At 35.8% G+C, this 144,179-nt stretch overlaps 8 protein-coding genes across 8 annotated transcripts in view; 2 read left to right on the top strand and 6 right to left on the bottom strand.

Moving 5' to 3' along the window:
• Positions 1 to 2,690, bottom strand: part of LOC133321600 (uncharacterized) — a 2,789-nt gene extending 99 nt beyond the window's left edge. Inside the window, exons 1-4 of the mRNA XM_061530685.1 lie at positions 2,336 to 2,690; positions 2,120 to 2,269; positions 982 to 1,150; positions 1 to 904 (exon numbers count right to left, since the gene is read on the bottom strand). The exon at positions 1 to 904 is cut by the window's left edge and continues 99 nt beyond it. Of these exons, the coding sequence (XP_061386669.1) occupies positions 1 to 904; positions 982 to 1,150; positions 2,120 to 2,269; positions 2,336 to 2,690 (1,578 nt within the window). The remainder of the gene's footprint in view (positions 905 to 981; positions 1,151 to 2,119; positions 2,270 to 2,335) is intronic.
• A 3,603-nt stretch (positions 2,691 to 6,293) lies between these two features.
• On the bottom strand, positions 6,294 to 10,860 carry LOC133321599 (luciferin 4-monooxygenase-like). Its single transcript, XM_061530684.1, has 4 exons — positions 10,509 to 10,860; positions 10,230 to 10,437; positions 7,385 to 7,504; positions 6,294 to 7,302 (listed from the first exon to the last, which is right to left on the bottom strand). The coding sequence occupies exons 1-4, from the start codon at positions 10,858 to 10,860 to the stop codon at positions 6,294 to 6,296; spliced, it is 1,689 nt and encodes a 562-aa protein (XP_061386668.1).
• Positions 10,861 to 19,622: 8,762 nt separating this feature from the next.
• LOC133321598 (uncharacterized) lies at positions 19,623 to 24,956 on the bottom strand. The gene is given in 7 exon segments (XM_061530683.1): positions 19,623 to 19,804; positions 19,807 to 20,295; positions 20,362 to 20,549; positions 20,621 to 20,740; positions 24,320 to 24,509; positions 24,606 to 24,833; positions 24,836 to 24,956. Coding segments are annotated over 7 exon segments (1,518 nt in total).
• An 18,524-nt stretch (positions 24,957 to 43,480) lies between these two features.
• On the bottom strand, positions 43,481 to 65,618 carry LOC133321597 (putative phosphatidate phosphatase). Its single transcript, XM_061530682.1, has 6 exons — positions 65,006 to 65,618; positions 55,539 to 55,690; positions 47,105 to 47,323; positions 46,797 to 46,976; positions 43,558 to 43,806; positions 43,481 to 43,498 (listed from the first exon to the last, which is right to left on the bottom strand). The coding sequence occupies exons 1-6, from the start codon at positions 65,616 to 65,618 to the stop codon at positions 43,481 to 43,483; spliced, it is 1,431 nt and encodes a 476-aa protein (XP_061386666.1).
• Positions 65,619 to 82,722: 17,104 nt separating this feature from the next.
• LOC133321596 (ficolin-2-like) lies at positions 82,723 to 83,339 on the top strand. The gene is given in 2 exon segments (XM_061530681.1): positions 82,723 to 83,159; positions 83,216 to 83,339. Coding segments are annotated over 2 exon segments (561 nt in total).
• A 4,992-nt stretch (positions 83,340 to 88,331) lies between these two features.
• Positions 88,332 to 96,396, top strand: LOC133321595 (ficolin-2-like). The gene is made up of 3 exons (XM_061530679.1): positions 88,332 to 88,364; positions 95,587 to 96,215; positions 96,273 to 96,396. The coding sequence occupies exons 1-3, from the start codon at positions 88,332 to 88,334 to the stop codon at positions 96,394 to 96,396; spliced, it is 786 nt and encodes a 261-aa protein (XP_061386663.1).
• A 276-nt stretch (positions 96,397 to 96,672) lies between these two features.
• Positions 96,673 to 127,154, bottom strand: LOC133321594 (ficolin-2-like). The gene is made up of 4 exons (XM_061530678.1): positions 127,056 to 127,154; positions 101,445 to 102,067; positions 101,361 to 101,386; positions 96,673 to 96,749 (listed from the first exon to the last, which is right to left on the bottom strand). Exons 1-4 carry the CDS (start codon positions 127,152 to 127,154, stop codon positions 96,673 to 96,675), a joined length of 825 nt encoding a protein of 274 aa, XP_061386662.1.
• Positions 127,155 to 127,736: 582 nt separating this feature from the next.
• LOC133321593 (ficolin-1-like) lies at positions 127,737 to 128,595 on the bottom strand. Its single transcript, XM_061530677.1, has 3 exons — positions 128,539 to 128,595; positions 127,937 to 128,475; positions 127,737 to 127,872 (listed from the first exon to the last, which is right to left on the bottom strand). Exons 1-3 carry the CDS (start codon positions 128,593 to 128,595, stop codon positions 127,749 to 127,751), a joined length of 720 nt encoding a protein of 239 aa, XP_061386661.1. The 3' UTR covers positions 127,737 to 127,748.
• Between the last annotated feature and the right edge of the window lie 15,584 nt (positions 128,596 to 144,179).

Below are 144,179 nucleotides of genomic sequence, written 5' to 3'. Positions count from 1 at the left end.
AATGAAATAAACACCACCACTCAAATGATACATGCTACCCATGTGCGCCTTAACATGTTGATCGATTTCCTTGGTGGTTAATTTCAGACCATCGGCATTTTTCAGACGAACCACAACACAAGCCGTCAAATGGGACGCCACAAAATCGGGTATACCAAAAACACAACATTCAGCCACACCGGCTATGCGACATACCACCTCTTCTATTAGCTGTGGATAAATTTGAAAATTTCTCGATTTGAAGACATCATTGTCGCGGGCACAAACATGCAAATACCCGTCATCATCGAAATAGCCAATATCACCAGTGTGTAGCCAATTGTCGGGTAAAGCTTTTCTCGTTGCTTCAGGATTATCGACATAGCCGAACCAGGTATACGGTGTCAGAATACATATTTCACCATGTTCATTGGGTCCCAAGTTCATGCCTTTTTTGTCGATTATTCGCACATGCTTATTGGCCACTAGCTTACCCTCGGACCCTTCCCGCCGCTGCATTACATAACCACCATTAATACTCAGCATACCTGATAACTCGGACATACCATAGGCAACACAAAATCCAGGCCTATGTGCATTGCAGGCCAAAATGGAATTCATTTTTTCCTGCACAGCCTGTAGTACTTTGGCACCACCAATCAGCAAGGTATCAATGGATTCTAAGCTTTTTTGTATCTCCCTTTCATTGGTGTGCATAATTAATTCGGCCATGAAATTACCACCACCAAGGAAATGCGAAATCCTATAACGTCGTACCAAATCGAGAAAATATTGCGGGGAATAAGGTTGAGTGGTCACAATTCGCATCGCAGCAGTTATTAAAGAGGAAATTAAGCTAAATGCTCCTGATATCCAATATAAAGTGCTGAAGCTGCATATCACCGATTCCGTTTTGAGCGTTACACTATGGGAGGAAGGGGAAAGTTTTAAATTGTTATTTTGAGGAATTAAAAATATAGGAAAATATTTCTGTGTACTTACAAAACATTCTGATTGAGAAAAGCACGATGAGAACATCGTACACCCTTTGGAGTGCCTGTGGTACCAGATGAGCATATAATTATGGCGGTGTCATCACCCTTGAGATTGAAGCAAGGATATCTGAAAATAAAAAATTTATAAAAAATCTTTAATTTTGGTGGGTCGAAATCTACAAGTGATAGCAACCCTTGGAAGAGTTTTCCATGTCCATAAAAATAAGTAAAACCTTTTCAAAAATACACGCTTATATCGCCGAATGTCATTGAAAAAGATTATTTTAAGAATATTTGCTTGCTATGCGGATCTTCCAAAATATTGTTTAAAAGAAATAATAAAATGAGAGCAATGAGGGCCCTTCACAAAAAAAAAAAAAAAAAAATGCAATCCACGATTATAGCACTGAAGAAAAACGACTGTGTCTTAAAAAAAAAACATTTGAAAAATAACACATTCTTTACAAATCCACGAAGATCTTGCCAGAAATATTCCTTAAAAATCCTCGAAGATCCTTGCAAACATATTCATTAAAAATCTCCGAAGATCTTGACTGAAATATTCTTTAAAAATCCACGAAGATCCTTGCCGAAATATTCTTTAAAAATCCTTGAGGATCCTTGCAGAAATGTTCTTTAAAAATCCACGAAGATCCTCGCAGAAATATTCTTTAAAAATCCACGAAGATCCTTGCAAAAATATTAATTAAAAATCTCCGAAGATCTTGCCAGAAATATTCTTTAAAAATCCACGAAGATCCTTGCAGAAATATTCTTTAAAAATCCACGAAGATCCTTGCAGAAATATTCTTTAAGCATCCACGAAGATCCTTGCAGGAATATTCTTTAAAAATCCACGAAGATCCTTGCAGAAATATTCTTTAAAAATCCCCGAAGAAGGTCCTTGAAAAATATTCTTTAAAAAACCTACGCCTAAAGCTTTGAAGGTCCTTGAAAAAATATTCTTTAAAAAACCCACGCCTAAAGCTTTGAAGGTCCTTGAAAAAATATTCTTTAAAAATCCACGCCTAGAACTCTGAAGATCCTTGAAAAAATATTCTTGCAAATAATCAACGTATATATTTATTACCTAAAATATTGATCCTCGCTGGACTCCTTTGCAAGCAACAGATCCTTAATATGACCCAAACCCTTGACTCCTTCATTATCGTTCATTATGAAAATTAAGGCATCTAAATTTAATTCACGATTCACTTCTTGGGCAATTTGATAATTTTCCACATCACAGAATATCAATTTCGGACGTGTTATCTTATAGATCAAGGCCACATTTTCTGGAAACAAAAAATAAATACAATATTATCCTGACATTCCATAAAAAGCATCCCCCCCAAGCGTACCTTTATCAAATGCTGGATACAGTGCATTTACCGGAGTTCCGCACAGAAATGAGGCCAACATCAATGTCGTTGTATGTGTCCAATTGCTGGCATATAAGCCAATTACATCACCAACTTTTAAATCCAATTTCAGCAGATTCCTGGCCAGTACCTTGGCGTGATGCAGCAACTCTGCGCACGTCAACTTCACACCACTGACATCATGAATTTGTATAATTTTTTGTGGGTGTTTTGCGAGAGCTTCAAAGATGACTTCACCCAAGGTTATTTCGTTATTATACAAATCCTTGCGTTGTGGTCCAGACCATATCTTCTGTTCCGGATCGTAATAGGTGGCCGCTAATGGATGCAACATTACCGTTTCAATGTTAAGTTCGCCCACAACTGAAGTGCCGCCGAGACGGCATTGAAAATAAGGCACTGGGGCGGCATTGAGTTCGGAAGATGACTTTCATTATAGTTTTGTTTGTTTTTAATTGTTATACAAGGTGTTGTTGGTATTGTTGTCATTGTTCGGTTTTACAACGACACGCTGCTTCTCCTCAGCGCAAAAAAAAAAAATGTAAAAAGAATAACAACAACAAAATGCCAGCTATCATGCATGAGAATATGCAACTGGAATTGCAATAATAATAAAATTTATAAACTAATAAACTAACAACGTCCGGCAGGGGCGTAGTGGTTGGAATTTGAAATATGAGAGGATGGGACCAGGCTGTAAATATTGTATGTTTGAAATGTTTGAATTATAGAAATAAATAAGACGGAGTAGTAAGTAGAATCTAAAAATTGTGAACAAGAACGAGGGATGGAAAGGAATGTTTTCAAACTATGTGCATGTTTTGACACAGTTCATATATAAGAGGCCGCTCAATTCCTTAAAAATTCAACGCTTAGAGCTCAGAAGATATTTAAAAAATCGACGTCTAGAGCTCTGAAGGTCCTTCAAAAAATATTCTTTAAAAAATTCATGTTCAAATATGTCCAGTCCCAGTTTCTAACCGAAATGTCTAAAATTCCGTGGATTTAAAAAAATATATTTTTTAAAAAAAGGCTGATTTTTATTTTTTCATATTCTCACACATATGTTTTCACGGATTTTTTAAAAATATATACAATTTGAGTACGCGAATAAAAACTTGAATGGGATCTTCATAATACTTAAAATGCAACCAGGTCGTCATCGGGTTCAATGTCAAAACAGGTTTCAAAACATATTTCCTTCAATCTTAAATCAGCTTCGAATGAGTTGCCATCCTCCTACCAGGCGCCCTCTAAGGTGGCGTATAGAAGTAATGTGGAATTTTCTATTAAAATCAGTTAATTCTGAAATGTGATTGTTTTATAGACCTCATTTAGATTCTTGTCCCTGCGGAATAAAAATTAATTAGAAGGCGTTGCCCTAAAACCAAACACGGAAAGTGCGAAGAAGAATAAAGTTACAATGCAGAGCCCAAATAACTCAATGCAGTCGAAGGTGAAGAGCAATATCGAGAAATCTATCTGATACAGGTGGCGACTCATACCCAAATTTCAAGGAGAAGCGAGCAATCTGATGGGATCGTAGAGGAAGCTCAATGACGAAAACTGGCCAGGAAGAACCGGAAGAACCAGCGCGAACAGCAAACTGAAACAGAAAGATAAGTCCGACCTCTCCACCACTTCTTCCGAAGCTGTGAAGAGGTTTAGGTCTCCGAAAGAGCAGACGATTAACAAACCCCCCAAAAAAGAGCTTCATTTCGGCTGATATGAAGAGAAGGCAGAGCCAAAACAAAGTCAAACACGAGAATTCATTGGCCGGGATAACTGATAGCTTCGCTGATCACTATATTATTGCATTGGAATCTTCCGCAATGACGGGGAATCCGAAATTAATGAAAGGGGAAGTGGGGGACAAAAGTTGATAAGCAACCGTCATCTTATTCTAAAGACTCTAGGAGGCACTACAGCCCTGCTATGCACTGTTGTCAGAGTAGTGCGCCATTACTTACTTATTTAGCTAGCTTGAGACAGAACATTTGCCGAGTCTCGAACCGAACTTCCACTTGACCTTTCTATCGAATTTGTGGACTTCCCCTTCTGCGTGAGCCATCAGTTGGCTTGCTTTTATGTGCCTTTTGAGCTGGGGGCATCCTCATCCATTCTCACAACATGACCTAGCCACCGTAGTTGCTGTAGCTCGATACGGCGATGTCCGAGAATAGATGGTACCACTGATGGTTCATTTGACGTCGATATTCACCGTCGACGCTGATCTGCCCAAATATCTTTCCGAGCATTATTCTCTCAAACACTCCAAGAGCTGTCTAATCTGCTTGCGTGCATCATATTCACGGTTTTGTAGAATGTGAGTTTGGTCTGGCGAGAGGTGGCCTTATTTCTAAATTGTTTACTTAGCATCTGTTAGCCAACACTATTCTCCTCCGAATTTCAAAACCCACTTTGGCAGAATGCTCCTCAATTAGTTCAAAGGTGGCTGTTACAGCTCGCAATGCTCGACTGATTATGTCGATGTCTTCGTTGTAGGCGAGTAACATGTGTTGCTCGGTGTACAGAGTGTCATATCTGTTCACCTTTGCATCTCGTATGACCTTTTCCAGCAGTATGTCTGAATCCTCGTTCGGTATTGAAGGGTTCCAAGAGGTCCTTTTCGACTGTAACTGCTGACTTTGTGTCAGTTAACGTTATCCTGCATAGCCGTAATAATTTTGCAGGAATGCCGAGTACAACAATATAGTCGACGAATAGATGGAATGTTTCGTGAATCCAGGATTTGTCGCAGTGTGAAAATCTGGTCTATAGTGGATTGACCAGATCTGAAGCCGCATTGATAAGGTCCAATAATATCATTGACAATTGGCTTCAGTCGAGGGGAGGAGACTTTCTTCTTTCTTAATCTCTACAGGAGGATGTACCTGCACCAAAGCTTTCTTGGTAAAATTTCCGGACTTCATTCAGACTCCTGTACATCTTGATTTGCTCACGCTGACGTTTTTCTGTTCTTTCTTCTTTTTCTGAAAATACGTTTCTCCCGATAATTCTCTCTCGCCTTGCGTGTTTCTACTGTCACAGAGCATAGAGCCAAATGGAAAGTAGTAGCAATAATTATATCCATTACCGAGAAAATAGGCATTCCTCAATTACAAAAGGCTACGGTCTTCGCCAGAGCTTGGGACAGCCCGAATAAGTAGAAGGCTTTTTTTTGTGGTAGGTTTGGACATGTCCATCCAGTATTTAAGTAAGTCCCAACACTGTCTTCTCCTAGACTGGAAAGGGAAGGTTTGGAGGGGAAAAAGCCATTAATTTGGCTTCTAGAATGGGAAAGCAAGGTTGGTTAGAAAGGAGCCACAAAAATCGCGGACGGAGAAATACAAAGTAAGAAAAGTGACGGATCCGTGGGGAAGATGGCCGACTCTCAAGAGGCTCATTTACTAAACAAAGATTATGTTTGAATATTGGACACATATGAACAATCCTTCTGTAACCTCCCTGACAAAGTGTCAATGTTTTTAAATCTTATATGAGATTAATAGAGAATTGCAGCTGATCCAAGCTTGGCAAACATTTTTACTGAACCTAAAAGAGGTAACTGAGTATTAAAATTAATGTAGACCATTGATGTTCAAAACTTCAAAAAATCCTGTGTTAGCCTAAATGGTTAAAAACATGCTTTCATTTGTTCTCTTTTTCTCAGTTACGCTCTAATACACTTACTCTCAAATTAGCTATGCCCACCACTGATTGAGACTATATACCTCCTAATAGTTTTACCAAGATATGATCAATTTCGGAAATACCTTACCCACAAATGATCACCCGTTTTACAGCACAGAGGTGGAGTTACATATCAAAGCGTTATAATAAAGAACATGCATCTATTTTTCTAAATAACAATTTATTATTTTTTTAATAAATAATTTAATATTTCTTGACAGGTAGGTTTTCATTACAAACTAAATTAAATTCCCCTTGTATTCTTTTCCTTGCCCTCTTTCATTTTCATCACCAACTCCAAAACTTTGGCTCGTTGAACTTTACCCGATCCGGTCTTAGGTATGGCGTCCACAAAATACACACCACCACTTAAATGATACATACTACCCATATTGGCTTTGACTTGATCCTCAATTTCCTTCGTAGTTAATTTCTTCCCCTCCTCCGTCGATGCACGTACCACAGCACATGCCGTTAAATGTGTGGCAATTGTATCGGGAATACCACAGACACAAACTTCTGAAATGCCATTCAAACGACTGATCACCTCTTCAATTAATTGTGGATAAATTTGAAAATTTCTTGATTTAAAGACATCATTATCTCGGGCGCAGACATGCAGGAAACCCTCCTCATCGAAGTAACCAATATCTCCGGTATATAACCAATTATCGCGCATAGCTTTGCGTGTCGCCTCCTCATTGTTGTGATAACCGAACCAGGTGTAAGGGGAGTATATACAAATTTCACCATGTTCATTGGGACCCAATGGCTGACCCTGTTTATCGAGAATTCGTGCCTTTTTGTTGGCCAACATTTTACCCTCGGCACCGATCAAGCGATCACTTACATAGCCACCATTGATGGTTAACATACCCGATAGCTCGGACATACCATAGGCCACAGCAAAACCAGGCCTTTTCGGGTTAATCGATAAAATATCATTCATTTTCTCTTGAAGACTCAGTAGGACTTTGGCACCACCCACCAAAATGGTATCTATGGATGCCAGACATTTTTGTATTTTCGGCACATCTTCGTATAGGGATAATTCGGCCATATATTGATTATTAGAAAGGACATGGGTAATTTTGTATTGATCAACCAATTGTAGAAAATATTCGGGTGTATATGGTCGTGTGGTCATAATGCGCAAGGTACCAGTTATTAGGGAGGCTACCAGAGTCCATAAACCCGATGCCCAATACATGGCACTAAATGTAAAGGTTACGGAGGTGGGTTTGAGAGTTAAGCTGAAAAATGTTTTTAATGGCAGAGGGGATGGGTATTAGATATGTTAAAGATGAGTATTTCTTCGAGAAAACGTCTACATACAATACAATTTGATTGAGCAATGCCCGATGTGAGCATTTCACACCTTTTGGCGCTCCTGTTGTACCGGATGAGCACAATAGCATGGCGGTGTCATCACCCGACAAATCTTTGCAGGGAAATCTGAAATAAAAAATATATATATTTTAAGAAAAGGATCAATAACACTGTGCAACATAAAAAAAGTTATCAGAAAATTCAAAAAAAAAAAAAAAAATATGATAGAAAAATAGAAACATTTGAAAATATTCGGATTAGGATCTCCTGAAATCTTTGCATTCTAGGCATATGGTGTCTTCGGCAATATTACTGATATTTCAAATACGTTAACCCTCAGTCGATTCTCTGAAGCGCTCTTTTCGACCCCCTTTTCCCAATGTTCACCATAAAGTTTTTTCTATAAGATTCTCTAGATTCACTCCAGAAGATGAGCGAATTGTTATAATCCGTATAAAAGTGAAGTTCTTTTCTTATTTGCGACCATGCTCAGACGGAAGACACAGATGATCAGACAAAAGACACAACGAAACACCATATGACCGCTTCACTGGCCATACCATTCAAATTCTGATAGGAGATTTTAAGGCAAAAATCGGAAGGGAACATATTTTTGGCCACACAGTCGGAAAATTCAGCCTACATAAAGAAACATCAGACCACGGCACGAGGTTGATTGTGACGCTGCAGCAAGAAAAAATGGTAGTTAGCAGCACCAAATCCAAGCATCTCGATATACAAAAGGCCACATGGATTTCTTCCGATTAAGCAATGAGGAATCAAATGATAATTGATTAAATTGTGATAGACGGAAGGCATTCATCCAGTGTTTTAGACGTTCGATCGATTCGAGGAGCGAATATCGATTCGGACCACTACCTTGTAGCATCCAAGGTTCGCACTCGCCTTAATGTAGCAGCAAAGGTGTGATCTGACCCAACACGAAAAATCGACGTTAAAAAGATGCAAACACAACAGGTAGCAGTGGCCTACTCCGCTCAACTTATTCGCCTGCTTAACGAAAGCACTTATTGTCCCGATATGAATTAAGCACTATGGCAAAGAATTGTCTACTCCCTATAAACTGCAGCAAAACAACCCTTGGGTACAGAGACCACCATCAAGAAACATATGCTGCGATCAGGAGTGTCGTAGTGCTACTGAGGTGAAAGCGCAGCGTATAGAAGAACCCTGCAAACAGTAGCAACACCTAATGCGAGGAAAATTATCGGGAGAAAAGGAGAGAGGTGAAACGTATTTTCAGAAAAAAAGAAGAAAGAACAAGAAAAACGTGAGCGTGAGCAAATCGAGATGTGTAGGAGTCAGAATGAAGTCCAAAAATTTTACCGATGTGTAAAATATCAAACCGAAGGCTTTGGTGCAGGCAAATCCTCCAGTAGCGATGGACATGGAAACCTGGTGACAGATACACAGAGCGTGTTGAGGACTTGTAAAGAGAGTTTCGAAGAGCTTCTGGTATCAAATAGTGGCAGTGATGAAGATACCCCAGAACCAAAAAGAGTGTATATCGCCTAGCCAAGATAAGGTCAGAATATCAATCAACCGGCTGAAGAATACTAAAGCAGCTGGTGCCGATGGGTTATCAGCCGAACTATTCAAGACCGGTGGTCAGATGCTGGTAAGGAGCATGCACCAGCTGATTAGTACAATTTCCATATAGAAATGCATGCCCAATAATTGGAACCTGAGAATCCTGTGTCCCGTGCAGAAAAAAAGGATACAAGTCGATTTGTGGCAACTATAGAGGAATAAATATGCTTCCCATCGCATATAAATTACTATCCACCGTGCGGTGTGAATGACCGAATCCAACGGCCAATAATATTATCGGATCTAATCAATGCGGTTTCACAACTGACAAATCCGCTTTAGACCAGATTTTCACAGTAACCCGCAAAAAACACATCGACACATTACACCTATTCGTCGACTATAAAGCTGAATTTGACCGCCATATCCGTTCAGAGGTGTTGAAAGTCATGCCTGTGGCACAAAATCAGTAGTCAAAGTCGGAAAGGACAAGGTGACGACGACACGTGTGACCTCTATAACATCCTGGTAGAAAAGGCAATACGAGAGGCAAAGGTGGCACTAACTACACCAAACAGCATGTGCTACTCGCCTACGCCGATGGCATTGACATAATGGGTCGAACATTGCAAGCGGTGACAAGCCACAAACTGAGAAGTCTGCCAAAGGTGGACTGATACCACGCTGATGGTATCAACGCGCAAGACATCCAGTAGACTTGGATCAACTGTGGAATTTAAAACTACAGCTTCAAAGTAGTGAGCGATTTTATATACCTCGGTATCGCCACAAATAAAACTAATAACAATAGTTTTTAAAAATTCCAAGAAGGATAGTGTTGGCTAACAGATGCTACTATGGTCTGAGTAAGCAACTCAATTGCAATGCAACCTCCCGCCAGATCAAACTCACACTTTACAAGACGCTCATACTACCCGTGCTATTATATGGATCTGAAACATGGGTATTTGCCCAAGCAGATGAGGCAGCTCTTAGAGTATTTAAGAGAAAAATTCTCCGTAACACCTATGGTCGTCGACGATGAATATCGCTCTAGAATGAATCTTGAGTTATACCATCTATACTCGGCCATCGATATAGTCAGACGTATCGAGCTGCAGCGAATTCGATGGAAAGATCAAGTGGAAGGCAACATCTCGGAACATGTTCTTTCCAATTGGAAGAGCTGCGCAGAAGGCCGACGCGCCTGGAAATCTTTATTCAAGTTCGGCTTTTGGAACAAATGTTCTGTCACAAGCCAGCTATGTTTATAGTACGATATCAACACATAACATCTCACCTTAAATATTTATTATCACTCCCGTCATTTTCATCCTTCAACAGATCCTTGATATGGCCAACACCTTCCACCACATCATTATCGTTCATTACAAATACCGGTGCATTCAATTTCAATTGATCATTGACCTGCAGAGCAGTTTTATAATTTTCAGCATCACAAAATAATATTTTGGGTTGAGTGACCTTATAGACCATAGACACATTATCTGGAAATAAATGTTTCAAAAAAAAAACTTTAAATATCACAGAATTGAATTATCTCTCTCCCTTGACTTACCTTTATCAAACCCCGGATACAAGGCATTTACTGGGGTCCCACATAAAAACGAGGATAACATCAGCGTCGTGACATGCGTCCAATTACTGGCAACGAGACCAATAACATCTCCCTTCCGAAGACCCAATTTCATAAGATTTTTACTCAATATCCTCGAATGATCCAACAATTGTTGTCCCGTCAATTTTTCACCGCTAACATCGTGTATTTGTATTGTTTTCTCGGGCCATTTGCTGAGCACATCGAAAATAACTTCGCCCAATGTTATATCCTTATTGTACAAGTCCTTACGTTGAGGTCCTGACCATATTTTTTCTTCAGGATCATAATAGGTAGCCGTTAGCGGATACATACTAGTTGTTCGGTACTTATAGACGCTTTGATAGTTGTGAACTGTTCAGTAGCTAGTCCGAATGTCAATTAAGTCACAAAAATGTTTGGGGGTTCTTTGTATGTTCCAAAGATACAAAGACATTGTATTAAATGCATTGATAAGACCAAGAATAGAAAAATTAACAAAATTATCAAAATAAAAAAATTGCCGTCAAATTTTGAAACAAACAAGTTTTGGAATTTTTCATTTCGGTTTATGGCTACCCGTCTGTGAGCTCCACGCTCATTTATGATGCAACAACGAAATTGCACCCGGCCAAGTGATTAGATAACCATTTAAAGTAAAAAATGTTTTTTTCGCATTTTCAAAATGATTATAAGTGAATACACGTAGTGTTTGTATGTATGTATGACACAGCATTCATTGTTTACTATGGGTTTTGAATTACGACTGATATGCATGGAGAACAAAAGGCATGACAATTAATAAGCGGGACGGAGGGCGCTTTTAGCTATTCTACGTGGGGGTTTGTTGTGGCGCTCTAATCAAGAAAACTGTTGACGAGAGCAAATATTTCATGAAACCATCGTTTATAGTTCTGATGATAATTGAAACAATTGGCTATCGCCACTCGAACAACGATTTTGATTACGGGGCTAATCTGAAAGATCTTATAGAGGTTTTAGAGAATTTGGAAAGGCAGGTTGACTTAGAAAATTTAATGCCCTACACCACTAGTAACATAGATCCTACTTTTAAGCAGAAGACGACAAAAAATGCTGTCAAATTTGATGCCGAGCATTTTGGAGAAGTTAGGTTATATCAGAGGACGAACTGAGGCTGGTATTTTTATACCCTTCACCACACTGTGGTACAGGGTATTATGTCTTTGTGCATATGTGTGTAACAGGCAAAAATAATCGAAATAGACCCATGGTTCCTTTTGAGAATATGCATAGAATCACTTTCTAAGTCGATTTATGCATATCCGTCCGTCCGTCTGTCTGTCTATGTTGAATTGTAAACAAAGTACAGGTCGCATTTATGATCCGAATTGGATGAAATTTGGCACAGCTCATTTGTTTGGCCCAAGGACGAACCCTATTGAAATTGGGAAAAATCGGTTCAGATTTATATATAGCTCCATATATATTTTCGTCCAATTTAAGGTAAATGGTGCACGATTTGCACGAAATTTGGCACAGCGTAATGAATAAGGTCATGAATGATGTGTGCAAAGTTTCGCGAAAATCGGTTACGATTTAGATATAACTCCCATATATATCTTCGTCCGATTTAAGGTAAATGGTGTACCAAAGTCCCTATATATCTTTCGATTTGCACGAAATTTGGCACAACGTACTAAATTAAGTGTAGAATAATATGTGCAAAGTTTCGTGAAAATCGGTTCAGATTTAGATATAGCTCTCATATATAGCTTCGCCCGATTTTAGGTAAATAGTCCACTAAAGTCCCTGAAAATCTTTTGATTTGCACATAATTGTGGCATAGAGTATTGAATTAAGTCTAGAATGATGAAGTTTTGAGAAAATCGGTTCAGATTTAGATATAGCTCCCATACATAGCTTCGCCCGATTTTAGGTAAATAGTCGACTAATGTCCTTGGAAATCTTTTGATTTGCACGAAATTTGGTACAGCGTAATGAATAAGGTCTAAAATGATGTCAAGTTTCGTGAAAATCGGTTCAGATTTAGATATAGCTCCCATATATATCTTCGTCTGATTTAAGATTAATTGTGTACCAAAGTCCCTATATATCTTTCGATTTGCACGAAATTTGGCACAGCGTACTAAATTAGGTATAGAATGATGTGTGAAAAGTTTTGAGAAAATCGGTTCAGATTTAGATATAGCTCCCATATATAGCTTCGTCCGATTTTAGGTAAATAGTCCACTAAAGTCCCTGAAAATCGTTTGATGTGCACGAAATTTGGCGCAGAGTTATGAATAAAATCGAGAATGATGTCTGCCAAGTTTAGTGAAAATCGGTTCAGATTTAGATATAGCTCCCATATGTTTTTTCTTCCGATTTAAGGTAATTGGTGTACCAAAGACCCTATATATTAAAAATGATTTCCAAACGCGTCGGCCCTTGCGCAGATTTTCCAATTTGAAAGACCATGCTCCGAGATGTTGTCTGCCACTTGATCTTTCGTGACCTTCCCCTTCTGGGTGTACCATCAGTTGGCTCGTTTTTATATGCCTTTTGTGCTGGGGCATCCATCTCACAACATGACCTAAACAACATAGGCGCTGCAGCTCGATGCGTCTGACTATGTCGATGTCCGAGAATAGATCATTGGACGGCGATATTCACCGTCAACGCAGATCAGTCCATAGATCTTTCGAAGAGTTTTTCTCTCACACACTCTAGGAGCTGTCTCATCTGTTTGTGCAAGTACCCATTGGGACTGGGCCGCCGAATGCGGCTTTGTAGTTTTCGTGGTCTTTTCCATGATCTGGCGCAGAGTGAAGAACTGGTCAATGGTGGATTTGTCATGCCTGAAGCCGCATTGGTATGGTCCAATAATGTCATCGACCATTGGCTTCAGTCGTTCACACAGCACGCATATCGGCTTGTTCCTTTTTTGTGTACCGGACACAGGATGCAATCATTGGTCATGTATTCCGCATAAATCGGCTCAATTTCATACATAAGACCATAGCTTACGTTCCATTTTTGATATTTTTTGCAAAGGAAACAGCTTCCCGTCATACAATCCCGACCGATTTCAGGTATTGTGGAGGAAAATATCGCTCACTATATTTTAGTTTTTGATTTTTCCGAAGTTAAGAGATCTCTTTGCAGAAATCGATGTTTGCGTATTTTGTCCTTTTTCATTTCTAACCGACCCCATATCATAAAATTCTATATTTGGTTTATATTTCATTTCTGTTTCCCACAGGACAAAATGCTTCCTCGCCGAAGCATTGAAATTTGGGATGAGGTTCAATCTTGGTTCAAAGGTGTCAGATAAGGATGTTTTTATACCCTTCACCACACTGTGGTACAGGGTATTATGTCTTTGTGCATATGTTTCTAAGAGGTAAAAGGAAACGAGATAGACACATGGTTCCTTTTTAGAATATGCATGGAATCACTTTTTAAGTCGATTTATGCATGTCCGTCTGTCTGTCTGTCTGTCTGTCCATCTTAAATTGTAAACAAAGTACAAGTCGCATTTATGATCTGAATTGGATGAAATTTGGCATAGGTCACTTATTTGGCTCAAGGACGAATCATGTGTTAAGTTTCCTGAAAATTTCAGATTTAGATATAGCTCCCATATATATTTTCATCCGATATAAGGTAATTGGTGCACCAAAGTCCCTATATATCTTTCGATTTGCACGAATTTTGGTATTAAGTCTAGAATGATGTTGCTAAGCTTCGTGAACAGATCCATAGCTAGGTCGATTGACACAACGTACTGATGTAATATAAATTAGTCTCTGGCAAGTTTCCCTGAAATCGGTTCAGATATATTCTACATATGTTAGGGTACATATGTAGAATATACCCAAAGTGGTGGAGGGTATCATATAGTCGGCCCAGTCCGACTTTACCACTTTCCTTACCGTTTTTTTTAAATGTGTACTAGAACGACACGAAAAGGACTAAATGTGGTACCAGTTATATTTGAGTAACCGGTGCAACAAGAATTCTGAAATTTAGATTGAGGGTCATTAGAGTAAGGTACACTGTTAAGGTGTACGATTGGGATATGTAGGAAGTTTTGGAAATTTGTACTAATGTGTACTAAATAGTACCAAATGTGTATTTGGGTGAAGCGATAGAGCTAAAATACTGAAATTTGGAAATAAGGTTCCTGTTGGAGAGTAGGATTGGGGTATGGATATAGTTTTTGAAATGCACACTTATAGGTACTAAATTGTACTAACTTTGCAAAAATTTGATAGAGCTGAGATCCTGAAATTTTGAGTTAGGATCATTGTTGGGGTGTAGGATTGGGCTATGTACGAAATTTTGGGAAATACATGCTAATGTGTATTAAATTTGGTACAATTTCAATTGCGGTTGAAGCGATACAACTGGAATCCTGAAATCGGGAAATACAATTTTCATTGGTTGTATAATATACGTAGTTTTGAAAAAATTCATAAGAAGATGCGAGAAGTTTTGGAAGATTATACTAATGTGTACTAAATAGTACCAAATATGGATTTGGGTGAGCTGATAAAGCTAGAATCTTGAAATTTGAATTTATTATCACTGTTGGGGTGTAGAATTGTTTGTTTTGGAAATGTATACAATGTGTTATAAATGGTATAAAATTTGGTAAAGCGATGAGTCTGAAATCCTGAAATTAGGAAATATGTTTTTGTATTGGATTTATATTAATGTGCACTAAATCCTACTAAATTTGATAAAATTTAGATTTGGAATGAAGATTTGGAATGAATTATGAAATTTTGAATTATTTTGAATTTTGGAAATGAGTCCTACAAGAGTACGAAAGGTAATAAATAGTACCAAAATTAGTATAGAGCTAGATTTGTGTTGCGATGAGAACTGGTGTGTTATGTTGAGACAAGGAGGTAGTTTTGAAAACACGTACAATAAGATAACAAAGGTACTAAATAGTACTAACATTTTAATTATGGGCAATATTGGTGTGTATGTTTATGTGTATGCGTGACCGTTTGTCTCTCCGTCTGTGGAAATCACGATAGAGATCACCATATTAAAGACATATATTGCTAGTATGATTGGTATTGCAAATGGGATATATCGGTCCAGGTTTTAGTGTAGCTCTCATATATCGGGTTTCCCCAATATTCGGTATTTAGGGAATTTTGGACACGTTTTTCAATCAAATTGGCTGTATTTTGGTATTTTGGGTTCTCATTGTATAGCACATCGGCGTATAAAAAATTATGAATATTGATCCAAGTTTCAGGGTAGCCCTCATATAATGGTACCACCAATATTCGGTGTTTTGGGAATTTTTGAAACGTTTTCCAATCAAACTGGATGTAATTTGGTATTTTGGGTTCTCATTGAACAACACAAATTCGTACCAAAATTTTTTTATATTGACTCAGAGTAGCCCCCATATAACGGTACTCCCCAATATTCGGATACGTTTTTCAATCAAATTGGCTGTATTTTAGTATGTTGGGTTCATATTGTATAGCACATCTCCATAACAGGCATTACTAATACTGACCTAAGTTTTTGAGGTACCTTCAATATTCGGTATTGTGGGGATTTTGGACATGTTTTTCAATAGAAATTACTGTAATTTGTATTCTCATTGGCCGTCAAATTTCACAACCCAAAATCATCAACATTGATCCTCATTTTGGTATAGCCCCATAAACGCTAGACCATCCATAAAAGGTAACCATCCTTTTTCTCACCTCTTTTTATGTATTAAATTTCCCATCATAATATAAGATTTCTACTAGGAGCCCCCATTAATTTTACATATTTTGAATGCCATCCTTCCACCATGAGGATGGCATTCAAAATATACAAAGTTCGACCAGGCCGAACTTAACATTGGTTTAACTTGTGTTACTTCTTAAGGTGGAGGATAACAAAATTTCCGGCTTACCAGACTTTGCAATTTTTTTAAGTTTCTAAATCAGTAGGCTGTTATATTTGTGTTGGGACTCACCAAAAAATAAAATATGTTTCTCCTTTAAACTTCCGCAAATCTCAAATTTAATTTGTTATTGCCATAAACTGTATTTTGGTAATTTTCAATATCGCAGAATATTTTTTTTTGGGCGAGTTATATATATCTAAGGTCACCAAAGTATCTGAAAACTGAAAAAATTTAATTCAAAATATATACATACATATGTATATCGACTTCTTCCACTAATTTCAAAAGCGAACTTAGTTTTGTCTTACCCTTATCAAATCCCGCATAGACAGCATTAACCGGACTTCTACGTAAGAACGAGTCAAAAATTAGGGGGATGTCGCCACTGTACAGACCAATGATGGCAGTAACATTTATATTAATTTGCCAAATTTGTGAGAATTTCGATACAATGAATTTGAATTAAATTTTGTCTTCAGCTGATGACAGAACACTTCACCAAGCATTGCATTCTTGTGGACAAAGTTCAGGATCATGTGTTGTTGAGGCCAATGGAATAATTTGGATGTTTTCACGTTAAGACGTAGATTGATACTGTAATTCAATTGTATAGAGATATTCAAAGACATTTTTGATAAGAAAGGAAATACGCACACATGTATATCTGTATATGTTAATTTTTTTATCAATAACATAGTATTTGCTTATACATAGTTGTCATGATTTTTTTTTGCCAGGAATAATATAATCACCTCTAAAAATGGGCGTTCATGTGTACTGTCAATAATGACCAGTAAAAATATTTACATTCAATGGTTGTTACTTGTCTTCATGGAATTATCAATATTTTCTTCAAACATGTGACGTCACAATGACTACATGTATGTCTAAAGCTAATCAACATACACACCAATATTGACCATAATTCAAATGTCAGTACTGTTTAGTTCCTTTGTTATCTTATAGTACGTCTTTCCAAAACTACCTCCATGTTTCAACACAACACACCAATTCTCATCGCAACACAAATCTAGCTCTATACTAATTTTGGTAACATTTATAAACTTTCGTATTCTTGTAGTACTTATTTCCAAAACTAATTTCAAATTTCATAATTCGAGCTCTATAGCTTCACCCAAATCATAATTTTGCCAAATTTAGTAAACATTAATATAAATCCAATAGAAACCTTATTTCCTAATTTCTGGATTCCAGCTCGATCGCTTCACCAAAATTTATACCATTTATAACACATTAGTATGAATTTCCAAAACTTCTTACATAGCCAAATCCTACACCCCAACAGTGATCCTAAATTCAAATTTCAATATTCCAGCTTTAACGGTTCAACCAAATCCATATTTGGAACCATTTAGTACAAATTAGTACACTCTTTCAAAACTTCATATGTATATTTCAAAACTACAACCAATGAAAATTGTATTTCCCGATTTCAGGATTCTAATTATATCACTGCACCCACAATTTAAATTGTACCAAATTTTGTACACTTTTCGTGCCGTTCTACTACGGATTTCCAAAAAAAAAAAACAGCCTTATGTGACACCTTTGGACCCAGAGTGACCCTCATCCCAAATTCCAAGATTCTTGCTTCAAACAAAAATAGTCTAAAGCATGGATCAAAGAATCAAAATTCCCTGATACACGATATCGTTATTTTTGAAAAAGTTATTTGGCCATGAACTTTGAAATTTTAGTTGCTTTAATTTTGGCCACCCGTGTAGTTTGACATTCTCGAAATATACTTTAGAGACCTCCAATCGAAATATTCGTCGGCGACCCCACCTAGTATACATACTTATCAGCGCAAAAAACTATATCGCTTTAGAAATTGTGATTGAGCTCGTATCATTTGTCCACACAACTAGTTCAAATGGTAGTAGCTTCGGCTACGAAAACGTGCAGAGTTTAGTCTGTGGGGGACCATTCCCGGACTAGCAGGCTTGTGGAACTGTTGTTGGGAGGGGTGAGATGCATGGTGGCTACCAATATCGTGTGATGTTGGTGGTCACTTTTGCATTGTATCCCCTTTCAGCAATTGTTTCATTGTAGAGAGCCTGCATGTTAGTCCTAATGGTAGTAGCTTTTTGCTAAGAAGCTGGGCAGAGGCTATAGTCTGTGAGTGACCAGTCTCGAACTGTTTGGGGTTCTACTGGTAATAGCTTTGGCTATGAACCTGACCGAAGGTTTCGGTTGCACGGGTGTCAGGGCCCCATTGGTGGGCGGATCTAGCCTGACAGTTGGTGTCGGCCCTTCGGGGAGCATCGTGCTGGATGTGGTTTATACCCAAATCGCGGGTAGAGCTGTGGCTCGGTGTGGAGTTGCATTAAAACCGGGTGCCTGATCCATAGAAAGGCAGGAGTTTTAGATGGGCTCCGTTCCTCATCCAAGGAGGTGATCGCGTCCAAATACGTGTGATCGATTGGTACCTGCATTTCGGTGTGGGGCGTTGGTTGACGCTTTGTATTAACTGGTTTACAGCACCGTGGGGTAAAACCATAAGGTAGGTACCAACGTACTCTAAGTATCTCTGTCCACATATAAGTAAAGTACTGTGTTGCCGAATTTCCCATTCTTAACACTGATTTGTCATTCCGGGTTCTTGGTAGGTAAACAATTTCTTTGCAAAAAATTTCGAATATCAGCTTCATGATATGTGAACAAACTAGTCTCTGTATGAGGTGGAAACATTTTAATACATGAAACAATATCGAAAATCTCCTGCAATAATATGTTTATCCTACGAGGAAATTCGTCTAAAATCTTAAAAATACAAAAAAAAAGAGGCTGGTCCTTTATATGACATAGTCCATATTCACAATTTTCCTCCCCGAAATAATCTCCACTTTGTTGGCTAACACTTTCGAAATTTCGAATTTTAGGCAGTCCCCAAAACGTGGACCGACTAACCCATCTGCAGTACAAATTGTACATAGAGTAGCAATGTAAGTGCAAAATTTCAAAGATATATCTTAACTTTGCGATCTCTATCCTTTAAATACCTATAGAAGATCCCTCAAAACTATATTTTTACAAATCGAAATTTTATAGAGAATCATATCAACAGATAAATACCACCAATTAAAAGTATTGAAAAAAGTGATTTACTTTTGAAATTAAAATTTCTTAAAAATTATATTCTTAAATAATATTTTTAATATCTAAAAACGATTCTGCCCCTTTTTTGCCAGAACCATTTCCAAAAATTTTGCTCTTAACATCTTTCCAGTTGCAGATTTTGGTAGAGCATCAAAGAAATAAATTCCACCACGCAGATAATACATTTCGGCAATATTGGTTTTGACATGATCATCTATATCTTTTGCGGTCAACCGACGACCTCGGCATCACGTATTTGGACAATAGCGGCAGCTGTTAAATTCGTAGCCACCATATCGGGTATACCCACAATACAGATATCATAGACACCCGGCAATTTCAAAATTAAATCCTCTAAAATTTGTGGATAAATTTGAAAATTATTTGATTTGAAGACATCATTGCCACGACTGCAAAAGTGGAGAAACCCTTCAGAATCGAAATGGCCAATATCGCCGGTATGCAACCAATTGCCCCGCAAAGCTTTTCTTGTCTCAGCTTCATTGTTGTAATAACCTTTCCAAAAATTTTGTGGTAATTGCACACAAATTTGGCCCATCTGATTGGGACATAAGGGTTTGCCCTCCTCATCGATAATACGTACGACACGATTACTAACCAACTGTCCAATTGTTCCCAATTTACGTTGCTTTGCCGCGATGCCATTCATTGTTGTCAAACCACCTAGCTCGGACATACCATAGGCGACCATTAAACCAGGTCTTTCACTCGATGCTGGTAATATTCTTTGGTGATTTTCAAAGTTTTTAGTTTATCTTGTTTCTGCCAATTCCAAATGACTGGCATTCATTACGACATGAGTGATTTTATGTTTCTCCACCAAATGAAGAAAATAGTTGGGCGTAAAATTGTTCTCGGTAACAATACGACAACACACATTGAGTAGGGAGGTGATCAAAGTCCATATACCCGATATCCAATACATGGGACTGAAACCGAACATAATGGAGTCTGTTGTCAGGTGTGGTCTGAAAGTGGGAAATATGGAAAAAATATATATTTTTTTTTAATTTTTATGAGATTAGATGTTACTACTTACGCATTCTCCTGATTTAGTAAAGCTCGATGAGAACATAGCACCCCCTTTGCCGGACCCGTTGTACCAGAAGAAAAAACTATCAGGGCCGTGTCATTACCATGTAAATTATAGCAGGGGTAACTGAAACCATATATGTTGTTATTATTTTTATACGGTATATACTATATAACCAAATATCTGTGGAACAGATCATGGATATAGAAGACCTCGGAGAAGTTTTTCAATATTGATCTCTTGTAGGTACTGTTCAGAAAAACAGCTTCAGTTTTAATAAACATAAATAAAGAAAAAACATTTACATTACATGAAATAAAAATCCGTGGTTCGTTACGAGTTTGGGCTTGGGCTTGGAATCTCCATGGGCTCAGAGCAACATTTCCCGAAAAATAAAATATATAAAATAAGCTCCCACGAAATACATTCGAAAATTTTTGGACTACTAACAATTTGTATATCCTCCACCATGAGATGAAGTGTTCGTTCCGTGTGCAACAAGTCAAAATATTCGTTGGAGTTAAATTGTATGTCGCTTCAGATATGTCAGTCCGCTGATTGTCCCAGCACAAAATCATCTTTGTAGAAAATTTTAGATAGGGTCTGCTCAGACCCTATATAATTTTATCCCTTTGTGTATAAGGTGTTTCTGATGGTTCCAGGCGTATCTTCTAAATAGGCTGGGTTATTGTGGCAATTATGGTGAGCATTCTAGACATAGGTCCATGTTTGGCATATCTCTCATCGCACTCCATTTTCGGTATACCCCTTAGCCCAAATTTCCAACCTATGCTCCTGTAATTTTGTATTTCGTGTTTCAGACATTCAATCCCGAACGATTTTATGTACTTTAAATGCATAAAGTGTAGGATAATGTCGCTCATTAGATTTTAGTTTGGTTCGTCGAATACCAGAAACCTTTATTTGTATGTTTTCTCTATTTCCACTTATAATAAATATATTTTTGGCTTCTGCGGGTTCTTAGACAATCAATTCCCAACGATTTTAGGTATTTTGAATGCACACCTTTAACTTCCGGTTTTTAAAGACCAGAAGTCTATATTTGAATGTTTTGGTCCATACCACTTCAAATCGATCCTAACAGAAAACTCCATTTGTGAGTATTTTTTTGGGTTCTAGAGTTCACCGTGGGAAGAATATCTCCTTGCAAAAATCGAAATAAGTATGTTTTGTCTCCTAACTGATGCTATCCCATAAAACCCTCGAAATGTTTATTTTTTCAGATTTTCAGAGTATACTTCCGAACTACTTGAACTATTTTGAATGCACACAATAATGTGGATGTGGAATATATCAGTGAAAAGATTTTAGTTGAAATACTCGAAGACCAGGTTTGTCACTTTTATACCCTCTACCACAGTATGGAGGAGAGTATATTATGTGTCCGTTTGTCTCTTGTAATCACTGTAGCCTCTAATCGAATTCAAATAGATATATCAATTTTGTCATTCCATTTTAACTCATATACTCGTATTCTTGACCAGCATAAAATTCTATGACCATCTAAACATGTCCATCTGTTGTAATTCTGAAGGAATTGAGATAGGGTGCATTAACCGAGTTCGCTGAAATTAGGCACATTGGGTATTTATTGAATACCAAATCTCTCCACTAAATATTATAAACATTGGTTCACTTTTTCTGGTAGCCCCCATATAACGGTACCACCAATTTTCGGTATTTTTAAGGTTTTGAGCGTGTTTTTCAACCGAATCCGAATCCTGTACTCGAAATTGTCAGTTTATACCCTACAAAGTATGAAATTCTAAGACGATTTAACCACTTTAGCCGTATGTTTTAAACATTCTACATTCGGAGGATTTCAAGGTAAAAAACTAGAACGTCTGGATCGAAAATGGACAGCCCGCATTTAGCCCTAGCCCCCATATAATGAAAGCTATCCCTTTTCGGCATTTTAAATATTTAGCATGAAGGAAGGTATTGTCATGCAAACATGTTAGGTTCGAAGCTATATCGGACTTCAATTAGGCATATAATTCTAACTCCAAATAGTGAGCGGAGCAGTATAGTCGGACGGGGCCGACCATATGATACCCTACACAACTTCCACGAAAATCTAACATTCTGTGGTTCTATATTCTGAGCTTGGGCAATATTTCGCGATATTTCACCCTTTTGGTCGACTAGAGGTCAACAAATATTATTAATATTCAGTACAGATTCCCTTCACCGTGGGTTGTGTTGTGATGTTCGGCTATCAATTGTGGCCTATAGATCGACTCAAAAAAAAGACCACAAAATAAGTTTTCGGTCTAATTCATCCCAAAATTATTATCTGATCATCACCGAAAATTATAGCCGTTGTACTTGATCATAACTGGAACCTCAGGGAATATTTCAAAGCGATAAGCGCTATATTTCCGCCCTCCAGTGTGGTAATGGGTTACTAAATAATATCTAAATACGTAAGCACCTGTAAATATTTACGTGTAACTCCCACATCCGAGAACATACGACAATATAATTGGTATCGATTTAAAGGCCAACCACTCCTCTTGAGTATACTATCAACTTCTCGGCCCTATGTCCTTCAGGAGTAAATATATACGCCATAGAATACAAATTTTGTAATTTTTCACACAAAAGTCAGGGTCTATTTGACCCGATCTTTATCAAAACAGGCATGCTTATTCTTTGGCCCAATCCCCTTCTCCATGTAAAAATTCGAGATTTTTGGGTCATAATATTAAATATTAATCGATCTTTACCGACCCCTTCCTACATGCAAAATTTCGTGAAGATTGGTCCAAAACTGTGGCCTGTATCGTGTTCACAAATTATAATAGACAGACGGACGGACGGACACACATGTCTAGATCGACTCAGATAATCGAGATATGACAATCGGTATACTTAAAGGTGGGTCTAGGACCAATATTTCTCGGCGTTACAAACTTTTGGGGCTGCACAAAGCTATAATACCCTGACAACATACTTGTTTAGGGTATAAATATCAGGTAATTCCTTCATGATATAATCAATATTGATCCCGCTTTAGAGACGTACGGATACAATTTTTTCTGCAATGACAATTTTCATATTGCAGCAGCATCTTCTACCCACCTTCCGAAATAAAATCCTTGCCCTCTAAATTTCAGTATTTCGGGGATTTTATACACATGCCCCACCCTATCATGCGTCGTCAATATCGGTCCACGCATTGGGGGTTTGCGATTAAGGGAAAAATCTGCATTAAAAATTGCTGAAATTTGTATTTGGCGTGCTTTATGGTTTACAACAATGGCTTGGTATAATTGTTTGTATAGATATACTTTTTGGTATATTCCCTATATTTTCATTTCAAAGTCTTTTTCCCTGGTTCTCTTCAAACCGATGCTATCACAGAAAATCCTATAAATAATCAAATTTTTGGAGGGTTGAACTTTTCTTTCAGATTTTTAGGTATTTTAAAGCGTCTGGAGGCTTTTTTGTTACATTTCAGTTTCCCAAAGTATAAAACACCGTCACAAAAATATTCAATATAGGTACATAGGTCCTCCGGGAAATATTTGGAACTATGACACTATTTAATATAAGACCCATGTAGCAACGGATTTTTCTATTTCTCGCGGTGTAAGACAACAACATTCTCGGCTGCCCAAATTTTGTAATTTCTTCTAAGGTTTTTATTCTGTCAACAGTTAGATTTTTGCTGGGGCTTACCTAAAATATGTCTCTGCTTCGAATTTCAGCAATTCTCTAATATTGTTCACTCCTTCCAAATAACCATTCATAACAAATATTGGACAGTTCAGATTTAATTTGTTACTGACATATCGGGTGTTTTCATAATTTTCAATATCGCAGAATATGATTTTGGGACGAGTCACACCGTAAAGGGCAAGCAAAGTATCTAAAAAATAAAATATTAAAATTAATTCAAAATACATACACCGACAGCAGTTACCAATTATACAATTTCTATAGAGAATAATCCACCTCAACTTACCCTTATCAAATCCCGCATAGACAGCATTTACCGGACTGCCACATAAGAATGAGGCCAAAATTAGGGTTACCACATGTGAGCTGTTGCCACCGTACAGACCAATGATATCACCCACATTTATATTCATTTTTATTAGCTGTTGTGCCAAAATTTGTGCATTTCGATACAATTCTCCGCATGTCATTTTTCCACCTGTCCCATCATGAATTTGTATAATTTTTTGCGTTGCAGCTTCAACTGATGACAGATAACTTCACCAAGCGTTGCATTTTCACTATAGATATCTTTACGCCTGGGTCCATACCACTGACGAAGTTCAGGATCGTATGTTGTTGAGACCAATGGAATCATTTTGATGGTTTCACTTTCAGATGCAAAGCACGACTGTAATTCGATCGAAGAATTGTATTCTGTTTTTATGATAATTTCTGTCTTTGATGACGAGAGTAAATAGATGGATGGTTATTGTAATCATTGCCGATAAGGAAGGCATCTTATAGGCATTTTTATATACGCACACTTGTTGGACAGTGACAAAATCATGTACCTTACATAATATCGGCATATCTGTGGCAGGTATTGATGTGCGCTTATTCCTTATCATTATAATAATAATTTCCAACATTTATCTGCATAGCAATACCCCTAAATTGTAATTTTAAGTACCGCCAAAAAAAATGCATGCTGCATTGGATAATCGATTATCGGTGCTAGACTCTTTTATGTCAATTAAAGACATTGACATTTTGTTGTTGTTGTGTTCACTTGGCTTGAATGGTGCTGATACTTCATATTCTTATCAGTATTTTCGTCAAGAGTGTGTGACGTCACAATGACTAGTACAAATTATTGTAATATTTACATAGATACTACATGAGAGATGCATTGATTTAAATTGCAAGTCATTATACAGTAATCGGCAAATTAAATTTGCAATATTTTTATCCTCTGGCGAACGGCGAAATTTCCATCGGAGACGCCACAATGTATATATAATTGTATTCTTCAGCAAAGTATAAATCTATATCGATTTACCCATGACCTTCCTACGGCAAGATATTTGGCATTGAAAATGGATGAACGTTTTGGTGTAGTAACTATATACAGTGGATATCGGATATAAGAAACTCAAAAAAAAAACGGAGATTTCTTTCTTATATGCGTTTTTTTTTCTTATATGGAATTATCGGATATAAGAAAGTATAAGCTCGGTATTTTTATAATCTTTCTTATATGCTATTTTTTTTTATATGTCATATCCGCCTGTAATTTGTTCGTTGTTGGGTACAAATATCTTAGCAGACAATTTATTATGCATTTCTGTATATGTTTGTAACGGGCAAAATTAAACGAGAGTATGTTTAGAATCACTTTCTGAGACGATTTATGCATGTCCGTCCGTCTATCTGACTGTCTGTCCAAGTTAAATTGTAAAGAAGTTACAGGTCGCATTTTTGATGCGAATTGCATGAAATTTGGCACAGCTCATTTATTTATAAACACTTTGATACGGTGAAAATGTGCCTCATCCAAATATTGGTTTTAGACCCCATGTTTCTTTGGACCAAATCGTTTCAGACAATTTCTAGTCGATTTAGAAATGTCCATCTGCCCGTCTGTCTTGATGGTTGGCACGATAACTCTCGAAGGAAATAATCGATTTCATCCAAACTTTGCACATCTTAATATTGGTTTTAGACTCCATGTTTCTTTGGACCAAATCGTTTCAGACAATTTCTAGTCGATTTAGAAATGTCCGTCTGTCTTGCTGGCTGGTGCGCACGATAACTCTCGAAGGGAATAATCGATTTCATCCAAACTTTGCACATCTTAATATTTATACCCTGCACAACTATGTTGTCAGGGTATTATAGCTTTCTGCAGCCCCAAGAGTCTGTAACGCCGCGAAATATTGGTCCTAGACCCACCTTTAATTATAATTTGTAAACACGATACAGGCCACAGTTATGGACCAATCTTCACGAAATTTTGCATGTAGGATGGGTTCTGGCCAATGAAGACACCTATTGTTTTTGGTAAAGATCAGTTAATATTTAGGGGATGAAATGGACCAAATACTTAATTTTTGTCGGGTTTTCTGGTCGCTCCAGAGGCCGTAATTATGGCCCGAACATCGTGAAATTTTACATGGAGAAAGGGATCGGGCCAAAGAATAAACATGCATGTTTTGATAAAGATCGGTCAATATTAAGCGGGTCAAATGGACCCTGACTTTTGTGTGAAAAATTACAAAATTTGGATTCTATGGCGTATATATTTACTCCTGAAGGACATAGGCCCGAAAAGTTGATAGTATATCCAAGAGGAGTGGCTGACCTTTAAATTGATGCCAATTAACCCCCCCATTCACGATTTTTTATTTTTAAGATTTTAAATGGGCTGGTAAATGAATACCAATGCTTGTTAAGGTTTGTAACTTGGCACATATATATTTGAAGATGTAAAAAGGAAGAAAAATAATTTACCAAAATTTGTTGTTGTTGTTTTGTTGTTGTTTTTTGGGTTCAAAGAAAAGTCCATATTTTCGATGGCGGGCATGATAACTCCTCACTGGAACATCGGAATCCGAAAATTCCAACTGTGTTAGAAAGAGGACATGTCTGGCTCTCGTATGAACTAGGATTATTGACTTCGCACAACAATTAACAAAATGGCGGAACTTTGAAAAATTTTTTTTGGAAAATCGCCTATTTTTTACCACAAACTAAGTTAAAAAATAAGGAAGATCTTCACCGATTGGCTTTATCCTAGTTCATACGAGAGCTACACACTCCCAGAGAAACGTGTCAAAATTTGAAACCGATTGGATTATTAGTTTCTGAGTTATCGTGCCCGCCATTCGTTTTGAGAAAAACGTGTTTAAAGTTTGAGAAGCCATTTAGCCGTCAATTGATGCTGACACAATAAATCGGCTATATCTTCAAGCGTTCTTGAGATTTTCACTTGAAATTTTGTAGGAACATTCTAGAATTAGAGTAGATTCGAATTAAATCAAAAAATTTTTTGACACCGAGAATGGGGGGGGGGTCCCCTTAATTAAAATGTTGTATCCAATGAGAATACAAAATTCCAAACAACAGCCAATTCGGTTTTTAATAGGAAAGTTTGCTACCCAATTTGAGTTCAAAATACCAAAGTGCAGGACGTATCCATACTCCCAAAATATCGAAATTTTGGATGTACCGCTATGTGTGGGCTATCATAAAAAGTGGACCAATATGTATAATTTTTGGTAGGAAGGTGTATTACCCAATTAGAATACAAAATTGCAAATAACACCAAAACGCCATATCTCATTTTCAGCACCAAACATCCAAGGATTTCAACAGACAGACAGAGTCATGCATAAATCATATAGAATTTTATTCTGATTAAAAATGTGTACCTTAGGGGAGAGGGAGGCATCTTCGTCGGACGGGGCCGACCATACGTTACCCTACACAACTTGCATGAAAATCCAACTTTCTACTGTTCTGTATTCTGAGATGGGGCAATATTACGCGATATTTGCACAATTTTGACTGGCTAGAGGTCAGCAAATGTTACTAATAATCAGTGCAGCCACTCTAAATATTTGTCCAGATTGCCTTCACCGTTGTGATGTTCGGCTTTCGACTCGAAAAGTACAAATAATTAAGTTTTCGGGCCACTTCATCCGAAAAATTATTATCTGATCATTACCTAACATTTTAGGCGTTGTCCTTGACCATAACTGGAACCTAATGGAACATTTCAAAGCGATCGGAGCTATATTTCCGCCCTCCAGTGTGGTAATCGGTTACTAAATAATATATGAATACGTAAGCACCTGTAAATATTTAAGTGTAACTCCCGCATCCGAGTACCTACGACTATACAATTGTTATGGTAAATATATACGCTATAGAATACAAATGTTGTAATTTTTCACACAAAAGTTAGGGTCCATTTGACCCGCTAAATATTAAACGATCATTGTCAAAACAGGCATGCTTATTCTTTGGCCCGATCCCCTTCTCCATGCAAAAATTCGCGGTGTTTGGGCCATAATTGCGGGCTCTGGAGCGACCAGAAAACCCGACAAAAATAAAGTTTTTGGTCCATTTCATCCCCTAAATATTAACCAATGTTTTTCAAAAACAATAGGGGTCTTCATTGGCCAGAACCCATCCTACATGCAAAATTTCGTTAAGATTGGTCCATAACTGTGGCCTGTATCGTGTTTACAAATTATAATGGACAGACGGACGGACACACATGTCTAGATCGACTCAGCTAGTCGAGATATGACGACCCATACTTAAAGGTGGGTCTAGGACCAATATTTCGCGGCGTTACAAACTTTTGGGGCTGCACAAAGCTATAATACCCTGACAACATAGTTGTGTAGGGTATAAAAATGCGGCCTTTCTTTGTATTTTTTGCTTTTACTTTACGTATTTAGACACAATTAAAGAAACAAATTCTTCAACTTTGGTTTACCTTTTTGTGGAAGTGTCCATATGTTTGTAACATACAAAAGGGAGAGAGATATACCCGTAGTTCTTTTGAGAATATGCATAGAATCACTTTCTGTCTGTCCATGTTAAATTATAAAAAAAAGTACTGGTCGCATTTATGATGCAAATAGGATGAATTTTGGCACAGTTCATCTATTTAACTCAAGGACGAACTCTATTGAAATTGGGAAATATCGGTTCAGTTTTAGATATAGCTCCCTTATTTTTTTTTGCCCGATTTAATGTAAATGGTCCATATATCTCTTTCGATTTACACGTACGGAATAAAGTCTAGAATAATGTGTGTCAAGTTTCGTAAAAATCGGTTCAGATTAGGTATAGCTCCCATATATATTTTCCTCCGATTTAATGTAAATGGTGCACCTCAGTCCCTAAATATCTTTTAATTTGCACGAAATTCGGCATAGCGTACTGAATTAAGTCTAGAATGATGTGTGTTAAATTTCATCGAAATCGGTACAGATCTAGATATAGCTCACCTATATATATGTATATACTCCATTTTTATATATATTCGTCCGATTTAAGGTAATTGGTGTACCAAAGTCCCTATATATCTTGCGATTTGCACGAAATTTGCACGACATTCTGACTAAAGTCTAGAATGATGTGTGTTAAGTTTCGTGAAAATCGGTACAGATTTATTCATAGCTCCCATATATATTTTCGTTCGATTTAATGCAAAGACCCAATGTTAGTTCCACTGACACAAAATTGTATTAGTGTAGTCGAACGTGAGTCACGTTTTGTTGAAATCGGTTCAGATTTGGATATAGCTCCCATATATATTTTCGTTCGATTTTAAGTACGTAACACACCAAGGACCAAAAATATGGCCGATAGACACAAAGGGTACTGAAATTAGTATAACATAACCTGCGACAAGTTTCGTTGAATGCGGTTCAGATTTGGATATAATTTTAAGTAAATTGTGCATCAAACTCCCCATGTTTGCCAGAATGACATTAAATTTTGCACAACGTACAACATTGAAGATAGAATGACATAATTGCCTTTTGTAGAAATGCAGACTAGCCTATATTAATTTTTGATAATTCTTGTTTATTGAGCTTCAAAATATTAACGAGTATCCGATTAATATTTGCTTTAAATTGATTTACATAATTTGGTCCCATTGCAACAAACGACTCTATGTCTGTCCAACTGAAAAATTTAGTATAGGCTGCAATATGACATGTTTATGTATTGATCTAAGTCGGGTCACTTTCAGATAAAGATCACATATTTTAGTTCAACCAAGTTAATCTTATGGATCCTTCAAAAATGCGACGTCTGTTAGGGTGTATCTCTTGAATATACCTAAAGTGGTGAAGTATTTCAAGGTTTCAATTTAACCCCCTTAATGTTGGGCATGTTAAAGATTCTAGTCTAATTTTCCAACCATAGTGCCTGCAATTTGGTTTTCAATTTTCTAAGAGTATGCATACGTTATTTATAATGGCATTGTCTTCATATAAAGGTCCCCACCTCTTAAAAAATTTCGATTTTATTTTATAAAGAACAAGTGAAAAAGCGTTAAGTTCGGCCGGGCCGAACTTTGGATACCCTCCACAATAGATATACTGACAGGTACTTGAAATGAAAATATAGGGAACATACCAAACCAGTAAGGAAAGTAGTAAAGTCGGACTGGGTCGACTATATGATACCCTTCACCACTTTGGGGATATTCTACATATGTATCTTTACAGATGTCGTCTTTTCGAGGGAACATTGATTTCATACTTTTTAAATAGACTTTAAGCTAACTTTACGCACGCTATTTGGTATGCTTCACTGTTTAAAATGTAATATCAATCAAGCACCCATTGATTATTTGGTTTACAATCAACATGAATTTATACTAATTCCAGTACGTTTTGCCACTCGGCCTAGCTATGGGTACACCATTTACTTAAAATCGGACGAAAGTACATATAGGAGCTATATGCAAATCTGAACCAATTTCAGGAAAACTTGACACACACAAGGTTAAAGTAACTTCAGTACATTGTACAAAATTGTGTTCGGGTCGGCCAATCTTTGGTTCTTTAGTGCACAATTTACATGGAATCGGACAAAAATATATCTTGGAGCTATACCTAAATCTGAACCGTTTTTTTCACGAAACTTAGCACACATCATTCTGGACCCAATTCAGCGCCCAATGCCAAATTTCGTGTAAATCGAAAGATATATAGGGACTTTGGAGAACCATTTACTTTAAATCGGACGAAAATATAAATGGGAGCTATATATAAATCCGACCCAATTTTCTCGAAACTTTGCACACGTCATTCTTGACCTAATTCAGTACTTTATGCCAAATTTCGTGCAAATCACAATTTGTTATAGAGACTTTGGTGCACTATTTACCTTAAATCGGACGAAAATATATGGGAGCTATATCTAAATCTGACCGATTTTCTCGAAACTTGGCACACATCATTTTGGACCTAATTCAGTACTCTGTGCCAAATTTGATGCAAATCGAAAGATACAGAGGGACTTTGGTGTCCCATTTACCTTAAATCGGACGAATCTATATATGGAAGCTATATCTAAATCTGAACCGATTTTCTCGAAAATTGGCATACATTATTCTGGAACTAATTCAGTACTCTATACCAAATTTCATATATGGACTTTGGTGCACCATTTACCTTAAATTGGACGAAACTATATATGGGAGCTCTATCTAAATCTGAACCGATTTTTCCCAATTTCAATAGGGTTCGTCCTTGGGCCAAATAAGTGACTTGTGCCAAATTTCATCCAAATCGGATTATAAATGGGACCTGTACTTTGTTTACAATTTAACATCTACAGACGGCCGGACGGACATGCTTAAATCGACTCAGAAATTGATTCTATGCATATTCTCAAAAGGAACCATGTGTCTATCTCGTTTCCTTTTGCCTGTTACAAACATATGCACAAAGACATAATACCCTGTACCACAGTGTGGTGAAGGGTATAAAAATGGACATATACCGATATTTCTACAATCCGATTATGTAAACAATAATTTTTAATAGAAAATTATACCCTTAGCCTTATAGCTAATTAGTGTGTATACACTTTCACACGGTGAAAATGAGTCTCATCGAAATATTGGTTCTAGACCCCATGTTTCTTGGGACCAAATCCGTTTCAGAAAAATTTGATTTCATCCCATCTTATTATGTCTTTCACACTTAGTTCAAGTCCGAATTTGGGGAATATCGGTCCATGCCTTCTGGTACCTCCCACACAGGGGCTACGGCTAAGCCTAAATGCGGGATATAGTTCACATATAGTTCATTATCGAACGGTACGTTCTAGTTTTTTATCTCGATATCCTTCGCAGGTGAAATGATTACAACGGATTGTTAGAACCAAACCCAAAACGCGGAAAAATCAGATAATTATATTAATATTAAAAATGGGGTTATATGGGGACTACGCCTAAAAGGTGTTGACTATTAATAATTTTTGGTATTTTTGGTAGATTTGTTTCCATATACCAAATTTCAGTGATTTCGGTTAACGCGCTCAAGAACCTCCAAATGCCGAAATTTGGGGGTACCCTTATATGGGAGCTATGCCTAAACGTGGGACCGATATATCCCATCTTCGAACTTGATCTGCCCTATGCAAAATTTCAGCACCCTATCTAAATTCCTTCGGAAGATAGCGTGATTACAACACACGGACGGACATGGCTAGATCGTCTTAGAATTTTACCCTGATCAAGAATATATATACTTTATAGGGTCGGAAATGAATATTTTGATGACTTACACACAGAATGACAAAATTAATATACCCTCCATACTATGGTGGAGGGTATAAAAAGTTGAAATCCTTTAATAACATGATCACATTCAGTATTTAATCTATTTAGTAAAAAAAAAAAAAATATATATATATATATATATTTCGATCTAGCATTTATAATATTGTGTGTCGTAACGTCGTGACATAAAATAGACTCAATTTGACCAACAGCCTATTTTTTCCTTGTTTATCATTTATATAATTCTTGAAATAAAATATGTTGTAAATTAGTTTTTTTTTCCTAAAACAGCCTCTAATAAAATGTCCATTGCACAAAATGTAACCACTGGTTTCGAACAAATTTAATGGTCAACACAAAACTTTGTAAAGGAGCAAGCCCCACGTTTTAAATATACTTTTCTGCAGTTTGGCTGCAACATAGTCATTAAAAGAAACTCAAAAACACACATACACACAAATTAACGCTAATACACTCACATCCATTGGAATTTTCTTACAGAATTTTACGATTATAGCTGTCGCAGTTTGAAGTTAATTAATTTGTATGAAAATGCAACAAATAAAATTAAGCAAATTTAATGTTTGTTCGTTGTAATGGTTGCTGGTGGTGGTGGTGCTGCTGCTGCAGCTCGTGCTTCCAGTCAGTGAATGGAGTCATTGGCCAAAATGCGGCTGAAGGGGAAAACTAATTAATGATTTACACCATAATTCTCTTATGGAAACTAATTAATAATTAGGTGATGAAAAATCAACATTATGTCCAAATAAGAAAGAAAAACATATCGGCATGGATGATAAGAAAAATTTGTATCTATCTATCTATATATGGGCAATATTGCCAATTTTTTAATATTCCATTTTCAAAAAATCAGCTTTTTAGTTTTTGTGGCACATCAATGATTTTTGGTACACATATAGAGAAAAATGTTCTGACTCCGAAACCGTTCGCGATTAAATTTTTGGTTGATGCGCGCAAAAGTTATCGAGGTTTTAATTTTGGGCATAAGAAAAAAATCTTAAAATTACGCCGTTTATTATATTGACCAAAAACGTTGATATATATCTTCCTCCGTAAAATAAAAATATGAATATATTATAATAGTCACGATAAAGTTGCACATATTCGCGAAATATGAGAAAAATAAAAAAAAATATAGCAGATTACATCAATATTTTCATTATATTAATGACATACACACACCTAAAAATTTATTTAAAAATATCTACATAATCTAAACACCATGGTGAATCAAATGATATCAAAACCAGTAAGGAAAGTAGTAAAGTCGGACGGGGCCGACTATATGATACCCTTCACCACTATGGATATATTAAACAGGACTATTAACATGAAATTGGATGAAATAAAATATGTGATATTTATCTAAATGTGAATCTACCTATATATCCATAAGTTATATAAATCGACTTCAATCAAATATAAATAGGTTATCTGTTGGGCTATGTCTGTACTTCTAGAAAACGCAACTACGTAATTCTATGCTCAATTTTGTACGTTGTGCAAAATTTGATGTCAACCTGACTAGCATGAAGAGTTTGATGTCCAATTTACTTAAAATCGGGCGAAAATATATATGGAAGCTCTATCCAAATATATCGAAGGATATATAGGGACTTTGGTGCACCATTTACATGAAATCGGACGAAACTATATCTGAATCTGGGCCGATTTTCTCGAAACTGGGCAGACATCATTCTAGGCTCAATTCAGTACGTTATGCCAAATTTCCTGCAAATCGAAAGATATATAGGGACTTTGGGGCACCATTAACATGAAATCGGACGTAACTATATATGGGAGCTATATCTAAATCTGGACCGATTTTCGCGAAACTGGGCAGACATCATTCTAGCCTCAATTCAGTACGTTATGCCAAATTTCATGCCAATCGAAAGATATATAAGGACTTTGGTACACCATTTACCTTAAATCGGAGGAAAATATATACGGGAGCTATATCTAAATCTGAACCGATTTTCACGAAACTTTGCACACATCATTCTAAACTTAATTCAGTGCGCTATGCCAAATTTCGTGCCAATCGAAAGATATATAGGGACTTTGGTACGCCATTTACCAAAAATCGGCCGAAACTATATATGGGAGCTATATCTAAATCTGAACCGATTTTCACGAAACTTGGCACACATCTTTCGTGGCTCAATTCAGTACGCTATGCCAAATTTCGTGCAAGTCGAAGGATTTTCAGGGTCTAAAGTCCGTAAATCGGGCGAAACTATATATGGGAGCTATATATAAATCTGAACCGATTTTCACGAAACTTGGCACACATCTTTCGTGGCTCAATTCAGTACGCTATGCCAAATTTCGTGCAAATCGAAAGATTTTCAGGGTCTAAAGTCCGTAAATCGGGCAAAAATATATATGGGAGCTATATCTAAATCTGAACCGATTTTTCCCAATTTCAATAGGGTTCGTCCTTGGGCCAAACAAATGAGCTGTGCCAAATTTCATCCAAATCGGATCATAAATGCGACCTGTACTTTGTTTACAATTTAACATGGACAGACGGACAGACGGACGGGCGGACGGACATGCATAAATCGATTCAGAAAGTGATTCTATGCATATTCTCAAAAGGAACCATGGGTCTATCTCGATTATTTTTGCCTGTTACAAACATATGCACAAAGACATAATACCCTGTACCACAGTGTGGTGAAGGGTATAATCACACAAGTCCGTGTAGCGGTTTCTAAATCAAAGCGACAACAAAACAAGATATTGAGGAAAAATATTTGTTTTTGGTTCGAAAAAATAATGTCACATCAAGAAATTTCAGAAAAAAATGTTGGGGTTATTCTGCTATTTTACCCGAATTTCGCCGAAAAATTGACATATGTATATAATAATAATCACTTTTTGTGTATAAGTATACGCCTTGCGGATTATATCAAGACCCTTCCGATAAATCTTAGAATTCTATAAATAGGAATAAATCTTAAAATAAAATAATATTATGAAATATACATTTTAAATTTCGTGTAAATCGCATAATTCTCAAAATCATTTGATGCGCATGCGGTTCCCAGGAAGTACTGAAGTTTATCTTCCAATCCATACATATTTTGCGAAATTTCATTTGACGGCTAAGACGTGCCGCACGTTACATTGAAGTACCCAAAAATCGTAAAACGCGAATAATTTCCGAAAACTCCATATGCCATTAACGCGCATCCGATTTCGGTGTGCACCCAAAAAAAAAAATACATCGATCTATACCATTTCAATGTGGTCCATTAAAAACCATGGATGTGTCAGCACAACCTATTTTTGAGATAAATTGCGTACATCTCTCTTTCGGCTGAAGTTTTTAAAGTTCTCTTTTCGAAAAAGATCAAAATCCGTATGAGGTCATTTATTGAAGCGGAAATGATACACAGAAAACCCAAATAAATCCACGATATTTTCAAAAACATTTTTTGCCAAATTTCGTGTTTTTGGAAGGCCAGTTCCCGCCGTTCTAGTAGATGGATTTTCACGAAGAAGATTTTATATCAACAGAAACGTAAAAAACCTTAATGATCGCGGGTACCCATATCATTCAGTTGACAGATCTAAAAATTTGGCCCGAAAAATAGGTTTTTTAGAAATTTGATCGCACAAAATTCGCACCTTCGGATGAGTATTACTCTGAAGCTGTGCATACTACATACACAAAATACATATCAAATTACGCAGATTCGCGACTACAATAATCTTATAATCGATTTTTATAACTTCCTGTTGGCGTATTAAAGCTAGAAGTAAAATTAAAAAACACTCAAAATCGAGCTTCAAAATGTCAGCATCATTTAAAGGTAGATGCAGTTAAAATTTTGAAAAATGATACAAAGGGGGCGTAGTCCCCATTTTGTTGGCTTCTAGTTTTATTTTGACACGAAGACCGTGCAATGAGTGGCTTAGTCACAAATCGATAGAGAACATAAAAAAACTGGTTCGCCTTAATCTGTTTTTAGACATTTTTTTACATTAAAGTAGACACAGCTTCCACCAAAATAAAGTTTGGAACAGTTTGCAACGACAGATCAATTAACCCAAAACTATTCACTTTTTTCATATACTTAAGTAGTTCCCGAGTTATAGAGGGTTGAACCTCCGCTTCAGTTATGTTAAAAAATTGTCAATATTGCCCATATATAAAATAGAAAAAAAAAAATTGTTTGTTTGTATGTTACCAATAGACGCCAAAACCGCTCAACAGATCTTAATGAGATTTATACTGTATGTCGGGGCATGTCCTGAAAGTAACATAGGCTATATAAACTTTTAAAATTCCGCGTGGATGCGGAGTTATAGCATCAATAGTAAACATACCCCAAATTTTCTGAATATGTATTATGCGTTTATCGTTACAGATAACGCCGTTTACGGTTACAGATAACGCCTTCAAAATTTATCTGTATCTCCTTGGTGTGAATACACCAATATATGAGCGAGATAAGATCTGTGGTAATGCACTCTCCGTTACACTTAAATAATCTACATGTAGGAACAGATTTTACTGAGATTTTTATCGCACATCATGCCATCCGAGGGAAATAATATAGGCTATATAAACTTCTAAAATTTCGCGTGGATGTGGAGTTATCGCATCGAAAGTAATTATACATCTGAACTAATATCCATTTTCTAAGCTTATATCTTAAGAAGGGTTAAAGATTCCCACTTCAAAATTTGTCAGAGTAACTTGATAGCAAAAACGCATATAAAAATTGGCGTGGTACAATAGGGGAAAATGTACTCCTCACTGCATTTAATTAATCTAAATGTAGAAAATGGAAACTCTTTTGGTTGTTGACACAAAAACCTCTAAATAGATTTTACAGAAATTGTCGCTGTAAGTCATGCCAACCCATGTAGTAAGATAGGCAAGAAAACTTCGAAAATTTCGCGATGACGAGGAATTATAGCATCAACAGTAAACATGCCTCTGAACTAATATTAATTAATATTATCTTAAATAAATCGGCTCATACAATGATACGCAGATAATTACATACTAATCTTAAGTGACCAGGAATTGACAAAATTGGTCCAAATCGATAATGTTCGACTCATTATTTTTGGTCCTTTTATATAATCAGTAACGTCTGTGTTTTCCATCTCTCCATTATCTAAAATTTGTGTAAAATGAAAAATTTTTGACATTTTAATTTTTACATTTTGTCAATTTGTGAAAAAAAAAATAGAGGCCACAATTATGACCCGAAATTTTACACAGAGAAATGGGTCTGACCATGGGACAAGCATGGAAGTTTTGATGAAGATCGTTCAATTTTCAGCGGTTCGAACGAACTCAGACTTTTGTGTGAAATTTGACAAACTTTGTATTCTATTTCTTTTTTTCTGCAGATGGCTGTACTGATAGATTTCTCCTAAAGTATCGATCAAACATTTTCAGATTTATGCTCGTTGAAAGGGTAGCATTTCGCAGTAAAAAATATTTTGCTGTTTTTTGTCTGGTGCATTCTATTGTGAGTTACAGGGTGTTAAAATGGAAATGAACAAGAGAAAAATCGGTACATTTTACAGGTTTTCTTTGACAAAGGCGAAATTGCAAGCCAAGCGGCTAAATATGTGAATGGTGTTTATAATTCCGATACTGCAAAAGCCAATTATGTACAATTTTGGTTTCGAAGGTTTCGTTCAGGAATTTTTTTAAGGTCCATAATATTTTTTTAGGTTTATCGGAGAATATATAAAGTAAGTGAAGACCAGGATATCTTCACAAACCAGCAGATGGCCGGGATATATTTAAGACGAGTCGAAAAAAGGAATCGTTAAAAAGAATCTAAAGAGCAAGGTATCTTTATAGAGCATCTAAAAGACAGGAAGTTTCTAAAAACGGGTTGAAGATCTGGGAGTATTTATAAATAAGAAGCCGAAGCAGTGTGTTTTTTATTGAGGGTCTTAAGTAAAGAGGATCTTTATAGAGAGTCTGAAAGGCAGGGAATCTTTATAGAGGGTCTGAAGGACAGAGAATCTTTATTGACGAACTGAAGAAAGTCTTTTTAGGCGAGCTGAAAGACGAGTCTTTGTAGAGTAAGCTGAAGGGTGTCTTTAAAGACAAGCTAAAGGAAGTCTTTATAGATGAGCTGAAGGTCCGGAATAATTTACAGGCGTGTTGAAGGTAAAGGGAGATTTTATAGACGAGCTAAAGGGAGACCTTGTTAACCAACTCAGTGATGCATATTTTTTAAAAACGCACTGAACACCAGGGGGTCTTTATAGACAAGCTGAAAATCAGAGAGTTTTTATAGACGAGCTAAAGGTCGGAGTGTCTTCATAGGCGAGCTGATGGCCATGGAGTCTTTGTAGACAAGCTGAAGACAAGGGTGTTTTTAAAGATTAGCTGAATGTTCGGTGATAAACGAGGGATCGATTTCTTATGTTTCAGACGGATATTCTCCGTATCAAGGGCAAAATGCAAAGAACCGGAAAAGTAAAAAAAATATAAGTCCACATGGTGTAATCTCGCCTTTATTCTTCAACTTTTACATTTCCTAATTCGCTGTATCTAACTTTTGATGATCTTCTCTAAGCATGTCGAAGTCATGAAGCCAAACGTTCCGAAGCACAATTAAGTGCTTCTTACACTACAACAGTAAGTAAAATTCCCTTAAATAAGTTCCAAATACAGTATTTTTCGGTTAATTGACCCTACGGTTAATTGGTTTCCACGCTTAATTGAACCACATGATGGGGCAAAAAAATTTTCATAGGAAAATACATGTAAATTTTCTCGGATAATTAAATCCTCTTAATTGATTTCCCCGCTTAATTGGTTCAAAATTCATTTCATCAAAAATAAATTTCCTTTTACTTTTCAACGGTTAATTGCACAATAATAATTGAAAAATAATCTGCCATTTTTTTACATACATATTTGACATAATTTGTGAAAAAGACTAGGTGGCATCTCTACTAATTCAAAACATATGTTTATTGCTAAGTCTTGATTTAGATTAGGCGAGTTTACTTGCGGCAAGTCTTTGTTTGTAGGAGAGAGGGGCAAGGGGTATAGAAATGAAAAAAAATTGCTCGTACCGACAATTTTCTGGCAATTCGTTTTGTGTATTTCGTATTTGTTAACATTTTATATAGATTTAAATGTGAAAAAAAACAACAAATAGAAAAATATTTTGGAAACCGAATTGCCTTGTATAAACGCATGAAGCAAGTTCAAAAGAGAACGACAAGAATTACCGCAAGTAAACTCGTCTAATCTAAATCAAGACTAAGGAAAAACTTCGATAAAGCGAAATTGTATTCGACATTGGATTTTTTTAAATCATTAGTATTTCCAATTATACGTGATTACTGTAATTGAACAAACTGTTCAATTAAGCCGGTTCGGATAATTGGTTCCTCGGTTAACTGAACGAAAATTTGTGCAAATTTTGATGTGCAATTAACCGAAAAATACTGTAGCATAAAGTAAAATCCTTTCACCACACCCGAATGTAGGCAAATGAGATGTGTGGATCATCTTCATTAGGTATCCTTATCAATGCAGCAACATAAAGTGTTGCTCATTCGACACTTCATTCTGGCATGACCTCCATACGACCTCCATACGACCTCCATTATTGTGGTTCAGAATCCGGAAGGACATCAAGTTATCTTTCACTGAGCTTGTACATTTTCAGGAAGTCCGCCACTGAAGTGCACATAAAAACAAGATCCATGCTAGCGCAAATTTTATTAGATTTTGTATTTACCCAGAACCACAAAAAATTAATAAATAAATTGCAAACACAACAAACACCAAGCTGAGAACGATACCATATCAAAACGCAGCCGAGGATTGAAAGGTGGTTGTGATTTTTTTCTTAGGAGGAATACATTCGTTTTTGCCAAAAGAGAGATGGAGAGCAGAAAATATACATAATTCTATGTATTGGATTGACTTGCAGGACACAGGAATTCGACCAGAGGCTGTTCGAACCGTTATAAAAAGGAATCCCAGGCCTTGGTTCTGTATTGGTTGTGATCAAACTGTATTGTGTATTATTAACCTAACGAAAGCCGTTAACTTTGTCAAGCTGTTCGATGATATAGAGACGACCAACCTACTGGATAGTTTGAAACTTTGAATTTTCAGAAATAAAAATTCGACAGATCGTAGAATAAAAGAGGGAATTCCAAGGTGGATTGATGTTTCGAGAACTGTTCAACCGCTATTTATACCCTTCACCACACTGTGGTACAGGGTATTATGTCTTTGTGCATATGTTTGTAACAGGCAAAAATAATCGAGATAGACCCATGGTTCCTTTTGAGAATATGCATAGAATCACTTTCTAAGTCGATTTATGCATGTCCGTCCGTCCGTCTGTCCATGTTAAATTGTAAACAAAGTACAGGTAGCATTTATGATCCGAATTGGATGAAATTTGACATAGGTCACTTATACGGCCCAAGGACGAACCCAATTGGAATTGGGAAAAATCGGTTCAGATTTAGATATAGCTCCCATATATATATTTAACCGATTTAATGTAAATAGGGACCCTTTATCTATATCTTTCGATTTTGACGAAATTTGGTACAGCCTAATCACTTCGGTCTAGAATGATTTCTGCCAAGTTTCGTGAAAATCGGTCCAGATTTAGATATAGCTCCCATATATAGTTTCGTCCGATTTCATGTAAATGGTGCCCCAAAGTCCCTATATATCTTTTGATTTGTACAATTAAGCCTATATATCTTTTGATTTGTACAAAATTTGGCATAACGTACTGAATTAAGCCTAGAGTGATGTCTGCCAAGTTTCGAGAAAATCGGTCCAAAATTAGATATAGTTCCCATATATAGTTTCGTCCGATTTCATGTAAATGGTGCACCAAAGTCCCTATATATTATTCGATTTGCACGAAATTTGGCATAACGTACTGAATTGAGCCTAGAATGATGTCTGCCAAGTTTCGAGAAAATCTGTCCAGATTTTAATATAGCTCCCACATATAGTTTCGTCCGATTTCATGTAAATGGTGCACCAAAGTCGCTATATATCTTTCGATTTGCACGAAATTTGGCATAACGTACTGAATTGATCCTAGAGTGATGTCTGCCTTGTTTGTGAAATCGATCCAGATTTAGATATAGCTCCCTTTTATTATAGATTGATTTTAAGTAATTGACGCACCAAGGGACCAATAGGAACAAAACGTTCTGAAATTAGTATAACATAACCTGTGACAAGTTTGTTTGAAATCGCTTAATATTTGGATAGAGCTTCCATATATATTTTCGCCCGATTTCAAGTAAATTGGGCATCAAACTCCTCATGTTAGTCAGATTGACATCAAATTTTGCACAACGTACAAAATTGAACATAGAAGTACGTAGTTGCGTTTTCTAGAAGTACAGACATAGCCCAACGGATGACCTATTTATATTTGTTTGAAGTCGATTTACATACTTTATGGAAGATCTAGGTAGATTCACATTTAGATAAATATCACATATTTTATTTCATCCAATTTCATGTTAATAGTCCTGTATAACATACCCATAGTGGTGAAGGGTATCATATAGTCGGCCCGGCCGACTTTACTACTTTCCTTACTGGTTATTATATTCCAAATTGTACGATCATGACCTTGGATTGGTTAAGATCATACCCGTCCATCGGCACAGTCAAATTTTGTCATTGCAGTACTTGTTTGGTTGTTATTATACATTCGCCCGGAACATGTTAATACAGTTCCACAGTTTGATAAAACTTCTTATTCACACCACGTGTCTGAAAGTCCATTTCCGAATAAAAAAAAACACAAATTAATTTTCTTCTTAACATTACGGATATTTATTAAGTTTTTGTTCTTGTTGTTGTTATTGTAAAAATAATACATTGTACATTTATTATGAATAAATACTTTGCGATATTGTATTGCAATGCAAAACAAAATATAGAAATAATTTAAACTTAAAAACTATAAAATAATTAATAATAATAATTGTAGAAATATATTTGTATAGATAATATGAGATTGCCATAAAAAATACAAATTGGTAATATTCAATGCAAGTGTACCCTTAAGCCCACAAAGGGGATTGTTTTGAATAAAATATAAGAATTTTAAATAGAAATTTATTAAATTTAAAAAATAAAAAAAATCACAGAAATAAAATTTAAACGAAACATAAAATTAACAATTAAAACAATTATGGCAAGCAAAAGAAGGACCCAAAGAGTACACTCACAATTATTATTTTTTAAAATAATTTTCAAATCGTTAAAATAAAAATGCATTTTTGTTTTTACTTTTTTATCAATTAAAGCAATTAAACCGAAATTTTTAAAAAATAAATCCTTAGAAAAACTAAAAAAGTAGTTTTTTTATATTTTTTTTTTTTCTATGTATACGGGGGATTAAATCCCAACTTAAGAAAGAAAAATTAAAAACAAAAAATTTAACAGAGCAATTTTCTCAATTTTAGCACAGTGGAAAAATCCACACCACAAGAAATTCAAACGAACACCATCTGTAGTTGTTGTTCTCTCTAAGTTGGCCTTCTAATAACTACCACATGGAGGATGTCTGTTGGAGAAAAAGAGAATAAAAAAATAAAAATATTAAAATTTATTAAATGTGTTAACAATTAATGTCACATAATAATGATCATAGCACACATTCGACAATTTCAAGTGAATTAATTTCATTGAACTTACCACAATTATTGCATACGCAGTGCCAATCAATGCCCCGGCCAATACGTCTGTCCAATGGTGTTTGTAATCGGAAACACGTGTCAGCGATGTATACCAGGCGAACATTAAAAATATAAATTGCAATAAATGTTTAAACATTTTACTGCGCGAACACGTCAAGCGTTTGTGTAAATAGATCTGCAGAAAAAGAAAAACACATATAAGTAATAAAGAAAATAATTAAAAAATATTTCAAAAGCGTAATTTTTATAAATAGATTAAAAAAATATTTGTAAAAGAATATTTTTTCAAGGACTATCACGACTTAGGCGTTTATTTTTAAAGAATATTTTTTATGGACTATCACCGCTTTACGTGCGAAGTTTTCACAGAATATCTTTCAATACCTATCACATTTTTTAAAGAATATTTTTTCAAGGACTAAAACACGCCTAGATTTTTTTTCAAGAATATTTGTTTAGGGACTAGACAAACGTGGATTTTTTAAAGAATATTTTGGCAAGGACTCGAATAATGATTCCAATATCCTTGGCATATTTAAAGAATATTTTTTTCAAGGATTGAAAAAATCATAGATTTTTAAAAAATATTTTTTTAAAGACTAGACCAAGCATGGATTTTTAAAAGAATATTTTTTTCGAAGATTGGAACATGCGTGGATTTTTAAAGAACATTTTTCAAGGACTATCCGAACTATATCCCTGGATTTTTAAAGAATATTTATTCAAGGACTATCCGAACTATAGACGTTGGCAGCATTCCTCGATATCGAGGGAGCTTTCAACAATGTGAAGCTAGAGGCCATCCATTCTGCTCTCGTAAGCATAGGCATCCCCTCACTCCTTACGGAATGGATTGATAGAATGCTGGAAAGCAGAATTATCAACTCATCCTTGTGGCTTCTGGTGATAAACACCACAGGGAGGAGATACTTATGAAATTCAATCATCTCAGGATAAAGGTTGTAGCCTATGTCGATGATGTAGTCCTGCTGGTTGGGGGTAAGTTTGTAACGGCAATTTCAGACATTCTGGATGGTGCCCTTTCAACCCTGTCTAATTGGGCTTGCACCAAAGGACTTGGTGTAAACCCTACTAAAACCGAATTGGTGCTCTTCACTAGGAAACGCAAAATTCCTAGTTTCCGTCTGCCAACACTTGGAGGAGTGACTTTAACCCTTTCTGATGAAGCTAAATATCTTGGCATCATCCTAGACCGCAAACTACTGTAGAATAGGAATGTTGAGGAATGCTCTCAAAAGAGATTGCTGGCACTCAATTCATGCAAGAACTCCATAGGTAAGAGTTGGGGATGTGACCCGGAATTATACACTGGCTGTATACGACGATCATCTTACCCATACTTACTTATGGTTGCCTCGTTTGGTGGCAGGGGGTGAACAAAAAGATGCTGCTGACAAAACTGAGCTTAGTACAGCGATCGGCTTCAATCCTGATCACCGGAGCATTAAGAAGTACACCACAGGCAGCCTTGAACGCAATCTTGAATCTCCAACCATTGGATATTCTGATTAAATTTCAGGCGGCCAGGTGTGCCCTGAGACTACGTGAAACAGATACCTTGAAATCGCTGAACTATGGTCATGCCAGCATCCTAAACATAACGCCAGGTCATAATCTCTTTAGGAGGGATAGTCATATCAGTGACTATATTCCCCCTCATAGGGACTTAAATGACATCAAAGTTGAATTTCCTAGTAGGGAATCCTGGACTAGTGGCTCCCTACCTCTGCCAGGTCTGTCAATCTTCTCAGACGGGTCTAAGATGGAGGAAGGCACTGACGCAGGCGTTTACTGTAGGGAATTCCTAATTCCCTACAGTAAACGCCTCATACAACTCATATAAACTCAACAATAACTGTAGCGTTTTTCAACCAGAGATTCTCGCAATCGCGAAAGCGGTCGTGATAGTAAAAGCACTTAATGCCGACATCAAGGGACCGGTGACTATATAATTCGATAGTCAGGCGGCCCTGAAAGTGGTGAAGTCGCATACTATAAACTCGAAAGCAGTTCATGATTGTAAGACCGCTCTGAATGATATACGACAGATAGTTGGGTTATGCTGGGTTCCAGGACATAATGACATTGAAGGGAATGAGATAGCCGACGTGCTTGCTCGAGGGGGCTCACAGTCATCCAATCTTCTGATTGAGAGATCTGTGAAACCCCCCATCAGCTATTTCATTGGCAGAATCCGTGCGTTCCATTACGTGGCAGTCGGTAACAGATGGCTAAGGGAACCTGCTTGCAGAATCTCTAAATCTATCTGGCCTGAATTCTTTCGTAAAAGAACGTCTTCGCTGCTGGAACACAGTAAGAGGGAGATCAAAATCGTTGTGGGGATTATAACTGGTCACTGCAAAATTAGATCTCTCACTTCTAAGTGGGACTCCAGTGGAGAGGATTACTGTCGTCTATGTGAGGACGAAGAAGAACTGGAAACAATTGAGCACATCCTCTGCAAATGTCCAACGCTGATCAGCAGAAGACATAAACAGTTTGGAAGTTATCTAATCTTCTTCTCCAAAATAGACCCTAACCAAATTCTAGGCTTTGTCAAAAATTTGACTTGGGTAAAATAATCTCTCTTCCGCCCCCGTTTTTTCTCACTATCTTTTCTCCCTACTCTTCCACTATCTCTTTTATTTTCTTTACAGGTACATATACATAAAGGATGATCACAATGGACATAGTCTCCGAGTGGACGGTTGTCACAACAACCGTACATCCCTAACCTATAGGCGTGGATTTTTAAAGAATATTTTTTCAAGGACTATCAGCACCCTTGGCGTGTTTTTAAAAAAAAAAATATTTTTCAAGGACTATCAGCAACATAGGCGTGTTTTTTTAAATATTTTTTTAAGGTCTATCACGAGTAAAAACTTGTGTTTTTAAAGGAATATCACCATTTTTTTCAAGGGTTTTCACCACTTTAAGCTTGGATTTTTAAAGAATATTTTTTCTAGGACTATCAGCACTCTTGGTGTGTTTTTTAAAGAGTATTTTTTTCAAGGACTATCAACACATTAGTCGTAGATTTTTAAAAAATCTATTTTTCCAAAGACTATCATAAAAGTGGATTTTTTAAAAATATTTTCCCAAGGACTATCACAAAAAGTTGACTATTTTTTATATCATACTTACCGCTATATAGATCATCGTAAACGAAGTAAAACTTGCATGTCCACTGGGAAACGATAAATGCGACTCTTTGATAATTTTCTCCGAATAATTTAAACCACGACAGGTGAATTCCTCAATGTAACGGCCTTCATTCAAGGGATTTTCACAAGTGGTGCCATCACTCATTATTGGCTGGCAGACCTATTAATGAACAAATAAAAAAAAACCACAACAATATAGTACATTAAGTTCATAAAATCATTTACATACAAATTTAAATCAATTTACAATTTTATTTATTTAATTTTGTTCGAAAATTTCCAACTTACCGCAAAGAAATGTGGTCGCAATCTACCAATCGAATATTTGGCAATATCGGTGGTCAGCTCGCATACGCCTGAACCAAAGATCAGCAGGCCAATTCGTTTGTAGCATTCAATAGTCCAGTCGGGTATTTCCAAATGCCAAAAATAATAATTGCTTGTAGATAAATTACCAAAGCTGCGCATTTTATGGGAGTTTGCTTTGAAAAACTCGACCATTGTTATCTGAAAAAAAACCAATCGAATAGCAGAACAAATTATTGATTTTTTTTTTCTGTTAACAATTCTATTTGGTTAGGATTTCTATATTTTTTTGTACTTTTTTTCTGTGGTGGAAAATAATTTATTTGTTTAATGAAATACAGTACACAGCGATTTGTTTTGCGAATCTCAGCGGGATATTGAAATTAAGTTACAAGTGGTTTTTTAGACACAACAGCACACACACAAACGCACTCACACAGTGATTTAAATTTATTTGCATGGTGATTGTATTTCCGATGAATGATGACGGAGCCATGCGGCATAGTTTGCTTGGATTGTCCAGAGTTAATCGACCATTAAGATAAAACAAAACTCCAAGGTGGCGTTAGGAAATTATGGCAATTTAAAACAAATTACTATTCCGCAGATTGTCTTTTGGATTAATAGTCTAAATTTCATGGGAAATTTGTAATAGAACCATTTTTTAAATTTTATTTAAAAGGACATCGATTCTTTAAAGAATATTTTTCTAGGATTAACTTAGCAAATAATTGAATCAAAGAATACTGTTTTAAAGGACTATTAAAAAAAAAAGATTTTTTAAAGGATTATCACCGACCTAGGCTGGGATTTTTAAAAATTATTTTTTTAAGGATCTTCCTATGCTTATACGTGATTTTTTAAAGAATTTTCTCATTATAATGCTTGAGTTTAAGAATATTTTTTCAAGGACAGACAAAGGTGTGAGTTTTTAAAGATTTTTTTGCAGTGTTGTAGATTTTTAAGAATTTTTTTTCAGGGATTTTTTTAAGAATATATTTTCAAAGGTCCTTTTAAGAATAGTTATTCAAGCACTATCTCAGATTCAGGCGTGGATTTTTTTTAAGAATATTTTTTTCAAGGACTACCACAGGGGCAGGGTTGGATTTTTATATCCTACACAACTATGTTGTCAGGGTATTATAGCTTTTTGCAGCCCCAGAAGTTTGTAACGCAGCGAAATATTGGTCCTAGACCCACCTTTAAGTATACCGATCGTCATATCTCGACTAGCAGAGTCGATCTAGACATGTATGTCCGTCTGTCCATTATAAATTGTAAACACGATACAGGCTGCAGTTATGGACCAATCTTCACGAAATTTTGCATGTAGGATGTATATTAAATTTATCAATCCGTTTTCAACAGCTCGAAATATTCAGCGGAGACCCCACAAATTATACACATTCATGATCAGAATAAAATTCTATGCCGATTTGCATTTCGGCCTGTCTGTCTATCCGCCTGTTGAAATCATGACAGAGTTCACAATATTTAAAATAGTGCTCTGGAATTTTGCACAGTCATTGCTAGTACTGCTAAGATGTTTGGTATTGCAAATGGCAGATATCGGTCCACGTTTTGGTGTAGGCCTCATTTAACGGCACTTCCCAATATTCGGTATTTTGGACACGTTTCTAACCCAATTAGCTGTAATTTGGTATTTTGGGTTCTCATTGTATAGCACATCTCCTTACCAAAAATTATTAATATTAACCCAAGTTTCAGGGTAGACCCCATATACCTCCAAATACTTAATATTTTAGAGATTTTCGAAAGGTGTTTCATCCGAATTTGGCTGTAATTAGGTATTTTAGGTTCTCATTGAATATCACATATCCGTACCAAAACTGTTTAGTATTGAGCCAAGTTTCAGGGTAGTCTCCATAATATGGTACCAACTAATACCATTCTCATAACGGTATCACCACATCTCCGCACTAAAAATGACTAATCTTGACCCAAATCGGTATTTCGGGAAATTTTTTTCACATTTTTGCTTTATTCATTGTAATATAAAGCCCCAGCGCCTTCAGACAAAACCTGACAACTATATACTGTTCTTTACACAGACAGGCAATTTGAAAATTAATTTTTTCAATATGTGAGTTTCATAACAGATTATTATGCATAATTAGGCCAAGGTATGTTACCGATTTAGACTCGGGAAGGGAGACGCCATTTATGTGCACCGACATAGACTATCCAGTTTTAATATCACGAATTTAGTTTTTCCGGAGTTTAGTATTAAAAAGTTCATCCTTGCATATTCGCATCCTTCATCCTTGCATATTCGCATCCTTCATCCTTGCATATAATCTATTTTTGTACGAAGCACTCTTTCATCCGTGTATTTATATAGAAGACACACACCGTCTCCAAACATAAACAGTTTTCCGTAAAATGGAACATTTTTTAAATTGTTGGTATAAAGTTTAAATAATAGTGGACCCAACACACTTTCCTGAGGAACGCCATGGTTGACCGGTAGCCTACTACTTTCTTCTTTTCCAATTTGCACATTTTGTTATCGATTATTTAAAAAAAAATTAAAAAATAACAAAGTGTCATACTTGCACCCAACATATTTTAGCTTCTTCACTAGAATGCTGTGGTCCACAAGATCGAACGCCTTAGTGAAGTCAAAAAATACTCCAGCTATTCCTCTGCTGCCCGTATCCAATCCCTTGCATATGAACTCGGTTAGGTCAAAAAACTGCTTCGTCTGATCCGGAACCCTTCTTAAATTCAAACTGGTTCTCACATATAATTTTGTTCTCCTCAAGGTATGACGACATTTGCTCGTAAATGATCTTCTCAAATACTTTATCGATCACTGATAATACTGCAACAGGTCTGAACTCATCAATACTGTACGAGTTAGCATTCTTAGATACTGGTGTCACTCTATGGATCTTCAAACAGTCGGAATATTTTCCTTCTCTAATCATATTGCTAAAAATTTTTGTCAATACTCAGATAATCTCACCTCAGATAATTTCATGTTTGGTTTAATCCCATCTGAACCACAACATTGTTATGCCCAATGCCTTAAGTTCCTTAATGACTAGATCCTTTGACACCTCCAACAGACCAAACCGACTACGCTCAATCAATGAAATTAATATCATCATTTCGATATCGTTGGATGGAATTTCTTAATGCATGCACAGAGTCTATGAAATGTCTATTAAATTTATCCGCTTTCTAACCGAATTGGCTGTAATTTGGTATTTTGTGTATTGATCTCCGTTTTATTATAGCCACATAAATTATTATTATTTTTATACCCTACACAACTATGTTGTCAGGGTATTATAGCTTTGTGCAGCCCCAAAAGTTTGTAACGCCGCGAAGAAATATTGGCCCTAGACCCAACTTTATGTATACCAATCGTCATATCTCGACTAACTGAGTCGATCTAGACATGTGTGTCCATCCGTCCGTCCGTCTGTCCGTCTGTCCGTCTGTCCATTATAATTTGTAAACACGATACAGGCCACAGTTATGGACCAATCTTCACGAAATTTTGCATGTAGGATGGGTTCTGGCCAATGAAGACCCCTATTGTTTTTGGTAAAGATCGGTTAATATTTTGGGGATGAAATGGACCAAATACTTAATTTTTGTCGGTTTTTCTGGTCGCTCCAGAGGCCGCAGTTATGGTCAGAACATCGTGAAATTTTACATGGAGAAAAGGGATCAGGCCAAAGGATTATGCCTGTTTTTATAAAGATCGGTCAATATTTAGAGGGTCAAATGGACCCTGACTTTTGTGTGAAAAGTCACAAAATTTGTATTCTATAGCGTATATATTTACCCCTGAAGGACATAGACCCGAAAAGTTTATATTATATCCGAAAGGAGTGGTTGACCTTTAAATTAATACCAATTATATTGTTGTATGTGCTCGGATGTGGAAGTAACACCTAAATATTTACAGGTATCTCCGTATTCCTATATTATTTAGTAACCCATTATCACTCTACAGAGGGGAACTATAGCGCTGATCGCTTTGAAATGTTCCATGAGGTTCCACTTATGGTCAAGGACAACGCCTATAATATTCGGTGATGATCAGAATAAAATTTTGGAATGAAGTGGACCGAAAACTTAATTTTTTGTGTTATTTTCGAGTCGATCTATAGACCACAAATGAAAGCCGAACATCACAACACAACCCACGGTGAAGGGAATCTGGACAATAGCTCTACTGAATACTCATAATATTCGGAAAATATGTCAGTGTTAGGAAAAGGTGCTGTTTACCTCTAATCGGGTAAGAGGGTGCAAATTTCACGAAATATTGCCCAGGCTCGGAATATACATCCGCAGAAAATTTGAGTTCCGTGGTAGTTGTGTAGGGTATCGTATGGTCGGCCCCGTCCGACTATACTGCTCCGCTCACTGGTTTTATTATTTCTTTAAAAATATTTCTACTTCAAAAAAAAAAAAAATTTAAATACTCTACGTTTTTGGAGAATTTGAAAAAATATTTGTGGTTAGAAGAAATTATCTTATAGTAGTGGAATGAGTGTTCTCCCTATATTACTTCCAAAAATGTCGGGCATTAAGACTTGTTTGTTGCCTTATCCGAAGCTATTTTAGTAATTTGTTCAACACAAACCCCTTTGTTTAGTTTATCGCATTAAAGAAATAATGCCGCCATTGGACCATAATCTATATTCTTACACCTTAAGTTAAACATATTTACATGTGCTCTATGCTCAACATATTTCGTTAGACATACATGCCACATATTTGCCTACACGAAGCATAATGTGGGCATGCGCACCAGCAGCATACAACAATAGAATGTGGCGGTTTGCTACCGTTTTGTTCTCATTTTTTCTGTTTGCACTTTGTTTCGGTGTTGTTAGATCTTCCGATCTCCGCATAGATTTATGAAAGATGTAAAGAAAACAAAGGCCACCTGAAGGCTACAACATAAAACCAAACAATGTTTATACGAAGTCCGTTTCGTCCCGTACTGCTCCGCATTATCTTATTTGCTTGTTATTCGTTCGCTTGCTCTATAACTCTTTTGTGGAAGTTGTGGCGACGCTCTTAAAGAAACCGCCATCACCGAAAGTCGGTTAATTGATTATTTTCACATTGTATTTACATTAGCACACTGAACAAATCGCCGACATTTTTCCAACAACACTTGGGCATAATGGCATAGATTTAGAGATAAGCTCAAGTGAAAAACCTCTATGAAGAAAAGTTTGTTATGTCCCACGAGGACAGGTAACAAGCAAAACATTTTTTAAACTGGGTTACAAAAATTAAAAAAAAACACACACACACAAACGAGCTGATTATTATCGGAAAATGTTGGTGTAAATTGATTTTCACTAAAGACGTGTTGTTGTTAATTAAACCATCCTCTCTCGATAATAAATTTGCACTCATTTTATGGCAAATTGCTAATCGACATGTAATGACTATAGATTATGTCTTGGCGAAATGTGAAAACATTAAATAAAACAAGGGAAATATTTTGTATAGTTTAGTGGAATAAACTTGTTATAACTCAAAACATTCTTTAAAAAATCCGCCGATAGTAACCGAAAAAATATCACCTAAAATATTTTTTAAAAACAAATCCCTGAACAATTTTTTTAAAGTCCATGCCTGTGTTAGTCCCCGAAAAAATATTATTAAAAAAAAAAACATAAAACATAAAAACATAAAAACATGATAGACCTTGAGAAATATTCTTTAAAACATTCACGCCAGCGGAAGACCCCAACAAATATTCTTTAAAAAAATTTAGTTATTTTTGATAGTTATGAAAAAAATATTTTTTTAAAAATCCTACACAAATGATAATCTCTGAAATAATATATATATTTTTCTTTTGAAATCCACGCCTGAAAAATATAATTTTGAAATCCACGACTGAAAATTTTTCTTTTGAAATCCACGCATGAAAAATGTAATTTTGAAATCCACGACTGAAAAATTTTCTTTTGAAATCCACGTCTGAAAAATATAATTTTGAAATCCACGCCTGTGATAGACCCTGAAAAATATTCTTTATAAAATCCACGCCTTTGATAGTCCCTGAAATAATATTGTTTGTAAAATTCAACTCTCTCCGAGCCCGTGAAAAAAATATTCTTTAAAACCTGTGAAAGACCCTGCAAAAATATTCTTTAAGAACTCCATGCATCTGATAGCCATTGAAAATTATTTTTTAAAAAAATCCTTAACTCTAATGGGCCCTGAAATTTATTTTTTAAAAAATTCACGCCTCTGATATCCCCTAGAATATTCTTTAAAATACCCACGCAAGTGATAGCCCCTGAAAAATATTTTTTAAAAAATCCCCTAAAATATTCTTTAAAATACTAAGCCAGAGATAGTCCCTGATAATATATTTTTATACCCTACACAACTATGTTGTCAGGGTATTATAGCTTTGTGCAGCCCCAAAAGTTTGTAACACCGCGAAATATTGGTCCTAGACCCACCTTTAGGTATACCGATCGTCATATCTTGACTAGCTGAGTCGATCTAGACATGTGTGTCCGTCCGTCTGTGCATTATAATTTGTAAACACGATACAGGCCACAGTTATGGACCAATCTTCACGAAATTTTGCATGTAGGATGGGTTCTGGCCAATGAAGACCCCTATTTTTGGGAAAGTTCGGTTAATATTTAGGGGATGAAATGGACCAAATACTAAATTTTTGTCTGTTTTTCTGGTCTCTCCAGAGGCCGCAGTTATGGTCCAAACATAATGAAATTTTGCATGGAGAAGGGGATCGGGCCAAAGAATAAGCATGCCTGTTTTCATAAAGATCGGTCAATATTTAGCGGGTCAAATGGACCCTGACTTTTGTGTGAAAAATTACAAAATTTGTATTCTATAGCGTATATATTTACCCCTGAATAACTAAGACCCCAGAAGTTGATATTATATCCAAGAGGAGGTGTTGATCTTTAAATTAATACCAGTTATATTGTTGTATGTGCTCGGATGTGGGTGTTACACCTAAATATTTGCGGGTATCTCCGTATTCGTATATTATTTAGTAACCCATTATCACTCTAGAGAGCGGAACTATAGCGCTGATCGATTTGAAATGTTCTATGAGGTTCCAGTTATGGTTAAGAACAACGACTATAATTTTCGGTGATGATCAGATACTAATTTTGGGATGAATTGGACCGAAAACTTAATTTTTTGTGTTATTTTCGAGTCGATCTATAGACCACAAATGAAAGCCGAACATCACAACACAACCCACGGTGAAGGGAATCTGTACAATAGCTATACTGAATACTCGTAATATTCGGAAAGTATGTCAGTGTGAGGAAGAGGTGCTGTTTACCTCTAATCGGACAAGAGGATGCAAATATCACGAAATATTGCCCAGACTCACAACATCCGCAGAAAATTTAAGTTCCGTGGTAGTTGTGTAGGGTATCGTATGGTCGGCCCCGTCCGACTATACTGCTCCGCCCACTGGTTAAAAAATCCACGACTCTGATATCCCCTAAAAATATATAATAGACCCTGAAGAAATATTCTTTAAAAATCCAAGCCTGTAATATGTAGACCCTGGAGAAATATTCTTTAAAAATCCAGTCCTGCAATAGACCCAGAAGAAATATTCCTTCAAAATCCATCCTCTCATAGATCCTAAAAAAATATTCTTTAAAAATCCACGCCTTTCGTGGATCCTGAAAAATTATTCTTTAAAAACCCACGCCTTTCATGGATCCTGAAAAATGATTCTTTAAAAACCCACGCCTCTTATAGATTCTGAGAAAAAATATTCTTTAAAAATCCACTCCTATGATAGACCAAAAAAATATTATTTAAAAAATCCACGCTTCTCTAGACCCTGAAAATTTTCTTTAAAAAATCCACGCCTGTGATAGATTCTTAAAAACTCCACGCCTGTGATAGATTCTTAAAAACTCCACGTCTGTGATAGATTCTTAAAAAATCCACGCCTGTGATAGACCCTAAAAAATTCTTTATAAAAAATGATTTAAAAAATCCAAGTCTGTTTGAGTCTTTAACAATGTTTTTTTAAGTGCGCCTGTAATAGTCCCCAAAAAAATTTGTTTAAAAGATCCAAGCCTGTTTGAGCCTTTAAAAAATGTTTTTTTTAAGTCCAAGCTTGTGATAGTCCATGAAAAAATATTTTTTTTAAAAACCCACGCCTGTGATAGTCCGTAAAAAATATTCTTCAAAAAATACACACCAGTCCCAGCGCTTAATAAAAATATTCATTAAAAATTTACTAAGAAAATTTTCCTTTCATTCATTTTATTTTTGTCGTACTGTAATATCATGACATGTTATTTTTTAATAAACATAAATCACATGAAGAATATTACGTGTGTTTGTATACATAAAAATATTGTTTATTTATATAACTCCATTGACTTACCACCGAAATCGGCACCACAAAACACATCAAATACAGCAACCAGCTCGGCATTGTCGATTCATGATAGGGATGCATTAGCGAATCATCATTGCAAAAGAAGCCGCGTTTATACGCTTCACCCCAAAGTGTAAAACTGAGAATGGGTAAGCCAACTGTAAAAAGAATAAAAAAAATATTATTGTAAATAAAAACATAAACATTTAAAACATCTCAAGTGGTATTTTAGTATTTTTCTTCTTTTCATTTGAAAACTTTTTTTTCCTCCGTTAATATTAAAATAAAAATTTATCTTTAAGGAAAATTTACAGCCGCCACATAAAACACTAATAAATAATATGCACAGTTGCTGGTGGTGGTGGTGCCTGTTTCGAGCCTCTCATTTTGGCTCGCTATTCACTGTTTTCTGATAGCTATTTTTCTGAATGGTTTAACTAAGCCAGGCCAACAACAGAGATTAAGCTAATGTTTGAGATGTCATTAAATGAAGTATTTCTCACACATCGCTGGTGGCTGGATGGCTGGCTGGCTGGGCTGGTGTCCACAGCAGCCACAAGTTATTGTATGGCTGACATATGAGGTAGTCCAGCAGCCAAGCTGGCAACAAGTCAGCCAGCAAAACCGTCCCAGTGAGTGGCAGTCAGGTGTTCATTCACATGTGGCCAACATTACCATTCACCATAACACCACAACACCACCGGCACCGCCACCATATTAGCTTTACCGTATCAGTTTACAGTTTGATAATGACACCAATGGTCGGATCTAGAGGCAACCAAAACTGCAACAACAACAACAACAAGCACATGAAAATAAAATCAGCCTATAAACAACAACACAGACAAGATTGGTAAATATTTTTACCAATTACATTGAGGTTTCGACTTGAGTTTGACATGCAAATATAGATCGCAACCACGATAAGTGTAATTCGAACCACAGGCTGGCTGGAGGTGCAGCAAAAAACTGCAACAATCAACTAAAACAACAACAACAAAAGGGCACAGGTTAAAGATGTTGTGTTTATGTTTTAACAACACCGAATGTGACAAGTGAAATAAATTGTCAATTTTGATAATTTATGGTGGACTAGAAACAAGAAGCAAAAATTAGAAGGAGTTATATGTGAAAGAAGACCTTATATTGGTCTTGTGAAGATATACGGACTAGTAAAGATTCGGTAAAACTTCCTAAGATAAAATTTGTAATATAGGTTTTCTATATGGCACCTTCTATAGGTGGCTTCTGTGGGTGTTCTATAGATAGTCGACCTTCTATCGGTTTTTATATCTCGACTAGCTGAGCCGATCTTGACATATGTGTCCGTCCATCCGTCTATCTGTCCATTCTACTTTATATCCACGATACTGGCCACAGTTTTGGATCACTAGTCATGAAATGTTGCATGTAGGATAGGTTTTGGTCAATGAAGACCCATATTGTTTGTGATAATAATCGGTTAATATTTAGGATATAAAATGGACCAAACACTTTATTTTTGTCGTTCTAGAGTCCATCATTATATGAAGAACGTCACATATTTTAAGTGGTGAAGGGGGTCTGACCAAATACTTAGAACGGCTGTTTAGATGATGTTCGGTCAATATTTCGAGGGTCTAATCAAATAAAGCCTAAAGTGACCAAATATTATTTTATGTCGTAGTTTTTCACCTCGGAAAAACAAGATTTGGAAAATATGCCAGGGTTAGAAAATGGAGCTGTGGAGCCTATAATCGGTCAAGATGGTGGAAATATGGCGAAATATTGCCCAGGCTCAGAATATAAAACCGCATAAATGTTTATTTTCCTGGTAGTTTTGTAGAGTATCATATGTTCGGCTGCGCCCGACTTCACTGCTCTTTTCACTGATCTGTATATTCAATAGATAGGCCTTCTGTAGGTAGGAGCCTTCCTAAGGGTCATCCATAAATAAGAGATATTCGTTGGGGATTCTATATTCGTTGGAGACTTTCTACAGGTCTCCTCCGGGGGAACTGAGGCCTTGGAGATTTTTTTCTATAGAAAAAAAGAGCTCAATGAGCACTGGGGAGGTTGATGAGACTTTTTTCTAAAAAAGACCACTGAGATCGCTTCTAAAAATATGAGACATTCCTTGGGACTTCTATGTATAGGAGACTTTGCTGTTAAAATAACTTAGTGACAACGGAGGACTGTACCAATTTGTTTCTTCAGAAAAAATACCTCGATGGGTACGGAGGTCTAAGTCGTTTTTATACCCTCCACCATAGTATGGAGGGTATATTAATTTTGTTTTTCCGTTTGTAACTCATCGAAATAATCATTTCCGACCCTATAAAGTATATATATTCTTGATCAGGGTAAAATTCTATGACGATATCGCCATGTCCGTCTGTCAGTCTCTCTGTTGTAATCACTCTAGCGTCTAAACGAATGGAGATAGATCGCCAAAATTTGGCATAGAGTCGTCTTTTGTCTGCAGGCAGGTTAAGTTCGAAAATGGGCTTTATCGGTTTAGGCATAGCTCCCATATAAACACTTTCTTCTTGTACCCCCCAATTTTCGGTATTTTGAGGTTCTTGAGTGCGTTTTTAAACTGAATTCGCTGAAATTTGGTATATTGAGTTGTTATTGGGTAGCAAATCTTTCCACTAAAAATTATAAATATGGGTCCATATTTTCGGATAGCCCCCATATAAGGGTACCCCCAATTTTGCGGGGGATTTGATCGCATTTTTCGACCGAATTCGCTGAAATTCGATACTTTGAGTTCTTATTGGGTAGCAAATCTCTATACTAAAAATTATAACTATAGGTCATTTTTTTCGCGTTGGCAGAAGTTTTCAATGTGAACTGCGAAACGATTTTTTTTCATTTTGGGGTTCAATTTCGGATACCTCAAGTCCATACACATTATTGATCCCTTGTGACCATTATGCATTTGTTGCATCCATCGCATTTTGCACTTTGGAACCATACAGCCATGGTTCAAAGTTTTTTGGGTTATTATTTATTTTTTTATTTATAAATTTAATTTGTTATTGTTTACACTTAAGAATTAACAACAAAAAACTGTTCATTTAAATACAAAAAATTATTTCAACACGAGTAAAAGATTTGTGTACGCAAATTTCCATTGTTTATGGAATGAAAACGAAATGGGGGTGGATTATTGGATGATGGACTTTGTTTTAAAATCAGGCAGAAGAGGGGGGAACGACCGCAAAGGTGCACAAAATATGGCAACGCATGATGGGTTCATGTCATTCGAACACCCCTTAATTTTTGCTTTTAATATTTATTTCAACTCGAGGCCAAAGTAATGATGATATGTGACTTGTCATGGTGATCAGTGTCCACAAGAGGGGTCTGGTTGTGTGTCCATTTGTTTGTTTCTTTTTTTTTTTGGGAAAATGTGGATACAATGGCTGTGTTACTATTTTACATCTCTCCCCCAGATTTATATTGAAATGATTGTGTTTGTGTTGTGCTACCCTTTAATAGGGTGCTGCAAAATAATTATTTACGTTGCTGTTGTTGCTGTTCGTGATCATCATGCCATCATCCCCCATCCATAAAATATGTTTTATTTAAAGTGTTTTGTATTTGTTCGTTTTATCACTTTGTTTATATTTGATTTTATTGGTTTTTTTTGGCGGGAGCATTGAGCGACCTGAATTAAATAAAAGCTTTCGTATTTGAAAAAATTAAATGGCCTTTTTGTTTTAATATTTTCAATTTACAAAATAAAAATCTGTGTTACTGTAGTATGCGATTGTTTCGAGAAAGGTCTGGCCACAGCATGATATTCCGCGCATAATATTTATTGTCTGTTTCAATCCCACGTTATTTAATATCACAAAATTTAGAATTTATTAGATCCCAATAGATTTTTAGCTGCAGAGTATTCCTTTTAAACAATTCCTTTTAAACAAAATTCCGAACAGGCTTCCCTAAAACGTGAACTAATATTGATCATGTTTAGTAGATTTTACACCCCATTAGAACCTGTCAAATTAAATCAAATTCAGTTAAACAGCCGAATAAAAGGGGGGTACCGAACCCAAAGTAACGAATAAAGAGGTCATACCATTATATGGAGGCTATCTGAAAACATGGGCCAATATTGATAATGTTCGGTAAGTACATTGTCTACCCAATGAGAATCCAAAATTTTACATTGCTCCTAAATTGGTTGAAACACGTGCTCAAGTTTTTTAAAAGTCCGAGCTTTGGGGTGTAGCGTTATATACGGGCTTTCCTAAAAAGTTGATCAATATTGAGAATTTTTAGTAGGAAGAAGATTTTCTACCATACCACAACCCTAAATAAAATATTAAACCCAATTACATAGGAACATGTGCCCAAACGGGGGGTACCGTTATATGTGGGCTAAACTAAAAAGTGGGCCAGTATTGATAATTTTGAGTAGGATGATTTGATACCCAATTAGAACCAAACGTTACGTTAATACCGAATATTAGGGGTACCGTTATATGGGAACTATACGAAAACGTGATATACCCCCATTTGCAAGACCAACCACTCTAGGAGCAATGCCAGTGATAAATGTGAAAGCTCTTTGTCAAATAATGCGATGTCGATCGTGTTTGAATAGACAGGCCGACGCGCATAAATCGACATAGAATGACAAATTTAATATACAAATAGGCATTGACACGTGGTAGATAGTGGAAGGTTTTAATACCCATTGACTATGGGGGGTCATCCCCTAAAACACAAAGCAACCATGGGGAAGCGCTAAACAACTCAGCTCTGCTATGCAGATATCGGCGAAAATCCGGTAAATTGAGTAAGTAGTTCTACAAGGATAGAAAGAATCGAATTGTCTCTTCATGCGAAACAACTCAGTACCGGCATATATTTGATCTTCGCACAAGACATATAGTCATCATGCGATCATGAGCACATTCTTCAAATGCGGATGTAATCGTAAATCTCATCGAGGGTGGCGCTACAAGCATACAGTTGACAGACAATACTGAAGTTCACTTTAAGAAAAACCAGCGAAGAGCAAACTTTACCCAATGAAGATTAAACCGATATAAAGCCATCTTAGAATGCCGGAGAAACGAAGATGCTCACGACGAGAAGGAAGGGGTCTATGGGGCATATAAAGGCGGGAATTGACCAGAATAAACGGACGTTCTTGTATCGTCCACAGCTGATGTATGTCCCCAATGATAACGCTGAATTGTCCTCCAATTCCTTGAAGCAGATTCGATTTGTGGAAGAGCATACGTACATCAAACCTACAATCCAAGAAGGATTCAATTCTATGGGGTATAAGGCCGGGGAAATGACCAGAATAAACGGACGATACAAGAACCCACTGCTGATGTATGCCCCCAATGATAATCCTGAATTGTCCTCCAATTTCTTGAAGCAAAGCCATCTTAGAATGCCGGAGAAACGAAGATGCTCACGACGAAAAGGAAGGGGTCTATGGGATATATAAAGGCGGGAATTGACCAGAATAAACGGACGATACAAGAACCCACAGCTGATGTATGCCCCCAATGATAACGCTGAATTGTCCTCCAATTCCTTGAAGCAGATTCGATTTGTGGAAGAGCATACGTACATCAAACCTACAATCCAAGAAGGATTCAATTCTATGGGGTATAAAGCCGGGGAAATGACCAGAATAAACGGAAGATACAAGAACTCACAGCTGATGTATGCCCCCAATGATAATCCTGAATTGTCCTCCAATTCCTTGAAGCCGATTCGATTTGCGGAAGAGCATACGTACATCAAACCTCCCAAAAACAAAAGCAGAATGCCACAAGAATATAAAGAGTGAAGGCGGACAAGTTTGCACACAGCCTTCGAATCTTCTATAAAGTCTAGCAATTGCTAAAAGACTAACCGGATAATACGATAGAGGAAAATGACAACAAACACTTGTAAGTAGTCTCCATTACAGCTTTGCTATGCAGATGTCGGCGAAAGTCCGATAAATTGAGTAACGAGTTCTACAAGGATAGAAAGAATCGAATTGTCTCTTCATGCGAAACAATTTAGTTCAAGCTTGTGAGTTAGAAGAACATTCCTCTACTATAGACGGAAACTGTTTTTATTAGAGGACGAGGCAAGAAGAAAATGACAGTTGAGTGGAGGACATATGATTAGGGTCATCCAATTGAATCTGAGAAGTCACTCATAGCGAATAGAACGACGAATCGACTCTCCTTACCTTAGACAGAATAGTCCATGGAAGTCTGGATAAGAACAAGTATATGGCGTATTATGTGTCCAACACTGTCTTCTACAGGATTGGGAAGGCAATAAGCGGAGGAGGCAGAAATATTCGACATGAAATGAGATTGACCGAATAGGAGATCACCGAAAAACTATTTACGATAGGTCAATTGATTGAGTATATTCAAAGAAACCTACATCGGGGTAAGAAGGAAATGAAAGGTCGGAGGGAAAAATTAATTAAAGTTAATATACATATCGAGCTTATTCTGGAACATTGGAATATTAAAAACAACAACCTGTATAATATGTCACAAAAGCGTATGCTTTCTCTTCTCCCCAGAATTGTCAACATAGGAGGCAACCATACAGAAGAATGATAACATTGACCTCCCATTCAACTTCACAGTCCATGGATTTTCCAATTGAAGAGACTGTAAAAATGATGACATGATGATCCAAGAGACTGTAAAAATATTTCTTGGATATGAAAAGAGAAAGCCGAAGCATGGTCGATGAAGGCGGAACTGGTCATCTATCTATGTCATAAACATCTCTTGGGAATATATAGATGAAACTTAGTGTAGGGGTCATACCAAGTCACTAGGGCCAAATTGGTGGAGTGAATAAAGATAATCAAAAACTCCATGCATATCCAATGTGCCTCTTGTTGCGAACAAGAGACATTGCTAATTTGCTAAATATGAGATAGGCTCTGACCTATTTCTCCAAAATAGATCCCATAATCCTTCACGAGTTTTCCAAAATTATGATATGGCAGAGTGACCGCAACAAATCCTTCTTCTTCCCTTTATTGTTGTATGATGGATCAATCGGATTTTCGATTTATTTTTTACGCTGGATGTATGTTGAGTGTAGCTTTCGGCTTCTGATATGCTCCCACATTGCTCTATTTTGCCGCACAATAACAACATCATTCCGATTTTAATATTTAAAAAAGGAACAACAATTAAAAACAACAACAACAACAAGTTGACAACTTTCTTTACTAAAGATCACGAACAAAGTGCAAAAAGTTCAATTGCGAACAAAAGTTGCGCCAAGACGAAAAAAAAACGAAGCAGAGAAACATTCACACGCAAATGATAAGGCCCATTAATAATATGAAAAAGATGTGACGAAGAATGACGCCTTACAACACAAATGAATGAATATGAGGCGGTGTAGGAGGAGTGGAAGCATTCTAATGTCAACGATGTGAATATTTTTCTATTCATGAATGGAGAATCGAATTAATTGACAATTTCGCATAAATTGATTTTAATTCTCCAAATGTTGTTTTTTTTTTTGGCACGATCAAAGGTCAACAATTACGATTTGATTGAGTCAACATACGGTCGATCTTCGGCGAATGATTCAGATACATACGAGTTCTATGAGAATTTTGTTTACACTCGGGGAGGTGATAAAAAAATCAACAACATAGTGAGCTAGCTGGATGTTGTGTACATTGTTGTTAATTAAATAAAAAAGACGAGGAGTAGTGCAACAGTTTGGGGGGAGATAAATCTGAAACATTAACGAACTTTTCCTATTTCGAAAAAAATCCTAGGTGGGAACAGTGATTTTTTTCATAGAAGAATGGAGAAAAAGTATGTCCTCAAAAAAATCGCAGACCTCAGTTCTCAACCCGAGGTAATTTTTTCTAAAGCAAAAATCGGCAGACGTCAGTTCCCAGTCTGAGGTAAGTTTTTTTAAAGAAAAATTCCCGCATTGACATATTTTTTTATAGAAAAAAAAATAGAAAAAATCAGACCCCAGTTCCCGCACTGAGGTACTTTTTTCTATAGAAAAAATTCGCAAACCTCAGTTCTCGAACTCAGGCCAGTTCTCGAACGTTGGCAATTTTTTTCTATAGAAAAAAAATCGCAGACCTCAGTTTTCGAACTGGGGTAATTCTTTTCTATAGAAACTGAGGCAGTTTTTTTATAGAAAACAAATTGCCTGCCTTCCTTAGTTCCTGAAATGAGGCAATTTTTTCTATAGAAAAAAAAATGGCAGACCTCAGTTTTTGAACTGAGGTAATTTTTTTGTATGGAAAAAAAAATTGCAGACCTCAGTTCTTGAACTGAGGTAATATTTTTGTATAGAAAAAATTCGCAAACCTCAATTCTCGAACTGTGGCCATATTTTCTATTGGAAAAATTCCAGACCTCAGTTCTCAATCTAAGACCATTTTTTTCTATAAAAAAAATCGCAAACTCAGTTTGAGAACTTCCCGAAATGAGTTCTCGAAATGAGGCCATTTTTTCTATAGAAAAATGGCATACCTCAGTTCTCGAACTGAGGCAATTTTTTTCTATAGAAAAAAATTCTCACAGACCTCACTTCCCGAAATAAGGCAATTTTTTTTTCTATAAAAAAATCACACAGACATCACTTCCCGAAATGAGGCAATTTTTTTCCTATAGATAAAAATTCGCAGACCTCAGTTCCCGAAATGAGGCAAGTTTTTCTATAGAAAAAAATTCGGAGACCTCAGATCTTGAGCTGAGACAATATTTTTCTATAAAAAAAATCACAGGTCTCAATTCTCAAACCGAGGCCATTATTTTCTATAGAAAAAAAAATCGCAAAGATTTAAGACCTCAATTCCCGGACAGAGGGATTTTTTTCTATAGAAAAAAAATCGCCAGAACTCAGTTCCCGAACTGAGGCAACTTTTTTTCTATAGAAAAAAAATCGTCAGACATCAGTTCCCGAACTGAGCCAAATATTTTTACAGAAACAAATTCGCCACACCTCAGTTCCCGAACTGAGTCAACTATCCCGAACTGAGAAATATTTTCCTTTTTCTTTGAAAAAATTGCATTGCAACTGAGCCATTTTTTATAGAGAAAACACACAGACCTCAGAAATGAGACCATTTTTCCTATTGACAAATTTGCTCTGGCCTCAGAAACAAGGTAATTTTTCCTATTGAAAAAATCGGCAAAAGTCCTCAGAACTGAGGACCTTTTTATAGAAATAAAAAAAACGTACAGGCTATAGAACTGAAGCAATTTTTTTTATAGAAAAAATCCGCTGACCTCAGTTCTTGAACTGAGGCCATTTTTTCCATAAAAAAATCGTAAACCTCATTTCTGGCACTGAAAAATATTTTTTTGTTTCGAAAAAATTGCATTGAGCCCATTTTTTCTATAGAAAAAAATCACAGACCTCAGTTTCATACCGAGGCAGTTCCGAAGTTCTCACTGAAACATTATTTTGAATTTTTGAAACTTTTAGTTTTTTTTTCTACTTACCACACGCCAATAGAACAAAATCCAATAAAATTCGACAACAAATCTTCCTCGTTCCATATAATTCCATTTTGTGTTTTTGTCCCAGGTTCGCTCCGACACCCGTTACGTTGTGGCCACCACCACCAACCGAACCGATATATATGTTCAAACTTTTCTCGTTTTTATTGCTATGATTAATATTGTTGTTGTTATTGTTGTTGTTATGGTGATTCGATAGCGATGACAATGTTGTACTGGCCGTACTCGCCGTTGTTGTTGATGATGGTGATGCCGAGATGCCACTGCCCGAACTGTGGCCCAGACCGCTGCTGCAACCATTATTACTAGCCCCAAGATAATTGCCCGTACCCATTGCCGAACCAGAGCCACTGTCACAGTTGGCATTACCATTCGACAGTAAGGCTGTTGTTGTTGTTGCTGTATCTTGACTGCTGATGTTGCTGTTAACGGCAGCCACAGCAGCTGCTGCACCACACATACCCACCGATATGGAGGCTGATGCCAGTGTGGCACCATTCAATGTCGGCGAAGATGGTTCACTGCAGCTGCTTTGACTCTCAAGACGTTGCAGAGGTGTGGTGTCACACACGCTAGTGGGTCGTAAGCTGTTCATGGTAGTTGGCTGTGTAAATTCTGGGGGTAAAAGTTCTGGATCCAAATGTAATAATTTCCTCCGAAGAATTGGTGGGGGTGGGGTGCTAACTTGCTTATCAATTCGATATTAATTCAATCAAGAGGAGTTCTTTTTTTGTTTTTGTTGTTGCGTGGGGAGCATTAATGGGGTTCTCTCCTCATACTTTCATCTCCCTGTGGCGGCAGCTAATCAATTGCTGACTTTTCAATCAATCCAAATCCATAACAAATGAAATGTGGAACGCCGATGACGTTGATGTCTGCTGGTGATGTTTGATCTAATGCTCTTGGTTGTGGCTAACGGTAATGGAATAATGCGATGATGACGATGCCAGTGTCGATATCGATGCCGTCACTGACTCTGCGATGAGTTCTATTTCTGTGAAATACTCAAGAGGCATGAAGTACTTGTACTTGTATTTCTTGTTGTTGTTGTCAGCTACCTCTTCCTTTGTTGTTGTTTATCTATGCTGATGACATGTGAAAATTGACTATTGGGTGTACAACATTGTTCCTGCCTCTTGGGGTTGTTGACTCTTTTGTTTTGTTTTTCGGATCATCAATACCTGGAGATTAGAAGAGAAGAAAAAAAACAACCATAATTAAGTTAAGGTTAACTAAGAAAACAATAGACGATGTTGTTGTTTATGTTTGTTGTTATTTGTATACCAAAGGTTAAGGTGTCAATTTTCAAATCAGCAGGTAGTAAAAATTCTGAGATCTTCATGTTTGGAAATTTCATTTCTGCGAAATATCGAAATGACGAAGATCACGATGACGATGATGAAATTAAAACTCATTATTGCACTTGCCAAGATTAGGGTAATGGGACACTGTTATTTTCTGGAAGTACTCCGAGAACAGGTCATCGATCTTAAAAACTAATTAATGGGGTGTTGGCTTTCCAGCACTTAACTAAATGGGATAACCAAATTCATTGAAATTAAATTCTACAAAAACAAAGACTTAGCAATGGATAGGTGATTTTTTCCGCAATTGAATATTGATTCTTTTTTTTAATAGAAAAAAATTCTAACTAATGTTAATACAAAATAGAAAATTTTAAAAATTCCGTTCCGGAAATACCATACCTCCACATTTTTGATATTTTGAAGGTTTTCGCTGCCATTTAATTTCTTGGTGGGTAAAAACCTTCTTCAAAAAATTTTAAAGTATAGGACCAAGTTGTGCCATAGGCCCCATATAAATGTTCCACACTAATATAGATTTGTTCATGGCCCTATGCTCATTTTTCAATCGGAGTGTCTGTAATGTTGAGTTCCGGGAACTTTTTGGGTAAAAAAAACACACCTTCGCAGAAAATTGTCTGTCTAGTCAGGTCTTGCGTTTGGCAGAGCTACCATATAAAGAACTCTTTCTAAGTATTTTCCTGGTATTAAACAAAGATTCCAACCACAGTGGCTGTAATTCGGCATTCCGGGGCTTTGGTGGGTAACAAAAACTTCTACACAGAAAATGTAAAAATTTTCCAAACAAAGTGTGTGTAATGTTGCATACCGGGTCCTTTTTGGGTAAAAAAAAACCATTTGCCGAAAATGTTCTGTCTAGTCTGGTCTAGCTTTTGCCTTAGCTCCCATACTATGGTATTATCCTATTTTAAGCATTTTCCTGGTGTTAGACAAAGCTTCCAACCACAGTGGCTCTAATTCGGAAAAATGTTAAATATAGGACCTTGGCCACCACACAAATGTACCGCCCATTTTATTGCATTTTCATGGCTCTGGGCTTATACTCCAACCGAAGTGGCTGTAAGTTGGTATTCCGGAAAAAAATGTTAAAGGGTGAACACAAATGTACCGCCCATTTTATTGCATTTTCATGGCAAAACCGAAGTGTTGTAATTTGTCACACTGGATCCTTTGAGCGCAAAAACAACAATTGTAGAACATTTCCAAAATATGACCATGGTTTGACATAGCCCCCATATAAAGATTTGCCTTTCAGTTCAGATATGTTGATGGTCCCAGACTCAATCTGCAACCGAAATGGTTATAATTTTGGAATTTTGGTTAATTGAAGGGTGAAAATATCTTTGCACAAACTGCTCCCTGCTTTGGCATAGCTCACAAATAAAGGCCACCTGTCACCAACTGGCGAAGAACGCCCAGTTCGGCCTGGCCTAAGGTCTATAAAGTGGGTAATGAAGTCTGCGAATTTTTTCTATAGAAAATAATGTCCTTAGAGTAGGAACAGAGATCTGCAATTTTTTTCTGTAGAAAAATAACATCATTGTGAGAACTGAGGTCAGTGATTTTTTTATAGCAAAAAATAGCCTCGGTGAGGGAACTGAGGTCTGTGCTTTTTAGCTATAGAAAAAATATGTTCAATGTGTGTACTGACGTCTCCAATTTTTTCTATAGAAAAAAATTTCCTCAGTAAGAATTGGTGTCTGTGAATTCGGTTTTCTACAGAAAAAATACATCAGTGCGTGAACTAGGAACTGAGGTCTGCGATTTTTTATGGACAAAAACTCCTTAGTCTAGGAACTGAGGTCTGCGATTTTTTCTGTAGAAAAAATGCCTCAGTTCGAAAACTGAGATCTTTGACTTTTTTCTGTAGAAACAAATGGCAGTTTTTCTACTAGAAAAAATACCTCAGTTGGAGAACTGAGAACTGTGCGATTTTTTCTATAGAAACAAAAAATACCTCAGTTGGGGAACTGAGGTCTGCGAATTTTTTGCTATAGAAAAAAATACCTCAGTTTGGGAACAGAGGTCTGCGAATTTTTTTTCTTATAGAAAAAAACCTCAGTTTGGAAACTGAGGTCTGCAAATATTTTTCTATATAAAAAATACCTCAGAGAACTGAGTTCTGCGGTTTTTTTTTAAATTGGCCTCGGTACGATTACTAAGGTTTGTGATCTTTTTTCATAGAAAAATGGCCTCAGCGCGTGATCTGATGTCCACTTTTCTGTTTTCTATTTGTACAAAAAGTGTACAAATCCCTTTAGTTCTGGTGTGGGCATTTCTTTTATCGAAATTCCGAAATAGTCCAGATGTAAAGAATGAATGTTTCTTATTTATATTCAAAATAAATTTTAACATTTTGATTTATTGACAGCTTTTTATCCACAATGAAAAAATGAAAAAAAAGATCTCTGGCATTCGTCAATCAATACAATGTCCCTGAACTTCAACAAAAACGCACACACACCAAAATCTATTTTCTATTTTATAAGATCTTTGAACTTTTCAACTTTGATGCCATTTACAAAACAGAACAACAACAACACACATGGAGGAAAACATTACAGCTACTTAGGCCACTAAACTTTATCTTAAGTTATTCAAGCAACTAAGAGAAAATTTACGATTGTTTTAGTCAATAATAATGCCACATAGTACCTATCTATGATTATATGGGCGAGGGCGTTGAGTACCCTCAAAAGGTAATAAAAAAATTTGTATCCAAAACCACAAACAAAGAAAAATCAATGAATGAATGAAAGAGATTTCTAAATATTTACACAACAAAATTTTCCCGATCATTTTCCGTTCAACACTACAAGTCTGGGCAAACAATATCGGTCTGTCCGTCCGACTGTTTATAGATTTCATACTTTGAATTATAAAAAAAAGAAAAAAATATGTATGTATATTTTCACGTACATATGTACTTTCCACCTTCAACAAATAATAGCACGTTGTTTGCTTTTTTTTTGTTTTCTTCTTCTTCTGAAGATAAACAAATTGTATTTTAGAAAAATTATTTAGTATTTGTTGCTCTTCCGTATCTTTAGAAAATTTTCATTTTTAAATCATATCCATTCCCACACACACACACGCACATAGACTCCTTCAATTGTTGTGGTGGAAGTATTTTCATTCTCAATTACGAAATAAAAATTTGAAATCAAATTTATTGCATTTTTTTTTCGAAGGAGAGATGTAGAGAGTGGTTGATTATTTTCTAAAGGTAAGCAGAGCAATCAGCTCGGTGAAGTGCTAATGGACGATTTGTTTATTCAATGCTTAACGTTGGAGGAAATTTGTTTTTCCGATTTTCTTTGTTAGACAACTGGATTTGTTTGCTTTCTTTCCATAAGAAATTTGTATTTTGTACTGCGTGGCAAAATTTATACTATAGGTAAGGTTTACCTTACAGTTAGGTAAACTACAGAAAGGTAAAATATTTTGTTAGTTCAATGTTAAACATGACTTTTCTATTTAAATAAAATGTCCTCAATTTATCCAAGAAGCATGTGAAAATGTCGGTAAGTTCGACCAGACATAGACCCATATAAAGGTCTCCCTTCATTTCAAATATGTTCATGGACCCAAACTTAATCTCTAACCGAAGTGGCTATAATTTTGCATTCCGGGTTCATGGAGGGTGAAAAAATTTTTGCAGAAAATGTTCCATGCTTCAACATAGCCTCAGTATAAAAGCCCGGTGATATTATCGAAATTTTGAATGAACACTACCCATTTCGAACAGGCCTTAAGTTAAACATTTGTGTGATGAACCATGAAGAAAATCTTTCAAATAACCTCGAATAAGGTTGTGATGGTTCATTGTAAAAGTATTCTTAAAAAACCAAGTCGATAATTGTCCTTGTAAAAATAGGTTTTTTTAATTCCATGTCATGTCTTTAAAAAAAATATATATATATATATATATATATTCCTTAAAAAAATCCAAGCCTATAGTTGTAACCAAAAAATATTTTTTTCATGGACCATTAAAGATCTAGTCGTGGATTAAAATTATTTTTTTTTTTCCATAGACCATGAGAGCCCTAGGCGTGGATTTTTAAAGAATAATTTTTCCATAGACCATCAGAGCCCTGGATTTTTAGAGAATATTTGTTTCCAAAGACCACCAGAGCACTATGTGTGGATTTTTAAAGAATATTTTTTCCATAGCCCATCAGAGCCATAGCCTTTGTTATTTTTAAAAATATTTTTCCATAGACCATCACTGTCTTAGACGTGGATTTGTAAAGAATATTTTTCCATACACCATCACTGCTCTAGGCTTGGATTTTAAACGAATATTTTTTAATAGAAAATCATAGCCCTAGGCGTGGATTTTTAAATATTTTTTTCATAGACCATCACTGCTCTAGGCGTGAATTTTAAAAGAATATTTTTTCCATAGGCCTTCACTGCCCTAGGCGTAGATTTTTAAGGAATATTTTTTCCATAGACCATCAGAGCCCATGCGTGGATTTTGAAAAAATTGTTTTTCCATAGACCATCAGACCCCAGGCGTAGATTTTTAAAAAATTTGTTTTTCCATAGACCATCAAAGCCCAGGCGTGGATTTTTAAAAAAATTATTTTTCCATACACCATCACTGCTCTAGGCTTGGATTTTAAACGAATATTTTAATAGACAATCATAGCCCTAGACGTGGATTTTTAAAAAAATATTTTTTTCATAGAACATCACTGCTCTAGGCGTGGATTTTTAAAATTTATTTTTTTCATAGACCATCACTGCTCTAGGCGTGAATTTTAAAAGAATATTTTTTCCATAGACCTTCACTGACCTAGGCGTGGATTTTTATAAAATATTTGTCCATAGACCATCACTGCTCTAGGCGTGAATTTGTAAAGAATATTTTTTCCATGGATCTTCACAGCCCTAGGCGTGGATTTTTATAAAATATTTTTCCATAGACCATCAGAGCTCTAGGCGTGGATTTTTAAAAATTTGTTTTTCCATAGACCATCAGACCCCAGGAGTGGATTTTTAAAAAAAAAAATGTTTTTCCATAGACCATTAAAGCCCAGGAGTGGATTTAAAAAAAAAATGTTTTTCCATAGACCATCAGAACCCAGGCGTGGATTTTTTTAAAAAAAAATGTTTTTCCATAGACCATCAGAGTCCAGGCGTGGATTTAAAAAAAAAAAATTGTTTTTCCATAGACCATCAGAGTCCAGGCGTGGATTTTTAAAAAAAAATTGTTTTTCCATAGACCATCAGAGCCCAGACCCTAGGCCACAATTTTTATAGATTTCTTAAATTTATTTCTGAACTTTGTATAGATATTTATGGACCAACACTGCCTAAGTTTTGGACGTATTATAGATATTTTTGACTATCAGAGTTTTTGTTTTTTATGTTGTCATCAATTTGGGACTCGACTATGTTTTTTAATATTCCATCAGCTCCTATTTGCTATTGCTTAAAACACATATGAAGTTAACTCTGGTCATACAATTGAATCTGTATGCCGATTAGATTTTTAAACTAATTTAATGATCGGGGATATAATAGGATTTTTTTCTGCATTTCTATTAATAATCCTAATCGATCATTGAATTAAAAAAAAACTATTAAAAAATACTTACCCAACTCAACTTGAATAGCGATAAATATCCAATAATTTGATGTTCGTTATATAAATTTCGAGTTTTTTATTGTTTTTTAATTAACAAAAAATATTTGCACTAATCCACACAATTTTAGTTTTTCATTATCAACTTGTAGTTTTGTTTTTTTTTTTTTCAAATTTTATTGCCACAAGGTGTTTGAATTTCAATTAAATAAAAAAAAATCCACAATCACAATCCACTATCTTTTCGTTACTTAATTGAAAATGTGTGTTAACTACAAAAAAATTAATAACTTTTTTATGAGAATTTCTTTCTACACGAAACACACACAAAAAGAAATAAATGAAATATAATATTCAAATTTCTCTCTTAATATTTATTTGGATATCATCCTCATCACCACAATTGTCGTAATTGTCATCATAAACGTAAATTTGAAAATTTACATCAACACTTTATGGAGAAGAGATGTTAAATCAATTAATTTGAATTTTCCATTTTCTTGCTTGCACAGTTTTGTTTTTAATTTCATTTAACGTTTTTTTTTTTGGTTTTTCACTTTGGAGTGATTTTGTGAAGCTTTGCTTAAATCCTCCTGACTTATTCGATTTAGTTTTTCCTTCGCAAATCTATTTGGTAATCTTTTTGTTATGATCACTAACTGTCGTGCCGACTTTGGTCAAATAATTCCAGTTTTTCGATTTTTTTTCTCTTTACTATTTGTTTATTATTATTTTTGTTTGTGGAATTTCCATGCAAAACAAAAATCACACACTTTTCCGATATATTTTTCTCGCTTTTTTCGAATAATCCACAAGATGTATGCGTCAAGTGTCACGTTCGTGCTTCGTAGCTGCCATTATGCGCAAACCGTCATGCGTCTCAAACAAATGTGTCCAAACAACTGAACGCTGAAGTTTTGTTTACATTCGTCGTTGACTACGAGCAAGGCACACAACCGAACAACGATCGTGAACACAATGTTGATGGGTTTGTCGGATGGCTGGCTGTGTGTGTTGCATTGGCTTGGTTGCAACATTCCTACTGTCTTATTGTTGAACGTTTTGGTTTTCTTTGCGTTAGAGGTTTTGTTGGAACACAACATTAAAATGCAACATTACGATGTTGTACAACAAGAATGAAAGGAAATGTCAACAACTCTGAAACATTGTTAAAAAGTTTAAATTTAATTATTGGTGAAACATGTTGCAAGGTGATAAGCAACAATCTAACTGGAAATATAAATTATATAATTTTACTTTTTTATTTCTTATAAGAAACAGAAGCAAAAAGATTCTTTAAAAAAAATTTATATCCACGCCTAGGGCTCTGATGGTCCATAGAAAAAATATTCTTTAAAAAAATTTAATATCCACGCTTAGGGCTCTGATGGTCCATAGAAAAAATATTCTTTAAAAATCCATGGCTAAGGCTGTGATTGTCCACAGCAAAAATAATCTTAAAAAAATGTATATCCACGCCTAGGGCTCTGATGGTCCACAGCAAAAATAATCTTTAAAAAAATGTATACCCACGCCTAGGGCTCCGATGTTCTATAGAAAAAATATTCTTTAAAAATCCACGCCTAAGGCTGTGATGGTCTATAGAAAAAATATTCTTTAAAAATTCACGACTAAGGCTGTGATGGTCCATAGAAAAAATATTCTTTAAAAATCCACGCCTAAGGCTGTGATGGTCTATAGAAAAAATATTCTTTAAAAATTCACGACTAAGGCTGTGATGGTCCATAGAAAAAATATTCTTTAAAAATCCACGCCTAAGGCTGTGATGGTCTATAGAAAAAATATTCTTTAAAAATCCTCGCCTAAGGCTGTGATGGTCCATACATTTCTGATGGTCCATAGAAAAAAGTATTCTTTAAAAATCTACGTCAAGGACTCTGATGTAGCTTGAGAAAAATTCTTTTAAAATCCGCGTCTAGGGCTGTGATGGTCCATGGAGAAAAAATCTTTGAAAATTCATGCCATCTGATACATTAAAAAGGTATTCCTTAAAAAAATCCATGCATAGGGTTATGGTCCACACATGACAAATATAAATATTGTCCTTGTCAGTCCTTGAAAATGTCCACACCTACAATTGCCCTTAAAAAATATTCTTTAAAAAATCCACGCCTATAGTTGCTGTTGAAAAAAAAATCTTAAAAAAATCCACGCCTATAGTTGCTATTGAAAAAATATTATTTAAAAATCCACGCCTATAATTGCTGTTGACAAAATATAATTTAAAACCAGTGAGCGGAGCAGTATAGTCGGACGGGCCGACCATATTTGCACCGCCTTGCCGATTAGAGGTCAACAGCACCTTTTCCTTACACTGACATATTTTCCCAATTTTACTAATATTCTGTCCTTCTAATTACTTGTCCATATTCCTTTCACCGTGGGTTGTATTGTGATGTTCGGCTTTCAATTGTGGCATATAGATCGACTCGAAAAAAAAACACAAAAAATTATGTTTTCGGTCCATTTCATCCCAAAATGATTATGTGATCACCACCGAAAATTATAGGCGTTGTCCTTGACCATAACTGGAATCTCATGGAAAATTTCAAAGCGATTAGCGCTACAATTCCGCCCTCTAGTGTGGTAATGGGTTACTAAATAATATCTCAGTACGTAAGCACCCGTAAATATTTATGTGTAGCCCCCACATCCGAATACATACGACCATATAATTGGTATCAATTTAAAGGTCCACCACTCCTCTTGAACATACTATCAACCTCTCGGGTCTAGGACATTCAGGGGCAAATATAATCCACGTCTTTAGTTGTCCTTAAACAAAATACCTTAACAAATCCACTCCTATACTGAGCCTTAAAAAAGCTACGTTATAACAGTGCTTGAAAAATGTATTTAAAAATAAAAGCTAGAGAAAATAGTATTTAAAAAAGGACATTCCTTTTTTATTCAGATTCACAATATCAACTTTTCCCATTGTCCTCATCCTTGTTACCGATTGCCGAAAAGTCACATCAAAGGTAAATTATTGCAAATTAATGCATTTGTGTGACATGTTGATCACTTTTAATTTATGATAGACAAAATAATAGTGACAGTTAACGACAGCAAACAACATTTTACGAACTACAACATCAACAACAACCCTCATGGAAATATTCCCAGGACTAAATCTCACATTGTGGAATAAATGTGGTGGATTTAGTTTAGAAGTTGGCTCAAAACTGAAGAGGCGCATTTTCATCTACGCATTTTATCTGTGTTAAATCGCAAACGCCAGAAGAGGCGTTGCTCAGGACATTAACTAATGTTGCATACCCTATCTACCCCTCGGAATGATGCAAACATTCGCTCATCATTATTCCACAAATCGTTTGTCAGTACTTAAGCCACACAAAGAATGGGGCTTGCAAAAATGTTTTAATGTCGCACATTCAATGGCTTTGTCTAGCGAACATAACAATAACAACCACTTCGTTGTAAGAAAAGAAAGCTCTACAATCCTTATATCCTTTTCATAGATTTATGGCCAAGATCGCCATAGCCGCGTGTCGCATTAATATCTCACATATCACGCTTTACTATCTCCGCCATGCAACATCTTCGCTGTCTTTGCTATCAGCTCCAAACCACCAACCAACCTAGCGGACAACCAAACACCCAGCCGACAACTTAGCCAGCTAGGTGTCGGACATACCTACATATGTCCATGTCCATGCTAATCTTTAATACTGATGGACTTTTGATCATGGTCACGTTTATGTTTGCAAGTTGCTTTTGTTGTAGTCCTGACATCAATATTTCGAATTTAGAGTTATGGCTAACACAAAAAATAAAACAAAAGCAATAGCAAACACCGATAGCATTTTACGCTTCATTAGATGTGACTAAATGTAACACCTCTTTGTTATAATAATGCAGAGTAGATACAGTGGCTCACAGCACAAACATATAAAGACAATTTTGTATTAGAGAATATTATGTACAAAGACTATTACGTGCTTTCATAAAGAATATTTTTCAACAACTATCACAGCCGTAGGCGTGGAATTTTTATACCCTACACAACTATGTTCTCAGTGTATTATAGCTTTGTGCAGCCCCAAAAGTTTGTAACGCCGCGAAATATTGGTCCTAGACCCACCTTTAAGTATACCGATCGTCATATCTCGACTAGCTGAGTCGATCTAGACATGTGTGTCCGTCCGTCTGTCCATTATAATTTGTAAACACGATACAGGCCACAGTTATGGACCAATCTTCACGGCCTAATGAAGACCCCTATTGTTTTTGGGAAAGATCGATAAATATTTAGGGGATGAAATGGACCAAATACTAAATTTTTGTCGGTTTTTCTGGTCGCTCCAGAGGCCGCAGTAATGGCCCAAACATCGTGAAATTTTCCATGGAGAAGGGGATAAGGCCAAAGAATAACCATGCCTGTTTTCATAAAGATAGGTCAATATTTAGCGGGTCAAATGGACCCTGACTTTTGTGTGAAAAATGAAAAATGTGTATTCTATAGGATATATATTTACCCCTGAAGGACATAGACCCGAGTTGATTGTATATCAAAGAGGAGTACTTGACCTTTAAATTGATACCAATTATATTGTCGTGTGTACTCGGATGTGGGAATTACACCTAAATATTTACACGTATCTCCGTAATTCGTATATTATTTAGTAACCCATTATCATTCTGATTGCTTTGAAATGTTCCATGAGATTCCAGTTATGGTCAAGGACAATGCCTATAATTTTCGGTGATGATCAGATAATAATTTTGGAATGAAGTGGACCGAAAACTTAATTATCGAGTCGATCTATAGACCATAAATGAAAGCCGAACATCACAACACAACCCACGGTGAAGGGAATCTGGACAATAGCTGTACTGAATACTCGTAATATTCGGAAAATATGTCAGTGTGAGGAAGAGGTGCTGTTTACCACTAATCGGGCAAGAGGGTGCAAATATCACGAAATATTGCCCAGGCTCGGAATATACATCCGCAGAATTAGAGTTCCGTGGTAGTTGTGTAGGGTATTGTATGGTCGACCCCGTCCGACTATACTGCTCCGCTCACTGGTTTAATAATATTTTTACTCTGAGATCCACTGTAATTCATCTATTCAATATCGACATGCATCTTTACTTAACACATTACAATATTTTTCCAACTCAGCAGAGAGATGGACAGATGTTCGTTAGTTGCAACCTTACATGAGGTACATTTTCATACACGACTGAAACTAATGCATTTACCATGATTTTACCAAGAGTGTCCGGTGTGGTGTCGTCCACCACCTCTTTTTTGTTTTTGTAGCAAATTTAGCTCATGCTGCAAAAATGTGTGTGTATATGTCTATGTTGCATGTTTGTTGTACATTTGCCTCGTTGTTTTATGTTTAATGTCGTTGAATGTTTCATTCGATGCTTATCAGTTATCTGCAAAATATTCACATAGTTTCTTCGCTGCTTTTGAAGGCCTATTCCCACTAACCGGTGTCACTTTTATCTTTGAATGTAACTATTTGCGATTAGTTATACAAGCACGACGTTGGCCCACAAAGATTGTGATTTGGAGGCTGTCAATTATTTTGGATGGTATTTGCACAGCAATGGGAATATTTTTTACATTTTAATTACAAAGTACACAGGATATAGTGGTTGTTTCCACAAAAAATAGCATTCAAAAAATCCACGCCTTAGACTATGGAAGTCCTTGGAAGTCCTAGAGCCCATGTTTCTTTGGACCAAATCCGGTTCAGAAAATTTAGATTTCATCCAAACTTTGCCCATCCTATTATTTCTTCCAAACCTAGTTCAACTTCGAAGATGGGGAATATCGGTCCACTCCTTCTGGTACCTCCACACAGGGGCTAGGTCTAAATGCGGCTATAGTTCATTAACGAACCTTAATTTCTAATTTTGTATCTCGCTATCCTTCGCAGGGGAAATGATTACAACAGAGTCTTAGAACCAAACTCAAAACGCGTAATAAATCAGATAACTGTTTTAATATAAACAAGTGAATAAGCGTTAAGTTCGGCCGGGCCGAACTTTGAATACCCTCCACCATAGATATACTGACAGGTACTAGAAATGAAAATATAGGGAACATACCAAAAAGTGGACCTATACCGACATTTCTATGTAAACTATAATACCAATTTCAGAAATTTTTAATGGATAATTATACCCTCAGCCTTATGGCTGATGAGGGATTATACACTTTAACATGGTGAAAATGTGCCTCATCGATATATTGGTTCTAGACCCCATGTTTCTTTGGACCAAATCCGTTTCAGAAAATTTAGATTTCATCCAAACATCCTATAATTTCTTCCAAACATAGTTCAAATTCGAAGATGGGGAATATCGTCCCACTCCTTCTGGTACCTCCCACACAGGGGCTAGGTCTAAATACGGGTTATAGTTCATTATCGAACCTTGCGTTGTAGTTTTTTATCTCGATATCCTCCGCAGGTGATATAGTTACAACAGAGTCCTAGAACCAAACCCAAAACGCGGAACAAATTGCATAACTATTTTAATATAAAAAATGGGGTTATATGGGAACTACCCTAAAAAGAGGGCGAATAAAAATAATTTTTGGTAGGGAGATTTGTTACCATATACGACTACAAAATACCAAATTGCAGCAAGTTCGGTTGAAAAACGCGCTCAAGAACCCCAAAATGCCGAAAATTGGGGGTACCCTTATAAGGGGACTATCCGAAAAAATGGACCTATATTCATAATTTTTTGTGGAGAGATTTGGTGCCTGTTAGGAACTCAAAATTCTAAATTATAGCTAATTCGGCGGAAAAATACGACCAAAACCCCCAAAATACTATTATATGGGGGCTACCCGAAAAAGTGGACCTATATTTATAATTTTTTGTGGAGACATTTGGAACCCAAATCGGTTGAAAAAATCGCTCAAGAACCCCAAAATATCGAAAATTGGGGGGTACCCTTATATTGGAGCTTTACTTAAACGTGGACCGATAAAGCCCATCTTCGAACTTGACCTGCCTGCAGACAAAAGACGACTCTATGCAAAATTTAGGCGATATATCTCAATTCGTTTAGACGCTAGAGTGATTACAACAGACAGACAGACGGACATGGCTATATTGTCATATTTGTATACCCCCCTCCATACTATGGTGGAGGGTATAAAAATCCACGCCTAAGGCCATGATAGGTGTTGCAAAAAAAATACTCTTTAAAAAAAATCCACGCCTAAGGCCATGATAGGTGTTGCAAAAAAAATACTCTTTAAAAAAAATCCACGCCTAAGACTGTTATAAATGTTAAAAAAATGTTCTTTAAAAAATCCACGCCTAAGGCTGTGATAGGTGTTGAAAAAAATATTCTTTAAAAAATCCACATTTTTTGATCTACCAATTATTTATTTTGGTTTCATATCACACGCCTTCATTGAAGACATGTATTCGTTTACCAAATTTAATTTATGATCTCTTCCCACCCTTATTAGAAACGACTCGATTATTGTCCTTGTTAATGGACACACAACAACGAAACAATGGCATTCAGTTATGTAAGAGTAACACGACAGGAAATCCTGGTGTGAACTTGACATTTCGAAACAATTCGTAATAATTTGAAATTATTTTTTTTATTGCACCACTTATTGTTGTTGTGATCTACAAAAAATAAATCCACCACCTTTATTATTGTTTCCACCTTTCGGAGTCTTATTGTAAATCCAACATGGGCTTATCCAGATTTCTTCCGAACAGATTTCCAGTTCGTTTTTATTACACAAACTATTTTATTGTATGTAACAAACCACCCATGGAGTATTTGTGTTAATGGATTTTTTGTTTTCTTTTTCTTTTTTTTGAGATCCCTTTTGTTCGCATCACTGACCTTGGGATACCTTCCCCTAACACATTTCGTGTTAACTCTCATGAAATAAAAATCAATCGATTGACAATTGCTGGCTTATTGGCCAAATTACTCATTGATGTTTATTAGTCGAACATTTGACACCCCGCCACTCAGTTAATGAGCTAAACTCTTCAACTGGAAGGGAGATACAGAGAGAGTGGAGGGGGATATATGGCGAATATGATTTAATGTCCCCCCTCAAATGTTATTTTTCCTCTGGCCAAATAAATTTAATTATTTTAGTATTTGCCAGTTCCCAGCTAATATCATAGCTGAGCCGTTGCTGCCTGTTGCCATCGAACTTGTATTATGTTACATTTTGTAAGCCATGCCATCGATCACACGGTTCGATAGCTGGACTTCAGCCATAGATAAAGTGTAGATCATTCAAAAATTATTTTCAGAAATATGTCAGTTAACAACTTACTTCCAGAGGCAGGTACGTTCATGTAGTCATGTATGTTTGCGTCCACATGCTGGTCCAGCATTTATACCCCACAGCCAACCAGCCATCCAGCTATCCATCCATCGAAATGTCTGTGTCTCGCCATCATAAGCTTAGCAATTTAATGTTGTCAGCTTTGACGTTGGCATAAATTATCAACAGCTAGAGCCTGTGCCCAAAATGCTCGCTTTAGGGGTGGACAGGAGTACAAACATGGTCAGCAATGAGCGTTACCACAACAATGGCTCTATTATTAGAACAGCACTGTGGTACAGGGTGTTCTAATGTGGTACAGGGTATTATGTCTTGGTGCATATGTTTGTAACAAGCAAAAGGAAACGAGATAGACCCATAGTTCCCTTTGAGAATATGCATAGAATCACTTTCTAAGACGATTTATGCATGTCCACCCGTACGTCCTTCTGTCCGTCTGTTTGTGTTAAATTGCTAAAAAAATACAGGTCGCATTTATAATCCGATTTGGATGCAATTTGACACAGCTTATGTATTTAGATCAAGGACAAACCCTATTAAAATTGGGAAAAATCAGTTTAGATTTAGATATTTTCGTCCGATTTTATATAAATGGTGCACTAAAGACCCTAATTTTTTTTTTGATTTGCACAAACTTTGGTATAGCATACTGAATTGAGTCTGGAATAATGTGTGCTAAGTTTCGTGAAAATCGGTTCAGATTTAGATATAGCTTCCAAATATATTTTCGCCCGATTTTATATAAATTGTGCACTGAAGCACCTACATTTCTTTTGATTTTCAAGAAATTTGGCAAAGTCCCTATATATCTTTCGATATGTACGTCTGACGTCTGTTATGATACATATGTAGAATATACCGAAAGTGGTGAAGGCTATCATATAGTCGGCCCAGTTCGACATTACTACTTTACTTACCACTTCTGCGTGAAGCATCAGTTGGCTCGCTTTTACATGCCTTTTGAGCTGGGGCATCCTCATCCATTCTGTGTGTCAGAACATTTGTCCAATAAGCCGAACTTAAAACAAATTTCCAGGCGCGTCAGTCTTTTGCGCAGTTTTTCCAATTTGAAAGACCATGTTTCGAAATGTTGTCTTCCACTTGATCTTTCCATCGAATTCCGGGCCTTCCCCTTCTGCATGATCCATCAGTGGGCTCCCTTTTATATTCCCTTTGAGCTGGAGCGATGAGGATGCCCCATTCTCACAACATTACCTATCCAACGTTGTCGCAGCAACCCGATACGTCTGACTATATCGACGCCCTAGAATAGATGGTACAAGTCGTGGTTCATTCGACGCCGATATTCACCGTCGACCCAGGTAGGTCCATGCTTTCGATCCATATAACAGCACAGATAGCATCAGCGTCCTGTAATAAGTGAGTTTGGTCTGGCAGGAGGTGACCTTGTTTCTAAACGGCTTACATAGACCATAGTAGCATCTGTTGGCCAATATTGTCTTTCTCCGAATTTCAAAGCTGAAGTTATTAGTTTTATTTATGGCGGTACCAAGGTCTGCAAATATTATATATCCAAATAATGACATTCATGAGCAAATAAATGAGCTGGAGCAAAGTTTTACAAGCACTCAACAAATGTTAGAGGAAACCCAACAGAATTTAACTCAATGTTTAAGTGGAAATCCTCAAATCTATGGATTTTTACAGAATATACATAAACTAGAGATGAGTGCAAAAGAAATACGAGAACATATCAAAAAGCCGAACGACATTATCATACAAAGACGAATCGATGGTTCCGAAAATTTCTATCGTCCCTGGGCCGATTATAAACAGGGATTTGGTAATAGTTCTGGAGAATTTTTCATTGGTCTGGATAAATTGAACGAACTTACCAATTCACGTCCCTATGAGCTGCTCATTGTCATGGAAGACTGGGAAAATGATAGACATTTTGCTCGGTATGATCAATTTATAATTGGCACAGAAACTGAAAAGTATGTCCTCAAAGTATTGGGAAAATAGAGCGGATCGGGTGGGGATGGATTGTCACTTGCACGAGGTAAGAAATTTAGTACGAAGGATCACGACAATGATGAGTCGAGTTCTAATCTTCACCTATTGGCTTTATCCTAGTTCATACGATAGCAGTACACTCACAGAGAAACGTGTAAAAAATCGATTGGGTTATTAGTTTTTGAGTTATCGTGCCCGCCATTCACAAAAAATGTTTAGAGAAAAACGCGTTTTAAGTTCGAGAAGCCCGTCAGCCGTCACTTGATGCTGACACAATAAATCGACTATATCTTCAAGAGTTCTGGAGATTTTCACTTGAAATTTTGTAGGGATACTCATTAATTAGTGTAGATTCGAATTATATCAACACAATTTTTGACCCCGATAATGGGGGGTCCCCTTAAATGGAAATCCTCAAATCTATGGATTTTTACAGAATATTCATAAGCTAGAGATGAGTGTAAAAGAAGTACGAGAACATATCAAAAAGCCGAACGACATTGTCATACAAAGACGAATGGATGGTTCCGAAGATTTCTATCGTCCCTGGGCCGATTATAAACAGGGATTTGGTAATAGTTCTGGATAATTTTTCATTGGACTAGATAAAGTGAACGAACTTACCAATTCACGTCCCTATGAGCTGCTGATTGTCATGGAAGACTGGGAAAATGATAGACGTTTTGCACGCTATGATCAATTTATAATTGGCAGAGAAGCGGAAAAGTATGTCCTCAAAGTATTGGGAAATTATACTGGTTCCGCTGGTGATGGATTGTCATTTGCACGGGGTAAGAAATTTAGTACGAAGGATCACGACAATGATGGGTCGGGTTCTAACTGTGCTGTTTCATACACTGGAGCTTGGTGGTATAATAGTTGTCACTACAGGTGAGTCCTTTTCAATTGTGAATAGACAGATATAATAATTTTACATTTTTTAACAGCAATCTGAACGGAAGTTATTTAAGAGGAAAAAGTACCCAAACTGACCAAGGCGTTGTATGGTATCCATTCAAAGGAAGTGATTATTCGTTGAAGTTTGTTGAAATGATTCTACGTCCAAATTAATTGTATAATTTGAATGATTTTTATACCCTTCACCACACTGTGGTACAGGGTATTATGTCTTTGTGCATATGTTTGTAACAGGCAAAAGGAAACGAGATAGACACATGGTTCCTTTTGAGAATATGCATAGAATCACTTTTTAAGTCGATTTATGCATGTCCGTCCGTCCGTCCGCCTGTCCGTCTGTCTGTCCATGTATTTTTGTGAACAAAGTACAGGTCGCATTTATGATCCGATTTGAATGAAATTTGGCATAGGTCACTTATTCGCCCCAAGGACGAACCCTATTGAAATTGGGAAAAATCGGTTCAGATTTAGATATAGCTCCCATATATATATATTTAACCGATTTAATGTAAACGGTCCCTATATATCCTTCTATTTGCACGAAATTTGGTACAGCCTAATCATTTAGGTCTAGAATGATGCCTGCCAAATTTCGTGAAAATCGGTCCAGATTTAGATATAGCTCCCATATATAGTTTCGTCCGATTTCATGTAAATGGTGCCCCAAAGTCCCTATATATCCTTCGATTTGCACAAAATTTGGCATAACGTACTGAATTAAGCCTAGAGTGATGTCTGCCAAGTTTCAAGAAAATCGGTCCAGATTTAGATATAGCTCCCATATATAGTTTCGTCCGATTTCATGTAAATGGTGCCCCAAAGTCCCTATATATCTTTCGATTTGCACGAAATTTGGCATAACGTACTGAATTGAGCCTAGAATGATGCCTGCCAAGTTTCGTGATGCCTGCCAAGTTTCGTGAAAATCGGTCCAGATTTAGATATAGCTCCCATATATAGTTTCGTCCGATTTCATGTAAATGGTGCACCAAAGTCCCTATATATCTTTCGATTTGCACGAAATTTGGCATAACGTACTGAATTAAGCCTAGAGTGATGTCTGCCAGGTTTCAAGAAAATCGGTCCAGATTTAGATATAGCTGCCATATATAGTTTTGACCGATTTCATGTAAATGGTGCCCCAAAGTCCCTATATATCTTTCGATTTGCACGAAATTTGGCATAACGTACTGAATTGAGCCTAGAGTGATGTCTGCCTTATAGATTGATTTTAAGTAATTTACGCACCTGTGACAAGTGTGTTTGAAATCGCTTAATATTTGGATAGAGCTTCCATATATATTTTCGCCCGATTTCAAGTAAATTGGGCATCAAACTCCTCATGTTAGTCAGATTGACATCAAATTTTGCACAACGTACAAAATTGAGCATAGAATTACGTAGTTGCGTTTTCTAGAAGTACAGGCATAGCCCAACGGATGACCTATTTATATTTGTTTGAAGTCGATTTACATTCTTTATGGACAGATCTAGCTAGATTCACATTTAGATAAATATAACATATTATATTTCATCCAATTTCATGTTAATAGTCCTATTTAATATACCCATAGTGGTGAAGGGTATCATATAGTCGGCCCCGTCCGACTTTACTACTTTCCTTACTGTTTTTTTAAATTGAAATAAAATTGCTAACTACTTTATTCAAAAGGATGTTTCGGGGGGATGTGTTAATTTATTTATTTTATAACAACACTTTACTGAGGCGAGATTTATGTAAGGGGTACAATTCAATAACAGGCGTTTGTTACTTTCTAAATAATATCTGGCACACAAGGCATTGTACAGCGATTCATTAAGCACCTCTGCCTCGGCATTCCACATATGACCTCAACACCCATACATTCAATGACTCACCTAGAGTCTAATTAGGTTAGGGATGTACGGTTGCTAATTTGCAATCGTCCACTCAGAGACAATTGTCCATTGTGGTCATCCTTGGTACCTAAAAAGGATAAGACAAGAGAGTGGAAGAGAGGAAAGATAGTCGGAGTTGGAGAACGTAGAAAAGTGGTTAATTTAGCCATGTTAAATTCTTGACAAAGATTAGGATCTGCTTGGGGTCTATTTTGGAGAAGAAAACTAGGTTATCAATTTCATATCGTTCAAACTGTCTGTCGTTTCTGCCACTCAGCGATGGACATCTACATAGGATATGTTCAATTGTCCTCACATAGACGGCAGTAATACTCTCCGTTGGTGTCCCATTTTGATATGAGGGATCTGATCCTGCAGTGACCTGTTATGATCCCCACAGTCATTTTAATCTCTCTATCTCTCTCTTTCTCTCTTATTATGGGACAACAGTTCTTCGGCGAGAGAACTCAGACCAGATAGCTTTCGAAATTCTGCAGCCAGGTTCTCTTGACCATCTGTTTTGCCGACTACCACGCCGTTGATCAAACGGATTCTGCCAATGAAATAGCCAATGGACTATTGCACATATCTTTCAATCGGAAGGTTGGACGACTGTGAACCCCCTCGAGCAAGCTCGTCGGCAATCTTATTCCCTTCTATGTTGATATGTTTTGGGACCCAACATAAGTTAACTATCCGTAGTATATCGTGAACAACCACCTTGCAATCACGAACTGCTTTTGAGTTTATAGTGCACGGCTTTAAAGCCTTGAGGGCCGCCTGTCTATCGACATACATAGTTGCCGGTCCCGTACTATCGGCAGTAAGTGTTTTGACTATCTCGGCCGCGTTCATGATTGCAAGGATTTCTGCTTGAAAAACGCTGCAAAGTTCGTTAAGTTTATATGAGTTGTAGGTTTCTAATTCCCTGCAGTAAACGCCTACATCAATGCCTTCCTCCATATTTAACCCGTCTGTGAAAAACGACAGACCTGGCAGAGGCAAGGATTCACTAGTCCAGGATTCCCTACTAGGAAACTCTACTCTGATGGCATTAAAATCTCTGTGAGAGGGAATATAGTCACTAATGTGAGTACTCCTCCTCAAGAAGTCACAACCTGGCGTCGTGTGGATGATCCGTTTCTCGAAGACACATCTAACAGTCTGAAATTTAATCAGAGAGTCCAGTGGTTGGAGGATCAAGATTGCATTCAAGGCTGCCTGTGGTGTGCTTCTAAGTGCCCCGGTAGTCAGGATCGAAACCGATCGCTGTACTGTATTCATTTAAGTCAGCAGTATCCTTTTATTGACCCCTGCCACCATGCAGGGCATCCATATGGAGGAATGATGCGTACGACCGTCACATACATTTAGAGTCAAGTTAGGTCTGTACTGGATATATACGTGTATAACACCTCCACTTAGGGTCAAATGCTTCCCCGGTAACTATGTTGGTATAAGGTATGCACATAACCTACATCCATAGGACCTCATCGAGATAGATCTGTGGTGGATGCGACTCTTCAGAATCAACCTACAGAGTTTCTTTCTGTCCCGGCACGGACCGAAAGTGTTAGAAGTAAATATTCCGGCACCAAAACAACACGTTGACATACATGTATCAACTGATGTGGCAGCCTCTGGTCGAAGTGTTCTACCGAAACATATTGACTTCAGTATAAATTCCTCTTCCTCTACTAGGATACATAAAATACTGCAGTTAGTAGAGAAACCGATCAACGAGATTCGAATGGATAATTGCCGAATCTAAAATGTTGAGTCCCGAAGAAAAATTATGAACAAACTGACACACTCCCTCAAAGTGGACGATTGATAGCACTGTGCAACACAAAAAATATTTATCGGGAAATTCCAAAAACTTATGTTAAAGGGGCTAAAAATATATGACAAGTGTATCGCCGTTTTGAAAATATACATACGTCGGAAGGTAACCTAAAAAAGGCGGGGCAATATTCCCCATTTCAAGAGAATTGAAAATATCCGTATTATGATTCATCGGAATCCTTGCATTTTAAGCATGTGGTTGTCTTTGGCAATATTACTGGTATTAATGTGAGCAATATTTTTTTTCTAATACGTTAACCCTCAATCGACATGCTGAAGGGATACTTTCGATCCCTTCCTCCAGAAATGATTGAAAAGTCATTTCAAACGGGACTATAGCAGTTCAGAATATTCAACAAAAATGTTCTCCATAAAATTTTACTATGACTTATGAGTCCGAGTCCACCAACATGGGCAAGCGTGGTTAATGAGTTTCAGCTTTCAGTGTACGCTAAATGAATGAGAGTCCGATTTGGAGACGAAATAGGAGTGACTATTGAAATAAGATTCAGCTTAGGTACTACTTATGAGAAGCAAGATTTTTTATGGTATTATTTACAGATTATTTACATAAGTAACCGTTAATTTCAAATATTTAAATCTTAAATGGCACTGAATGTTTACACTTTCGTATATAAAATACTGAAGCAATCTACTACTTTTTTAAACAAATCAAGATAACTATGATTTAGTGTAACCGTATTTACTTAATACAATTAGATTTAAGCATATGAAAGCAACCCTAGTTCAAAATTCTGTAAATAATATTAGAATGTTATCGATCTTTTAAGAATATTATCGAAGAAAATACAAGAAGTCGCTGTATTTAGAAGATGGCGAATAGCTACATGTTTATCTATATATATAAAAGAGTTGCGTTATAAGTGACTGACTGATCATCAACGCCCAGACGAAACGGCTAAAGCTAGAAACTTGAAATTTGGAATGTATGTCGGGTTTGGTGAGTAGGCGTGTGATAAGGCGGGGTTTTTGGAAATTCGTACTAAAAGGTACTAAAAAGTACTAAAAACTGTATTACGCGGGAACGGTTAGATGTAGAACTCTGAAATTTGGTATGCATCTTTGCGTAGGATGAGTGAAGTGGTATGTGTGCAAAAATTTTAGAATTTAGTACTAGAAGGTACTAAAAAGTACTAAATATTATATTTCAATGGAACCGGTGGAAATATATATCTGAAACATGGTACGTAGCTTAAGCTATTACAAATAGAATAATGTGCAAAAATATTTTTTGGAAATTAGTACTAAAAGGTACTAAAAAGTACTAAAACTGTATTATTACGGAACGGTTGGAAGTAGAACTCTGAAATTTGGTATGCAGCTTTGTCAATGATAAGCAAATAAGAATGTGCGTGGAAATTAGTACTAAAGGTACTAAAATGTACTAAATACTATACTACGATGGAACAGGTAGTGATAGATAGCAAAAACTTGGTACGTAGCTTAAGCTATTACAAATAGAATGATGTCCAAAAATATTTCATGGAAATTAGTACTAAAATGGTACTAAATAGTACTAAAACTTGTACTACGTCGAAACACTTGGAACTACAAGTCTATAAATTCTGTATGCAGATTTGCAAATGATAAACAACTCAGAATGTGCGAACAATTTTGGAAATTAGTACTAAAAAGTACTTTTATTATACTACGTAAATATTATACTATGTAACTTAAGCTATTACGAATAGAATGGTGGGCAAACATATTTTTTGAAATTAGTACTAGAATATATTAAACAGTTATAAAATGTCTAAATGTGAAACTTCGCATATAGCTTTAACTATTACAAATATAATTTAATGCATAACATTTGGAAATTAGTGCTAAATAATAAAGTACAATAGAACTGGTATAAATAGAAATCCAGAATTTATGTTGTAGCTTACTCTATTGCAAATAGAATGCTATGCATAATTCTTTTAAACTTAGTAATATATACTGTAGTATAATGAAACCTGAGGGAATTGAAATTACAAATAATATGCTATACAGTAATCAATTTTTGGAACTAGTACTAAAATAGTACAAAATATTAAATTGTAATGGGAGAGAAAAGATTGAAATCTGAAATTTAGTCTGTAGTTGAAACTATTACAAATAGAGCGATATGCATAAGTATTTTTGGAAAATTGTACTAAATATTGTACAGTGAATGGTAAAAAATATAAATGTAAGTTTAGAGTGCAAAAATGTCCAATTCTTAATACAAATAAGAGGCTTGGTTTATTGGAAATTCGTACTATATGGCACCAAAAATACAAAATATTGCACTGTGTAGGGAAAAGTATAATTCTGAAATTCGGCATGTAGTTTTGTATATTATAAACAAATAGAGTACGAATGGAATACAAGTACTAAATATTGTGTACGGTAGAACGGATAAATATAGGAACTTATTATTAGATACTTATCTAGAACTATGTCAATAAACATTTATACACAAATATTTTGTAGAACTAAGTTCTAAAATGTATTAAAAAGTACACCACATTGTATACGGTGGTACGGGTAGATATAGAATATGGGTACAATACTTTTTCTATGAAAAACAATGATTTTCGCAATGTATGATATTTGTACTTAAAGTGCTAAATATTGTATACGACAGAACGAGTAGAGGTATAGTCCCGAAATTTTATATGTATATTTAGCTATAACAAATTAAAGAAGGTTTTTTTGAAAATTGTTAGTAAAAATTACTAAATAGGAAACGAGGATATACTAAAAATACCGAAAAGTTTTTTCATTGGGGATTTTCTAACACGTAATGCACCAGAAATACTAAATTTCTGCAATTCTAATGGAAATCTTCGCTATAAAAGCATGTCTCTGCATAACAAATGATGATAATGGTACACAAGTACTAAAACTTACTACATGTTTTAAAAAACGTATTATGGTATATTTGCATGTGTCCATCGGGAGGATCGAGAAAATAGTGCACATTCAGAAAATATAAAAATAAGTAAGTTGTACTCGATTTATTATGATAGAAGCATCAACGTTTCTGTTCGAAAGAAATACGGAGTAAGATCAGAGATTCTGTATAAAAATAAACATTTATACATAAATATTTTCCAGAAATAAGTTCTAAAATGAACGAAAAAGTATAATACATAGTAGGGGAGACTGGGGCACCTTCGGCATCGGGGCACCTTCGGCAATCGCGTTTTCGATATGAAGTTCTCACCGTACATCACTAGTTTCGATACATAGGTATCGAATATCGAAATAAATAACTGACACAAAGTTTGACATTTCTAGCTAATAAGCTTATTTAGATACATAGGTTTTTGTATTTTTATAGATGTTTCTGTAATATTTCAATTCCATTTCGTAAGTATTTCGTGTATAAAACTTTTAAAATTTTTAAGACAATATTATTAAAAAGTGGTTAACTACGATGTGTATTATTATAAAAATATTTAAAAATATAATCTTTTTACAAATCTGATCGAAAAAAATGAAAAAAACTATAAAAAGTACATTCGGGGTACATTCGGCATTTCAAAGTGGGGCACATTCGGCCATATACAGATTGTGCAATATTATTTCCGTAAAAGGTTTTTGAGTTTGTTTTTAAAACTAATCCTTTAATATGGTTCGAAATTGCATATATAAGATCAAACGTGCTTGTATTGACGAAAATGCGATAGAAAACCCTTATTTCTGATGGTGTGTGCGACCTTGAGATGTAAACGTCCGCCGCTCGAAAATAAAGCCATATAATTCAAACATTGTGTGGCGTATTAAAACCTAATAGAGCCTTTAGAGGATCAGAATTTCAACCAGACTGATAGCGATGACAATTACCCGGCTATGACTATGGTGCCGAATGTGCCCCATCAAATGCCGAAGCTACCCCAGGTTGGGGCACATTCGGCGAATTTGACTTTTTTTAAAAAACTTTAAAATTTTTTAACTAATACTATTTTTTTATATCTTTTTGGTACTATTTTTTATAATTAAGTGTCAGAGGACAAAAATCAGCCATAAAGTTGTTATATATGTTGAATAAGTACTGAGATATAGAGCTCTAAAAAAAAAGTGCCGAAGGTGCCCCAGTCTCCCCTATAAGGCGGTACGAGTGGATATTAAATTTGGTAAAAGGCTTTTTCTATGAAAAACAACAATTTTTAGACTTTTGTTTGGCATTGACATTTAAAGTACTAAATATTGTATACGACAGAACGAGTAGATGTAGATTTTTTTTTAATTTAATGGAAATTGCTTCCTTATAAAGGCAGGTCTCTGTATAACAAATGATGCGCTGTACAAAATATAAAATTACAATTTCGTGCTATATACAAGTACCTTAACTTACTACTTTTTCCCATTACAGGAAGGAACAACATAATTTGAGAAACTTCCTATTTATATTAGTCAATTTGAAGGATCGAGACAATAGTACACTTTCCGAAAGTATTAATATAAATAAGCTGCACTCGATTTAGTAGGATAGAGGCATCAATGTTTCTGTTCGAAAGAAATGCGGAGTAAGATCTGAGATTTTCTTACAAAATTGAAGATATGGGACCTATCATTATTTAAATTGTTTCAAATTTAAACTTAATCCAAAAGTATATTGTGTAGCTAAATTAGTGTTTATTTATTTTAACTTTTAAAAGATCCGCTAACGACGTAGCGGGCCTATGCTAGTTTATTATTAAATTATCAGTATTCCACGCTGTTTAGTTATAAGTCTTTTATTCAATATATTGGTTCCTCGGTGCGTCAATTACTTAAAATCAGTCTATAATATATGGGAGTTATATCTAAATCTCAACCGATTTTCACGAAACCCGATTTCCCGATATATAGGGACTTCGGTGCACCATTTACATTAAAACTGACGAAAATATATATGGGAGCTATATCTAAATCTTAACGAAACTTGGCAGACATCATTCAAGGCTCAATTCAGTACGTTATGCCAAATTTCGTGCAAATCGAAAGATATATAGGGACTTTGGTGCGCCATTTACATGAAATCGGACGAAACTATATATGGGAGCTATATCTAAATCTGGACGATTTTCACGAAACTTGGCAGACATCATTCAAGGCTCAATTCAGTACGTTATGCCAAATTTCGTGCAAATCGAAAGATATATAGGGGCTTTGGTGCACCATTTACATGAAATCGGACAAAAATATATATGGGAGCTATATCTAAATCTGGACCGATTTTCTCGAAACTTTGCAGACATCATTCAAGGCTCAATTCAGTACGTTATGTCAAATTTCGTGCAAATCGAAAGATATATAGGGACTTTGGTGCGCCATTTACATGAAATCGGGCGAAACTATATGTGGGAGCTATATCTAAAACTGAACCAATTTTCACGATACTTGGCAGACATAATTCTAGACTTAATTCAGTACGTTACGTCCAATTTCGTGCAAATCGAAAGATATATAGGGACTTTGGTGCACCATTTACATGAAATCGGACGAAACTATATATGGGAGCTATATCTAAATCTGAACCAATTTTTCCCAATTTCAAAAGGGTTCGTTCTTGGGCCAAACAAATGAGCTGTGTCTAATTTCATCCAAATCGGATTATAAATGCGATCTGTACTTTGTTTACAATTTAACACCAAGAGGCGGACGGACGGACATACATAAATTGACTCAGGAAGTGATTCTATGGATATTCTCAAAAGGAACCATGTGTCTATCACGTTTCCTTTTGCCTGTTACAAACATAAGCACAAGAACATAATACCCTGTAACACAGTTTGGTGAAGGGTATAACAAGAAGTCACTATCATTAAGCCATCTTCATGCAAACACTATACATCGTATCCATCTGATAAGATCGCGCAGAGTAGTAATAAAGTGTGTATTCCAAAATAACCAAATCCTCGTTATTTTTTATGAGTCGCTACAAATTTCAAAGCAAGGCCGTTTTGCAGACATCCAACACAGCCGATGTATCATTGACGCCCAACTAGAGGCCTGTTACAAAACATAATTGGAATAAAAATAGAGTTGATCCGTTTCACAGTACTTTTTCCAACAAATTGTATGAAAGCAATATGCAAATTCATTTTTCGTGCATGGTATCAAAGAATAAGAATAAGAAAAAGAAATTGAAAATATAAAAAAATACAACTACAACTGTTTACCTCATCCCCCAGAATTCCATTGCAAAATTATCATTAAAACTGGCATATGCTCGCAACTTCGTTAGCGAATGTAGGAAATATTTTAACATGTATTAACATATTATTTTATTTCCACAGAAAACTGCATATGTCAGAAAAAATAATCCACACATTATTATCGATCACAAATTAAATTTGAGTACCATTTTGTACCAATTTTCATGATTCGAGCTCTTAAGGTCCACCCAAATCCAAATTTGACCAACTTTAGTTCCATTTAGCACACATTATGTTCACAAGTACTCTCCTCAACCATACAACAAAACTTCCTGCATACCCCGACCCTTCACCACAATCCTAAATCAAAATTTCATGATTCCAACTCTATTGCTTCACCCACAATTCAAATTGTACCAAGTTATGTTCACATTAGTACACATATTTACAACTTCCTACATATCCTGTCAACAGTGGTCATGACTCCAAATTTCCTGTTTCTAGCTTTATTGGTTTCGCCTAAAATTCAAATTGTACTAAATTTAGTACCATTTAGTACCCATGAATATAAATTGCTTAAACTGAATCCTGACCGCAATCCTACAGTGATCCTGACTCCAAATTCCATTGTTTCCGCTCTATCGGTTCATCCAAATCCAAATTGTACCAATTATAGTACGATTTAGTACTTTTCGTACACATCAGTTAAAAAATTCCAAAACTACGTACATATCCCATTCCTACAATCCGACGGTAATGTTAATTTCAAATTGTTGGATTCCAGCTCGATTTGTACCTCCAAAATAAATTTGCACCTAATATAGTTCCATATAGTACTTTTCGTACACATGAGCACACGCTTTCAAAACCAACTTTTTAAATGGAACCTACTTCTCAACCTTATTTCACACTCAAAATTTCAAGTTTTTTGCGCTATCCTTTCACATGCTACGAAATTGTACCAAATTTAGTACATTTTCTTACTTTTCGGATAGTTATAGTTCGAATTTCCAAAGCCCTATGGTTCGGGTCAGATTTAGATATAGCTCTCATATATATTCGTCCGATTTAATGTAAATGTTGCACCAAAGTCCCTATATATCTTCCGATTTGCACGAAATTTGGCATAGCGTACTGAATTAAGTCTAGAATGATGTATCAAAAGTTTCGTGAAAATCGGTTCAGATTTAGATATAAATCTCATATATATTTTTTTGTCCGATTTTATGTAAATGATGCACCAAAGTCCTGAAATATCTTTCGATTTGTACGAAATTTGGCACAACGTGCTTAATTAAGTCTAGAGTGATGTGTGTTAAGTTTCGTGAAAATCGGTTAGGATTTAGATATAGCTACCATATATATTTTCGTCCGATTTAATGTAAATAATGCCCCACGATCCCTATATATATTTCGATTTGTACGAAATTTGGCATAGTGTACTGAATTATGTCTAGAATAATGTGTGCTAAGTTTCCTGAAAAAAACGGTTCAGATTTAGATATAGTTCCCATATATATGTTCGTCCTATTTCATGTAAACGGTGCACCACATTCCCCATATATATTTCGATTTGCACGAAATTTGGCATAGCGTACTGAATAAAATCTAAAATTACGTGTATAAAGTTTCGTAAAAATCGGTTCAGATTTAGATATAGCTCAGATATATATTTTCGACTCTAAATCTGACTGAATAATATGAAATTTAACATAGGTTGCAGAAACGCATGTGTATGGATGGATGTTGAGATCACATATTTCAATTCGTTCGATTTCATGTTCCTTCGAGAGAACATTGACATGCAATTTTTAGGATGCATATGTAGAATATACCTAAAGTGGTGAAGGGTATCATATACTCTGCCCCGTCCGACTTTACTACATTTCTTACCGGTTTTAATAGAGACGATCAAAGGAAAGAATTTCGCAGAATTCACATCGACAAATGTCAAATTCTCCAAAACGTTTACCAATTTCCTATTCATAATCAATCCATGGCGAAAGAAATCGTCTAAGCCACCCCTCATACGCCTTTGCATTACAATGTTGCTCGGCTTTTTTATATTTCCTCGCATCACCAAGCAAATATCCATGGCCTTCGAATTAGCGATAAGCAGTGTATTATAGTTACGTTGTCCATTTGCATTGCCCTAATATACTCCTGGTGGGATAACACGTGCCCTGTATTGCTGATTATGAATCGTTCATTATAGCATTTGTTTTGGGGAAACATTTTTTGCTGGAAGGCATTGGGGAACTTCTTGATAAAAATGACGAAGTAAACAAGTGCAGCTTAAAGATAACATTTATATTTAAATCGAAAGCAGGGAGAAATTTGAAATCATTCTTCAGAAATCAAGAGAAACAACTGGACGTATTGCCGGAATGACAGGCTCGATAAAAACGCAAGTGTTTGGATTCATTTTAATAATTTTCAAAATTTGCAATGGACTTCCAGTGGATTTGGTAAATAATTGTTGCGATACAAAAACAAAATTCCTAAAATAAGTTTTTCAAATTTTATTGTTTTTTTTATTTCAGATATCTGCAAATATAATATCTCCAAATAATGAAAGTTTGATCTTTTTTGACATTCATGAGCAATTAAATGAGCTGGAACTAAGTTTTACAAGCACTCAACAAATGTTAGAGGAAACCCAACAGAATTTAACCCAATGTTTAAATGGAAATCCTCAAATCTACGGATTTTTACAGAATATACATAAACTAGAGATGAGTGTAAAAGAAATACGAGAAAATATCAAAAAACCGAATGACATTGTCATACAAAGACGAATGGATGGTTCCGAAGATTTCTATCGTACCTGGGCCGAATATAAACAGGGATTTGGTAATAGTTCTGGAGAATTTTTCATTGGTCTAGATAAATTGAACGAACTTACCAATTCACGTCCCTATGAGCTGCTGATTGTCATGGAAGACTGGGAAAATGATAGACGTTTTGCTCGCTATGATGAATTTATAATTGGCACAGAAGCGGAAAAGTATGTCCTCAAAGTATTGGGAAAATACAGCGGATCGGCTGGTGATGGATTGTCATTTGCACGAGGTATGAAATTTAGTACGAAGGATCACGACAATGATGAGTCGAGTTCTAACTGTGCTGTTAAATACACTGGAGCTTGGTGGTATGAAAAATGTCACGACAGGTGTGTACGTTTCAAATATGAATAGACAGATATAATAATTTTACACTTTTTTAACAGCAATCTGAACGGAAGTTATTTAAGAGGCAAAAATACCAAATCTGGCCAAGGCGTTGTATGGTATCAATTCAAAGGAAGTGATTATTCGTTCAAGTTTGTTGAAATGATTCTACGTCCTATTTAATTGCATAATTTGAATGATTATTTTTTTAAATTGAAATAAAATTGCTAACGACTTTGTTCAAAATGGGGTTTCGTGTGAATGTGTTTATTTATTTATTTTATAACAACACTTTACTGAGGCGAGATTTATGTAAGGGGCATAATTTAATAACAGCCGGCTGTTGCCCTCTAAATAATATCCGGCAAATAACGCATTGTACAGCGATTCATTAGGCACCTATGCCTCGGCATTCCACACATGACCTCAACGCCCTTACATTCAATGAATCTAGTTAGGTTAGGCTAGGGATGTACTGTTGCTAATTTGCAATCGTCCACTCTGAGACAATTGTCCATTGTGGTCATCCTTGCTACCTAAAAAGGAGAAGACAAGAGAGTGGAAGAGAGGAAAGGTAGTCGGAGTTGGAGAACGTAGAAAAGTGGTTACTTTAGCCATGTTAAATTCTTGACAAAGACTAGGATCTGATTGGGGTCTATTTTGGAGAAGAAAACTAGGTTATCAATTTCATATCGTTCAAACTGGCTGTCGTTTCTGCCACTCAGCGATGGACATCCACATAGGATATGTTCAATTGTCCTCACATAGATGAAGGATCTGATCCTGCAGTGACCTGTTATGATCCCCACAGTCATTTTAATCTCTCTTTCTCTCTTATTATGGGACAACAGTTCTTCGGCGAGAGATCTCAGACCAGATAGCTTTCGAAATTCTGCAGACATGTTCTCTTGACCATCTATTTTGCCGACTACCTCGCCGTTGATCAAACGGATTCTGCCAATGAAATAGCCAATGGACTATTGCACATATCTTTCAATCGGAAGGTTGGACGACTGTGAACCCCCTCGAGCAAGCTCGTCGGCAATCTTATTCCCTTCTATGTTGATATGTTTTGGGACCCAACATATATTAACTATCCGTCGTATATCATGAACAACCGCCTTGCAATCACGAACTGCTTTTGAGTTTATAGTGCACTACTTTAAAGCCTTGAGGGCCGCCTGACTATCGACATATATAGTCACCGGTTGCGTACTATCGGCAGTAAGTGTTTTGACTATCTCGGCCGTTTATATGATTGCTACTTGAAAAAAGCTGCAAAGTTCGCTAAGTTTATATGAGTTGTAGACTTCTAATTCCCTGCAGTAAACGCCTGCAGCAGTGCCTTCCTCCATATTTGACCCGTCTGTGAAAAACGACGACCTGGCAGAGAGAGAGCCACTAGTCCAGGATTCCCTACTAGGAAACTCTACTCTGATGTCATTAAAATCTCTGTGAGAGAGAACATAGTCACTAATGTGAGTACTCCTCCTCAAGAAGTCACAACATGGCATCATGTGGAGGATACCAAAATTCAGCGACTTCCAGGCATCCGTTTCTCGAAGCCTCAGGGCACATCTAGCAGCCTGGAATTTAATCAGAGAGTCCAATGGTTGGAGGTTCAAAATTGCATTCAAAGCTGCCTGTGGTGTGCTTCTTAGCGCCGCGGTAGTCAGGATCGAAGCCGCTCGCTGTACTGGAGATAGATCTATGATGGATGCGACACTTCAGAATCAACATACAGAGTTTCTTTCTGTCCCGGCACGGACTGAAAGTGTTAGAAGTAAATATTCCGGCACCAAAACAACACGTTGACATACATGTATCAACTGATGTGGCAGCCTCTGGTCGAAGTGTTCTACCGAAACATATTGACTTCAGTGTAAATTCCTCTTCCTCTACTAGGATACATAAAATACTGCAGTTAGTAGAGAAACCGATCAACGAGATTCGAATGGATAATTGCCGAATCTAAAATGTTTTCCGTAAGAATAGAGGTGTTAATTAATCTTTACTGAGTCCCGAAGAAAAATTATGAACAAACTGACACACTCCCTCAAAGTGGACGATTGATAGCACCGTGCAACTCAAAAAAATAGTTATCGGGAAATTCCAAAAACTTATGATAAAGGGACTAAAAATAGAATAGACAAGTGTATCGCCGTTTTGAAAATATACATCGGAAGGTAACCTAGAAGGGCGGGGCAATATTCTCCCATTTCAAGAAAATTGAAAAAATTCGGATTAGGATTCATTGGAATCCTTGCATTTTAGGTATGTGGTTGTCTTTGGCAATATTACTGGTATTAATGTGAGCAATATTTTTTTTCTAATACGTTAACCCTCAATCGACATGCTGACGGGGTACTTTCGATCCCTTCATCCAGAAATGATTGAAAACTCACTTCAAACGGGACTGTAGCAGTTCAGAATGTTCAACAAAAATGTTCTCCATAAAGTTTTACTATAACTTATGATCCGAGTCCACCAATATGGGAAAGCGTGGTTAATGATCTTAAGCTTTTAGTGTACGCTAAACGAATGAGATTCGGATTTGGAGACGAAGTAGGAGTGACTCTATCGAAATTAGATTCAGCTTAGGTACTACTAATGAGAAGCAAAATTCTTGTCAAGTAATGGTTGTAAAAAAGTTATTAAATTCAGAGATGTAATTTTATGGTACTATTTACAGATTATTTACATAAGTAATCGTTAATTTCAAATATTTAAATCTTAAATGGCACTGAATGTTTACACTTTCGTATATAAAATACTAAAGCAATCTACTTTTTTTTAAACAAATCAAAATAACTATGATTTAGTGTAACCGTATTTACTTAATACAATTAGATTTAAGCATATGAAAGCAACCCTAGTTCAAAATTCTGTAAATAATATTAGAATGTTATCGATCTTTTAAGAATATTATCGAAGAAAATACAAGAAGTCGCTGTATTTAGAAGATGGCGAACAGGTACATGTTTATTTATTATTAAATTATCAGTATGCCACGCTGTTTAGTTAAAACTCTTTTATTCAATATATTGGTTCCTCGGTGCGTCAATTACTTAAAATCAATCTATAATATAAGGGAGTTATACCTAAATCTCATCCGATTTTCACGAAACCCGATTTCCCGATATATAGGGACTTCGGTGCACCATTTACATTAAAACGGACGAAAATATATATGGGAGCCATATCTAAATCTGGACCGATTTTCTCGAAACTTGGCAGGCATCATTCAAGGCTCAATTCAGTACGTTTTGCCAAATTTACATGAAATCGGACGAAAATATATATGGGAGCAATATCTAAATCTGGACCAATTTTCACGAAACTTGGCAGACATCATTCGTGCAAATCGAAAGATATATAGGGACTTTGGTGCACCATTTACCAAAAATCGGGCGAAACTATATATGGGAACTATATCTAAATCTGAACCGATTTTCAAGAAACTTGGCACACATCATTCTGGACATAATTCAGTCCGCTATTCGTGCAAATCGAAAGATTTTCAGGGACCATTTACCAAAAATCGGACAAAAATATATATGCGAGCTATCTCTAAATCTTAACCCATTTTTTCCCAATTTCAATAGGGTTCGTCCTTGGGCCAAATAAGTGAACTGTGCCAAATTTCAGCCAAATCGGATTATAAATACGACCTGTACTTTGTTTACAATTTAACATCAACAGACAGACGGACAGACATGCATAAATCTACTTAGAAAGTGATTCTATGCATATTCTCAAAAGGAACCATGTGTCTATCTCGTTTATTTTTGCCTGTTACAAACATATGCACAAAGACATAATACCCTGTACAACAGTGTGGTGAAGGGTATAACAAGAAGTCACTTTCATTAAGCAATCTTCATTCAAATACGATACATCGTATCCATCTGATAAGTAGTATTAAAAAATGTGTATTTCAGAGCACTACCTAAAATTCAACCATGGCGTTCAACGTTTTTCACCACAAAAGTAGAACACATGTATTCATATGAATGTTACCGAAATACGTCGACGTACGAATTTTCAAAGTTGAACAACGTTACCTAAAATCCGACGGAGCGTACAAAAATATTCAACTTCCCCACTATAGCAAAATGTTGTGTACGGCCGTATTACCCAAATACGTCGAATCCATATCTTCAAGCGAATAATACAAACCGCAAAATTAAATTGAAAACTTTTTAAATTAATCCAAATATTTTAAGTTTCCAATCGAAATTTCATATTTCCTCAATGTTTTGTTTTTATTTTCAACAAAAGAAAAAAATGAAAAATACGTTCTGTCAAAGTTGAAATTTTGTACGTTCGACGTATTTCGGTAACATTCATATAAATACATGTATTCTACTTCTACTAGGTAAGGCTGGAACAAATTCAACTATAACAGAACGTAGTTTTGTTTTTTTTTCTTTTGTTGAAAATTTAAACGAAACAAAAAGAATATATGAAAATTTCAATAAGAATGTGAAATATTTGAATCATTGTATATTTTTTTTTTTAATTTGTTTCGCGATTTTGTTTAGTTCGCTACGAGATATCGATTCGACGTATTTGGGTAATACGGCCGTACAAAACATTTTGCCATAGTAGGTATGTGGAATATTTTTGTACGCCAAGTTGAATTTTAGGTAACGTTGTCAAAATAACCAAACCCTCGTTATTATTTATGAAACGCTACAAATTTCGGAGCAAGGCCGTTTTGCAGACATCCAACACAGCCAAATTTCCAATGACGTCCTAGACTGGAGGCCTGTTACAATATATAATTGGAATAAAAATAGAGTCTTTTCAATAAAGTATATGAAATTTTCAAAACAAACTATTTATTTAAATTCAATAGTTTTTTTTTGGAAATTTACATAAAAAATTACTAAATTAACAACTTTATTGGTTTTCTGTAAGCTTTAGTTAAGCACCCTGCAGAAATGTGTAAAAATCTCCAATAAGACTGCATATTAGGAGCATTTCGCCAAAACTGTTAATAATTGTATTTCAATTTGCAAATAGTCATACAAATACGTAATGCAATTAATTCGGACGTAGAATCATTTCAATAAATTTCAACGAATAATAATCTCCTTTTAATGGATTCCAGATAACGCCTTGTCCATATTGCGTGTTTTTACCTCTCAGATAACTTCCGTTCAGATTGCTATTGAAGAAAATAAAAATTATTATTTTTCTGTCTATTCAAATCGCAACGGACGCACCTGTAATGACATTGTTTATACCACCAAGCTCCAGTATATTCAACAGCACAATTTTTTGACCATTCATCATTGTCTTGATCCCTGGTACTAAATTTTGAACCCAGTGAATATGTCAAACCATCACCAGCCGATCCACTATATTTTCCCAATACCTTAAGGACATACTTTTCCGCTTCTGTGCCAATTATAAATTGATCATATCGAGCAAAACGTCTATCATTTTCCCAGTCTTCCATGACAATGAGCAGCTCATAGGGACGTGAATTGGTAAGTTCGTTCAATTTATCTAGACCAATGAAAAATTCTCCAGAACTATTACCAAATCCCTGTTTATAATCGGCCCAGGGACGATAGAAATCTTCAGAACCATCCATTCGTCTTTGTATGACAATGTCACTCGGCTGTTTGCAATTTCCTCGCACTTCTTTTACACTCATCTCCAGTTTATGTATTTTCTCTAAAATTCCATTGATTTGGGGATTTTCATTTATACAGAGTGTTAAATTCTTTTGAGTTTCCTCTAATATTTGTTGAGTGTTTGTGAAATTTTGCTCCAGTTCATTTAATTTTTCATGAATGTCAGAAAATATCTCATTTTGTTGGGATTTTGTGGCAACAATTATCTGAAATAAAAAAATAAAATTTTTGAAAATATTTCAAATATCTTTTGGGTACAACTACAACTATTTACCTCCTCCCCTAGAATTCCATTGCAAATTTTGAAAATTATTAAAAGCAAGCTAAATGCTTCGACTTTAATAGAGATTGCCATTTCCGTAACTCGTCCAGTGGCTTCGCTTGACTGCTTTCAAAGTGCTCAGTTTTAGGTTTTAATATTCTCATGCGTATTTCCTAAGTTATTGTTTTATCTAGAAAAAAAATCCCCTATCGAATTTTTTAAATTCCTCCTTAGTTTCCTAAGTGTTCTATGTATTTAAAATTATATATATATATATGTGTTTTTTTTTTTTTTTGGTCCAAAATTCGTAATCACAATCACAGCGGATATACATTTATTTTAGAAAAAAAAACATTTGGGGATATAATGTCGCTCCCATGACAAAACCAGTAAGGAAAATATAAAAGTCGGACGGAGCCGATTATATGATACCCTTCAGCACTTTTGGTAAATACAAGAGATGTTCATATGTAGGGGAGAGGGGGCACCTTTGAACACTTTTTGCTTTCAAGCCTTATAAAATTTTTTATTTTATAATTTTTAGTTTCTTATAAATTTTAACTAATAGGTACATATGTAACCTTCAAAATGAATATACATATGACATACTATAAGCTTGATAGATATATTTTATTACTGTTTTAATGGACGAACTCAAAGTGTTCAAAACTGCCCCCCAGGGGGGCAGCTTTGAACAGGGGTTGATATTTTTGAACGACATGGTTTTTTACAGTGTTTATGTTTAAATATGTATTTATTTTATTAATACATATCAGAAATGGATTACTTCATTAAAAAATATATAAAAAATGTTCAAAATTTAAAAAATTTAGATTCAAAAGTTATTAGAACATAAAATGACATAAAAACAAAAATTAATATGGTGAAAAATACAGTTAATTTCGTAGTCTTATTATCCCATTTGAAATTTTGAGAAATCGAAGCCAAAAGTTAAAAACTCCGCTTTTTACTCGAATTTAATAGGCATGTTCAAAGGCATTTTACGAAATTTAAAATAACATTTTTTGTAATAAATATATATGAAAGAAATTACATTAGTTATGTTTGAAATGATTGTTGGAATGCAAAAAATTTGTTTGACGAAAGAAAACTATCACAGAATTCTTCCTGCGCCCTTACAACCAAATGAATAAAAGTTTACAATAACACTGAGAAAACATGGTCACCCATGCACAATTTTTCGACAACTGAAAAAGCAAGCCAAAGTGGTTTACGCATATAGAGAACAAGATTGCCATATACAAAAATGTGGTTGCGGGTCGGAAAATATTAAACCAAGATTTTATGAGCGCTGTTCAAAGGTGCCCCACGTTCAAAGGTGCCCCCCTCTCCCCTACAATACAATATCTAATTTAATTATTAATTTAAAACAACCTATACATATACATGACTGAAATCTATAAAAAATTGCATTTTAATCGGGCGGACTTGGGTTCTTTGGTGTATCATTTGTATGTAAATCTGGGCGTATTTGAGCAATCATTTGGTATACTACAGCACAGTGTGATATCCAAAATTTAATTCGATCTGATAAACGTTTATTATTTTGTGCACAAATTGCATGAACTCTGACGAAAATCATTCTAGACTCAATTCAGTCCGCTATGCCAAATTTTGTGCAAATCGAAAGATATATAGGGACTTTGGTGCGGCATTGACATTAAATCGAACGAAAATATATATGGGAGCTACATCTAAATCTGAACCGATTTTTTCGAAACTTAGCACACATTATTCTAGACCCAATTCAGTACGCTATAACGAGTTTCAGGCAAATCGAGAGATATAAAGGAACTTTGCACACCATTTACATTAAATCGAACGAAAATATATATGGGAGCTATATCTAAATCTGATCCGATTTTCTCGAAACTTATCACACATCATTCTAGACTCAATTCAGTCCGCTATGCATATCGAAAGACATACAGAAACTTTGGCACACCATTTACATTAAATCGGACGAAAATACATATGGAAGCTATATCTAAATCTGAACCGATTTTTTCGAAACTTAGCACACATCATTCTAGACCCAATTCAGTACTCTATAACGAGTTTCATGCAAATCGAGGGATATAAAGGGACTTTGGTGCACCATTTACATAAAATCAGACGAAAATATATATGGGAGCTATATCTAAATCTGAACCGATTTTGACGAAACTTAGCACACATCATTCTAGACCCAATTCAGTACTCTATAACGAGTTTCATGCAAATCGAGAGATACAAAGGTACTTTGGTGCACCATTTACATTTAAGGGGACCCCCCATTCTCGGGGTCAATTTTTTTTTTTTGTTCGAATCTACACTAATTCAAGAATGTCCCTACAAAATTTCAAGTGAAAATCTCAAGAACTCTTGAAGATATAGCCGATTTATTGTGTCAGCATCAAGTGACGACTGAAGGGCTTCTCAAACTTTAAACGCATTTTTCTCTTTTGCGAATGGCGGGCACGATAACTCAAAAACGAATAACCCAATTGATTCCAAATTTTTACACGTTTCTCTGTGAGTGTATAGCTATCGTATAACTACGGTAAAGCCAATCGGTGAAGATCTTCCTTATTTTTTAACTTGGTTTTTGGTCAAAAATCGGCGATTTTCCGCTATTTGTTAAATTTAGAGCAAAGTTAATAATCCTAGTTCATACGAGAGCCAGACATGTACTCTTTCTAACACCGTTGGAATTTTCGGATTCCGATGTTCCAGTGAGGAGTTATCATGCCCGCCATCAAAAATAAGGACTTTTCTTTGATCACAAAAAACAACAACAATCATTAAATCTTCAAATATATATTTGCAAAGTTACAAAACTTAACAAGCATTGGTATTCCTTTACCAGCCCACTTAAAATCTTAAAAATAAAAAATCGGGAAGGGGGGGGGGGGGTTGGATTCCCTTAAACGGATGAAAATATATGTATATGGGAGCTATATCTAAATCTGAACCGATTTTCATGAAATTTAGCATAGACATAATTAAGAACGCCATACCAAAATAATACCCTGTACCACAGTGTTGTGAATGAAGTTTAATTTACTTATGTACGATCGTAACGAAGTTTGCATGCGCTCCACTATAAGTTAAGAACATTAATGCTTGTAATCGAATATAATATCCCTGAAATAAAAAAAATTAAAACACTGATTATAGTTAATTCGAAAGATCTGGGTTGATTATCAATAGGAACTTGGTAAATGTTCTGAAGACTTTTACAGTTGTCGATGGGACTTCTCTAAAATTATTGTCTCCAAACACTGATCCGACTTTTCGTTATTTTTATTCGAAAGTGAGCTCATGTGTCACCACTTTCAAGTAGTGGGAGAAGTAGAATGCCTGAAACTTCTCATCTTTTGAAGTCTGGAATAAACATTTATCCTTCCATCCCTGGCATTTTCAATTGACCATATGCACATAGAAAATAACTGTTTTCTATTTATTGAAAAAAAAAACTAAACTTGTGAGCTATTAAAGGCGGAGTTAAAACAACATGAATAAAACGTTAAACTCCAAAAAAAAAGAAACCCCAAGAATTGTGTAATTTTCCTTGTCGCTATTAAGACCATTTGATTGTGATCGGGCAGCAAATCAGCCAAGCCATGAAGTATTTAGCAAAACACCTCCGTCCACCAGACACCTTCATTTTGTTGCCAGGTTGGATAAACTCCAAATTTCTTAACCCAGCTAAATTATGAATTGTGAAAAGTGTAAAAACAACAACTTCTTTATTGTAGCTGTTGTTGTTGTTTTTGTAAATGCAGTGTTTAATTTACAACTTCGACGACAATAATTCACAATTACTGATTAAAATGCCAAGATTTGTGACACAGTTGGCCAACAAATTGTCAGGCTTTGGGGTAAAACTCATTAAAATTGTCTCAACGCCAATCATTGTGAAATAAATGTGACAAATGTTCGGATATTGGAGCGTGACCGAAATGTTGGGTATTTCATAATTGAATTTTGGTTTCTTGTTGATCATGACAAATATTCGTTTTTTTTTTTTTTTTGTACGAAACTATTTTGTTAAACTGCGATTTATAGCCTAAAGTGTGAATTATAGAATTAAATGAAATCAGAGAAAAATATGAGAACATATGAACAAATTTGAATTATATTTAAATGATTTACAAACTTAAGATTGATGGCAAAATGGTAGAAGATGGCATCAAGAGTTTGTCGCCTTAAAAAGCGGCAGATGAGAAAACATTTTCCCAACTTTATTAGAGAAGGATAAAAAAGGGACGAGCTATTTGAGATATGTGCTGACTCAACATTACTCCTATAGCAGTAGTCATGTATTAGGTTTACTCGAGAACAACTTCTTCACATCCATTGCATCTCACCTAGAGTGATCTGTGATTTCAGCCACTAGAAAATCAACGTTTGGCACAAAGGAATTTCAATATCCATTACCATATTTTGTACGAAGAATACTTTTTCTGATCTCGTACCTTTATTTGATCTCGCTCCTTTCACTGATCCCGTTTCTTTATTCGCATATTTTTCATTCGTTATCGTTCGTTTTTCAGATGCCTTCACATTGTTAATAAAAATATATAAACATCAAATTATTATTTTTCAAATAATAAAATTATTTATAACAAGTGAAAAAGCGTTAAGTTCGGCCGGGCCGAACTTTGGATACCCTCCACCATAGATATACTGTCAGGTACTTGAAATGAAAATAAAGGAAACATACCATAAAGAGACCTTTCTACAAACTGATTATGTAAACCATAATTTCAGCAATTTTTAATGAATATTTATACCCTCAGCCTTATTGAGGGTGTATACACTTTGATACAGTGAAAATGTGCCTCGTCGAAATATTGGTTCTAGACCCCACGTTTTTTTGGACCAAATCCATTTCAGAAAATTTTGATTTCATCCAAACTTTGCCTATATTATTATTTATTTCACACTTTGTTCAAGTTCGAAGATGGGAAGATCGATCTACTCTAGGCCTAAATCTGGGCTATACTTCATATATAGTACATTATCGAACCTTACGTTCTATCCTCCGCAGGTGAAATGATTACAACAGAATCTTAGAACCAAACCTAAAACGCAGAACAAATCAGATAACTATTTTAATATAAATAATATACCCTTCATACTATGGTAGAGGGTATAAAAAAGTGGTTATATGGGGCTACGTCAAAAAGGGTGCGAATATTAATAATTTTTAGTAGGGAGATTTGTTACCATATACGACTACAAAATACCAAATTGCAGCGAATTCGGTTGAAAAACGCGCTCAAGAACCCCAAAATATCCAAAATTGGGGGTACCCTTATATGGGGGCTACCCGAAAAAAATGGGCCTATATTCATAATTTTATGTGGAGAGATTTGGTACCTATTAAGAACTCAAAAGACTAAATTACAGCCAATTCGGTGGAAAAATACGACCAAAACCCTCAAAATACTGAAAACTATGAGGTACCGTTATATGGGGGCTACCAGAAAAAGAGGACATATACTTATAATTTTTTGTGGAGACATTTAGTACCCAATATGAACCCAATGTAGAAAATTTCAGGGAATTCGGCTGAAAGACGAGCTCAAGAACCCCTAAATACCGAAATTTGGCGAGTACCCTTATATGGGAGCTATGCCTAAACGTGGACCGATATATCCCATCTTCGAACTTGACCTGCCTGCAGACAAAAGACAACCCTATGCAAAATTTCAGCATCCTATCTCAATTCCTTCAGAAGATAGCGTGATTACAACAGACGGACGGACATGGCTAGATCGTCTTAGAATTTTACCCTGATCAAGAATATATATACTTTATAGGGTCGGAAATGAATATTTCGATGAGTTACAAATGGAATGACAAAATTACCACCATACTATGGTGGAGGGTATAAAAATAAAGTAAATAAATAATAAACAAATATTTTGTGCTTATCACCCTGCAGCTTCTAAATATCTATATATATAAAATAGAAAAAAATTTGTTTGTTTGTTTGTTTGTATGTTACCGATAGACGCCAAAACCGCTGAACAGATTTTATTGAGATTTACACTGTATGTCGGGACATGCCCTGAAAGTAACATAGGCTATATAAACTTTTAAAATTCCGCGTGGATGTGGAGTTATAGCATCAATAGTAAACATACCTCAAATTTTCTGAACATGTAATATGCGTTTATCTTAAGAACGGTTACAGATAACGCCTTCAAAATGTATCTGTATATCGTAGGTGTGAATACACATTATTCATAAAAATATGAGCGAGATATGATCGATGGAAATGCAATCTCCGTTACACTTATATAATCTACATGTAGGAAATAAAAAATGTTTTGTTTCTAGACTCAAAAACCATTGAATAGATTTTACTGAGATTTTTACCACACATCATGCCATAAACTTCCAAAATTTCGCGTGCATGTGGAGTTATCGCATCGAAAGTAATTATATATCTGAACTAATATTCATTTTCTAAGCTTATATCTTAAGAAGGGTAACAGATTCCTACTCCAAAATTTGTCTGAGTAACTTGGTAGCAAATACGCATCATCCCTATAAAAATTGGCGTGTTACAATAGGGGAAAATGTACTACTCACTGCATTTAATTAACCTAAATGTAGAAAATGGAAACTCTTTTGGTTGTTGACACAAAAACCGCTAAATACATTTTACTGAAATTTTCGTAGTAAGTCATGCCAACCATGTAAGTAAGATAGGCAAGATAAACTTCAAAAATTCCGCGATGACGAGGAATTATAGCATCAACATTAATTATACCTCTGAACTAATATTCATTTTCTATATACATACATATATATTTGAATATCTTAAATAAATCGGCTCATACAAATTTGAATGATACGCAGATAATTACATACTAATCTTAAGTAAAAAGACTTTGAATTCAATATGGGAGATATCCAAAAGAGAAATGCTGATTGTGGAATAAGAGTTATAAAAGTCCGAAATCTGTGTTGGCTTATCATTATAGCTAATATATTTCGAGGATGTATAGAGAAAATGACTAACTCAAATGACACAAATCCTATCTTCGGACTTGATCATGGTTTCTTAAGAATAACAATAATGCATTGATAATGCATTGTGATTTTTTTTGGCAATGAAACAATTAAATATACACAACTCAAACTTAACAAGGATCATACGTCAGATATATAAGCGATATTAATCGGAGTGAGAAAGGGATCCCAATCATATCATGGGGAAATAGTTGAGAATACAGACATAAAAAATTGCTGTAATGTAAATGAAGGATTTTAGTGGTATTAGAACGATTAATGAGAAACATGTAAATGTTGGAGAAAATATATTTGTGTATGGTTCTATTACAACTGATTAGAAAAGTCAAGCTAAATTTGTCTTTAATACTCCCACCGTTATTCAAAGATTTCAAAGATGTATTTGTAATCTATTGAATAGAATCAAATATACTAATACATAGACCGAAAATATTACTGATATTACACTACGAAATACCTACAAATAGTTTTCGACGTTAACTATCCAATGTTAATAACTTTAGTATGGGCAGCGAAGCGCCACGGGTTCAGCTAGTATTCTAATAAAAATAAATTAATTAAAATCAAAAAATGTTCCTTGTTGTTCAATTTGTTTGCTTTTTTCAACCATCGGGACTATGTGAACGAATACAAGTGAAAAAGCGTTAAGTTCGGCCGGGCCGAACTTTGGATACCCTCCACCATTGCTATACTGACAGGTATTTGAAATGAAAATAAAGGGAAAATACAAAAAAGTGGATCTATACCGACATTTCTACAAACCCAATATATAAACTATAATACAAAATTCTGAAATTTTTAATTAGCCTTATGACTAATGAGGTTGAAAATGTACCTAATCGAAATATTGGTTCTAGACACCATGTTTCTTTGGACCAAATCCGTTTCAGAAAATTTTCATCCAAATTTGCCATGTTATTATTTCTTCCAATCTTAGTTCAAGTTCGAAGATGGGGTCCACTCCTTCTAGTACCTCCCACACTGAGGCTAGGCCTAAATGCGGGTTATAGTTCATAATCGAATCTTACGTTCTAGTTTTTTTATTTCGGTATCCTCTGCAGGTGAAATGATTACAACCGAATCTTAGAACCAAACACAAAACGCGGAACAAATCAGATAACTGTTTTAAAATAAACCAGTAAGGAAAGTTCAACAGTCGGACGGGCCGACTATATGATACCCTTCACCACTTTGGGTACATGCAAGACATGTTAATATCTACAATATCCTGTAGATAGAATGGTTATAGAATCTTTGGAGGACCATTGAGATGAAATCGGGAAATCTGACCCAATTGAGAAACCCCATACATATACCATTCCGAAATCAATGCAAACTTGCATGTCAAACGGACAGACTTGGATTCCTTGGTGTACCATTTATATGAAATCGAGTCAAATCTAATTAAGTACTCGGTGCGGAATCTTGTTTCAATCGGACAAATATTGGGTGTTTGGTTCATCATTCACAAAAAATCGGACGAAACTATATATGGGAGCAATATCTAAATCTGAACCGATTTAACAAAACTGAATATGATTCAGTACTCTGTGCAAAAATTTTTCTTAATTGGACAAATATTGCTAGTTTGGTGCATCATTTACATAAAATCGGACAAAACTATATATGGGAGCTTTATCTAATTCTGAACCGATTTTCAATTTCAATAGGGTTCGTCCTTGGGCCAAATGAGTGAAATGTGCCAAATTTCATCCAAATCGGATCATGAATGCAACCTGTTCTTTGTTCACAAAAATGCATGGACGGTCATGCATTTTTTGCCTGTTACAAACATATGCACAAAGACATAATACCCTGTACCAAAGTGTGGTGAAGGGTATAAAAAGGCAGTTATATGGGGACTACCCGCGAAAGTGGTCGAATATTACATACGACGACAAAAACAACCATATGCAAAATTTCAGCACCCTATCTCAATCCATTCAGAAGATATCGAACGGACAGACCGACGGACATGGCTAGATCATCTTAGAATTTTACCCTTATCAAGGTTATATATACTCCATACTATGGTGGAGGGTACAACAAATAGTGATAAAATAGAGATATTCAAAGGAACTATGTAGGAGTCGGAACTATATGGAGCAAAGTAACTGTATTAAAAAACTAGTACATTTTTGAAAAATTAACGAGAAAGATTTATCCGCTCCGTAAGCTAGATTGACCAACTCTACTACCTGCTATCATCGTCTTCGTCAATAGACACCCATAATATCTGAACACGATAGTTTCCTACGTACGAAACGCATACAGATTCCAAATTCCTGAATTTGGACACCGAGAAGATACACGACATAATGTAAAAGTTCGCAGGTAATTGTGTACAGTGTCACTATGACCAACTTTACAGATTTATTTCTTTTATAATTAAGTGTCTGAGGCCATAAAGTGTTTATATCTGTTGAATAAGAATCCGAAAATTCTAACGGTGTTAGAAAGGATACATGTCTAGCTCTCATATGAACTAGGATTATTGACGTCGCTCAAAAATTAACCAAATGACGTATCATTGAAAAAAATCGCACATTTTTGACCACAAACCAACTAAAAAAATGAAGATCTTTACCAATTACAGTTCATACGACAGCTATACACCCACAGAGAAACGTCCCAAAATGTGAAATCGATTGGATTATTAGTTTTTGAGTGATTGTGCCCGTCATTCGCAAAAACGCTATTTGGAGAAAAACGCGTTTGAAGTTTGAGAAGCCCCCTTGCTGTCACTTAATGATAACACAATAAATCGGATATATCTTCAAAAATTGTTCAGATTTTAACTTGAAATTTTATAGGGACAATCTTGTAGGAGTGTAGGTTCGAATTAAATCAAAATACAAATTTAAATTTTTAGAAACCGAGAATGGGGGAAGGGCATTGCATAAATATATAAAGAGTAACGATTTCATTGTTTTACAATGAAATCATTATTCTTTATATATTTGTATATCTTTGTTTTTCGAATGTTCAGGAAGTGACAACATTTTTTCCATAATTGGTATCTATAAGTGGAAAATAAATATTTGATTATGATTGAATGGCTTACATATGAAGCGAAGTTCCCCCCAATTCGTTTATCAATTTTTGAAGATCATTAACTTTTTTTTGAGAGTCATTTTTTTAATATTTGCAAAGAAGGGTGCCCCGTTTTATTATCTGCAAAAATATGTAGTTATGTAGACAAAAATATTTCTGAGTTGTTTTAAATAAATGTGTGTAAACTGAGGTTAATATAGAGTCTTGCATTAATAAAGTCAAATATTTATTAGGATTTTTGAAGCGCAGTGAAAAAAAAATTTGATTATCTAATATTTATCGATGTCTTCGAACAGTTTGATTTTTCTGGTTCAGTTGTTTGGCTGTGCTTTTTACGAAATAAACGAGTCAAGTCTATTAGCTACTGACGATGGAAGTGAAATTCAATCTTGCAAACATCCTTGCTAACCTAGTAAGCATAGTCCGGACATGAAGTGTTCGCGTACCATTCGTTATAGGAAGGTCGTTCCCACGGTCGGCTTGTTTGGTGTGAATTGGGTCTGACCGAACGAAAAACTAAATTTGCTGGAACAATAGAACAACCTATACGAAAACTAAGATCGGCATTAAGATTTTCTTTTACACAAAAATCATCACTATACATACATTTAAGTTCATCGATGCAGTCACAATATAGCATGTATAGAAGTTGTGAAAAATGGTCTCACGAGTTGGATCATTCCGTAAAGAACTAGTTCAAAGGAACTATTTCACAAACATAACGTCCGATTATTTTCTTCTTACAGTTCCGTTTGCTCTAATCGCTCATTTTTGCGCTAGTTCACCTAGTTCCATTCGTTGATCTAGATCTTTCTATACTTTGAACGAATTAACTAAAGTGTAACTTATGCGGAGCAAACCGAAAAATAACGAATGGCTTCAGAAACTTTCTTTCCCAACTCTAGGAAAAACAGTACTGTGCACTCTTTATATCCTTCACTATACTGGGATACAGGGTATTATGTCTTTGTGTATATGTTTGTAACAGGCAAAAGTAATCGAGATAGACTCATGGTACGTATGTCCGTCCGTCTGTCTGTCTATGTATTTTTGTGAACAAAGTACAGGTCACATTTATGATGCGATTTTGATGAAATTTGGCACATGTCACCTATTTGGCCCAAAGACGAATCCTATTGAAATTGAGGAGAATCGATTTAGATTTAGATATAGCTCCCATATATAGTTTCGTCCGATTTTATATAAATGCTGTACCAAATTCCCAATATTGGTCCGATTGAGACAAAGTTTTGCTCAGAATACTGAATTAGGTCTAGATTGATATATGACCAGTTTTGTTGTAATCGGTTCAGATTTAGATATAGCTCTCACATATAGTTTTGTCCGATTTTATGTAAATGGAGTACCAAAGAGCCAAATTTAGAATTAGACCCATATTGATGTATGTGAAGTTTTGTTGAAATCGGTTCAGATTTAGATATAGCTCCCATATATAGTTTCTTCCGATTCTAAATGGTGCGTCATACTAGCAATGTTTCTCCGATTGAGACAAAATTGTGCATAGTGTATTGAAGATACTACAGGTTGACTTCGTATTGAAAGTACTTCAGGTTTACGTCCAAGAAGTTTTGTTGGAATCGGTTCTGATTTAGATATAGCTCCCATATATATATTTTCGTCCGATTTAAAGTAAATGGAGCACCATTATGTCAATTCTTGGGCCAGAATTTTGCACAGCGTACTAAATTAGGTCTGGAATGATGTATGCGAAGTTTTGTTAGAATCGGTTAAGATTACATATAGCTTCCATATATAGTTTCCTGCGATTTAACGTAAATGGTGCAACATACAATCAATGTTTGGCCGATTGAGACAAAATGTTGCTCAGCGTCCTGAAATTCTGAAATTACTTCAGGTTGACGTCCCCGATTCAGATTTAAATATGGCTCACATATATACTTTAGTCCCATTGTATGTAAATGGTGCACCATATATCCTGGTCTATTTACATGATATTTTGTTGTGGAAATTGGTTCAGATGTAGATATAGCTCCCTCATATATTTTTGTCCGATTTTATACAAATGGTGGAGCCTATGTCTGTTCGTTTTATATGAAATATTGCATAGCGTATTGGATTGAAGTATTTTCAGGTTTAGATATAGCTTCCATATAATTTTCATTCGGTTTTATCAAAATGATGTACCAAATAACTAAAGTTTGTCCGCTTAGGACGAATTAGTGCACTACGTACCAAATCGAACCTAGAATGAAGTGTATTCGTTTTGTGTCTTATATGAGTTGTTTTAATTTAATTCAAATATCTATGTACGCAGTTAAGGTCGTTCGATTCCATTTCAATGGTCCTCCAAAGATGTTATGTCTATTCTATCTAAAAGATATTGTACATATGAGTATCTCGTTTTTTATACCCTACACAACTATGTTGTCAGGGTATTATAGCTTTGTGCAGCCCCAAGAGTTTGTAACGCCGCGAAATATTGGTCCTAGACCCACCTTTAAGTATACCGATCGTCATATCTCGACTAGCTGAGTCGATCTAGACATGTGTGTCCGTCCGTCCGTCTGTCCATTATAATTTGTAAACACGATACAGGCCACAGTTATGGACCAATCTTCACGAAATTTTGCGTGTAGGATAGGTTGTGGCCAATGAAGACCCCTATTGTTTTTGGAAAAGATCGGTTAATATTTAGGGGATGAAATGGACCAAAAACTTTATTTTTGTCGGTTTTTCTGGTCGCTCCAGAGGCCGCAATTATGGCTCAAACACCGCGAATTTTTGAATGGAGAAGGGGATCGGGTCAAAGAATAAACATGCCTGTTTTAATAAAGATCGGTCAATATTTAGCGGGTCAAATCGACCCTAACTTTTGTGTGAAAAATGACAAAATTTGTATTCTATAGCGTATATATTTACCACTGAAGGACATAGACCCGAGAAGTTGATATAATATCGAAGAGGAGTGGTTGACCTTTAAATTGATACCAATTATATAGTCGTAGGTACTCGGATGCGGAAGTTAAACTTACATATTTACAGGTGCTTACGTCTTCATATATTATTTACTAACCTATTAACATTAGAGAGCGGACATATAGCTCTGATCGCTTTGAAATGTTCCATGTTGAAGGACAACGCCTAAAATGTTAGGTGATGATCAGATAATAATTTTTCGGATGAAGTGGACTTAATTATTTGTACTTTTCGTGTCGAAAGCCGAATATCACAACACAACCCACGGTGAAGGGAATCTGGACAAATAATTAGAGGGGCTGTACTGATTATTAGTAACATTTGCTGACCCCTAGCCAGTTAAAAGTGTGCAAATATCGCGAAATATTACCCAATCTCAGAATATAGAACCACCGAAAGTTAGATTTTCATGGAAGTTGTGTAGGGTATCGTATGGTCGGCCCCGTCCGACTATACTGCTCCGCTCACTGGTTTTTTTAACGTTTTTTTTTTTTTTTTTTTTTTTTGATAAAAATTTAGAACTTTTCAATTGAAATGTCAAATGGGAAATGAAATAGCAATTATTATTTTTACAATAAAATTTATTAACCATCACATTGGTGATGATTTATTTCAACACCTCTGGTCTTGTGATCGTTCATAATCAAAGGAGTGACTTCACACTGTGGGTGTCATGACAATTTTGGTGGTAATGTCAAATGAGGCATTGTTTTCGGTAGACCTGCCTAATAATTCTTCAGGTTTGTTTGTCTCTATTGTTAAAGGGTCAATGGGGCAGCTGTTAACAAACAACGTTTGAATGTTCTGAACAAGAGGGATTGGTTTTCGGCGAATAAATATCTAATTGCTCGAACAAAATGCCAAATTAACAGATTATAAAAAATAAACACGACTTGTATTGATGTGCGGATTTTTTTATAAAATTCTATTTTTTAAACTATTTATTAAAAAAACAAAAAGTTGAAAACTGGAAATTGAACTTTGAGGATATGAGGCATTCAATTAATTAAATATTATTTTCAAAAATAATATTTCGGGGTCAAAAATTCATCAAGAACTCTTGAAGATATAGCCGATTTATTGTGTCAGCATCAAGTGACGGCTAAAGGGCTTCTCAAACTTTAAACGCGTTTTTCCCTTTTGTGAATGGCGGGTAAGATAACTCAAAAACTAATAACCCAATCGATAGCTATCGTATGAACTAGGATAAAGTCAATCGGTGAAGATCTTTCTTATTTTTTAACTTGGTTTGTGGTCAAAAATCGACGATTTTCGAAAAATATTTTTCAAAGGTCGGCCATTTTGTTAATTTTTTGAGCGAAGTCAATAATCCTAGTTCATACGAGAGCCAGACATGTACTCTTTCTAACACCGTTGGAATTTTCGGATTCCGATGTTCCAGTGAGGAGTTATCATGCCCGCCATCAAAAATAAGGATTTTCTTTAAAAAACAACAACAAAACAATAACAAAAATTTTTTGTAAATTATTTTTCTGCTCTTAACAAGCATTGCTATTGATTTACCAGCCCATTGAAAATATTGAAAAATTAAAATCGAGAATGGGGCCCCACATTCTCCCATAATTCAAAAATTCATTAAAATATAATGTTAAAATATTGAACTGTTCCAGAACCATTTTTTCCTTTATAATATAGAAGAAAATACTAAAAATTAGTAGATTATTGTAGTACGGGAACAGACCACATATTGAAATTATATTTTAACCGAAAGATTTTTGTAGAAGTTCCCTTGAATTCGCTCCTTTTAAATTTTGTTGAAAAAAGATTTTTATTTTAATTTAAAATTTATATGGAATATCCCATATCTCAAAATTCTAAATGTTAAATATCAAAAATAATTTTTTTCTATAGAAAAATAAAAAAAAATTAGTTTGGTTTTGAACACAGACCCTCTCAGAAAAATACCACTTGTCTACATCGACAACATTGGTAATGAATTATTTCACCGGTTATTATCTTGACAGTGCCATAATTGTTGTTCTTCTTGGACCATTGCATCTCGGTGGCAAATGACGATTTTCTGTCTCTTCTTCTTCTTCGTGCATTGTGGCAAATATGAGATTTGCATAAATAAAATCTACATTCGATGCACGTTGCAACTTGGGATATTATCGCGCACATTGTATTCTAACCAAGACGACGAAGTGGAGAACCTCGTTGCAGGTTACAGCCAGCAATTGCTATCGCCGGGTTAGGTATGCAGCAGCTATGTAAATACCAAAGTAATCAAATAAATATCTGTCCATTCGCCGGTAGTTATGTAGGCAGTTAGGTCGATCCGCCGCATTTTCCTGTACATCGGTAGCTAAATGATCATAAATTTCGGTAACTGTTAGTTGTTTTTTTTTTCTAAGCAATTTAAGTTATTACCATGAGGGACTGAATGGCTCTATACATACAACTGATCATGATGATGATTATAGTCATGAGATCTGGCCACCTGCATGTAAATCTGGTGGTGTGAATACATAAGTAGCGGGATGTAGAAGAAGAATATCTAAAAGCGTGGATTAATATAAACAAGTGAAAAAGCGTTAAGTTCGGCCGGGCCGAACTTTGGATACCCTCCACCATAGATATACTGACAGGTACTTGAAATGAAAATATAGGGAACATACCAAAAAGTGGACCATAATACAAATTTCAGAAATTTTTAATTGATAATTCAAATTCGAAGATGGGGAATATCGGTCCACTCCTTCTGAAACCTCCACACAGGGACTAGGTCTAAATGCGGCTAGTTCATTATCGAACCTTACGTTCTAATTTTTTATCTCGCTATCCTCCGCAGGTGAAATGATTACAACAGAGTCTTAGAACCAAACTCAAAACGCGGAACAAATCAGATAACTATTTTAATATAAAAAGGGGGTTATATGGGGACTACGAAAATTAGGGGTACCCTTATATGGGGGCTATCCGAAAAAATGGACCTATATTCATAATTTTTTTTGTTTGTTTTTTTTTGAAAGATTTGATACCTATATTCATAGTTTTTTTTTTTTTTGAGAGATTTGGTACCTATTAAGAACTCAAAATACTAAATTACAGCTAATTCGGCGGAAAAATGCGATCAAAACCCCCAAATTACTGAAAATTGGGAGGTACCGTTATAAGGGGGCTACCAGAAAAAGTGGACCTATATTTATAATTTTTTGTGGGCACATCTAGGACCCAATAAGAACCCAATGTAGCAAATTTCAGCGAATTCGGCTGAAAAACGCGCTCTAGAACCCCAAAATACCGAAAATTGGGGGGAACCCTTATATGGGGGCTACCCGAAAAAATTGACCTATATTCATAATTGTTTGTGGAGAGATTTGGTACCTATAAGGAACTCAAAACACTAAATTACAGCCAATTCGGTGGAAAAATACGACCAAAACCCCCAATGTACTGAAAATTAGGAGGTACCGTTATATGGCGGCTACCAGAAAAAGTCGACCTATACTTATAATTTTTTGTGGAGGCATTTAGTACCCAATAAGAACCCAATGTACCAAATTTCAGCGAATTCGTCTAAAAAACGAGCTCAAGAACCCAAAAATACCGAAATTTGGCGGGTACCCTTATATGGGAGCTATGCCTAAACGTGGACCGATATATCCCATCTTCGAACTTGACTTACCTGCTGACAAAATACAACCCTATGCAAAATTTCAGCACCCTACCTCAATTCCTTCAGAAGATAGCGTGATTACAACAGACGGGCGGACGGACAGACGGACGGACATGGCTAGATCGTCTTAGAATTTTACCCTGATCAAGAATATATATACTTTATAGGGTTGGAAATGAATATTTCGATGAGTTACAAACGGAATGACAAAATTAATATATAGGCATACATTTTTATCCCAGCACCACAAGATGGAGGGTATATTAAATTTGTCATTCTGTTTGCAACATCTTCAAATATACACCTGAGGTCCCATAAAGATGATATATTCTTAATAGAAATAAAATTCTGCCAATTAGCCATGCCTGTCTGTTTGTTGAAATAATGACAGAGCTGGCAATATTGAAGATAGAGCTTTGAAATTGAAAATGGGATATATCCGCTTTTTAGGGTAACCCCCACATAGTGGTACTCTACAATATTCGGTAACACTTTCACCTTTATTTGATATTTTGGGTTCTCATTGGGTAGAAAGTCTTCCTACTAAAAATTATCAATATTGTTTTAAGTTTCGGTATAGACCCTCATATTCGGCATTTTGGGGGGTTTGAATATGGCTTTTTAGGCGAGGGACTTGCTCTACTCCTCGCCGTGTGTGGATAGAGGGGGTCTGCAAATAATTAACTCGAGGGAGCGGGATGAAACAACAACGAGAGCTCCCAGGCAGTCAATGGTGATACGCGCGTGTGGTGTAAATGCAGAAAAGAGAAGAAATTGCAAGAAATAAAACGCAAGAGATTATTAATATTCTAATTCATTGGTTTTATTGGTGATTCTTTCTTTTCTTACAACAAATAAATTACCTTTGTGTAATTTGGTGTGGTGGCGTCAGAGGCCTGTTAGTGCTAACACGTAGATGTTAGCTCGACAAGAGTTACTTAGCAAGTTGACTCTTCGATAGCTACAAGACAAGTGAAGTGAGAGTTCTTGTGATCGCAGAGGATCGCTTATCTATTTCTACTAATACATATACATATTCCAATGAGTGAAAATAGCAAAGAGAGCAAAACAACTACTTCCCCCGCTGGTAGGTCATCCGCGCCCTACGGTATCCGCAGAGGGAATGTGTAGGGGAGATGCCAGTAATGCCAATCAGCATCCGTGATTGATCCAGCTCAGGAAGTGGTGTCAGAACATATCAAAAATATACAATGGCATTCAATCGAATTGGCTCTATTTGGATTTTTTGTGTTCTCATATGATATCAAGTCTTTGGATGAAGATCACTCTTAGTCCGAAGATGTCAGATGAAGATAGCTTATGAAATTTAGTACTAGAACGGCACGAAAAGTGCTAAAAAGTACTAAATATGTTACGATTTATATTTCGCGAAACGTTGGAGTTACAACTCTTCAATTTGGAATGAGGACCACTGATGGAGTGTAGGATGGATGTACTAATGATGAACGTTTGATGTACTTTTTGGAAATTCGAACTATAAGTATACAAAAAGTAAAAAAATGTACAAAATTTCGTAGCATGTGAACAGATAGAGTTAGAAATTTGGAATGCAAATCAGGGGTAAGAGAAGTAGGGTCGATATAAGAATGTAGTTTGGCAAGTATCTAAGTAGTTTTGTGTTTACGAAAAGTACTAAATCGTACTATAATTGGTACAATTTGAATTTGGGTGAACGTATAGGACATGGAACACTGAAATTTGTAAAAAAGTTTACTGTTGGAGTGTAGGACTGGGTTATGGATGTAGTTTTGGAAATTCATACTTATGGGTACTAAATTTTGTACAATTTGAATTTTAAGTTAACCGATAGAGGAGTGTATGATTGGGTTATGTGGGAATGTTTAGAAATCCGTTCTAATGTGTACTATATGTTACTAAATTTGGTACAAATATAATGTAGGTAAACCAATAGATCTAGAATTCTGAAATTTGGGGTTATGGTCACTGTTGGGGATATATAGGAAGTTTTGGGAATTTGTAATAATTCTACCAAATTAAACTAAATGGTATTACATTTTGTTGAACTGATAGAGCTGAGATCCTAAAATTTTGAGTTAGGATTACTGTTGGGGTGTTAGATTGGGTTATGTAGGAAATTTTTGGAAATTCGTACTAGTATGTACCAAATTTGGTACAATTTATAGAATCTTCGGCCTACGGCACAAGAGCGCGTGTCGATTTGTTTTTTTTTTTTTTTACATCTATGATTAATACAACGCGTGCAGATGTTTGTATGACACAGACAATCCAAAGTCTATGAGGAGATAATGAAGTTCAGGAAGTATTTCCGCTCGTAGCACGAAGCAGGCTCAAAAAACAAATATGTTTTTCAACGCCGAGCTGAAGTTTAAACAGTATTTTATAGCCAAGATGACGTCAAAAGAGGCCTGCGTGTATAGACTGGAGTCTGGTGGAATTTTTCCATTTTACATTTTCATAGGCCTACTAGCTTGTATCATGTCTAGACATATTGCGGACTGTTTAGTTCCTCAATGCGGACACATAGTATTAGTCTTTTGTTATTGTCCTACTGGCGCCCAATTGAAATGACTATTGAATTGGCAATGATGCGGCCAAATCGATGTCGATCGATTGATGTCTAAATATTATTTTATATTCGAGTTAGAGACCTTATCATTTTCTAGGGAAGAGCTGAAATCCATCAGTAGTCTATGGAGGCCTAAAGTCTAGGAGACTCAATTACAAAGACACTGAATGTGGTTAATGGTCAGTTAATGATTTACCGCGAAGTCCTGGATAATCGTCAGTTATATTGTGTCTCTACATGTCTACATCTATAATCGAGTATAAAGACAACCTGAAATTTTTCAGGACATCACTCAATCACGTTAGACTGAGTACAGCTTGATATGGTGGGGTATAATGCAGACTAAGGTTAGACTAAATACAGCTTGATATGGTGGGGTATAATGCTGCAGTGTTAATTGACGCCAGTGTGATAAAAACCATGAATTGAAATTTAGGTTCTGTATTGAATAGGTGAATAGTAGGTTATCTATGGAGAGGAGCTGAAGAGTCAGGAGCATGAATAGGCATGTGAAAACAAAAAAATTCACCCAGACTCCAGTTCATATACGAAAGTTTCTTTCGACGTCAACTTGGCTATAAAATATTGTTTAGATTTCGAGTCGGTGTTGATAAATATGTTTGTCTTTCGTCTGCCTCATGCTGCGTTTATAGACGAGCGGATATACTTCCTAAGCTGCATTATCTCTACATAGCCTTTGGCTTTTCTGTGTCATATAAACATTTGCCCGAGTTGTATCAATCATAAATGTCAAAACAGATCAAACACGCGCTCTTGGGCTCTTGAGTGTGTACCAAATTTGGGATTCTGAAATTTGGTGTTAGGATCATTCTTGGGGTGTAGGATTCTGCTATATAGAAAGTTTTGGAAATTCGTATTACCAAATTTGGTACCAAATTTGGATTTGTGTGAACTGATAGAACTGGAATTCTTAAATTTGGAGTTAGGATCATTGTTAGAGTGTAGGATTGGGGTGTGTTGGAAGTTTGGAAAATTTGTACTAATGTGTACTAAATTTAGTACATTTTTGGAAGAACTGATAGATCTATAATCCTGAAATTTGAAGTTAGAATCACAGTTTTGGAATTTCGTACCTTTGTGAGTGGTCAGCATGTTCAAAATGCTTTGAACATGGCTTTCCGAAAAAATGGGACTAAGTTTATAATTTTTTGTGGAAAGATTTGGTACCTATTAAGAACTCAAAATACTAAATTACAGCCAATTCGGTGGAAAAATACGATCAAAACCCCCAAAATACTGAACATTAGGAGTTACCGTTATATGAGGGCTAGCAGAAAAAGCGGACCTATATTTATAATTTTTTGTGGAGACATTTAGTACCCAATATGAACTCAATATACCAAATTTCAGCATATTCGGTTGAAAAACGCGCTCAAGAAACCCAAAATACCAAAAATTGTGGGGTACTGTTATGTGGGAGCTATGCCTAAACGCAGCACCCTATCACAATTTCTTCAGAAGATAGCTATGGAGGAGGGTATAAAAATAGCTCCCCACGTCCCGTTTATGTATGTTGAAATCTCACATTTCCAACCTGAGTCTCTATAATTTGAAACATGAACAACCTAATCCCACATTATGCCAAAAATTTACTCCACAAATAAAAGTCCCGACCGATTTAAGGAGTTTTGAAAGACCATCTAGTTGTTAAGGCTATAGGAAGTTTAGGCCGGATGAATTTAACGACGTTTTTACATGTCTAAACATATTTTTTTGAGGCATTTGAAGCCTTTTTGAAAAATAATTTTTAGGACTAACCGAGCTACAATCGAATATTATTTAAAGAATCAATTTCAAAGGACGTTCAAGAATTTTTTGAGAATATTTTTCCAAGAACTATCAGAGCTATAAGTTTGGATTTTTTTAAGATGCTTTTTCTAAGAACTATCTAAGCTATAAGAGGGTATGTTTTATAGAATAATATTCCAGGGACTATCAGGGCTATAAACGTGAATTTTTTAAAGTATACTTTTCATGGACTTTTCGAGATATACGCAAAAAAAATTTAAATTATATTTTTTCAAGAAGATTTTTTTATATTCCTTAATGAATATTTTACAAAGCACTAGCTGAGCTAAATGTAGTGTGTATTTTTAAATAATTTGTAGAAAAAAACTGTCAAAAAATATATACCAACCATCCCATAATAATCTGCCACATAAACCATTAAATATACAGCTATCGAATTTGCCAGTACACATAAGAGAAGAAGAAAAAAATACTTCTACATAACTTCCATCTGCTGGAAACGTCCGTCCCTCCATTAATCTGTCTATTTGTGATTTTTACAACTGTTTACCAGCAATAAAACGAAACAAAACTGGGGAGTGCGAATATGTTTTTGTAGCTTTAATCCTCGTATAATTTTTATTATTTGACATGTGTAACACCCACCTTCAAATGTCTGTCTAAGTGGCAAAATTATTGCAACGCCAGTCAAAAGTTGACAAAAATTGAAGGCGTAACAGACAACAAATCAGCGAAAATTAATTTGAACTTATTTTATGTGTGGCGACAATCAATAAAGTGTCAAAACTGAATAAATTAAATTGAATGAAGAGAGTACCTCTGTGTAGATGTTTAGGGAATCGAAGCGAGGGATAAAAGAGCGGCACCGATATATAAAAAAAATTCTCGCTCATACATCGGATAGTCTTTGAACAATTATTTCCTGAAAAATTTAAACAAATTAAAATATTTATTAAAAATCCACTCTCATCATAAGGAAAAACCTTAACTCCAGAAAATATTTTTTAAAGAATCCTCACTTATGCCTCGGTTTTCCTTAGAAAAGTATCCTTAAAAAGGGTCCTTAAAAAGTTAGTTCTAAAAATTATTTTTAACTAGTGAGCGGAGCAGTATAGTCGGACGGGGCCGACCATACGATACCCTACACAACTACCAAGGAACTCTAACTTTCTGCGGATGTTTATTCCGAGCCTGAACAATATTTCGTAATGTTTGCAGCGACTTGCTCGATTAGAGGTCAACAGCACATTTTATTCAGTACAGTCTTTTTAGTTACTTGTCAAGGTTCCCTTCTCGGTGGGTTGTGTTGTGATGTTCGGCCTATATTCGACTATAAAACAGAAAAAAATAGGTTTTCGGTCCACTTCAACCCAAAATTTTATTCTGATCATCATCGAAAATTATAGGCGTTGTCCTTGACCATAATTGGAACTTCATTGAAAATTTCAAAGCGATCAGGGCTATATTTCCGCCCTCTAATGTGGTAATGGGCTACTAAATAATATCTGAACACGTAAGCACCTGTAAATATTTAAGTGCAACTCCCACATCCGAGTACATACGACTATACAATTGGTATCAATTTAAAGGCCAACCACTCCTCTTGGATATACTATCAACTTATCGGATCTATATCCTTCAGGAGTAAATGTATAAGCCACAGAATTCAAATTTTGTAATTTTTTACACAAAAGTCAGAGTCCATTTGACCCTCTAAATAATGACCGACCTTTATCAAAGCAGACATGCTTCTTCTTTGGCCCAATCACCTTCTCCATGTAAAATTTCGCGATATTCGGACCATAATTGCGACCTCTGGAGCGAATAGAAAAACCGATAAAAATTAAGTATTTGGTCCATTTCATCCCCTAAATATTAACCGATCTTACCAAAACAATAGTGGTCTTCATTGGTCTGTATTGTGTTTACAAATTATAATGGACAGACGGACAGACGGACACATGTCTAGATCGACACAGCTATTCGAGATATGACTATCGGTATACTTAAAGGTGGGTCTAGGACCAATATTTCGCGGCGTTACAAACTCTTGGGGCTGCACAAAGCTATAATACCCTGACAACATAGTTGTGTAGGGTATAACAAGAAAGAAAATGTCAGTGTTGCAGACAGATATATAACATCGGCCTATAGTTAGCGGAGGTTTACGGAATAAACCCCAGGTTTTATTATTCGTTTTATATAAGGTATATGTGTTCGTTAAAGAGTGGACCATCTTTAGAGAGTTACCAGAAGACGTTGTCCTATAGACCTCTTCTTACGAATATACGATTCACATTCTGGATTCAATCGGTATCAAATCAGACATGGAAATGGTACCAGAAGGGTTATGCACATGGTATATATTACCATGTGCATGTGGGGGTGTTAGACGACCCCGTGCCCATTAGTGTTTTACGGTTTGCAGGAAGGGTCCTTGTTGATACCTGGGCGCCTGAACAAGTTTTTCAGGCTTAGTTGCCGAGTCCTTACCATGGCAAGGGGCTATAACATGTTCAACGTCAAGTCCAAAAACAACCACCGATAAAAGATAAAATTGTAACAATATGAGATTTTTCGACTGATGTTGATGTGGCTGCCATGACACAATCAGTCTTGAACTCTACAATGTCAGAATCCAATCAACCCCTACAAACGACGACCACCAATGTTATCGCACCGAACCTTTCTTTTTCCTCATCATACTCCATTACTCTCGATAATGTCAATGCAAGCCTGGATAAACATACTGACCTTCTCTTTGATCTCCTTCCACCTTAGTCAGGAAAGCATCCCGGCTCTACTCTGGAATGACTCACCCCTAAACCTAGTGACTCCTCCAAATCAAGGTGAGTCTCTCAGATGATTAGTAGGACTGTAACCTCTGGCGAGGAAGAATATTGGATATTGGTGCAGACGACCTTCCCATCGTAAATCACCTGAACCATGAACCACTAAACGCGTCAATGCCAACGAGAATTCTGACAAGAAGAGCAGTTCATTTCTTCAACCGGTTTATCGGACGAGACGGACTCTATCACGGACAAGGAATTCCTTCTCATTAAGAGGAATGGCATTGCGAATGATTTCTTAATAGATAGAATTCCAAGGTCACAGGCGAAGTCTACCACGGTAACCCCTCTAAAGGGGAAGAAGACTGTGAGATGTCCGAGCATTACGAGGAGAAGTCCCCGACACAATCCGACACTGCTACTGAGGGCAGGGTAATGCTGATAAAGCACAACCTCCCTCAGAGGAATTAACCAACTCCGTCAATCCGCCACACTGCTGAATTGCCAAAACCAAAATCCAAGTTTGTGGCAATTCGGCAGTTGTTGGTGGATAAACCAAAGGTGGAGAACCTCTGCGACAGATGTAGCTCCGGTCCTCGGATGACGTATAAACCCACGCAGTCGTTGTATGCACAACTGCTTCGTACGCGTCGGTAACATCTATGGAGGATAAAGACCCAGTTGTTCAACCAGGGAACCGGAAGATCTGCGAGTAGCAATCATGGATTGAGCTGACCCCAACGGGGTTATCAGCGAAGATAAATGGCTGCTGATCAACAGAATTGAAAGACCTCTTCTTGAACGACGAAGTTGATCGACGAGCTTGGATTTGGCCTTATCACTTAATTGTCGTATTAAGGAATCCTGGGACTTCCTTAAGAAAACAGTTAATAACAGTGACCCCCATCGGGAAGGAAGCTGGCAGCCGTTGCGGTGCACGAGATACCGTTCGGGATGGTAACCTCATTGTGGATCCCACCACCACTTATGGAACTGGACAAAACACTGTGGTTTTTTGAAAAACAGAACGACGCTCTTCAGCTGAGGAAGTGGAAGTCTTGCTAGGTTCGCGACCGACTCTGCTGGAGAACATTACCTCAGGAGGAATAAGGGTGAATTGTTTTCGCCTCCCGCCGGTAAAACGGGCATTAATTAAAAGCTGACGCAGAACATGGTACAGATTAATCTGCATCATTGTAAGACAGCTGCTGCTAAATAGCACCTCACCCTTTCCCCCTCAAGTATCGACATCCATCCAGAAACATATCTTTACTTCGGACTTGTTTGGTACAAATAATAGGCTGCACAAAGTTTAAATCGGATAGTCCGCTCCATTATATTATAAAGTAATTTTTCCGCAAAAATCTTGACAATTTTGTGGTGGAGGTACCAGAGATGTTGGACCGTTAATCCCCAATCTTCGAACTTGAACAAAGTTTGGAAGAAATATTGCTATGTCTAAAGTTTGGATCGGATCCTACCAGACAGAGGGACGTACATTTGTAAATCGTATCCAAATTGCTTGAAACGGATTTGGCCCACAGAAACACGGGATCTAAAGCCAATACTTCGATAGGGCACATTTTTGCCGTATCACTCTGAGGTCCTCATATGTTGATGACAGTCCTTGAAAAATATGCCTTAAAGGAATCATCGCTTGTAGTAGATTTTATATTGAAGATATTCTTTAAAAAAATCTACGCCCACAATAGTCCTTGTAGTGGAGAAAGTCATTAAAAATTATTCTTTAAAAAATTCACGTTTATAGCTTTTAACATCTTATTTTTATTTAACGAGGTCTTATTGTCATTTCCACAAATTTTAGAGAATAATGGTGACCTTTAAATTGATACCAGTTAACACCCTGGGCATATTCCTTGGTAGTCCCTTTTAAATAGCGGCCGTTTAAGTTACTACAATGAAAAACACGATAAACATTATTTTCATATAATATTACGTTGTCTTCCTTCCACCTACCTCTGGTGACATTTGTTATACCACCAAGCACCGGTAAATTCATTGGCACATCCCTTTTTATAGGCATCGTTGTCCTGGTCATAGGTAGAAAACTTTTGACCCAAATGGGCTGACATAGCATCCCCGGCAGAACCACTATATGCCCCCAGGCTTTTAAGTGAGTACTTCTCTGCTTCACTACCCACAATGAAAGTGTCGTATTTAGCATAGCGTCGATCTCCCTCCCAATCTTCCAACACAATTAAGAGATCATACGGTCGGGAATTCGTTAGACGGTGTAGTTTTTCCAAACCAATGAAAAACTCTCCAGAATTGTTGCCAAACCCCTGTTTATAATCCGCCCACGGACGAAAGAAATTCACTGAACCATCCATGCGTCGCTGTATAACCACATTGCCATGATCGGAGAGCTTTTCCTCTAGCTTTTGAAATCTTCGCTGTATTGTCTTGTCCAACTGTTCGATTTGATTTTCCAATAGATTAATTCGATCACTTAATTCGCGTATGGAGTTGCTGTTAATTTCCGTGGCGGTTGAAGTCTGAAGTAAAATGATGGTGAATTATTTTGAAATTGAATATTTTATTTTGAAAATTTAATTTACCCTTGCAAATATTTGGGGACTCACAATCATCAACAGCATTAAAATTATTCTTTTCATTTTTTTTTTTGAGTTCTCAATTCAAGATTTAAAATAATTCTGAATAAATCACTTTTTACTTTTATTCACTTTTATACAAAAAATATATATATTGTTATCAGTATTTGCGAAAAAAATACAATTAATAAACCAAAACAAAAATCGCCTACATTGGAGGGTGGTATGAACAAGTTGGGTTACCCACCAACAACATGTATGATTCGAACTATGAGCATTGGCTTTAGCACAAGGTGTTGATTTTTGTTAAACATATTTTTTCAATAACCTTGAAGAGTTTTAGGAGTTGATTTAAAAAAGTATATATTTCTTCCAAATCCAGCAGAGCTTTAAGCTTGTTAAAATAAACCATATTAGAACAGAGCTTTTGGGCGTTTTAAACATTATTTTTTCATAGCTTTTAGCATGGATTACCCCATCAGAGCTTTAAACGTAGAGTTTTAAAGTTTATTTTTCCAAGCTGTCAAAGTTTTAGTTTAAAATCTTGAAGCTTGGATTTTTTAAAGATTAATTTTCATATGATTTTTAAAAATTATTCTTCATACCCCAGTAGGGCTTTAAGCGTAAATTTTAAAAAATCATTGTTTTTTTACCTCAACTGAACTTTAAGTGTGGATTTTTAAAGATTATTTTTTCAAAACCCAACAGAGCTTTAAGTGTGCATTTAAAAAATCATACCCAAACAGAGCTTTGGGCGTAGATTTTTAAAGTTTATGTGTTCATAGCCCAACGGAGCTTTAAGTGTGGACTATTTTAATATTATTTTTTTATACCCCACGGAGCTTTAAGTGGGGATTTTTAAAGATTATGTGTTCATAGCCCAACGGAGCTTTAAGTGTGGACTATTTAAATATTATTTTTTTATACCCCACGGAGCTTTAAGTGGGGATTTTTTAGCATTATTTTGTGATTACCAAGCTGAAATTTAAGTGCGTGTTTCTTCAAAATTATCCTTTCATACCCAAGCAGAGTTTTAAGCTTGCATTTTTAAGGAAAATGGTTTCATACAGAGCAACAGAGCATAAAACGTGAATTTTTAATGATTATTCTTTCACACCCCAGCAGAGCTTTAAGATCATTTTCATACCTTAGCAAAGCTTAAAGCGTATATTTTTAAAGATTATTGCTTCTTCCTCAATAGAGCTTTTTTTAGTAAATTTGTTAAGCTTATTTGTTCATACCCCAACAGAGCTTTTAGTGTGGACTATTTAAAGATAATTTTTGTATACCCCACAGAGCTTTAAGCGTCGATTTTAAAGATTATTTTGTCATAACCAAAATGAGCTTTAAACGTGGGTTACTTAAAAATTATCTTTTCATATCCACCAGAGCTTTAAGCGTGGATTTTTAAAAGATTGTTCTTTTATACACCAGCAGAACTTTAAATGTTAATTTTTAAAAACTCATTTTTCTTGTTCTAGCACAGTTTTTGGCGTGGTTTAATCAATTATTAATTTTTTGTGTCCTTGCAGAGCTTTTGGCGTGGATTTTTAATTTTTAAGTACTATCAAAGCTTTAAGAGCGGATTTAAAAAAAATTAATAATGTCAAAGTTTTAAGAGCGGGTTTTTAAATTATTTTTTTAAATACTGTCAAACTTTAAGCGTGTATTTTTTAAAACGTATTTTTATACCCTACACAATTATGTTGTCAGGGTATTATAGCTTTGTGCAGCCCCAAATGTTTGTAACGCCGCGAAATATTGGTCCTAGACACACCTTTAAGTATACCGATCGTCATATCTCGACTAGCTGAGTCGATCTAGACATGTGTGTCCGTCCGTCCGTCCGTCTGTCCATTATAATTTGTAAACACGATACAGGCCACAGTTATGGACCAATCTTCACGAAATTTTGCATGTAGGATGGGTTCTGGCCAATGAAGACCCCTATTGTTTTTGGAAAAGATCAGTTAATATTTAGGGGATGAAATGGACCAAAAACATTATTTTTGTCGGTTTTTCTGGTCGCTCCATAGGCCGCAATTATGGCCCAAACACCGCGAATTTTTGCATGAAGAAGGGGATCGGGCCAGAGAATAAGCATGCATGTTTTGATAAAGATCGGTCAATATTTAGCGGGTCAAATTGACCCTGACTTTTGTGTGAAAAATGACAAAATTTGTATTCTATGGCATATATATTTACTCCTGGAGGATGTAGACCCTAGTTTAAGTACTGTCAAAGCTTTAAGTGTGGATTTTTTAAAAATGTATTTTTTAAGTATGATCAAAGCTTTAAGTGTGGATTTTTTAAAAAAATATTTTTTTAAATAATGTCAAAGCTTTAAGCGTGGATTCCTTAAGAATTATTTTTTAAAATACAGTCAATGCTTTAAACATATATTTTTTTAAGAATTATTTTGTTAAATACTGTCAAAGCTAAAACGTGTTGTTTTAAGAATTATTTTTTTAATACTGTCAAAGCTTTAAACGTGGATTTCTTAAATATTATCTTTTTAAGTCGGCCAAAGCTTTTTTTCTGGATTTCATTCATTTTTAAAGTACTGTTAAAGCTTTAAGCGAGGATATTATATAGACATTATTTTTTAAAACATTTGTTTTGTAAATCAAAGCTTTGATAGTGGATTTTTTAAGAATGATTTTTTTTAATACTGCCAATGCTTTAGCGTGGATTTTTTAAGATTTTTTAATACTGTCAAAGCTTTAAGCGTGAATTTTTTTAATATTATTTTCTTAAGTCAGCCAAATCTTTTATTCTGGATTTTTAAAGAAAATGTTTAAGGTACTGTTAAAGCTTTAATGAGAGAAGTTTTTAAACATTATTTTTAAGGCTTGTCAAAGCTTTAAGCCGGGATTTTTTAAATTTTATTTTTCAGGGCTGTTAAAGCTTTAAGCGTGAATTTTAAGGGCTGTCAAAGTTGAAAGAATATTATTGAATGTCCTAGCAGAGCTTTATGACAAATTGTTTTATATATATTTTTTTTTATTTTTTAGTCTATACATATTTTTTCCCAAATATTTCATATGAGTCTCGATCACTTCTCTTTTATATAAAAATTCAAAACAAACTGTTTCGTGATGTCAGAACATTAACGCACTCTGAAGGTTGTGTTCAAAGATAAGAAATGTTTTATTTAAAATTTAATTCCCAATGGCTTTCAATTATGTTGATATTTTTTAATATTTTCAAAACGATTTCCGTGGAAGAGGTGAATATTTCTAATTATGACAAGAAGAAACACACATAAACCATATCATCAACAGGTTATAAGCTTACCAACAACTTACATTCGCAAGCATCGAAGCCCTGAAGTTTGTACAAACCTCACTCATAGCCTTGATGAGTTGAATGGAAATTTCAAACGTTTAATGGCTAGTCAAATGGAATTCTATGAAAAGCTGCAAATCCTCGAAGAGCGCCAATTGAAAAAGGAACAACAACAAATGGAACAACAGAATAAAATACTACAACAACTGCAACAACTTGAAAAGTTGATAAAAGTACCCGAAACAGTTATACTACGTCGTCAGGATGGTTCAGTAAATTTTGATCGAACTTGGCAAGAATTTAAACAGGGTTTCGGCAACACATCCGGAGAATTTTTCATTGGTCTTGATAATATTCACAAGTTAACTAATAGTGGACCTTGCGAACTGCTAATTGTTCTCGAAGATTGGGATATGGAACGTCGTTATGCCAAATACAGCAATTTTGTGGTGGGCAGTGAACGCGAACGCTACAAACTTCATAGTTTGGGTCAGTACAGTGGAACGGCCGGTGATGATTTCAGTTATAATGTGGGTCAGAAATTTACCACTAAAGATCTGGACAATGATCTGCATCCGAGTGAAAATTGTGCAGCCCTATATCGTGGGGCATGGTGGCATACGGCATGTTACAAGTGGTAAGGATGAATTCAAAAAAAACATATTTTTTTTATAAAGACGGCTTCAAGCATGAATTTTGTAAAAAAAAAGTTTTTTAAAGGACTATACCGAGAATATTTATTCAGAGAGGGAGAGAGAGAGGGGAGGAGAGAGGGAGAGAAAAAAATGAGCGCAAATATTGGTAAAGTAGAGTGAAGTAGGAAAATAGTTGTGATATTACACTATTTAAAATCATTTTTCAAATGACTATTCGAGCTATAATTTTAGATACTTTGAAAACAATATGTTCAAGGATTATCCAAGCTATCAGAGCGGAGTTTTCAAAATAGGATATAGCCTCAATATAAAGGTAAAGTTTCACAGTTTTAGATATTTTCATGGTCCTATACATTTTTTGGGGCCTTCAGTTCGTCTAAAAAACTTTCTGTCTCTTTAGACTTTCAATAAGGCCTTCTTCTGAAAAGACACTCTGGTCTTCGAAACGTCTATTAGGTGAGGTTATTAGATGTACAGCCGCTAAATATTTATCTCGATGATCCTTGGTCTATTGGGTCCCAACACAGTAGATAGAAGAGGAGGCAAAAAAAGAGGGATAGAGTATGGAATTAAATCCTAAGCAGGCATTTGGTGAGAGAAGAAATGTAGAGAGAATATCGATTCGGACAATTACCTTGTAGCAGTCAAGGTTCGCACTCGTCTTAATGTGGCAGCTAATAAAATACGGAAACTCGACGTCGAAAAGCTGCAAACAAAACAGGTAGCAGAAGCGTACTCCGCTCAACATACCCACTTGTTAGTCGAAAGCACTTTTTCCCTATAATATAGAATCAAAATGGCAAAGAATTGCCCACGCCCTACAAACTGCAGCAACAGCAACAAAAAAAGACCACCACAAAGAAACCCATGGTACGGTCAGGAGTGTTGTAATGGTACTGAAGTGGAATATGCAGCGTATGGCGCAACCCTGCAAACAGTAGCAAAACGCTATGCCAGAGAGAATTGTAGGGAGAAAAGGAGTGAGGATGGAGGAGAAACATATTTTCAAAACAAGAAAGAACAAGAGAAACGTGAGCGGGAGCAAGTCGATATGTACAGGAGTCAGAATGAGATCCGGAAATGTTATCAACGAGTAGAACACCAAACCGACAGCTTTGATGCGGGCACATTTTCCTGTAGCGATGAGAAGGAAACCTGGGGACAGATACAGACATCGTGTTGAGGATCTGTAAGGAGGAATTTGCAAAGCTTCTGCTATGAAATAGTAAAGGTGAAGAAGATACACCAGAACCAATTAGATTACGAATATGAAGTCAGAATAACATTAGTCGGCTGACGAATAATAAAGCAGCATGGATTAATAGCCGAACTATTCACGACCGGTGGTCAGAGTATGCATCAGCTGATCAGGAACATGCATCAGCTGATTATTACAATTTGTCTAGGGGAATGCATACCTGAATGTGCATACCTGACTGAAGCCAATGGTCAATGATATTATTGGAACTTATCAATACGGCTTCAGACCTAGCAAATCCACTATAAAACAGATTTTCACACTGCGCCAAATCGTGGAAAAGACCCACGATCGAACGACTTCGAGGTTGGGGGATATGAAGTCACCAATGTGGATATCATAGTGGAGAAAATTACGATTTCCAATTATAAAATCACAAGCATGTCCTGATTGTGGGGTTCGACAAGCTCCTGTTTCTTTAAGCCTCATAACACGTATTGTAGACCTACAGGAGAGATTAAGAATTACGTTCAAAGTAACTTGAGGATTACTTCTGAGGACCCCAGATTGAACCCCTCATTAATAACAAGTGCCTGTCACAAAACACCTCCATAAAGACAACCAGACTTGCTGTTCACCTAGACTTCCAGGCGTATAGCTCAAGAGTCCGAAAATTCTCCATAAAGTCGCGGATCTTTTTCTCTATAAAGATTTTATTGGTCAGTTTCTCTTCCACTCTTCTATAAAAACTACTCTCAGTTCGACTATTTCTTCAGTTGTCTGTAAAGACCCACATTAGCTCGGTTATAAAGAGGTTTCAGCTCATCTATAAAGACCTCACCAGGTCGATTATGAAGACTCTTTTCTTTAGCAGTATGGATGTTTTTACATTGACCCCACATAAGGGTAGCACCCATTGTAAGTTTTTTTGAATGTTTTAGACCCTTAAAACCCTTTTTTTGTGGAATATTATCTATATAGATCCAAATTTTTATATAGCCTCACAAAAAGGTCCCGCCTCATTTTCGATATTATTAAGTTTTTAAGCGATTATTATCATCGAAGTGGCTATATTTTGTCATATTGGAATCCTATTAATTACCGAATTTCTATCCAGACATTTTTGTACCCTTCACCTCACTGTGGTACGGGGTACTATGTCTTTGTGCATATGTTTGTAACAGGCAAAAATAATCGAGATCGTCCCATGGTTCCTTTTGACAATAAGCATAGAATCACTTTCTGAGTCGATTTATGCATGTCCGTCTGTCCGTGAACAAAGTACAGGTCGCATTTATGATCCGATTTGGATGAAATTTTGCACATGTCACTTATTTGGCCCAAGGACGAACCCTATTGAAATTGGAAAAAATCGGTTCAAATTTAGATATAGCTCCCATATATATTTTCGTCCGATTTAATGTGAATGGGGTACCAAAGTCCCTATTTATCTTTCGATTTGCACGAAATTTAGTACAGCCTACTGAATTAAGTCTGGAATAATGTGTGCTAAGTTTCGTGAAAATCGGTTCAGATTTAGATATAGCTCTCATATATATTTTCGTCCGATTTAAGGTAAGTGGTGCACCATAGACCCTATATATTTTTTTAGCGTACTGAATTGAGCCTAGAATGATGTGTGCTATGTTTCTTGAAGAACCGTTCAGATGTAAATATAGCTCCCATATATATTTTCGTCCGATTTTACACAAATGGTGCAACAAACTTCTAATGTTTGTCCGATTAGCACGTAATTTTGCACAACGTATCAAATTCAGACTTGAATGACGTTATTAGGTTATGTTGAAATTTATGCAGATGCAGCCTGATTGATTGTCTGATTGAGATTAAATATTTAACAGTGCGGCGGCGTACCGAATAGCGTGTATCAATTTTGCTATAAAACGTTTTCCATAACTTTGGTACGCAGACGACTATAAATCTGCCTGAATGAACTGAAATTTAGCATAGGTTGCAGAAAGACATTATGTTCCTTCAAGTGAACACTGACATAAAATGTTTATGATATATATGTACAATATACCCAAAGTGGTGAAGGGTATCATATAGTCGGTCCTGTCCGACTTTACTACTTTCCTTACTGGTTTAATATAGATTCATATTTTTAAATATTCGCCATACAGTTTTAAAATAAGTTTTCCAACTTGGGGGTCTTTAGCTGAAACATTATTTTTCCTTGTTTTTATTTATTTATTTTTTATTTCAGTAATTTAAACGGTCCCTACAAAAAGGGTAGAGTTCCAGACAACGAACTTGGTCAAATTGTACAGTGGCATGCATTTCGGGGTAATCAAACGTCACTAAAATTTGCTGAAATGACAATACTTTTAAAATAAATAAAAAATATAAAAAAATTGAAATGAAAAATGTATTATTTTCAAACAATAATGTCTTCAAGAATCTGTTAACTCTTTAATAAAATTATTTTAAAAAAAAATCTGCCAGAATATATCTTGGAAAAATATTTTTTTAAATCCAAATGCTCTTGATTTAAAATCGCCTCTAATATCTCTGATAGCAACTCAAAGACATACACACATATCAATTTTAATATTTTAACCGATTACCGAAACCCGCCAAATCAAAGTGATTTGACAATCGATCAGCAACTATGTTGTCAAATGACTGCAACACCATTGGCCACTCAAAGTTTAGTAATAAAAAAGCGGAATTATTGATCGGAGGCTATTAGCACAGCATCAGCGTAACATTGTTGTGACAACATCACAGCATGAAGTAAAGGAAATGCTTAATTAGCGAATAATTTACACATCTTTGAAAATTCATATTTCACATTTGGTGATAATGCATTAACATGGCTATGCCTAATACTGAGTGTTGAGTTGAGTGATCTATGGGAGATGTATAGCATAGAAGCTAAATACTTACATATTTTGAAGATTTGACACTGATGAAATATTCTTAAACAAGTAGAAACGCTGTTAAGTTTGGCCCGGCCGAACTTTTTGTACCCTCCACCTTGTGGATAAACATCAAAATATCCGAAATTAATGGAGGATCTTTGGAGAAAACTCATGTTATCATTGATACCGAAAATTGCGTGAGAAAAAAAATGATTGAAATTCTTAAAATATTTAATAGTGGGGCTGTCGTTATATTTGTGCATATGTTTGTAACAGGCAAAAGGAAACGAGATAGACACATGGTTCATTTTGAGAATAAGCATAGAATCACTTTCTGAGTCGATTTACGCATGTCCGTCTGTCCGTCCATGCATTTTTGTGAACAAAGTACACGTCGCATTTATGATCCGATTTGGATGAAATTTGGCACAAGTCACTTATTCGGCCCAAGGACGAACCCTATTGAAATTGGGAAAAATCGGTTCAAAATTAGATATAGCTCCCATATATAGTTTCGTCCGATTAAAGGTAAATGGTGCACCAAAGTCCCTATGTATCATTTGTTTTGCTTGTAATTTGGTATAGAGACCTGAATTAGGTGCAGAATGATGTGTGCCAAGTTTCGTGAAAATCGGTTTAGATTTAGATATAGCTCCCATATATAGTTTCGACCGATTATATGTAAATGGTGCACAAAGTCCCTATATATCCTTGGATTTGCACGAAATTTGCGCGACATAGCGTACTGAATTAAGTCTAGAATGATATGTGCAATGTTTCGTGAAAATCGATATAGCTCCCATATATATATATATATATATATATATATATATTCATCCGATTTAAGGTAATTGGTGCACCAAAGTCCCTATATATGTTTCGATTTGCACGAAATTTGGCATAGCGTACTCAATTCAATCTAGAATGATATTTGATGACTTTCGGGAAAATTGGACCAGATTTGAATATAGCTCCCTTATATAGTTTCGTCCGATTTAATGGAAATGGTGCACCAAAGTCCCTATATATCTTCCTATTTGCTGGAAATTGGCATAGCGTACTGAATTGAGTCTAGAATGTGTTTAGTTTCGTGAAAATCGGTTCAGATTTAGATATATCTCCCATATATATTTTCGTCCGATTTTATGTAATTGGTTCACCAAAATCCCTATATATCTTCCGATTTGCACGAATTTTGGTACAGGTTACTGGATTTAGTCTAGAATGATGTGTGCTAAGCTTCGTGCAAATATACATAGCTAGGACGATTGACACAACGTACTGAAATAATATAAATTAGTCTCTGGCAAGTTTCCCTGAAATCTGTTCAGATATAGGTATATATCAAAAACGCGACGTCTGTTAGGATACATATGTAGAATATACCCAAAGTGGTGAAGGGTATCATATAGTCGGCCCAGTCCGACTTTACTACTTTCCTTACTGGTTTTGGTAGTGAGATTTGACAGCCAATGAGAATACAAAATATCAAATAACAGTCAACAGTCGGTGTGAAAACCTGTCCAAAATCGTCAAAATACTGAATATTGAGGGGTACCGCTGTACGGGGGCTACCCTGAAACTTGAGTCAGTATAAATAATTTTTGGTACGGATATGTGTTATTCAATTTGAGTCCAAAATGTGAAATTACAGCCAATTCGGTTGAGAAATGTGTCAAAATTACGGAATACCCTTATTTGGGGGCTTGTTCACCCTCTACGAACCCTGAATGCCAATTACAGCCTCTTTGCCAAAAATGCGGTGGAACTGTTATATGGGGGTTTTACTTGAAATCTCTTCACTTGACATATATAGGTCAACAGCTACACTTTCGAACCCTGGCATATTAAATCTTGTTTTCCTAAGTGAATATTTACGCCATAGGTTTTGCTTGATTTGACCCTCGGAATATTGACCGATAATCATCTAAACAACCGTTCTAAGCATTTTTTCAGATCCCCTTCGCCGTGTAAAATATGTGATGCTCTGCATATAATAATAGCCTCTAGAGCGACTAAAAAATCTGACAAAAATAAAGTTTTCGGTTTATTTCACCACCTAAATATAATCTCAACATAAGCGACAACTATATACGTCGTCCTTGTTCATAGCCGGGACTTAATGTAAAATTTCAAACCGATCAACGCGAAATTTCCGCCTAGTGGGGTAATAGTTCAGTTTAAAAGTAACAACTCCTCTTGGATATACTATCAACTTCTCGGGTCTATGTCTTTCAGAAGTAAATATTATACTCCCCAGAATATAACATTTTTTATTTTTCACACAAAAGCCAGCATCCATTTGACCCGCTAAATATTGGCCGATGTTAATCAAAACTGTCATGCAGATTCTTGGGCCAGATTCCCTTCCTCGTGTTCTGGTTATATATATAGAGCGACCAAAAATATACACAAATAAAGTTTTTGGTCCATTTCAACCACTAAATATTAACGGATCACCGCCAAAGCAATAGTGGTCTTCTTTGACCAGAACCCATCCTACATGCAAAATTTCGATTGGTCCGTAACTGTGGCCTGTATTATGTTTAGAAATTATAATGGACAGACGGAGGAAGGACACATATGTCTAGATCGATTCAGCGAGATGAGATATGACGATCTGTATACCTGAAGGTGGGTCTAGTGCCAATATATCGCTGCGTTACAAACACTTGGGGCTATACAAAGCTATAATACCCTGACAACATAGATTTGTAGAGTATAATAAGATCGCGATGCTCCATAAGACTTTTATGAAATCGTCATAGGTGACGAATCATGTATCTAGAAAAAAGCTCTTTGGAGCGAGTGGTCTCCTGTTTCTTCGACAAAACTGATTATGTGCCGACAGTTCCACTCGAGCAACGGTCAATTCTGATTGGCACGCCACAATTGTTTAGCCCAAAAACGAACTAGAGAAGACGACCCGTTGTGCATCGTGGCTATGAATGGGAACTCTGACACATCACAGGAAAAAGTTTTCAGAAGTTGCTGACTTAGATTAAAAAAAGTATATTCTTCAACAAATCCACGCATTCTCATAGCTCTTGGAAAAATTATCCTTAAACATTAAAAACATTAAATTGAATAATTTGAAAAATATAGAATAATTGCTGGAAAGAAGTTTATTATTCCCCACGAATCCGATATGCCAAATTATAGCCACTCCAATAAGAAAATTATACCAAATTACAGTCATATCAATGCGATGAGGCGGCTAAAGCTATCGATATCGAAAATTGGTCTTTACCTATATATGAGAGGTATGCCAAAACGTAAACTGATATTGGTACTTTTTGGTAGGAAGTTTTTCGGAAGTTTACCCACACATGACACTCAATGATTTAGTTTTATTCCCGCACATCAAAAGTTTTCTTCGAAAGTTTAGACCACACAGAACTCACCATTCGCTTTATGCAATCTACATGTTTTTTATACCCTTCACCACACGGTGGTACAGGGTATTATGTCTTTGTGCATATGTTTGTAACAGGCAAAAGGAAACGAGATAGACACATGGTTCCTTTTGAGAATAAGCATAGAATCACTTTCTGAGTCTGTCCGTCCAACCGCCCATGTATTTTTGTGAACAAAGTACAGGTCGCATTTATGATCCGATTTGGATGAAATTTGAAATAGGTCACTTATTTGGCGCAAGGACGAACCCTATTGAAATTGGGAAAAATCGGTGTAGATTTAGATATAGCTCCCATATATATTTTCGTCCGATTTAATATAAATGGTACACCAAAGTCCCTTAATATCTTTCGATTTGCATGAAATTTGGCACAGCGCAATGCATGAGGTCTAGAGTGATGTGTGTTAGTTTTCCTGAAAATCGGTTCAGATTTAGTTTGTAACGCCGCGAAATATTGGTCCTAGCCCCACCTTTAAGTATACCGATCGTCATATCTCGACTAGCTGAGTCGATCTAGACATGTGTGTTCGTCCGTCTGTCCATTATAATTTGTAAACACGATACAGGCCACAATGAAGACCCCTATTGTTTTTGGGAAAGATCGGTTAATATTTAGGGGATGAAATACTATTTTTTTCGGTTTTTCTGGTCGCTCCAGAGGCCGCAATAATAGCTCGAACATCGTGAATATCGTGAAATTTTGCATGGAGAAGGAAATCGGGTCAAAGAATAACCATGCCTGTTTTGATAAAAATCGGTCAATATTTAGCGGGTCAAATGGACCCTGACTTTTGTGTGAAAAATGACAAAATTTGTATTCTATGGCATATATATTTACCCCTGAAGGACATAGACCCTAGAAGTTGATATTATACTTTTATTTACCAATACTTTTAAATTAATACCAATTATATTGTTTTATGTGCTCGGATGTAAGAGTAACACCTAAATATTTACAGGTATCTCCGTATTCGTATATTATTTAGTAAACCACTCTAGAGAGCGGAACTATAGCGCTGATCGCTTTGAAATGCTCCATGAGGTTCCAGTTATGGTCAAGGACAACGCCTATAATTTTTCGTGATGATCACATAAAAAATTTGGAATGAAGTAGATCGATAACTTAATTTTTTGTGTTATTTTCGAGTCGATCTATAGACCACAAATGAAAGCCGAACATCACAACACAACCCTGAATACTGAATACTCGTAATATTCGGAAAATATGTCAGTGTGAGGAAATGGATCAATGTTCTTAAAATTTTAAAACTTTGTGGTGGATGTACTGAAGAAGAGGACTAACGGCTCCTATTTTTGGATTTGATTTCGATATTGTAAAAATATTGCCATGTGTAAAGTTGGAATCAAATTGGGCACTCTAGATCACCAAAATTGTCATAATTTTATTGGTAGTTGATCGTTGATATTCCCTATCATTGAATTTGATATAAGTTCTGAAGAAATCTAGCAATGTGCAAAGTTGAAATGAAATCAGTTACTCCCTTCGAGAGTTATCGTACGCACCAGCCAGATAGACATACAGACAGACGAACTTTTGTAAATCGACTCCAAATCGTGTGAAACGGATTTGATCCAATTTGTCTTAAAAAAATCTACGCTTAAAAAGTCCATGAAAAATATCTTAAAAAAATCCATTCTTAGATATAGTTTTTGAAATTATATGCTTTAATTATTGAAAAACTTTTCTTTACAATTGTAATTGTTTAATTTTTTACGGAAAACATTCTTAAACCAGTGAGCGGAGCAGTATAGTGGGACTGGGCCGACCATACGATACCCTGCACAACTACCACGTAACTTCAACTTTCTGCGGGTTTTTATTCCAAGCCTGGGCAATATTTCTTGATATTTGCACCCTCTTGTCCGATTAGAGTTCAACAGCACCTCTTGCTTACAATGACATATTTTCCGAATATTACCAATATTCAGTACAGCCGCCCCTCTTATTACATCTCCAGATTCACTTCACCGTGGGTGGTGTTGTGATGTTCGGTTTATAATTGTAAAAAAAAGTTTTCGGTCCACTTCATCCCGAATTGTTATCTGATCATCACCGAAAATTGTAGGCGTTGTCCTTGACCATAACTGGAACCCCACGGAAAATTTCAAAGCGATCAGTGCTATATTTCCGCCCTCTAGTGTTGTAATGGGTTACTAAATAATATCTGAATACATAAGCACCTGTAAATATTTACGTGTAACTCCCACATCCGAGTACATACCACAATATAATTGGTATCAATTTAAAGGTCAACCTCTTCTCTTGGATATACTATCAACTTCTCGGTTCTATGGCCTTCAGGAGTAAATATATACGCCATAGAATACAAATTTTGTCATTTTTCACACAAAAGTCAGGGTCTATTTGAACGGCTAAATATTGACCGATCTTTTACAAAACAGGTATGCTTATTCTTTGGCCCAATCCATTCGAGTTGTTTGAGCCATAATTGCGGCCTCTGGAGCGACCAGAAAAACCGACAAAAATTAAGTATTTGGTCCATTTCATCCCCTAAATATTATCCGATCTTAACCAAAAACAATACTGTGGCCTGTATCGTGTTTACAAAATATAATGGACAGACGGACGGACACACATGTCTAGATCGACTCAGCTAGTCGAGATATGACGATCGGTATACTTAAAGGTGGGTCTGCACAATGCTATAATACCCTGACAACATAGTTGTGTAGGGTATAAAAATCCTCGTTTTTAATAGACCCTGAAAGAATAAAAAGTTGACACTTATGTTGGCAATTCAATGCATCTTCCTTATGAATATACGCATTTAGCTGACATCCTTTTAGAAATATATATACAAATAATATTTTTTATCATTTTTCCATATTTCCATCTTCAAATAAATTTTTTTTTTTATTTTTGATATTACAGCATTCTAACAATAATAACAGAATCAACTGGAAACTGGAATAATTGATAGATTTTGTTTTTTTTTTTTTTTTAATTACCAGGAAATAAATGTAATGCTCAGTCATAAACTAAAGCAACTTTAATTAACTGCATGCCGCTAAACGAACCGTTTCCCAGCCCCAAAACAAGTCATAACTCAGACAAACGCTTGCCCGGGCAGGCAGCCGGGCAGGTCTAAAAGCGATTAGTAGTAGCAAAACCAGGCTTGGCTTATTGGTATGATTTTAGGACTTTGTGGCTACGCATTGCAAATCGTAAGAAACTCACTTGTGGTGCTGAAACTCCGACAAGTTGAGATGGAACGGCAGCCTTATCTAGTCCGCTAGTCAGTTGTGCGAAGTTCGTTTGTTTTTAGTTTTTGCTTTTTTCTACGTCCAACATTATATCCTAGCTGTCCGTAATTAATATGAATTGAACATAAATATTTCTTTAAATTTATCGAAAAGTGATAATCTTTAGTGGAATTTATGTTTAAAGTGGTCAGTGAGCTAAAAACCCGCGTATCCACTGAAGATGCTGGGAATTGATTTAGTTTGAATGTTCAACAGCGTGTTTGTGTCTTAAGTCTTTTGTGTTATTTTTTTTTGTTTTTCTTGCAGTCGTGTTTTTGTTTTTGTCGCTACTTCGGTCATGTTTTCTTTGATTGTCAGTTGTTGAAAACAACATTGACTACTGTTTTTGCAACAAACGGATCGTTCGTTCGTTCGTTCAACGCTTGCCCGATTTGCTTTCATTATTAAGTCATTCATTTAATGAAGCTGCGAAAACGTGAATTGGTCAATAATGACATTTGTTGCTATTGCTTTTAGCACTCAAAAAATTTATTATTGGAAGTTTGAAAAAAAAATAAAAATAAAAATGTTAAAAATATATTTTTCACAGCTATTAACTGATATTTTAGCTTTTTTCAAAGGACTTCCTCAGCAATAAGGGTTTTTTTCTTCAGAGAAATACAGAATAAAAACAGAATATCTTTCAAAAACTACCACAGGCAGGAATTTTTTAAATAATCATTTTAATAAATTTATTTTAATATATTTTATTTTTAATTAATATTTTTATACGGGCTATCTTTTTGTATAAGAATATTTTTGTTAGAATATCTCTTAAAGGACTATATTCAATTCAAGGACTAGCTACATATCTACATAAATATTTTTTCAAGGACTATTTACCGAATATTTTTTTAAGAACTATACCCAAGCGTAAATGTTAAAAAAAACATTTATTCCTGAAGGACTATCTAACT

Source organism: Musca vetustissima, unplaced genomic scaffold, assembly GCF_032173495.1.
Source record: "Musca vetustissima isolate MV318-11 ecotype Yass unplaced genomic scaffold, APGP_CSIRO_Mvet_v1 utg11109, whole genome shotgun sequence".
Classification (NCBI taxonomy): Eukaryota; Metazoa; Arthropoda; class Insecta; order Diptera; family Muscidae; genus Musca; species Musca vetustissima.
This window is presented reverse-complemented; position numbering and strand designations above follow the sequence as displayed.

Bases quoted from the DNA above. Each gene is read 5' to 3' on its own strand.
- LOC133321595 (XM_061530679.1), top strand. From the start codon at position 88,332: ATGGAACAGGTAGTGATAGATAGCAAAAACTTG. The intron at 88,365-95,586 runs GTACGTAGCTTA...TTTTTATTTCAG, and splicing joins TGATAGATAGCAAAAACTTG to ATATCTGCAAATATAATATC. The intron at 96,216-96,272 runs GTGTGTACGTTT...CTTTTTTAACAG, and splicing joins TATGAAAAATGTCACGACAG to CAATCTGAACGGAAGTTATT.
- LOC133321599 (XM_061530684.1), bottom strand. From the start codon at position 10,860: ATGTATCCGCTAACGGCTACCTATTATGATCCTGAAGAAAAAATATGG. The intron at 10,438-10,508 runs GTAAGTCAAGGG...ATTTATTTCCAG, and splicing joins GTATCCGGGGTTTGATAAAG to ATAATGTGTCTATGGTCTAT. The intron at 7,505-10,229 runs GTGAGATGTTAT...TTTTTATTTCAG, and splicing joins AGTGATAATAAATATTTAAG to ATTTCCCTGCAAAGATTTGT.
- LOC133321593 (XM_061530677.1), bottom strand. From the start codon at position 128,595: ATGAAAAGAATAATTTTAATGCTGTTGATGATTGTGAGTCCCCAAATA. The intron at 128,476-128,538 runs GTAAATTAAATT...ATTTTACTTCAG, and splicing joins GTCCCCAAATATTTGCAAGG to ACTTCAACCGCCACGGAAAT. The intron at 127,873-127,936 runs GTAGGTGGAAGG...TTTTCATTGTAG, and splicing joins TATAACAAATGTCACCAGAG to TAACTTAAACGGCCGCTATT.
- LOC133321594 (XM_061530678.1), bottom strand. From the start codon at position 127,154: ATGATGCAGATTAATCTGTACCATGTTCTGCGTCAGCTTTTAATTAAT. The intron at 101,387-101,444 runs GTGCGTCCGTTG...TTTCTTCAATAG, and splicing joins TATAAACAATGTCATTACAG to CAATCTGAACGGAAGTTATC. The intron at 96,750-101,360 runs GTAAAAACACGC...TCTCCTTTTTAG, and splicing joins GAACGGAAGTTATCTGAGAG to GTAGCAAGGATGACCACAAT.
- LOC133321597 (XM_061530682.1), bottom strand. From the start codon at position 65,618: ATGAACAGCTTACGACCCACTAGCGTGTGTGACACCACACCTCTGCAA. The intron at 47,324-55,538 runs GTAAGTCAATGG...GTTTTTTTTCAG, and splicing joins TTGTGGTGCCGATTTCGGTG to ATAACAATGGTCGAGTTTTT. The intron at 43,807-46,796 runs GTAAGTATGATA...CTTTTTCTGCAG, and splicing joins TTACGATGATCTATATAGCG to ATCTATTTACACAAACGCTT.